We start from the raw sequence: 125188 nt of genomic DNA, 5'->3' as shown, positions 1-125188 counted from the left end.
GCCGTTGGCACAGGAACTTTACCTTCATATGCAAATATATTACTGACATGTTTTCCAGGATAATAATGTATAGTGGTGAAATGGCCTTTTGATTATGGGCTGGAGGAGCAGCAAATCAGAATATGATAACATTTAAATCCAAGAACATTCCGCTCATCCATTGATATAGCAAATTAGATGGAGCAAAGGTTTAGTTCTTTAACAAAGTTTCTGTTTTTTGTTTGTGATGAGTAAACATTATAACTTGTGTAATGTTGTGATCAGTAAGACAAACTTGCGTCTGTCTGCTCAGTGATTTTAAATACCTTGTTGATAGATGTGAGGTATGGTCAGGGTCATCAGTCAAGAGCAGAGATTTCATCTCCTCAGTATTGTGTCTGAAGATTTGTAGGTTTGAATGATCTGATAGGGCTGATTCTGATATTTCCTTCAGACAAAAATAAATAAATAAATAAATTAAATTGTTAAATTGTTTTCCTTCAGATAAAAAAAAAAGTTCAATCAGTTTTTAATATAATGATTCATCCTCCAGATTGAAACATTTACATAAAATCTAACAGTGACACGAATGAAAACATTTTAAAAAGCTTGTTTTTTGTGTGTGGTGGTGCTGAGGTGATCTGGATTTGTGACCTCAGTGTTTTTAAAATCTGGCTCCAGCCCTGGTTATGGGATTTTTATTAGAAGAGCTAGGAGAATTAAATGGTAATAATTAGCTTAATTGTGACACTGTAAAATGTCTGTCTTATGTCGCCATCTAAACATTAGTTTGACATCCCAAAAATCAGTACATACTGAGGCTGGCACATAATGGCAACAACATTGTGCTTCAAAATGTTTTTGTTGCCTCTAACTACACATATTCAGTGGCTGAGGTGGATTTTTCAGTCATCGACCATTATTTTGGAATTCGGGTTACAACTTCTGATTATTAGCATTACTGATTAGTCTATAGATTAGTCTATAAAACACTGAAAAATAGTGAAAAATATGGGCTTGGTGATGCCTGCATATTAAGTGTATTGTCAAACCAAATCAAAGATATTCAGTTTGCAATCATATATATCAGATAAATTCAGCAAATTCTCTGATTTGAGAAACTAAAATCAAAAGGTTTTGATGATTAATTAATCATCAAAATTGTTGCCGATGAGTTTTCTGTACATTACCTCTCAATTGACAAATTGTTTCAGCTGTTTGGAATGTGCTTTTCTATAAACTTTCAAAACAGTCATCTGGATTTTATCATCATCATCCCTCAATAAACAATGTATGGACATACACATGCTGAATACTGACAGGTCTGAATGAAACATGCAGGCTATTTACACCAGTTTAGTCTAATGGAGATACTTAAACCTTATACAAACTTTGGTTCGTCACATCTGCAAAAAACACAGCTTTTAAAAAAAAATACGGAAAGTTAATGAAGCGCCAAGGACATCTTTTATGTTGCAGAAGTGAAATGAAAAGGATGTTTTGATTAGACCAGACATTACCAGACTGAATCACTTTACTTTGTTTAGGATGTATGAGAATGTGTGAACACTTTTACTTTTAGGTAAATGATGCACAGGTATAAAGGATCATAAAAGTGATATATCTTTTCGTCTCTCAGTCAAAGTCAGTTACAACCATTGACTGTGACCACATCTACCTATTCTTCAAGTATGATTCCTTTTCATCTCTCAGTAAGACTGTTATTTTCGCTTTGATCTGAGCAACCTGACGCAAAGATAGTTCTTAAAAGTCCCACTGATTGATGAAAACCACCTTATAAAATGCTTGTCAAAGCTGTTGCTACAACTGAGAAGCACAAAAACAGACGAGATGAAGGGCTAAAATGTTTTCATGCCTCATTTATTCATCTAGGTATTTGCTGTTGCTTGTATGTGACTGCTGTTTTGTTTCGGAATAATGTGCTGCTGTATAACATTATTGATTTTTTTGCTTTGATGTTGAACGGCTGCAAGAAAATAATTGACCACTGACTGTGTGACGGTGAAAATATGGTCATGTTTTCATGCACTTGTGCATCTTCCAGGCACTTTTAACTGCTGTGCTTGTGCAGCCTTTCATCTGTGAGGAGACTGCAGTTCCAATTGCACCTAAATTTAGGTATAAGATACAGTATCTGAATCTCTTTATCTTGCCCACAAATTTCAAAACATAAGAGTAAAATGCGCCCTTCCAGACACGGTGAGCCAGTTTTACACTCTTTGCCTGAAATGATCAAAGGGTTGCTGTCATTCATTGTATTTGCCTCTTCCTTTAGATTTGCCGTGCAGCTGTGTTTGCTTAAGCCATACATCACTTTCTCATTAACTGACTTGCAGTGTGCTATAGATGTTCTGTAGGCATATCATATAGATCTACTGCCTAAAAACGATCAGTCCTCCAACAAATGCAGACAGACACTTTGATTTCCTGGAACAGCAGAGCACTCTCAAAAAAATTGTGGATGCTTCATCCAGACGTCTCTGATCTTGGTTCTCCTCTTCCCCGAGACTTTGCCAGTGTTTTCTCCATCTTTGTGCATAACTGTTCTCTCATGATGTGTTGACGGCAATGAACTGCTTTATCCTCTTTTCAGTGTCTATTGTCTCTTCTGAATGATGTCTTTTGCGCTTTGCCTCTTTTGTTTGTGTGGTCTGTCCTCCTTCCGGGTCTTCGTTGTACAGTGGAGGTTTTTTGGATAAACGTCTTACTTGCTTGGTGGAGGTTACTCTGTGTCTTCTCTGATACTCCTCATACGCATTTGCACATTAAATATATAATATTGTAATTGTTTTCCTCCTCCATAGAATAACTTCACTACTGTTATTTCTGTCTACTGTGTACACACGACAAAAAGCTTGTTTTTTTTGTGGGGTGGTGCTGAGGTGATTTGGATTCATGACTTCAGTGTTTTTTATAATGTGGCTGTAGTCCTGGTTTTTGGATTCTTATCAGAAGAGCTAGGAGAATTAAATGCTAATAATTAGCTAAATTGCGACATTGTAAAATGTCTGTGTTATTGATGTCGCCATCTAAACATTACATTATGTGGTTATAGAAATGATGTTAACTTCAGCTTCAAGACATCAGCTCGTATGCAACAGTGGCTGCTAAACTATTGATTTTTCAAAAGATTTTGATGGCTGTGGTTAACTTTGTGTTTGCCTTTTACTGAGAGCCAGTCATTTTATCTTTATCATTTAACATCTAAATGCTATTAAGTCCTGTAAACACATTTAATTTGTGTAATAGCTACTAGCTTTACTAAAAGCTAGTAGTGTCTGGTGGTCTCATATTAACAGCACCATTGGTTGCACTAAATTAGTGGTGCCCAACCGTTGTCTACTTGTGACTTCTTGTCTCAGGTTGTATTTACAATTCTGTTAGTAATGCCAGTCCTATTCTGCATAACAATATTACAAATTTATATTACTGTTGTTGTTTATCAAATAATTATTTTGGTTCAGGGTAAGAGTGACATTTTCATTCATTACCAGGAACATGCACACTGCAGTTTATTATGACTGGAACACACACCATCCTGCTGCCCAAAAAACTCACTACAGCACCAAATTAATATAGTCCCCAACAAATGCAGTATTCCTGCTGTTTGAGTAACATTTGCTTATAACCATAGTCACCAGCTGTTTTGGGAAATTGTTAAGAATTTTTATAAAATGGCAATTTACATTCATACATTTTTAAAGATGTATGTCTTCAGTAGGAACCAATGGGCATTAATAAGAAGGTACTGAGAGACAGGCTAACACATTGTTGGTTTTGGTCTTGCCATGACAGCTGTGGTCAGTATCAAAGATATAAAAATCTACCCATTCAGGTTTAATGCATGTATCTTTTCTCTGGACCTTCCATAAGTTATTAAACAGGAATAAGCACAAATAATTTCGCCCAAATTATACTGTATCCTTGTAGAAGGGTACCATTTTGTGCTCTCATTCTGAGCGCTTGGTGCAGAGACTGAGAGAGAAAAAATACGACAGAGACTAAAAGCTTGAGTGTGACGGGTCCAATGCCAATACATAGTTCCTCACTCCCAACATGCTGGCTTCTTAGAGGTTACTGTTCAACAGCTGTATACTACTTAATTGCTACAGCTGCCAGCAGGAATAATCTGCTGCAATTCTTTACCACCCAATACAGTTAAGATGAGGTTAAACAGAGAGCAGTGCAGCTTCACAGTCAAGCCTGCAGTGTTTCCAAACACTCCCAAAAGATTTGCCCTGATAAGAAAAAATCCATCTGTGTACTGACAAATGGTGGACTGAGTGGTGAGAGAGAGGAAGAAAACGACTTGATTTATTTTCCAAAGCTTTTATGATGCTTTCCATTGTTCCCCTCACGCTTTCGTCTCGATGCACACTATGGCTGCCAATGGGGACGTAACTGTTGCAGACACAAAGGAACTGCTCAAATTACACCTGTGACAATTACTACAGCAATGTGCTGTCTGCGGGACAAAAGAGTGTTATCTAAAACTACTCACAGAGAATGTACAGAAAAAAAATCAAATACTGCTAAGGCTTTGTTGCAGGTTTCAGTCTGTTTGGTATGGCACACTTAAAATTTTGTATTATCAACACAAATTAGTACTACCACGCTGAGATATTTTCTATCTTTAAAGTTACAAAATTGCATGTAGTGTATTATTAATAAATACAAATGATACCTAAGGTATACATTTGTCACTTTTCTACAGTCATAAAATATCTTTATTCCTGCTCATAATGTAATAAGATAAGACAATTTGCTTTGACCTTCATGAATTCCAGCAACTTTGCATAGGCAGCCTAAATCTAAAAAAACAAACAAACAAACAAACAAAACACTGATTTGGTGGGTCATGTCCAGGAAACTGAACATGTCTGGAAAAGCTTAACATTTCTGAAAATGCAGCACTGGTCAGTCATCTGGCTCACAGCCCATTTAAAATGATAACCATCGAAAAAAACAAAAAAAAAAAAACAAATGCCTGCCAAGCCTTGCCAAACTTGAATGACAGATGCAAAAAGTTACAAGAATTTGGCAAGTATTGAATTGTAAGTAACACTGCACTTTCAGTGAAACCAGTATAATTAATTTCCTCCATATCATTGGATGCCAGGTAGGAAAATAGACGCTTGAGACACTGTAGTTACATATTGTCAAGACTGTCCATGAACTAAGGAATATGTATGTTTTACTTTTCACAAAACACACACTTTATCTAAAAATTTACTGTCTAACCCTGCTAATAACAATTTAGCTTTTCATTTCTACTCTTCTCTTCTCTGTCTCAATAAGTCAATCAATCCATCAATTACAAAGCTATGCAAGCTTTGCAAAGCTTTCTGGGAATATGGCTTCCTTTCTTCCAGTTGTAATGTTTTCAGTGAGTCCATGGAGGGTGGTTCCTTGTCAACCACTCTAACACAGTTTTTTAGTCTATCTATTACTTATAAAAGGCAAAGACCCCACCAATTGAAGCTCCTATTGTCCAGTATTCCTGAAAATACTGGTGAAGGTGTTTGCGACCTGTTTGAAGACAGGCTTCATTAAGGGGAGACACTCTGTTTAACATCTGATTGCTTCTGAACATTATTCACGCTAAACAAACATCTTTTTAAATGCAGATAAAGCATTTAACTGAGTCCAATGGAGATATTTATTCACAGTACGACGAAAAATTTGTTTTTGGTAATAAGTTCTGTGCACAGATTCATCATCTGTACTGTTCCCCTGAACATACATCCGTACCAATAACACACAGTCACTGCTGCCACAGGGTTGTCCCCTGTCTCCTCTTTCCACACTGGCTGTCAAGCTTCTGTCAGTTTTACTTAAGATCTCCCCTTGTTCTCCATGTTATAAACGTGAAGGAACACAATATACTGTAGGATGTCCCTATATGTGGATGATATTTTCATTTATGTGACTGATCCAGTGCTAAGCATGCTGGGGATTTCTCTCAATTCTGGGAAACTTTGACTCTCTTTGGGGCTACAAATTAGATCCAACAATCTAATATACCGTTTAATTTGGCTAAATCTGCAATATCTTAGAGCTGATATAATCAACTCTCTCTGGACTCTCTTCCTAAAGCAAATATGACCCCTCAATGCCATCTCCTTCCAAAGGTGGAATAATTTACCTCTGTCACTGGTTGGTAAAATACAGTGATTTGAACACCTTGCCTAAATCCACATACTTTTTTCAAAGTCTTGCTCTCTTCACACCAAAATCCTTTTTCGCCCTATAAATCTACCTTTTTGTATTAGTGCAGAGACTGACAGTCTGGATGGAACTCATGTCTACTGGAGGCCAAATCCTTCCAATTAACATTGCTTGGCACTTACTAGCTTTAATGTGCCTGTCTCTGTCTCTATCAACATCTCAGCATATGTCCAACCCAATAGTACTTTCTGCTCTTAAAATCTGGTCTCAGGTCTGGCAGCACTTCAAATTCAAACCTCATTCACATTGGCCCAACTATTTAACAATCATATGTTCCTTCCTCTGTGATAGATTGTGCTTTCCTTTTATGGGATAGAAAGAAAATAAAGTCTATTCACTATTTTCAAGTAAGACACTTTGTTCAAGCCAATTCCCATCTTTTCCACATCTGCCCCTAAACTACCTTGGGACAAATATCTGAAGATTCTGCCCAACCAAAAGGACATAATTTCATGTCATCTTATGACACTGGGCGCAAATATTCCTTTTAGAACAAAATTACCTTGGGAAGCTGAATTGGGGTCAGCACTTACAGATGAGTTCTGGGATGTAGCTGTTAAGAGGATATATTCATCAACATCATGTGAATCTGGATATTCTGCCCAACCAAAAGGGTAAAATTTCACAAATGCTGTAATTTTTTAGAACAAAATTACATTGGGAAGTGGAATTGGGGTCAAAAGAGGACATATTCATCAATATCCTGCGCATGCCTCGGCTTATAAAATCTAAGGTCCTACACTGTACCCACCTTAGTAAGGACTCATCAAGATCTACCCGAATGCGAAAGAGAGATGTGACTGGAGCAACAACCCCCCTGCAGACTTAGCTCATACTCAGCTTGTGTCCAAAACAAAAAAAATCTGGGCTTCTATGTTTGTAACCTCATCAAAATTCTAGATATTGATTTGAGAACCAGCACCCTTATTACACTGTTTAGGGTTGCAGTGGCTCATTGCATGAGCTATCTGTTAAGTTAGGCTGCAAAGTCACTACACTAAATCGTATGTTGAAAATAGCTAATTTGATAGGGTTTGATACTACAGCGTCTTTTATTGCACCCTGAAGACATAAGGTTTGTGTTAACTAATTTAGCTAATCTAAAGTCCAAACTGAACAAAATATTGTTGCAGAAGATGACATTTTCACCTCCCATGGTCAATCAGTAAAAAACACTATTCTTAATGTTAGTTATTACTTTGTTACCTCTCTCACTTTGCTATGCAATAGCAAAGAGGCTAACAGCTAAACATAGCTCACTTTAATCATCATACAACAACAAAAGGAGTCAGCATAGGACAAAGCATTATAATTAGGTGATAACAATATAACCTTTATCAACAGCGAGTACAAAATAACAACAGTGACATCAAGTGGTGAAACCATCTACTACAACATTCGGTAATACAACAGCACCCTATTATTGGGCAGATTAATCTATGATGTGATAACAAACACTTAATGATAATCAATCTACATTAGCAAACTGTTACAAATTAGTTTGTCAATTAAAAACTTATTTTACCCTGCCAGTACTACAGTGTCTGATGTCAAGTTACCAGCTTTGCTAACCTCCTTTATGCAGTGCAGTAATAATATTGTGTATTTGTATATTAAGGTAAAAGTAATTATTTTCCAAACTCTCCATACAAAATTCAATCTTACCAGAGACATTGTTAGAAGCCATAAACACCAATCCGTTATACTGCCTGATGTTCTCAAAGAACAGCCTGGATTGCTGAGAGTTTCTGTTAAAAAGAGACCTTGGTATGGGAGAGGGGTCTTTAAATGGCTTGAGCTGGAATCTTTCGTAGCTGCAACAGGCACTGAAAAATTGGTGACAACCATAAGCATTGGACATCTTCCAAGCGAACATGACAGCATTGCCGGAAATGGAGTCAACATCCATCGTGGTTGTATGAAACTCACCTGCATTTGTGACTTCTCATCGAGCTGTGTATCCTTTGTTGTGTTGGCTGCAGTGGAGTATATCAAGTGAGCTCATGTCGCAGGCTCAAAAATTCTTGTTAATCTAGTATACATCCATCAATTTCTTGCCAACACAAAATCCACTATGCACTTCAAACGAAATGCATACTCAATTTGACATCATACTCTATATGACTGGTGTGTTCGTACACAATTCCATACACAGGCTTTGTGTGGTATGGTGGAAAAAGTAGTTCTAGGTGACAGGTGTTCAGGATTTCAAAATAAAAGATTTAAAAGTAGATAGCAAGACTGCAGAGTACTTCTTTAACATTAAAAATGACATGAAATGATACAAAAACACCACCAAAAATCACCATAAGCAAAGGCCACCCCCTGAACCTTTTTTGGAGCAAAGTTGGAGGGGATTTGGATGAATGCGGACTGGAAGAATGGTGGGATGCACAAACACACAAACAACTCCCTCAGTGACGGTGGCCCATTAACTCAGAGTTAAAACTTAATGTGTAAACTGTAGCAGCTCCAACAAATGTCAATTGGTAGGAAAGTTTGTTTTCATCATCAGTAACATCATCACCAATCACAAGCACTCAATATTTAGAGTATGAGGTACCAAAGGGGAAAAAAAAAAGCAGAATAAAAATTCAGGGCTTGCAGAGAAAGCCATCAGTGCCCAATCATTTTTGAGCTCAGCTGCCAGTGTAGCCCTCCGCCATAGATGGAAACAAACTCTTTATTTAGAGGGTTCAAGAACAGGTTGCTCTCTTACTGTGGAACATAATCAACACATTTATAAACGTACAGCAGGGCTTTGAATGTAACCATTCATCTTGAGTTACCATGCTGTCGTTCTGACATCAAGGCTTGCCAAGGCCTGCGCTCTCCACAGCAACCTACCTTGTATTGGGGAACCTAAAAGGCTTTGCCACAAAGTGCCAAGTAGCCCTGGGTCCTAATAACAGGACCACAAAGAACCAACTTATTGCAACTGCAGAAGGCAGTAATAGTGCATTAGGCACACAGTCATTTGCTAGTTTGCTTTGACTGTATTAACTGACTTTTTATATATGTCACAACAAGAGGAGAAGACATAAAAAATAAATATGTTGGTATCTCAGCAGGTCCTACAACAAAAGTGACCATTTCCTCCTTTAAATTAACTTACAATTTCACCCCTTGTTCTATTTGACCAGGTTGAACAGTTTAGGGTTTGATTTGATTTCCTGGGACACATTTATTTCTAACCAGACATTAAATGCATTAAGAAAACAACTCCAATTTCTGGTGCTGAAATACTGAAAACTGGGCAGAGCAGGGTCACATTACAGCACAGCACATTGTTCAGCATTTTAAAGAATGTCACTCAAGCCTTGTTTGTGTTAAAATGATGACTGTAATAGTGGTGATTTGACCACTGCAGAATTCTCTCTCTCTCTCTCTCTCTCTCTCTCTCTCTCTCTCTCTCTCTTTCTTTCTCTGTGTGTGTGTGTGTGTGTGTGTGTGTGTGTGTGTGTGTGTGTGTGTGTGTGTGTGTGTGTGTGTTCCAGTTTAAATACATGCTGAGGAATACTGTATATGAAAGTGTATTACATTATGGAGGGTTTTCTGCAGTGCAGATCTATCTATCTATCTATCTATCTATCTATCTATCTATCTATCTATCTATCTATCTATCTATGTTTGTATATATATTTGAATGGAACAAAATCTGAAGCTGCAATCCCTTTGAGTTCAACCTCCAACAGGAGAAAAGCCAAGGTAGTTTGATTAGACAAGAAATTCTACATCTGGTTTGTCACTGGTTTGTCTGTGTAACATGTTTCACATGAGTAATTCATTGTGAACATTAATATAGTTTCAAGACTTACAGGATTATTTTGCTGGCAATGATCAAATTGGTGGGGGAAATACTTTATGCAACAGAAAAAAATGAACATACAGTGGAGGTGATATACTGTAGTATGTCTAACACACAAACAAAATTCATGGTACTGACCATTACTTACTACTAGAAAATGTAGAGATATATGGCATTAGAAGGATGAAACATGATTCAGTACAGCTGGTAACTTGAGAATGGCAACTGGTATGTTCAAATAATAACTTAAAAAGTTCCAAATCACTGAAAGTTAACTGTGTGTGGCTCTGTGTTAGGCCCATTTTGTCTATTTTGTTCATAACTGATATTTGTAAGCTTTCCCAAATATTAACTTTGCTTTATATGCAGATGACACAAATTGATTTTACAATAGTAAGAACTGGAAAAAAACATTTGTATAAAATAAAAAAGGAATTAAAACTTCCAAAGATTCCGAAGATCTACACATTTAACTCATTTAGAGATTGAATTAAATGAGTAGTGTTTGGTAACCACATAAGAAATTCACAAAGAATCATACTCCCTGTCTGCATAACTGTGACTGTCCACACGGTGTAAATTTCGTTATATACTCATGTCCGTGCTGATCTGTGCAGACATCTATGTGCACCTTGAGCTACATAAGTGCCCATCCGTGTATGTTTTGGACTAAATCAGGGTCTTTAGTTTCCCTAAGATGTTTAAACTGTTTATACTAATTACTAACTTTTGTTGTCAAACTATTGAATGGCATCATTGTAAAACCCAATAAAGGTCACCTCATGTGTCATATATAATATATAATATTCAGAATATTAGAAATCCATCCATTCAATAAATTAAGCCAATGGTTGACTCAATTAAAAGTGGGGAACATTCTTCTCTATATTCTTAGACCTAATTCCCCCACATAATTACACTGTCTTTCTGTCTTTCACTAATTCCTATGTGTACCTACATTTGTGTTGGAACACACAAAAAGCCTACTTTTTCAAACATAAAAAGTGTCAGTCAAAAGCATACTACGCTAAATTAGCCACATTTTACAGCAGCAAACGGTGAAACTCACCACAGCAAAATACCTTGGTACTGTTACTATTGCATCAGTTGGATCTTTTTAGACAAATTAATAAACTGGTAGACTTACATCCTCCTGGCTGACTGTCCGTCTGTGTTCCACATGCTACCCAGCTCCTCCCTGAACTTCCTCAGTTTTTCAGGCTTATCTTGTATAACCACCTACTGTACATCTGACTACAACAAAACCCATCATATCATCACCCTTTGTATCCACCTCATTTATACTTTCTGAAGTCAGTCTCTACCAGCTATTTTAAAACACAATGAACAAGGTAGCAGACTGACATCAGCTGCAGGCTGTAGGTTTCATATTCAGTTTGTCTAGTGTCATGACTGGCAAAAACTTAGCAGCACACCTTCAAGACTGTAACGATAATGGCTGCTCATGGTGTTAGCCAACAAATTTATGTTAGGATTTTTCCATTTTCATATGCCTAATTTAAAGCAGCATTAAAATTGATTGGTCTTTACAGCACCAAAAAGGTTCCAGCTAAGATATGAGCCTAAAGAATAACTTTCTGGTACTATAAAGAACATTTCTGTTATGAATGTATGGATCTCACTTTATAGTGGGTGCCTGGAATAGAAAATTTGGTGGTTGTTTCCGGTGTTTAATATACAATTTACATTTTCCGTAGGATTTGCACTACAATGTTTGTGCTGGTGTGCGTCATAGACAAGGCTAATATAATCAGGAATGTCCTTTTTAATTCAACTTATATAGCAATTGAAATTCCATAAATAGTTTAATTCTAATCACTTGGAACACAGTTTTGGTCATTCACCGTGGGAAAACCCATATGCTGTAAAACAGATTACATTCTGCTATACAGTATATATGCAGTATTCTTTGCACATTGTGGCCATGAGTGTGTGATATTTTGGGGGATCTAGAAACTGAACACATCAGTCTTTTCTCCTCCTCTGCCATTGTGTGCAGCTGAGAGGCCAAGATGCTGCGTCCTCAATCTATTTCCCAGGCTGGGGCTCTGCAGCACAGCTTAAGAAGCCCAGGTCCCCTTTACTCGCTCCCTTTTTAGCTTCCTTTTTACCTTTCTCAAACAATGGATCCTGCCCCACTCTAAGCAGCAGCCCCCCAAACACTCAGTGAATAAAGTTAGTCCAACATGCAGCCCTTAAACCCACCCCGAGACTGCTGCCGGGCAGCCACACTCGCAGAATTGTTTGTTAATAGTCCAATTAGATAATTGCCATCTTTCACTCCTTTTCCTCTCTGTTTCCCATAAAGGCATGAATGGCACTCAGGGAGGGGGGCAGCTTGAAGAGGGCTTCTGGCCAGCTAAGGTGACAAGAAGGGCAAGAGAATGCTCCTTGCACTAGGCCACAGGTTTGAATTGAATCATTGTGGCCTAATCAATGGTCTTATTGGATTACTGGCCACTGCTGTGTTCAGAGATATTGTTGCACTGACAATGAAAATAGCTAAGAGTTGGTTGGGTGGGTGGCTAGTAGGCTGGAAGGCGAGTGGTGGAGAGAGGTAGGGGCCATTCCAGAGGCATGCATGAGTGAGAGAGACAGTGTAGGTAGCCTAAGCACTAAGGACAAGTTTTGTTCCCCTTTTTTGTCTTTTTCAAATGCGCAGGTTAAGATTATGAGAGCTGAAGGTGGCTTCTGGTGTGCAATCATTTGAATACTGGAGAATGTGGCATTAGCAACCAGGACCTTGCTGGGTTGCTCTGCGTAGCTCTCTCTCTGAATGATCACAGGACAGCAGGAAACTTACATACAATTCCCGTTAAAGCAGAGCATGGAGTTGATCTACTGCTCAAACTGGCTGGGTCATTGTCTTCATAAATTCTGATCGACGTGGATTTGTTCATTTGTTCATTACCTGTCTCTCTCTCTCCCTCTCTGTGGCTCTCTCCCTGTTTGTCTTGCCTACAATAGCGTAGTGGCGAGATCCGCACATTGCAGAATACCGTTGATTGGTGAGAGAGCCAAAGGGAAAAGGGGATCAAAGTTCGTTGACATGCTGCGACAATCAGGCGCGCTGTGAAAAGTCGGGGAAAAAAAGTCTGGCTGTGTTCTGCGGACAGAAGAATGAAGCACCCAGGAACTTTTTTCAGGTCTGGAAGAGTCGTACCCCTGTGATTGTGTGCGTTCATCTGGGGTTCAGGGAGGCTTGGTTGCGAGACAAGACCAATCATTTGTCTTGATTCTCTGGGCTGAGAGCAGGCAAACTGAGGGGGGACGGGACGAGCAAACCCCTCTATCAAGACCTGATCTATTTCCCCAAACAATTTAGTGTATTCATGAGGTTACGCAAATGTGGAGGCAGCAAAATTACCGTAATCAATTGAAACAGCGAGTGCGCATCCATGGCTCTGATTATTTGGAGATCGTCTATCAGCCTGATGTCTATGTAACGAGGAAAGGGGCGCATTGAATTACTGTTGAGTTTCACTGAGAAGTCCATGATCATTGGGCAAGGGAGTTTGGTCAGTGATAATAGGGCTCCTTGGTTGGGCGACGGAAGTATTTCACCAAACATTAGATAGCTGACTCTGCCCTGCTGAAAGGTGCTGTTTTGAAACTAAAACCCACACTGCCCAGACGATCTGTGCGCTGCGTTCTCCGTAATCTCCTTTTTTTTCCACCTGACAAAGGAAAAAAAAGAGGCGGACAAGCTGCAGGTCCAGGAGGATAAACTGAGCATGGAGGTCAGGTACAACCAAGAGCCAGAAGGAATGGGGCTGAAGAATGGACCAAAGAAGGGAAAAGATGACACGGACTCCCAGGGCAGCTTGTCCAAAAGCTTCCTCAAGGAGCAGCAGGGCTCCTTTTCCCCCTCTGGAACCGTGGACAGCTGTGAGAAGAACATGGGGAGCACAGGGGACCCGGACTACTGTCGGAGAATACTAGTCCGAGGTAAGGCTTGTGGTCTTTCTTTTGTTTTTTGGGGGGAACTTGCAGTGTCATACTCAAGAGATCGTCCAGATTAATCTGAGGAAATTGTCTAAAATGGGGTTAGATTACATGCATTTTGGAATCAGGAATATGAGAGTATCCTCAAGAACAAAGTTGACAAATGAAGCCTTTGTAACATCAGACAGTGGTTGTTGATACAAAAAGAGTAAGCTGACAGTTCACCTATTTTATGTTTAAATAAGGAGTCTTACGCTTAACTTTCAACTTAATAGCAAAATGTACCCTTAAATAAAAAATCATTTATGATGATGGTTTTTTATTTTCATTTATGGAGCCTATTCAAAATAAGGAGGAAGACCCATGGGATTTTTTTTTCCCAGTTTTAGTACAATTAGTGTACAGTTACAGGAACATACAATTGTAAGAGAACTAAATGATTCGTCATGAAAAACAGCTAATTGTTATCAAATAAATATATCTTTATTTTTAGACCATGCTGAATGGCCACAGAGATTTTTTTTTTTCATTTTTGTCATTTTTTTGTGAACACTATGAGGAGCTAAATCTTTTTTCACATTTCATACTTACGTAATGTTAATGTTAAATGTGCCAATTTTAAATGATTAAAATATTGTTTAATGTCCCTGGGTAAATTTAAATGTGTACAAGGTCATGCATTTAAAGAGGAAACGCCTACAGGGTTTATACTTTATGTACTGCAATATAGGTGATAAATATTCAAATGATAAATATTAAACAGAACACAGAAAAAAGAAGAGATAGGAGTTCGTTTTTTCAGATATTTAATGTCAACAAATCAAATGTAGAATTGTGTGTCTGAGTGTCAGTTGTCCAGGGAGTAATTTCCGTAATTTCCTTCTTGCAGTGTTGGCCCAACACTGTGTATGAAAACAAACTATAAATATAACTTCACCAAAAACAGAGGATTAGTTACGCAAGATTTAATGAAACAGAGCATCATCACAGTCTAAAATGTAAATAAAAGTTTGCCATTGAAATAATTCATTATTAGTGTGTTTAAGAATTAAAATAATGGGGAATGAATTTCTTACAGAATTGCAGCTACTTTTATTTAACATGATTTGAAATTATAGTCAATGTAATACTAGTTGTAAAAAATGTCAGCAGAGATTGGGTGTATTTTAATATCGTTTTGACAGCAACACCCATTGTTGTCACTTCTCTTTTGTGCTGGCATAGGTATAAATTACATGAATGAACTGAAATGGAACCACATAATATTTTTGTCAATATTTCTTAAGTAGGTTTTTATGTAATCTTCATTTATTCAGTAAACACATTCATGAATACATTGTATACATATAAATATATATTTATCAATGACTTTTTGAGATCGTAACAAATAAAACTTAAAAATGCAAAGATAAATAAATAAATACATAAATACATACATACATACATACATAAAGTAAAATTTAGTAAACAGACTCAAAATTTGACTCACAATGAGTTTGTGGCACCTCCACTTCTGGGCCACCAATAATAATAATAATCATGATAATAACACCAATAATAATTCAGTGTGAATTATGTGAATAAGTCACATAATTAGCAAAGTAAAACCAGCCTCCACCTTGCAATATATTGCGTTTATCTGTTACTTGTTACTCACCCCTTCTCTTTGCCTCAGCGTCGTTAATTGAAAGTGCTCGCTGTTGCAGATGCTAAAGGCTCTATCCGAGAGATAATCCTGCCAAAGGGTTTGGATTTGGACCGGCCCAAGCGAACCCGCACCTCCTTCACTGCAGAGCAGCTCTATCGGTTGGAGATGGAGTTTCAGAGGTGCCAGTATGTGGTTGGGAGAGAACGGACAGAACTGGCCCGCCAGCTCAATCTGTCTGAAACTCAGGTGTGTATGGATATTACTACTACATTTAAAAATTAGGAATTTATTCTGTGCAAACTGAAAAATCTTCTAAGCAAAAGACATAATAGATGTTTTTTTTTTAATAATGTGCAATGTGAATTTAAAGCCATTTCCTTCATGCATTTATGTTTTTTCAGCAAATATTACCATATATTTTGACTTAAGATAATCATGTTATGATCTGTTAGAACCACTTGCTTTTTCACAGAAGAAGGTGAATTTACCCATGTAATCAAATGCATTTCATTTGTAAGGCCTGACAGCTGTTTCAGACAAAGCAGTTTATTTATTTTAAAGGTGTAACCATTTTTGTACCCATGTCATTTAAAGAAGTATACTGGAGATAAGAATTTTGTGATTTTCAGCTGATCATTATTAAAAACATAGGCCTGTTTGGTCATTAGTCATTAAAAACTTGTAGCTGTTGTTGAGTGTTTGTATTCACAGACCTGTCAGTTACTTTTGAAGTGCTCGCAGCTTCTATTTGAGTATTTTGAATATGAGCGCTGCAGTGACCTACTGGTTTACTTTTGATCATGGATTGTACCTTTAAGGATTTACCTCAGATATATTTTTAACTGTATGCATCCTTTTAGATGTAATCATCTGGACTTTTTAATAAGTCTGACGTTGTGTTGCTATAGCTCATGGATGGTTTGACATTATTGCCTGAAGCTACTAAAATTAAAGCTGCCATGAGGAAAGGCGCAGACGTCCTTCTCATGTCATGTATGTGGGGTCAGCAGTGGGTCATGCAGTGTCCGCTGTGGGTGAACTGCATTTGCACTCTGTCTTTGACACCAGATTCCAAAGCAAATCACCCAGTCGCCCTGTGTGATTTGGACTCAAAGGCACTCCTGGTTGTCTGCATCAAAGTTTTGGTTTGAGTTTCATTCATCTATTTATTTATTTTTGGAAATGTGCAAAACGGCTAACGGCGCCATGGGCTTGGTCTTTGGTGCTAATGTGTTGTGACTTTCAATGCGGCTCTTGCAGACCTCCAATCAAGGTCAACATTTTCTCACAAAATGACACAACTTACAGCTTCAATCTGATTGTTCAACAAGGTCATTGTTACTTTTATTAGCAGCTGTGTAAATTTAAGTCGTTTTTTTGCTTTAACTTTTTACATTTTAAATGTTTTCATATTACTCGTTTTCATTTGATCAACACAATAGCTGCTTTTCTTTTTTCATATGAATTCAAAACAAGTTAATTAAGTGTATGAAGACGTTATTTTGCTCACATAAAGGTAATATAGAAAACAACCTTTGCTCCCTATTGAGGCAGGACAAAGGCTACGGGATTTTCTTCCAGTGTCTGCTTCTTGTCCTGATGAAATGCCTTTTAATGGCAACGTGGTGAAATTAACATTTTGTTCCCTGGCACTCACGGGTTGTTACATTAAGGCCATTTGCTGTGTGCACAGCGAATCATCTTTGTTTGAGCTACCAGCTTCACCTTGTTGTTTTCTCAGTACTGAAAATGTAACCTCTAAAATGAACAAACTGTTACTTCTGAGCAGTCTTTATGTCACAGACAGAAAATATTGGATTGAGCAGCAGGGCTTCTTCTCTGGGCATGAAATGGTTAACAGCCAGTGAAGAGTTAAACCACCTACTGTAGTGAAGGAAAAACATTCAAATGTGATTGGACTAGCAGTGTGATTGAGCTGGTGGCTGGCTGCTGATTGGTACGTGTACAGTTTGTTTCATATGAAAGCACTCAGGTGTGAATACAGGAGACTTACAGGTACAATTCATAGAAAACACTGTTTGTTTCAGTTTTCACATTAATTCAATTAAGAAGACTGTGTGAAACCGAACAATAGATATGACAAAATAACTAAATGGATCTGTTGAACCAGATGAATGACTTGATTGAGTGTGTTAAATTACAAGGTTTGTGCTCTTGCTACCGTTTAATAAATTGTATCACCAAGAGTGTATATATATATATATTTTAACCATCCTTGAGATTACACTGAATGAAGGTTTTTTTCTCTTTATCTGGACACTCTGGACATTTGCTGTATACCATACTGTAGATGTTTCCCATAAAATCTCAATCTCTTCATTCAAATTAAGTGGAGCTTTGGAAATCGTTGATTTACATTTTCAGAAACTGCAAGAATAACTAATCAGATGCTGTCATTTTCCGTACATTTATATTGTTTAATGCTTTTATTGCTTATTGGTTGTTGCTGATTATGTTGCAAAAATGTGGTATAATTTTATTTATTGAAATATTTATTTAAAACAATGTAAGTGGAGCTTTGGAAATGTTTGATTTACATTTTCAGAAACTACAAGAATAACCAATCGGATGTTGTCATTTTCCGAGACGTAATTATGGCAGGCTTTTGTGAATTTTAAAAAGACTGGCTGAAAATTTAGGATTCTTAATTTCTATTGTCTATTCCATGTATTCTGGAAGTGGAATCTAACTTTTCAGGGCCAGGAGATCCAGTGGTGATAATTAAAAGAAGGTATGGTGGCCATGTTGAACATAGAGGTCAAGAGAATGAAATTTTGCAGGAACAGCAGAATAAACTTTACATGAATGTGTTGTTCAGGGTTTTCAGCCGCTCAACTCTGTTGGTTATCTTGGGATATCTATTGTAAACTAACAAATATAGGAATTATTTTAATGATCAATCAATATGTCAGAAAATAGTGTGAAAATGCTAAACTATCTCAAGTTCCCAGAACTCATCTTGACATCTTGATGTTGGCTGTTTTCCCCAATCTAAAAGTCTGCCAGGATATTCAATTCAGATGCAAAGCAGAGAAAAGCTGACTCATGCAAACATGTTTTTTTCTGATAATTGACTGACACAATCAAACAATTATCAGAATATTGGTGATTAATTTTCTGTCAGACTCGACTAATACTGTCGGCTTTAAATAAATAACATCATACCATATTTTTGGAACATAATCTGCAACAACGAATAAACAAGAGAACTTTTATGTAGTTCACATGTGAACCTTTTGCAGTGTAACAGGCTGAGAAAGTTAGCATATGTTTCCATATGAAAGGCTTTCTTTGAGCAAGTTTTGATGGAATTAATCTCCTGCTTCTCCTCCATGACTGGATGAAATCACTGCACCTTTGGATTAATCACAGTTGATCAATCATTACCTGGTGGACAACTTGTATGTGTGTGTTTTAGCATCTCTGCATATAAGGCTATTATACATTAGTGTGATTAGAACGTGCGTGTGCAATTGGTCGGGGGATGGAGAGACATTTTGCTACTTTTGGTTTGAGAACAAAATCGTCAGGTAAAAGCTATCAGCTTAATCTGTGAAGACACACTTGTACTGTACACTTCATGGTGCAATTATCTGCAAGTACTGAGATTCCCAGATTATGATCATATGATTTTTTTTACAGCATGTATCAGTGAATGGGAATAGGAACTGTTTTTCTTAAAGTAAAATTGTTTTGAGCATTTAGATTCATATTTTCTATCCATACAGTAAACTTGTAATAATACATGAACTACACATTACACATTACAGTTAGCATGTGTCTCTAAAGGCTCTTTTTGTCAATTGTGTTCCTCTCCAGGTGAAGGTCTGGTTCCAGAACCGCCGCACGAAGCAGAAGAAGGATCAGGGGAAGGACTCTGAGCTGCGTTCAGTGGTTTCAGAAACAGCTGCAACCTGCAGTGTCCTCAGACTGCTGGAGCAAGGTCGGCTGCTAACACCTCCGGGCCTACCGGGCCTCCTGCCCCACTGTGGCAGCGGCACGCTGGGCTCTGCCCTTCGCCCTCCCTCCATGGCCATGGCCAGCAACGGCAGCAGTAGCAGCAGCAGCAGCAGTGGCGGCAGCACCGGCACGGCGGGCAGCAGCCCTCCTCTACCTGCTGTCACCAGCTCAGGAACAGTGGCGGGCCTGCAGAGCTCACAGGCAGCTCACAGCCTCTTCAGCTTTCCCATGCCCTCCTTACTCAGCGGCGTCGCCACCCGCATTTCCTCCAACCCCCTGTCCATGGCTGGCTCGCTCGCTGGCAACCTGCAGGAACTTTCCGCCCGCTACCTGAGCTCCTCTGCTTTTGAGCCTTACTCGCGGACCAATGGCAAAGAATCCATGGACAAGAAAATTCTGGAATGATGCTTTGTTTTTACATAGACGGATTCCTGTTTCCTCTGGACACGTTCTGGCTTTTGCTGTCTTTGTTTTGTTTTGCTCATTCTCTTTCATCTGTCTGTCATGTTCTGTAGCAGTTCATGTATTCCAGTTGCACATCTGGTGCCTTGTACCAGGAAGTAAACAAAGACCTACACAAGCTCATCTAACAAAGACAGGGTGGCAGTTGAAAGATTTTGCACAAAATATCCAGTCCATACAGGACTTTGTTACAGAGATTTAGAGAGACACACTCAGAGGAGATTACTGATATCTTTCAGGTTTCTGTGAAACAAATGTCCTATCTATTAATCCAAAATAACAATATACACAGGGGCCCAGGCCACAGGGCAGCCATATTGGCTGCTTCATACAACAAAAGCTCTATTGCTGTAAGAAACGTGGTACATAATGTATAGCAGGGAGTATAGGACTGGTGACAGAAAGTGTAAAATGATGGTACCTTTCTGAATTGTGTTTTATTATTTGATTGTGTTGGGTAGATGCATGTCACTACAGTGAGTAGATGTAGAGAAAGAAAGCGAGATATCAAACACCTGAGCAGCAGTTTGTGAGCCCCAATCAGCAAATCAAAAAAAAAAAAAAAAAAACTTCAAATGCTGAAGTATGAATGAACAAGCAAGGCCGATTTCTCAGCACAGAACTGGGCTGGAAAAATATGTCTGTCTTTGAAGGTCACTGCAAGGCCAGTGTCAGCACCAAACCCCATGCATTTGATGCGTGAATGCAATTTGCTTATGCAGATGCCTCGCAAAAATTCAGCTTACAAAAAGGTCTTTGTATATCCGTTTATATTAAGTTTGGACCAAACCAAAACATAATCCAGAGACGGTGTTGTCATACAGAATGATGGATCAATTGTTCAGTGTTGTTTTCGCTATGGTTTGGTGAGGATATTAACATTTTACAGCAGAAGTCTTCACTTTGTGGCATTTTTGTCTTCAAGATGCAGTACCTGATTTTTATTTTTATTTTGTTGTCTGTGATTTTAATACCACTGTGAGTTCTCAGAGTTTTGGTGTACAGTTTCTATTCCATGTTGGAGCTAAGCGCAGGAATGAGTTGCTGAAAGGGGGGAGTCCTGAAGAAAAGCTTTTCTGCCTTAGTAAGCCACTTGCTTTGTTGAATACTACAAGGTAACAGGTTTTTCAATCATTAAGACAATATAATAACCTTTCCTCCTGTGTGAAATTTTCAAAATCCACAGCCTTCATAAAAGATGTAGGCAGACTGATGCATGTGGAAACTGAATGGAATTATTGTAGTATAAAAGTACTGGAAATGAGAATTGTACCTTAAAATTGTTATTTTATTGTAAATTATTCACTTCTATAATTAATAGATTATTAGTATATCTGTAAAATAATGAATGAATGAATGTATTAGTGGGGTTGAGGAATCAATCAAAAGCTCTTTGGTGCTGTTGTTGTGAAATATCTTGGAATTTGTGAAATGTGTGGTACAAATGTGCATATATATTATGTATATGGCTACAGACAAAGACAAGTGTGTTTTTAATTTTCCTTTCATACATGTTGCTATGAATTGAGTTGTGATAAATTTCATGACTGTTATACCTCATACATCATGGCCTGATGTGTATGCTCCTGAAAGGGTTTTTTCCCCCACTGTTCTGGTAATATGACATGAGGTAATTACCACTATTCTTTGACTATTCTTTGACTAAAGTGGAACGATAAGTATAACTTTCGGTTAAAAGTCAGACTAATAATGGCAGCAGTACAAACTGGAATGAGAAAAAGGCAAATATATGAGCACTACGATTTTCATTTTCAATTCATCTGCTGATTATTTTCTCATTAATGATGCAGCCCATAACATGTCTATAAAATAGTGAAAAATGCCTGTCCCAGTTTCCAGAGAGACATCTTCAAATGTCTTCTTTTCTTCTTTTTCTTTTCTGACCAACAGTCCAAATCCCAAAGATATTCACCTCACAAAGATCTAGACGGGCATTTTCGCTTAAAAAAGAACTAAACATATGATTCATCAAGTAGCCAAATATGAAAAAACTATTTGTATCACTTCTACATTCAATATTTGTCAAAATGGTATTGCAACTAGCCTGTGACTGGTGGACAACAGATATTTGACACTGACAGGTTAAAATTCCACTGGGGATTTCACTTTTTAAAATTTTAAACTTTTAAAATATCGTATTTGTCGGCCCAGTGCTTTGTGTCACTTTGATCTCCTCAGTAAAATTACTCAGCTGTATTTATCCAGATGACAGATGAGTGAGTTGACCAACATACTGACACGCTCGTGCTCAGTTATTACTGTGAGATCACAACAGTAAGCTTTATGAGTAGCAGTGAGTCCTTCATTAACTTTTTTTGCCCTGAGTTGTGCTTCTCAGGCAGGTTGTCCAAATCCTACAATTGGTAGAGACTGCTGATGAGAGTACTTTGATGTTGCATGTTTTTGGGATGAAAAAAAAAATGTAATTCATATTTTAATTTAGAGTTAATTTCCTCCTATAAAATACACTAGAACTGAACATCATTTAAAGATAAGGACATACAGGAAAGTGTTATTTTTAGTAGTCAGTACCAAGTCTCTGTCCGTTACACTAAATGTGATTAACTTACTGCATTACAGCATTTTCCATCAAAATTTCTGCTATTTTTTTATTTTGGTTGGAAAATCATTCAAGAAAAGGCCCAATTTCATCATGATGGATAATTTAGTAGATTGGCGTAAATTACTATATGCAAGAAATATCATTCCCACAGTTTAATCAAAAAAGCTTTCACTCACATCTCATGGTCTTAAATATTAGCCTCCATGAAGATGAAGACTGTGGTTGAAAGCTCTAGAAAAAGTTAGTAGTTAAGGATTTAAGATACATCGATTTTTTGTCAAACTACCTTTTCTAATGTCGATTATGCACAGCATTTGAATATTTTTTAAAATATTTTTTCAGTTTGCTTAGCTTTGGGGGGGGGGTTGGTGGGAGGAATACTATACACACCTAATCTGTACACTTCCTTGGAGTGAGGTAAGTGGCTGTGACAGGACAATCCCTTCTGAAGTGTGTAAAAGGTGCTGGGGGAGCCTGGTGTGTCGTGGCAGAGGTGTGCAGTGGGAGAGCTTTACTGGTTCCACCATTAAAAACATAACACCTCCCCTGGACCATGAAAAGACAGAGTCCTCTTTCAAACACGTATAAAAGACAGTGGAAGTGAAAACAACTTGCCAAAAAAAAAAAAAAAACAAAAAAAAAACAGACTCTAGTGGTAATTTAATAATCGACAGTCATAAATGAATGGCAACACTAGTTCTCATCAGTATTTGAGGATATGGCCCAGAAGCACTGGTGTAGTAGTGTATATTAGTGAATTATGATGTGTATCTGCTGATGCCACTGGTGGAAGCACTGTTAATAATTTTGAAGTACTTCACATTCAATTTATGCTACTTTACTTCAGTTCATGGCATTTTAGAGGCAAATATTGTGCTTTTTATCCATTACAGTTTGACAATCTGACAAGTACACTTAATTTATAGATTAAGATTCTACATATAAAGCAAATGATCATATTTAAAAACATGACAGTTAAAATGTTAAGAAAAAAAAACAAACATGTATTGTCAAAGATTAAATTACCCTACAGTATTTAAGTAGTTAAAGTTTGCTCCCCTGTGGCCAGGCCACTCGAATGCATAATGAGTAATGGGTATTTTACTGTTACTACTTACAGTATTGATTCAATTAAACTAATTAAAGTATCATTTTTCTAAATATACTTCTAAATGTTTACAACGGCAAAAGTTGTTAAAGGCCTTTCACATGTACAATGTGGCACTGCAACTTTTACCTAAGCAAAGGATCTGAGCGTGTCCCCCCCCCCGGCTGTCGCTGTGAATAGAGTAAATGGACTTCAGAGCAATATATGAACTTTGGGGAAAGAGAACATATCCCATTACTGTGCACAATGGTTTGCAAAGATACAACCACAAGTTTAAGCTTGTTTGTAACATTCAATTTTGTGTTCAGGTCTGAGTTTAGTTCTGCCTCTTCTGGCAGACTAATCACAGTAGAAATGCAGGGACTGTCCAGTAAGAGCGAAAACTGAGGCTCTTTTGTGAGCAGACCCAAAGAAACCAATCCTCCCCACTGTGTCTTGGGAATCTCCCCAGAGAAAAAAAAGGGTCACATTTACGCCTCCTGCCCACTCACCAACCCCCACAGCCACCCCCACCCATTCTCTCCCTTCACCCTCAGTCCAATTAGAAGGAAGGTCGGGTTTTTTGTAAGTGAGGGGTTTTGGTGGGAGTGTGTGTATGCCTGTGTGTGTATGGACGTGCAGGGCTGTCATAGCTGCAGACCACCAACACATTTTCTCCCATCACATGGTCCGGTTTTAAAGCTCTTAGGAGGTGAAAGAAAGGCTACATCCTGCCTTGTTTTCAATATCTGTTTTTTTAGCCTTGTCCTTTTTGTGCCATATAGTAGATCTGGGATTAATGTGCTAACAAGTCTTACTGAAGAAGCGACCCTCTTCTAGCACACTGATCCAGCAACTTTAAGCTCCATAGTGCTGCGAATCTGCAGGATTCCCTTCTAGGCACCCCAGGCCAGTGAAAAACCTGCACATCTTAGTCACTGTTTCCTCAAAGAATAATTAATCCCATTATGGAATCAAAGGAGTGAGGGAAGCGGAAACCCCTCAAAAGCAAAGGTTCCACTTGTGTATTCAACAAAATGCTTAGCATAGCTTGCAAGAACTACAGTTCATAATGTGTTGAAAAACTACAATGTTCAATTGCAATGACAGCACCCTTGTTACTGTATTGGAATGTAGGTTGCAGCTCAGAATAGCACGATATATTCACGTGGCTGGGAAGGGAATTGTGGAGCATTCTGGGGTGGGGTTTGCTTTTCTTTTTTTTTTTTTTTTGCTTTTTTTTCACCAGCTTACTATACAACAGTGTTTACTGACCGTGTTGAAATGAGTGACACAGAGATGAACAAGTTGAGACTACTTAGCTAGATGGGTAGTGATGGTGTAGAGGCACAGTTGACAGTTGCTAACCGATTTGCTGTTAATGACATCACAATCCCATTCCTTGGGCCGTCTGAAAGTCCATACTAACATACAATCAGATATGCTAAAATAATATGGAACATTTTTTATCATGTCTGAATGTAGTATGAAGAAAATAGTTTGTGAGGTGCATAATATATCCAGTGAATATTTCAGTACGCAAACACTGGACACTACGCCGGTACAAAAATCCCACAATGCAATGTGGCATTGACAACAACAATGGTGATCGAACACATGATCACAATAAACTAACCCTTACCTTTACATTTCACACAAGCTTGATGTCACATTAAAAAAGCATTGGTTGCTTGCATTTCTTATATATCTTCTTAATGCACACATTTCAAGGATGTGTTATTTGATTATAGTTGTTATGACTACCGTTAGATAACGGATTATTGCAAATGTCAGGACATGTGACCTTGGTTGGCACGGGTTACCGCTGTGAGGTGTAACCATAAGGCTCTAGGAAAGCACCGTGTGCATCACTTCCACACTGACCAGTATGTTTGAAGAGATAGATACTACTATTTGTTTACACAAAAGTATATTGAACTATAGTACACATAGTGAGTAAGTAGTACACAGTATGGAATTTAGCCCCCCTGTTTCAACAATGCTATTAAGAAGGAATACAAAATCCTAGTACATAGTAAAATAAGATATAATATTGTTTGCAGTGGAGCTAGCCAGAGGCAAGTAAATTCTTTTTGTTTGATTATTTCCTGATGGAACTCATCCCATCATTTTATCAATGGATCAAATGACCAGTTCTCAGGTCTCCTCAGCTCTATGGAACACTTCAGCCTCTTTGAGCTTGTTGTTTTACTTTTTGTCCCATAACTTTTATTTTTGGTTTAATCTCACTGCTCTCATCCGCATCACTTCCAGCAGCAGCAGCAGCAGCAGCAGCAGCAGCAGCAGCAGCAGCAGCAGCAGCAGCAGCAGCAGCAGGCAGCTGTTTTCAGTACAAAAGCTCAGATAAATCCACTGTGCACAACCTGCCCAGCATCAAACAGCAAACAGACACAGTTGGGAATGGCTGGTGAACAGTGAGTGGAGCATTTAGCAGCTATGTAAGAGCCAGCTTCTCAGGAGTTGGAGGAGACCAAAACAGAGCTAGAAGGAAAATCAATATTGGACTGACACTCATCTGGTCAACACAAACACAACTAACATTGCATAGCACCTACTTGTGGAAACAAGAAAGTGTTTGCTAACACTTAAGAAGGTAGGTTTACAATTGTTCAAGTCTGGCTTTCTGCTGTTCATACTGGCCATTAAAAGATCCTGTCCTATTGCTCTTTCAGTGTGAATGATAGGGGGCAAAATACAGTCTCCCTCCTCCAAAAATACATTCCCCAGTTTATCTGAAGTGAACTCAGCAGTCTGAGATAGACAAACTGAATAAAACAAAGTCAGTGAGTGTTTTAAGTAAAAGTCCCTCTTTTTTGATACTATTCCTTCACTGTTACAGTTACTGTAGTTCTCATGGGCTTGTGTGCTCACAGTTTGCAGATGTTATGTAGGCACTGATTGGACCATTGGTCAAAAAATACATTGGAACTGGGTGTTTTTAAAAGAATAAAAATAAGAAACCAATTTCACTTGTATTGCTTGAAACTTGATCATTTGTGTTCAACAAATCTTGCCTGGGTAAATAAGCACACAGTATATCATGCTACTGTACAGTAGCTGATGTATGTAGCCTATAGATAATGCACATTTTGAGTGGTTGTATATTTTTGTGTGCATTATGTGTTGCATAGTTAAACTTCTTAAGAGCATTTGGGGCAAGAAAGAGACTAGCTAGTTTGCATCTAATGAGCATTGAACATGAGCTGACACAAGAAAAAAGTGATGACAGATTGACCCATCTCATGTTTACAGTTGTGGAATGTACACTGGTAAAGATTGGGTGACAGACTTTGCCCAATGAAGGCCCCAGGTCAGACTACACGATTATTTTTGTCTTCAACAATGGTCTCCGTGTCAGATCTAATGATCACAGTGCCATGAGCTCTTGCTGTGTCTTGATCAGGTGACAACGACCAATCACAGCATGTCTTATTTCACGATTCACCAATTTGAGATGATCTTGTCGTGGCTGAGCATTTACCAGCATTGTGGCCGATCATGAACAACAATGAGGTGTCTATACCTGTGTAGTCTGACATGTTGAATGATTTGTCATGCAGTGTCTGGGATGCCCAACGATGCCGCACGATACCCTGACGAAAGGTCTAGCATGTCAGAATTTCTTTGTCTTAACACGCCTAGAATGACAACTCCCACTACATGTGCCTGAGCATTTACCAATCAAGCATTCTTTCCAGAGCACAGTCAGGTAAGCATGGCAAAGAGGAAGAGGAAGGATGCTGAGGTTGCTGCTGTCAGGTGGGACAATGAAAGACAGGAAAAGTATACAGAGTTGTAGCAGCACTACTCCTGTCTATTTGACGTTTCCTTGATGGATTACCATGAGTGAGTCAGAACAGACAAATGATTGCGCAAAATAGTGAAAGCACTTCAGCAGCCAGACGAGGAGCTGCTGTGCTGTCATAACATTATTCCTGATCCAAACTGCAGGAATAAGCTTATAATTACTAATCCCAGATCAAACATTAAAGTAGCCTGTTCGCTGCAGCCAAAACAGCCAAGCCTGCTCCTTGTAGAATGAATAACTCTGGAAATAAAATTACTATATGTGAAACTCGTTATACCTGTCCTAATTATCCGGATGCTACCCAACAGATGTATAAATAATGACCAAATGGACTGAAGATTACACTGCCTCTTGCATTTGCTTTTAATATCATAGCACATCCACAGATTTCTTTCTTTTCCAGCATCACACACAACGCTTCAGTAAGTTTGATAAATAGTTGCACAGTGGTGGCTGCAGTTTGCCTGCTACAGTTGCTAACTTGGTGGTAACACTAAGGCTAGTTCCTGTTTCATTACTGGAATCTACAACCCTGCTGATTCTGGTAGTGTCACTTCACCTGCTGAGAGACTGTCCTCATTTGGTGAGCTGTTCTTGTTGTTAAAGCACTTTATGTCCATTTCTAGAGATTAATATGATTACTAACCTTTAAACCAAGCTAGTATAATGGGTAATTGGTGGATGGGATACTTTAAAAATCTACCTTACTCTTTCTCATTTCTTCAACATCACAAATCCAAGCTTTAAAAAAAAAAAAAAAAACATGCAAAACTCTCAAGAGATTGAAATCACTCACATTCTTACACACGTCAAAAACATTCTAAACAAATTATATATATCAGAAACAGAGCCCATTCTTCCAGATCTTCATCCCACAATAAAAACATTTTATAAATTAATTTTGCAAGAAAGTTGACTACAAAAGAAAAGCATACAGTATGTATGCCGGCCCCATAGAAAGGAGAGACCAGCTTGAGAGGTAACTTACGTTGCACTTATTAAAACTGAACGTATTACATTATGTGCATGCATTATTACAATTCACTGTATATATGCAGTGCTGTGAAAAAGAGTTTGCCTCCTTCCTGATTTCTTATTTTTTTTGCATGTTTGTCACATTTAAATGTTTCAGATCATCAAACAAATTTAGATATTAGACAAAGATAGCACAAGTAAACACAAAATACAGTTTTAAAATGAAGGTGTTTGTTATTAAGGGATAAAAAAAATCCAAACCTACATGGCCCTGTGTGAAAAAGTGATTGCCCCCTAAACCAAATAACTGGTTGGGCCACCCTTAGCAGCAACAACTGCAATCAAGCATTTGCAATAACTGGCAATGAGTCTTTTACAATGCTGTGGAGGAATTCTGGCCCACTCATCTTTGCACGATTGTTATAATTCAGCCACATTGGAGGGTTTGCGAGCATGAACCGCCTCTTTAAGGTCATGCCACAGCATCTCAGATTCAGGTCAGGACTTTGACTAGGCCATTCCAAAGTCTTCATTTTGTTTTTCTTGCACAATTCAGAGGTGGACTTGCTGGTGTGCTGCAGAACCCAAGTGCGCTTCAGGCTGAGGTCACAAGCAGATGGCCGGACATTCTCCTTAAAGATTTTTGTGTAGACAGCAGAATTCAAGGTTCCATTTACCACAGCAAGTCGTCTAGGTCCTGAAGCAGCAAAACAGTCCCAGACCATCACACTACCACCACTACATTTTACTGTTGGTATGATGTTACTTCTCTGAAATGCTGTGTTACTTTTACACCAGATGTAATGGGACACGCACCTTCCAAAAAGTTAAACTTTTGTATCATCAGTCCACAGAGTATTTTCCCAAAAGTCTTGGGGATCATCAAGATGTTTTCTGGCAAAACTGAGACGAGCCTTTTTGTTCTTTTTGCTCAGCATTGGTTTTCGTCTTGGAACTCTGCCATGCAGGCCATTTTGCCCAGTCTCTTTCTTATGGTGGAGTCATAAACACATTTTCACACAGGGCCATGTAGATTTTTATTTTTTTTAATAACAAACATCTTCATTTAAAAACTGCATTTTGTGTTTTGTCATCAGGATTTTTTGACAGTGTGTTATGAAAGTATTTTGCCCAGCTGCTTTAAGATAACTGACCAACAGGGTGAACAAATAATGTTTGTGATTCTGGGTGATTGTTCTGTCAAAGAGTGACTGTTGATGTTATTGATGACTGAAGTCAGCCTGCATAGTTGGGTCATGCACAAATACTTAAATAAATTCACATATTTTGTGCTAAATCCTTTTTTTTTTCCTGTTTCAAGCACTCCTTGGTCACCTAGTAAAAAGTAGAAAAATTTGTAATTCATTTCTTCTGCTCTTCTGCTCTCTGTCCATGGTGCTGAAATATGTGCCAAAATGGATGAAATGAAAGGCACGTATTACATGGAAACATTCGATATCATCATATTTGTCAAATCCCATCATCACTGTTAAATCACGTCACATTGGCTTTTGTTGAAACCATGCACATGCAGTGATAATGCAATACATGTCTACACGTACAAAGTTACAATTTCCAAAGTTGCAATTAGTCGTTTGGCAGACACGTTTATCCAAAGCGACATACATAGAAATTCACACACCGAGAGCACAGTATCGGCAGTTTTGGGGTTCAGTATCTTGCCCAAGGATACTTTGGCATGTGGACTGTTGAGGCCAGGGATTGAACCACCGACCTCCTGATTGGTTGACAACCGCTCTACCTCCTGAGCCACAGCCACCCTGTACTGTGAAAATTGGCGCCTCATTACATGTCGCTCACTTGTTTCTTCTCTGTTATCTTTTGAACATCCTGTAAGTCTTCATTCAGTGTAATTTATCAGGAAAGTGGAGTGTCTTTCATTTTCTTTGTATTCTGAGCACCTGTCCTTCATAATCACACATTTGTGATTTATTTAGGACAAGGTGTCTTGTGCTGTTTGTCTTATTCTATGTGGTGTTATAACCTACTAGTTCAAGGTTTTCTAACAACCACATCACCATCCTGTTATAATGTACAACAGCTTTGTAGGGACCACTGCATTGTTTGACCTCAAACAACACATTGGAAAGCCTCTTTATTTGGAAAAATGCCCTTGAACTTTTCACTTTAAGTGAAAAACACTTTTTCTTCTGGAATCTAGGTCACAAATGCAGTTCCAGATTAGAATCAGAATCCTTTTAATAAATCTGTCCAGCACAAGCATCCCTTCAGTTTTGGATCCTATTTAAATTAGAATTGGAAGAGGTCGCAAAATTACACATGCATGAGCCAAATGAGCCAAGACTGCAGCTTAGAATGTGGCCCCACAGTGGTAAAACACAACATCACAGGTATGAATTCAAAAAAGGTTAAAGCAATTATGAACTTTTCATTTGTACGTGGGATTACTTTTAATGGCTATAAGCACCATAGTCACCTTTAAGGTATCTATGTGGGTAAAGCTGGGAAATGAAGGTCAGATTTGAAAGCTAAATCAGATTTGCCTGCTGTTCAAAACATTGTCTCAGTCTGATGCACTTGTAACAGAACAAAACAACAGTATATGGTGTTTTCAATTACCACAGTCTACTTCCCATATGACATAAAAGCCATATGCATAGACATCTCAAAATTGCTGGGCAGTACATAGTTACTAACCTTAAACGCTTGTAAAAATAAGCCAGGCTATATTTGCTACGACATAGAACACTCAGTCAATGGTAGGCTACATTGTTTTTTGAGTTTATGTATCAACAAGCCATTTAATATAATGACTAACAACTTGACTAACAACAACCAATTTGCTAATGTGTTGGCCTGGAGCCCCAACAGAATGATTTGCAGTGTGAGGGACAGAGAAAGCAGTTTTTTTTAATCCCTTTATGGTTTCCAGGACACTCAGAGCAACTTACAACAATGCTATTAGCATTTAATAATACCGCAAAAGATCAGACCAGATAAACCACTGATATTGCACAATTCTGCAAAACTCATGACTGTGTTTTCTCATACTTTCAAATATTATTTTGCTCTACAACATTGCATGGTACAGGGCAGCTGTTTGGAGTCCTGTTTGTGCCTACCTGATGAATGTAAGTGTTATACTCACTGTCGATTTTTCTTTGTTTTGGTCCCCACCAAGTTCTTAGGGAAATATGGCTGTTTAGCTGCTAAATGCTCCACTATGTTCACCAGCTAGTTTCCAACTGTGTCTGTTCGCTGTTTGGTGCTGTTCAGGTAGTGTACAGTATTCATTTTACCAAAGACTATGACTAAATATTTGATGATAAATTATTCTTTCACAACCTAAACAAGACTGAAACTAAAGAAAAGGCACCTTCCTTTGAAACTGAAAATTAAGATGAAATGTATTACAATTTTCATCAATGAATGAAAATGATTATGTGAAACATGGACAAACGGACAAATAAATGAATCTCTACAAGCAGATATCTAAATATGAATGCACAATCTGGAGGCAAGGGAAAAGATTTTGGAGTCCGTTTGTAGAGTGAGTAGTATTGACCAACAGTCTGTGTAAAGACAGACTGGCCGAAATGTAATCTCAGAGCCCATCGTCTGATGGCGATTTAGCCTTTAATTAGCTTGTTATTCAATTTAACTGCGCATATCTGTTCATAGGCATAAGCCAAAATGTCATTATGTTTGAAAGTCCAGTTGCTAATCAGACTGTAAACAGTTACCTTCGCTGTTCACTGAAGAGTCAAACTGTCCTAATTATATACAGGGTAATAAAAGTATTGCTTCACGCAAATACCGTAAGTAACTGCAGCATCAGGGTGGATTACAAGAAAACATTGGGAGAAAAAACATGAGTTCATTCATTCATTGAATCTGTAATGGAGACGTGAAAGCAGGCAGAAATGGAGTCTGACTGGATCACCAGTCAGTCTTCATTTTCCTTGCAGATCATACCCTTTGGCAGAAAAATTGCATAGTGAAAGTAGGGCTTCTAGGGGGCCAACCCTTCAGCAGTCATTACATTGTGCAACCAACATTCATTTCATATTGATACGTTAAAGCTAAAACCAAGTATAATGCAAGTTTAGGTTCCATGGCATGCCTGTGAAGGTTGAGTTGGGGCTCATTTCGAACACAGCAGTGTAGAAAGCTGTGACACTTTTTGATCTCACCACTACATGGTCACATGGTTCATGTAGCTCTCAAACGTTCGAGACAAATCTGCACTATTAACCTGTTTGGTTTCAAGCAGGACAGACAGCAGCAGCAGGAAATTGACACATAATGTCTATTGATCACAACAGAATTTTTCTGAGGTTTACTGTGTTTAGTTTTTTTTTTGGGGGGGGGCTACTTCTACAACATTTCAGAGACCTAATATTGTACTTATACTCTAATACATCTATGTTAAGTTACTTTGCAGCTTCAGATTAATAATACAAAATATAATTAACAAATAAATAATATAAGATGATCCTCAGTTTCACAAACTACCCAACAGTAAAAAACCTGTAGACTGTAGAGTGCAAGTCTACAGCTTGGTCCTTGCATATTTAGACACTGGCATGATTTGTTATTTTATCTCTGTATTCCCTACAGAATCTAAAATTAAATAATGACTACAGACCTCAATTGGACAAGTTCCTATAAATCTCAAGCAAAGGGTCACATTTTGAGCTTGGTTGCAGATTATTTGAATCTGATGTCCAAATAATAAGTACTCTCATACTAAAGCTGACAGTCTGCACTTTAAACTTGATTCATTTCAAACCAATGCACTGAAGGGCACAGCCAAAATAACCAAAAATGATGTCATTGTCCAAATAGAGCTGACCTCTGTATAAATCCCAATTGAACCTTACAGCTGTAGGCTCGCCTAACACCTAAACTTCTCCTTCCCCAATTACAAGAGTTCAGACATTGTGGACATGAGGTGTATTCTTCACCATCAGGAATCAGAAGTTAATCCCTGGCAACATTTCAGCAGTTCTCTCTACATGTGACCACTGCTGGATGGGTCCTGTGAGAAGCAGTCTCCCTAAAAACAACACCATCACAGAAACAATCCATTCTGCATGCTGTGGCTCCATCACTTCATTATTTGTTATACCTCAGGTGGCAGGTTAGCTCAGTGCTTTGAGTGATCACACTCTCAACCACACATCCCAGGGGAGCATACAAGGGAATCCTTGACTTGACTCTGCAGGGATGTACATTCAGTGGCCATTTTATTAGGTACACTTGTGCAATCTAATGTAATCCAGCAATGTTTAGGGTTTTTCTATGCTAGCATAGAATCAATTAAATTATGTTTTAGCATCAAGGTCATAGCTACTGGTTAGTGTTGTACTGAGCTGCATTATATTCGAAGGTGTTTCTAATATTCACCCCCCCCCCCCCAAATATTCACCCAGGCAAAGTGGTCCTGCAAAGCCGTTGAGACATATTTGAGTGCAACACCATCAAGGGTAGGATGGCTTACACAGCACCACATCTAGACTCCACTGACTCCACTCATTGGGTGGTATCTAGTAAAAATTTTTTAATGTTTATTTTTTTATTCATTCTCTCTTTTGCATTGGCACCACCTCTCATCTGCAAATCAAATTAAGGCACATTGCTCTAGGCAAACTCAGTCTGCTATGCCGTCAACCAGCTAACCACAGCATGCCAGGTGGCCAGACAAGAATGCCTTTCAATGCTTGAAATTCAACAATAATTTCAATGTATAGTTTGCTTACGAGCGGTGAAAATACTGTCAACATTGAAATGTTTGAAGCCGACAGGTTCATGTTACCACAATCTGTTACAATAAGTACCTCCCGCCCGTGAGGTTTACGCTCCCCAGTTTAGACTGCCTGGTTTATATTTCTATTTATATTTTAAGGACTTGTCAGCTTTATTGCCCAGTTTAAAACAGTTCTTATAAAAGTCATCATAAAGTCACCAAACAGAATGAGGTGCATTACTTTGATGATTAAATTAGCTTTATCACTTACTGTATTTTTAACAGGGTAACAGGTGATCTGTAACCTATCACATTTCAAAAATAACTTCACAACTGTGGAAATATCACAATGCTCTCCAATGTTTTAGCTTCTCCTCTCAAGCTGAACCCAGAAAGTGAAAAGAATTTTAGTAAACAAGTGAGTGAGTCCAGCTTTTGAACGAGTCATTGGTCTGCAGTGGAGAGAACAGGTAGCTGTGGTAATGCTACAGGTGAGCAGGAGCAACAGAAAGAAAAACAGTAGCTGTAACTCAAAAAGCATATGACATACTTAAATAAAAATAAATAACAAAAATGTGACTACAATTTTACTGATGAAAACTAAGAACTAATACATTAAATCTAATATACATTTTTCACTAAAGAAAAAGGCTAAATCTAAATCAAAGTGAGGTGCCACTATCAACACTGGTACTTTTCATTGGAAACAGTTCCTGCTGGAAAATGTCATTAATGACAGCAGTGAGACTGAAACAAGACACTATTGCGTGCTTGAAAAGCAAAACAATACGCTGAAAGATGCTAAAAAGCTCTGCAGATGGGAAGTGCATCTGGGAGAGAATTCTGCGTGTTTGCCCCTACGAGCAACTATTTTCACATTATTTCTAATCATTTTACTCATTGTTCTTATTGAAAATATTGAGTTGTGTAGTTTCAAAGTTGAGGAAAAATTGTGGTTCATGATTAAAAAACAAGCAACCTGTCTAGATCTCCAGTTTGCTGCATGACAGTCAGATGTGCTACACACACCCCCACCATCCTATTCTCTATACCCTTACTTTCAGCTTTGAGACTTAACATAACATAACACGTGGACATATGCTGTGCACTGTGGAACCACCCAATACGATTGTAGTTCCTTAAATGTTCGAGTACTGGGCAGAATCTAACATTTATACATCACAACACTGTGTGAGGCCTTTAACAACAACAGCAGCAGACATACAAAATGAATGCATGAATATTATGACACCTATTTGCCTTGATAGGTGGCTCTGAGGAGTTTCAGGGAAATAATGTCCTTTTGAACTGATCATAAAAGACTCTGGGGAAAATGTGTATTTCTAAAATGAGGGCACTGCTCCTGTAGGCAGAAGCTCTTCACTTGCATTAATTTGCTATTTTTTGCATGCGGCCTGAAACGTTTGGATGAGCTCTCTAGGGGCTGCCGTCAGCCTCACCATGGCAGTGCTTACCACTTCAATCTGTAGTGCTTTTCCACCATCAGAGAGCTGTGCGTGTCTGTATGTGATGTGTGACTGCCAGTGTGGTGGTTGTGCTGGGGCCACGGTTCAAAATCATCTTCAAACAGTCGCTTACAAGCTTTTGTGCAGAACATGCTGCGTCAAATGAGAATGGATCAGAGTTTCAAAAATGAGAAAACAGGAAACTAAGAGAATTTAAGAGGAAAATCTGTGCAATCATGTCATTTTACCTGTCACTCAACAGTTCACTCACCAGGACATTGTGTTGGTGTGTGTGTGTGTGTGTGTGTGTGAGAGAGAGAGAGAGGGAGAGAGAGAGAGGGAGAGAGAGAGAGAGAGAGAGAGAGAGAGAGAGAGAGAGAGAGAGAGAGAGTGTGCACCTGTACATTAGATACAGCAAAGGTGTCTAGTTCTTCAAGTGGCAAATCATTAAGTATTTCAGTCAAATTTTCAATATCTTGAACATCTCTTGAACAATGTCACTACTCTAAATTTTCAGATAGGGGCTGGGGTGCTTGTTTCCCTCAACTGCAAAGAGAACCAGGCTTTATTTCTTGTTTTCAATTTTATATTAATGTTAGTTGAAGCAGTTTGGGTTATTAGCAGATATTGAGGATAGTTATTGATACAAATAACTGTATTCATTGCGATAAACCCTGACCCACCCTGAGGTCAGGGACCAATAATCAATCTTGGATACAGTCTCACAAAAGGGTTGTTCACTTAGAATGCCAATGTTGAAAATACTGTTTTATGTTCATTAGTAAACAGTGAAAGGCTGAATCCAAGTACCGATCCTTCCGATCCGAACCAATAATCCTTCAATCAATAAACATCTACTGTCAAACTGCAATTACAACACAAGCAACTATAACACAAACACCTACTCCAGCAAGCACAAAGGCAGTTGTCACATGTGAATGTATGTGTGTGTGTGTGTGTGTGTGTGTGTGTGTGTGTGTGTGTGTGTGTGTGTGGCTACATTCAAGAGCGCAAGGCTTGATAAAGAGATGTGAGAAGCACAATGGAGGATGTGTTTACATGTCTTTGAACACAAGGTGGTGGGGAGCAAAACTGAGTTATGCTACCGCTACTATACCTTTAAGGTTTTAAGAAAGGCGCTCAAAATGAAGCAAAAAGAGATCTTAACTGCTGTGGAAAGAAACAGTAACTGTCACTATCACACAGAAACCCTGTGTATGAACTCAGCTCAGGATTCGTCAGCTCTGGCCTTTTAACTGATTAAATGCAGCTCACTGCCTTTATTGCAGTACCAGAAACCAACGTAAAACAAAGCCTGATGGTGTCGGACACACAGTCAATGCAATGTGCTAAGCACACAGAAACAAACAGCAACAAGCTTTCCTCAACATACTATCAAACAAAAGTTTCTTACTTGAGATTACTTTGGTGGCGGTTAACATGCATTTCAGTGGATCTGGTGCGTTCCTCAGCATTTCTTCAAGCTCAGACAGTGACAGGGCTGTTGTGCCCTTGGTACGACAGGCTGGTCCTCGTAGGCCGCTGAGGAAACAGTGGAGAGTTGACTTAGTTGAAGTAATGGTAAATCCAAACTTCCCTCTACGGTCAATCTGAGATTGGTGGCTACTCAAACAGCTGATCGTTTTGAGGATCCAAATGTATTCAGTGAACACAGTCTGTTATTTATCCAACGAGTTAAAGGACTGTAGCAATGCTAATTAAAGCACAAACGTTTGATTGGGAACAATACACCTCCTGTAGCAACTAGTTGCAGTGGAAAGGTGAGGTGGAGCCAGGCACATTGATCCTTTTATCCTTGATGACGACATGGCCCTGTTATAGGGATTCCCCTCAGTTCTGGTGAATCTCATCCAATGGGAATTTGGATTCAAAATGAATCTTACAGTGAGGTGTGATTTGCAAGGCCTGATGGGATTTTGGCAATATCTCTTTGTTCTTTATCCTTTAGTTTTTACATGCAGGCCTCCTGTTTGTTGTTCACATGGCGAGGTCCCAGCATTAAATCACATTTTGACATATTTGGATTTTTGGATCTGCTCCCTTTTTAAAATGCTGTTAATGGAACTAACAGCTAATGCTTATTTGCTCAGTGTTTACTTGTTGTCATGATAAATTCAGCATCTAGTACATTTTCACACCAACGCTATTCCATCTTGGGACATTGGTTGCTTGTCATAACCCTCTTTCCACACATGTCGTGCGAGGGTGAAGTCATTGGTAAGACATTGTAACATAGCAGTTAAGAATCTGTCACCTCATCATCTCTTTTAAGATCTTGGTCTGTAACAGTAGCTTACCTGGGTGAAGGATTCATCTTAAACAGCCTCAGCTAATGTTAGTGGAAGCTAGGCAAGTGGTGGCCACTGTCCAATTTTTTGTTGTGTGCCAAGAAACAAAGTATTTAAATACAGTACATTTAATGAATTGAACGAGTAAACATCAATAACCACTGTGAAAAAAAAGTCTTTTTTTTTTTGCAAATTTAATGATGTGCCTCTGAAGAGTGAGAGCCACAGCTCTGCCACAGACTCACATTCAGTGAGCTGAGCCATGTAGCAAAAAGGCTAGCAACAGTATCGACAAGCAGCAGGAAAGCAGAGTGGAGAGCCAGAGTATTTACACATCTAAATCTGTGAATTAATCATTTCGACCAAACCAGAATTAGTAATGGAAGAATGGAAAGACTAATCAAGAGCGTTTTAGATTGCATTGGTCGTTTGAATTAAGTGCATTTTACAATGAATTAATAAGGAAAATAAGCTCATCCAAACTCAGTGAATGAGAAAAATTAGGTGTAAGAATTTTTCGTCTTTTTATTGAGTTTATTTATTTTGTTTATTAGACTTATAAATACACTGAACAAAAATAGAAATGCAACACTTGTTTTTGCTCCCATTTTTCATGAGCTGAACTCAAAGATCTAAAACATTTTCTCTATACACAAAAGATCCATTTCTCTCAAATATTGAGGTGATGGTCGTGTATGAATGCCACACCAGTGGACCTCAGGATCTCGTCACGGTATAGCTTCCAGCAATTGTGTACAGATCCTTGCAACATGGGGCGTATATTATCATGCTGCAACATGAGGTGATGGCCGTGGATGAATGGCACAACAATGGGTCTCAGGATCTCATTATGGTGTCTCTGTGCATTCAAAATGGCATCAATAAAATGCAACTGTGTTCGTTGTCCATAACATATGCCTGCCCATACCATAACCCCACCACCACGGCCCACTCGATCCACAACGTTGACATCAGCAAACCGCTCACCCGTACGATGCCACACGCTGTCTGCCATCTGCCCTGAACAGTGAAAACTGGGATTCATCCATGAAGAGAACACCCCCCAAAGTGCCAGACACCATTAAATGTGAGCATTTGCCCACTCAAGTCGGCTACGATGACGAACTGTAGCCATGTCGAGACCCGGATGAGGACGACGAGCATGCAGATGAGCTTCCCTGAGATGGATTCTGACAGTTTGTGCAAAAGTTCTTTGGTTATGCAAACTGATTGTTGCAGCAGCTGTCCAGGTGGCTGGTCTCAGATGATCTTGGAGGTGACCATGCTGGGTGTGGAGGTCCTGGGCTGGCGTGGTTACACGTGGTCTGCGGTCGTGAGGCCAGTTGGATGTACTGCCAAATTGTCTGAAACGCCTTTGGAGACGGCTTATGGTAGAGAAATGAACATTCAATTCACAGGCAACAGCTCTGATGGACATTCAGCAGTCAGCATGCCAGTGGCACCACATCTGTGGCATTGTGCTGTGTGATAAAACTGCACATTTCAGAGTGGCCTTTTATTGTGGCCAGCCTAAGGCACACCTGTGCAATAATCATTCTGTCTACTCAGCATCTTGATATGCCACACCTGTGAGGTGGGATGGATTATCTTGGCAAAGGAGAAGTGCTCACTAACACAGATTTAGACAGATTTGTGAACAATATTTGAGAGAAATGGATCATTTGTGTATACAGAAAATGTTTTAGATCTTTGAGTTCAGCTCATGAAAAATGGGAGCAAAAACAAGTGTTGCATTCATATTTTTGTTCAGTCTCTCTCTCTCTCTCTCTCACACACACACACACACACACACACACACACACACACACACACACACACACACACACACACACACACACACAGTGTGTAACATAAATGTGTGCAATCACTGAATTAACTGTGGAATAACCTTGCTAGATGCAAGCTAGCCTTGCTATCAAGCTGAGCTTGTGACCATTCATTGTATTCAGGTGTACTGATACGATCACAACTAAGTGTTGCTAACTTTAACAAATCTAAATAAGCAAAGCTAAACTCTGTATGCCAACCCAGCAACACCTGCAGTTAATTTGAAGTAAATGTAGGCTGACATCTGATTATGGTAGCTTGTGAAGTGTTGCCCATGTTGCAATGGCAATTAGAATCTAAGTGAGTTTACAACAAATATGACCTAAAGCTGGCTACACAAACTACCACAGCTGACTTGAAAAGCCACTCACTTCATCAGCTTACCATTGAGTGTGCTGGGGAAACATTGCAAATGTTCACTGCTTGGAGCTATTACTTGCACTTATTTCAGCACTCTCGGACTACAGTCTATGGTCTATAGAAGTGTCCTAACTGCAATACTGAAAGGCGCTGTTAATCCTGGCCACTTTGGGTTTGACGTCGACAGAGTGCGTTCGCTGTGACTGAATGAACAACGTGACTTTCCGTCGCCATCCTAAAAAAAATGCATCGGCACCATCCCTTCTCTTTCGAACATCCGGTTCCTCTGTGTCATATGACCAGCGCTCTGCTGTCATTTTTGTTATTCAGCACCAGTTAGCAAAGCACATCGACTAACTTAAGCCTTTTCAGGTTTTCTTTTCTTTATCCGACGATGGCGACATTGGTGGCAAACAGGGCGATGGACGTCAACGGCTTGGCAGCGGCTGCGAGGACGCACACCCAGGCTGTGACCAGAAATTACATCTCTCAACCCAGGCTAAGTATGTAACGTTAGCATGCTGCTGGAGATAGCTACCGCTATAGCTAGTGGTTATCAAGGTTGTTGTGCTGCATTCACTTGCAAGCAAATGGTGAGGAATGCGACAATCTAGCGGAACATGGTGTTTTTTTCTAAACATTGAATAATTGCATATACATACAAAATACCATTTATGTTTAGCGTGGTCTCAACTGGATGTATGTATTAAAATTCAGTATTACCTTCCTGGATCAGGGAGTTGGGTGACCGATTTCAATAACGTTAACTTCTTATTCAAAATTTTAGGAACACTTTCTCTCCCGTAATAGTAATATTAAAAATAATACTGATATTTCAGTAACAAGCCATAACCATATGCCTGGCACTGTTGGTTCGTAAGCGTATGCAAAATGTGCGCAGACTGACAGTCTTCAAGAAGAAATCTGCTGTCACAACTTTGGATATAATTTTTATCCCTAGTACACGGGAACGCAGCATACGTAAATGTTAGCAAGCTAAGAAGCTACAAATTGGGAATCACGATGTTAAACAAACTAGCTGTTTTTCTTCGCAGCCTGTGAAATGTGGGACAAGGTTACAGTTAAGTAGTTTAACTGCCATCACCCTTTCCCTTAAATTACATATGTGTATGTATTATAAAATTAACTACATTTATGTATTCGCGTCAAGTAGCACACCAGCTAAGCCAGCATGCTAGCTGTAGCTAACGATGACCAGTCGGGCGCAGAGTCCATAACGATTTTAGCTACAAGTAACTTAAATCGTATCGCACTGTTTTAGCAACCATACTAAATATAAGTCGTATGTTTATTTCATATTGGACAAATGCATCATTGTCACTGTTTGATGACTTGCGTACAAGCACAGCTGAATGTCACTAGCGCAGTGGATTAGCTAATACTGCAAACAGTCAGCTGACTCGGATAGTAGCCAGATGAATGAACGAGACGTCGTTCAATTCTGTTTGTTGTATGTGTTGAATTGAGATCTGAACATTGAACGTGAGCTGTACTGCCTTTGGTGCGTCCGTACCTCCGTAAAATTACTGTGTGGCGTTATAATATATGGTTTGCTTCGAAATATTGGTAGCTTCAGTATGCTGAAGCATAAACTGGTGACACATGGGCTGATCTCTCATGTGACACGATCACATGAGTGTTGCGGCCTGAAGTGTTGATGAAACCAGAGAACCACCAGTTTCTGGCCTGATGGAATGAAATATGCTTTTCTTTTTCTTTCTTTTTTTTTAGCCACCGTTGTTTTCAAAGCTTGGTGAAGCTTACTGATAGAATATTTCAGAAGATATAAAATCACATTGGTTTACTGACATTTTTTCCCATGGTTGTTTAATAGAATCTGTTATTTTTGTGTGGTTGTATGTCTTGTGCAGTTAAATTTAAATTTAAATTAATCTATGAACATTTGTGAGCATATTATTTTTGTTTGCATGCTTGCCTTGAGCTGCCCCTCAAGGGACCAGTAAAGTATTTTGAAGTGAAACTGAATGACATTAAATTTCATTTTCCCGATATAATGGAGATAAAGGAATGGCATTCATTTTATTTCAGGGAAGCAACTAATGATTATTTTCATATTAGGAAAACTGACTCGTTATCTCAGCATTATCTCCATTATTCAGTCAATTGTTTGGTTCATTGAATGTTGGAAAAACAGTGGAAATGGTCATTCCAATTTCAGAAAGTTGACGTCTTTGAGTGTCTTGTCAAAACCAAAAGATATTCAGTTAACCTTAGGATAAAATCAAAAAAGGTTGCAGCAATTCACATTTGAGAAGCTGAAACCAGTGAATCTTTCATATTTTGTTTAAATAATTCACTGGTTTGATAAGTTTTGTGATTCTCATGGGTTTTGATGACGTCAGATTTTTAGATGAAGATACAGTATTCTGTAAAGAAAAGGTGCACCTAATTGTTCCGTTATTTTCCTAGTCAGATAGAAGAAAGGCATAATTGAACCAGGCTAATCTCCCTTGGTGACCACAATGATTAGTAGTGTTCATGTGGTGGCCTTATTGTTCATTTTTTAGGCCATGCTGATGACATTATTTGAATAAACACAGTGAGTTTTATAAATAGTGGTGTTGTTTGGCACTTTGCTCTGTGTGTTTGATGTTGAGCCTTTATTCTTTATGCTGTTGAACATGGACCGATCCATGAAGCCAGGTGATGGTTTTTTTCTTTGTGCAAGTGTCAGATAGGCAAGCACTGGCTAAAAGCCTCTTAGCAAACGAGAAGGAAATGACTTAATGGAGCTTGGGCCATCTGAGAGCTAAGCATAGAGGATGCAACGTGATAAAACCCTTGTCCTAAAAACATCTAACCATCCTACTTCTGAAATTCTCTAATTTTGTTGGAGCAGAATGGCTTGCCTTTTTTCTCTCATCAAACACATTATTAAACAGCACCGATCCATTCTGTCAATGAGGCAACAATTCAGAGCAAAAAGATGATCTCAGATAACTGTTAAGAAACTTTTTTTGTGCTCATTCTACATTTACGATATGTGTTGCATGTTGTAAGACCGTGCCGCTGGCCAGAGGAGTTTTTTTTTTTCCTTTGATGTCCCTGTTACTGCTTTTATTTTGGACAGATATTCAGATGCCTGCAGGTGTAGTTGATTTTGGTGCAAAACCATAGACTTTACAGAAATAGAAATACATTATATTGAGTGCCAGTGCTAATGGAAAACGCCTGTTCACCAGAGCCAAGTGTCGGGCCTGCTCAGCAGGAGAAAGATGCTATTTCAAATGGACTGGAAACACTATGGATTGCAGAGAGTACATAGCAAGAGTAGGTTTCAGTACTCTTTTTACACTTTTACAGTAATTCAGGAATGTAGTAACTTCTGAACTGTTTTCCAGAACAGAGTGAGACCATCCTGTCCCTGTTTTAGTTATGACTTCTGCTTTTGTAGGATATGTGAATCACATTTGTTCCAGACCCCATCCAGAGACAAATAAATTAAATACATGGACCATTTTTTAAAGATGTTTATTTATTTATTTGCTTGAGTCCATTTTCCAGTACAACCACAACTTGCAGGCGTGAGTGTCGAGTCTGCGCAGCTTGACCTTTAAAACCCTTCTAGACTGTCACTGTAATGTTGATTTGCTGCCTATGTTGCCAATATTTGCAACATTAACCCACACTAGATTGGACTTCATTTCCCCAAGTCATCTTCAGGCTAAAATGATCATAGTCAATGGAGTTAAAATGGGACTGAGAATGTCTCAGCCTTAAGATGCTTTAAGGAAACAGGGCTGTTTGAAACAGGGCTGAGTGTGGCTACAGCCTTTGGGCTGTAGCCACACTCTGAAAACCTACCTTGCTAGTAGCACCAACAAAGAGAGCATATCAATCATACACATTTGTGTAAACTAAATGTTCTTACATATGCCTAAATTAGTTTTTACAATATAGATAAAACAGCTGCTTTTTATCTAGGCTCAGAACAGGATCATGAGACTGGAGGCATCATTCCATTTTTTTTTTTTAACCCTTTACCATTCCCATGAATACCTGTACAGTTAGCTTAGAAGACCTATTTCAGACAGACCCTAAATTTAATTAAAGTTGTTCTTGAGTTGGCCATGTGCTTTTGCTGTAATTAAGACCCAAAAATTCAATTCTGGGTAGACCTAGCCCCTCATGCCGCAGTTCCAATTGACTTGAATTTTTTGGAAAATGGTCCTATGAATAGAACTTGCTGGGTTTTGACTTTTTGAACACTAAAATGGGTGTACTGCCTTGTGGAACTGAGACACATTTCTATCAAAAAAGAGCAAGATTGGTTAAATAACATGACCACCATTAACAAGAAGCATGAAAATGGCTATAACTCACTTGTTGCTGCTTACAGCCTTTATTATGGGTGATTGAACCACTTGCCTCTGTTGATTGAAAAGGGCTTAAACCTGAAACTGCTGCTTGTGGCTATATTTTACTTTTTATTTTTTTAACGGTATGTGTAGGCGTTCTGCAACAAAATGCCATTTACTGTATCTCATTAAATCTATTTTTATTTAGACTATATTTAGGCCATGTATATTTAGGCTATCTGTAAATATACAAAGCACCAGTCATCTGCCCAATCAATTGCAATTGGTTCGATTTTTACACAAAAGGAGAGAACAATGAACATCCTTTCATTGATGACTCTGATTGTCACTTGCTGGTTGTGGACACGACATGTTGGATCCTAACTGATCAAGTGAGGTGTCAGTTAGCCATTTTGAAATGAACATATTGCCTACTCATACATGCTAACTCGAGTTATAATGGAGAAAACCTGGAAGATTAGCACATCTGCCAGCTAATTTCAAATGATAAACCAGCTTTATGTGGATTATTTAAGTGTTTTGGACTAAATATTTTACTGGTTTGGATCATCTGGACCTTTTCTAATGTAACAATACTGTTTTTGTCGGAGTGTTATCAATCAGTGTTACTCTATGAGACTTCATCAGAAAGTTGCCTTAGTTTTACAGTCATTTGTTTGTTGTTGCGTTGATTGTACCTGCTGTTGTGATTGGTGCAAGCCAGTTCAAGATTCAAACAAATCACAATCTTAGCTTTCCAATGATGCATGGCACCAGTATAGACTTAAACGTAATAACTCTAACTCTGTAGTTTCAGCTGAGAAAATTCAGACAAATTTGACATTTGGACTCAAGTGGCTTACTGAGGTTGTAGCAACTGTTTTCATTAACTGCCTCATTAAAAGAAGAAGAAAGGACGACAGATGGATCACCCTTTGCAACTATGTGTAACTATATTATTTAAAGCCTAAATGATGGACAAACGGGCAGCATGGTGGCACAGCAGGTAGTCTGCGCGCCTCACAGCAAGAAGGTTGCCGGTTCGATCCCTGGGTGGGGCCTTTCTGTGCAAAGTTTGCATGTTCTTCCTGTGCATGTGTGGGTTCTCTCCAGGCACTCCGGCTTCCTCCCACAGACCAAAAACACGCTCATTAGGTTAATTGGTGACTAAAATTGCCCCTAGGTGTGAGTGTGAGCGTGAATGGATGGTGGTTTGTCTTGTGTGTTGCCCTGCGATCGACTGGCGACCCGTCTAGGGTGTACCCCTCGCCCGTTGACAGCTGGGATAGGCTCCAGCCCCCCCCCCGCAACCTCAAAAGCGACAGGCGGTATAGAAAATGGATGGATGGATGATGGACAAACTTGAGCCGAAACATGTTTATAAAGACTGTCGTAAATGGTGAATGTTAGTTGGAGAGGAGTGCTGAAGGAGTTGTCCTGAGTTGGAAAAAGAAGGACTGCATGGAGCAGCTGTACAGCCAGGAAGCAGGATGGTCATAGCAGCATCACTACAGGAGAGGTGTGAAGGGAAAGAGGGATTTCAATTCCACAACTCAGATCATAGGTCTCTAAGATGCTGGAGCATCTACACAGAAAGAGTTAGACATGTATAGCATCAGTTATTCCTGATGAGGAGGGGCCTTCTCAGCTATTCAGTTTACAGTTATTGTCTGAATCTGACTTTCTGCTATTTATCTCAATCTGTGCAGTGACTGCATCTGCAAGTGTTTATGAAGCATTGACACAGTGCATGACAAGGCTAACATGAGCTACATAGGCTAGCATATATGTATCTTCTAGTGTCTTGCCAGCATTATGTGGCTCTCAGCTCCTGCCAGTGGAGATGCGAGATGTGAGGAGTGAGGAATTTAATTTACCATCCTCACCTACTGATGACAGCTCCTCATGACACATAGCATCTCAGCTGTCGAATGTGTAGAAATAACCTCGCAAGAGTCTAAAAGAAAGGGCTGACCATTGATGACTGCTGCTCCAACACTAATTATGGATCTTTTGCGATGCCAGGGCGTCACAGAATATGACTGAAAGAAATAACACAAATACCCAATTAAAATCTGTTTATTACGTAAAGAACAAAATGAATGTGAGGGAGAAATAAAAAATCAATACTGTAATAATAAAAGCCATATTCATTCCCATCTTCATTTGTGAAGGGCTGCAGGGTGCAGACAGTCCGTAATTTTTCAATCACTGGATAGGAATTATGTCCATTGAGCCACTGGAAGACTAAATTTGAGGCCTCTGCAGGAAGGGTTGAGTTTCATTGACTGAAGCTTAACACCAACTCAAAAATGAAGTGAAAAGTGGAATCCTCTGGACGTAATTATTAAATTAAAATCGTACATCTTTAGTGTAATTTCTGTATTTCGCAAGACTACAGGTAAAGATGGAGGAAGTTTAGAGTTGGCATTGATCAGGGAGTGGGAGTTTAGCAGTAAAGGTTAATATGAGATAGCATTAGATAAAGCCAAGTGAATCCTGATTACACCACTGTGGCATAATCAAGCACATTTTCTTAGGCTTTAGGGAGGTCCTGCAGAGCCACAGACGACATTAAACAACTGTTGTCACAGGCTGAGTAGTACTCTGATGACAAGTAAACTGATCATTGTGTCAAATTTGTGGAATGGCCCTTTAAACAACACATACCAATGTTGTGACCAAATCAAGAATAATATGGCATAGCAATCATCGTCACAGTTGTATATAGAGACAGAATGTGTCCTTCATTAGACTTGGTGTTATTTGTTTTAGTATATCACAGAATGAAGACCGGACAGCTGCAGATGACAATGTCCCCATTAGGTTAAAGCAAAACTGAAGGGTGCTGTAGGAAATCAGAGATTTTATTCAGTATAGCCAGTTTCCAGGCATGAAACAGCCTATAAGATCACAATGTTGAGATGGTTTTTCACTACCTTATTGACTTGACAGAGCTCTAAGAGAGGCAGCTATTGAAAAGCCGCTCTGAAACAGAGCAAGAAAATAAACAAATAAAGAGATTTCTCATCAGACCAAGTCTTTTCTTTTAAGAGGCCTTTGTCTCTCTCATGTCAAATGCGACAAAAGCTATTAGCCCACGAAATGGCTTGTCTTTGTTTTAGTAGTGCATTCTGTCATTTAGTGCTATGAAAAGACATGGAGCAAGGCACTATACTTCTTTGTGAAGATTTAATTAACGGTAATAATGTAGTCACGATAAACAAATGTCTCATCTGTCACTATGAAAGTAATTTCTATAAAATCAATGTTATTTTTGTAACAGTTCTATAATCCACATTCTAATTAGGCTTAAGCAGCTAGCTTGTCAGTAGAAAAAAAGAAACTCCCGTGGGTGTTTGCCATTCTTTTCATGAAAGAACATTAGAATGTAGGCTAAGGATTTGACACCGTTTCTGTCTGTTGCATGAACAGAAACCAATCTACAGGAGTAGCACACTTGTTTTGCTGACCGCTCATCATTAATCTCCTGACACTCTAGAATTGGTGGGTCATTTAGAGAAGTGTGTACAGTGTTAGCCCTATAATTGTGCAGGCCTGGTGGGCCAATGGGAATCCCTGCCAGATGGAAAACAAAGTCTTTTTTTAATGCCAAAAATAACATGAAATATCCAATCTCTCAAAAATCAGTGATTTGTGTCTGTGGGCCCTCTGTGAGGCGCTGTTCCGAAACATTCATCAACCTCTGCTTTGTTGCCTGGGAATCTCTTGATGTGATGAGAGTGCCACTACTAGTGCTTTCCTTCTCATTCTGCAGTGGCGTGAGCGAAAGTGTGCTAAAATTTTTCTACGATCATTAATATCCTCTGCTCTCATGTTTCACCGAGGGTGGGATTTGCACCTACATACACATACACACAGCGGGCGGAGCAGAGGGAAGACAGGTGAAGTGAACATAATGTTTGTTTGTTTTTTTTGTGTGGTCGACACTGAAGCTACCTGAGCAGTTCCCATGGAGCATGTAGCTGTTTTTCATAATGATCGATGTAAGAGCCGTTATTTGTGTAAGATGACTCACTGCAAACTTTAGAGCTGCGTTCATCTTTTCAACACTCTTTGCCATTTTTGGGGCAATTTTAGAGTTTCATTCACATTGTCACATTCATTTTTCTGGCTCTGGCACAAAAGGCAAGATGACGTCTCCATCCTTAATCCCACCTGCTAGGGTTCGGCGGTAATCCAGTAATAAGGTATCCTGCGGTATCTGAAAATAGGAACGTTATCAGTTTCATTACCGTCATTAAAAAAAAAAAAAATGATGGTAATGAAACTGATAACGTAATTGTAGCATCGTCATAACAAAAATGAAGTCCACTCTGTTCGATGTATCTGGTTGAATTTTTACTCGAGAAAAAGGTGAAAGTACATGCTAAATAAATGAACCTGAGCAGTTTTAACACAAGTATGTCCACACGCTCATTTAGGCACATCTGGGCAGAGTACCGTTATCTCATCCAAGCAGAGAAACTCCTCTGTTGAAAACACTTTTTCAGCCTTTTTTCTGCTCGCTATTGTTCTTAGCTCTCATAAAAGGAGGAAATGCAAATTTAGTAAAATAACACTTCGGGCTGCTCAGCAGAGTCCTCTGTGAGCGCTCTGCTCATTCATGAGACGGAGCGGTGAAACTAACTGCGTGGTTACGCCGGTCAATAGCTCAGCGACCCGCCCACATTCACCATAGAAACACCAATGACGGTCCAGAAGGAAGTAACCCCAGAGATAGGTTATTGCATGAAGAGCGCTCCCTCCACTCTAGAAACCCCCTCCTCTTCATGTAAACAAGCAGGACCTTCGTGATTGATCTCAAACTAACACAGAGTCATAGCAACGTTTTTCGGGCAGCAAAGGTAAGACATACTTAATGATTTAGCAAAGTTATTTTTCTGCTACTCTTTGGCTGCTAGCTCACCGAGTTTTTGTCGCACAGTGAGGAGGCAGACATCTTCGTGACTCTCTGCTTTCATATGATACTGGGCTTTTGTGGTTTGCATGAAGTGGTGAAATCAGCAGATGCGGTACTGTTGACGTGTGCTATTTTCGTGTTTTCGTTACATGCGCATATAATTTCTTGGGGTATGAATTATGTTTCGTTTGGGTGGCAATGCTTGGTAGAGGCTTTTAGCTGAGCTTCACCCCGTCATTCTGGTATGCTACAAGTTAGGATTGGTGCTTCTTAATGTGAACACTGACTGTCTGAACTGTGCGCATGCTCATGCTGCCCTGCAAAGTGATTTTCAGTTAGTCACGGTAATACCGTGAAAATGTGGGGAAGTTTTGATGGTATCAAAATTTGGATACCACCCAACTCTATCACCTGCTAACTAGCTGTATTGTTCTGGGGCCTTGAAGGTATACCTCTACTTCCGGAAATGCATGCAGAAAGTGTTGGACTGAGACTGTAATGTCTGAGTTGTGGAATGATGTTGAATTGTGATACATAAGGCAATATTATGAAGCAAAGATTGGCATGGACCTGAAATTTCAGGTATGTTAGGCTGCCATGAATGAACGAATGTAGGGGAAACAATAAGATATTCTCATTTACGAATATTTAGGTTACATCTCTGAAGTCCCCCTCAATAATAACTGTGGGCCTCTCAGGTTCACTACACCACACATTTTGGTCCAGGCAGCAGTTCCTTGTGAAACTACAGCCAGCCTTGGATACCAAAGGGTATGTGATTTTATATGAATCTGGCTGTTTGTACTGTGTTGCCCTACGATCGGCTGGCGACCGGTCCAGGGTGTACCCCGCCTCCCGCCCGTTGACAGCTGAGATAGGCTCCGGCCCCCCCGTGACCCCGAAAGGGATAAGCGGCATGGAAAATGGATGGATGGATGGATGGATGGATGGATGGATGGATGTTTGTACTGTATTTGTTGGTGATTTATTCTGAATCTATAGTATTACATGAATTTGGACATCATTATTTTTTAATATATGAATGTCAATTGGTCCATGTCCTGTTTGTGTACATTGAGAGAAAGGCTTTAACTTTGGGCCTGGGGCCCGTTGCACAAAACTAGGATTAAGACAACCAGGATAAGTGACTGAGCTGAGTTCAACCAATCCAAAACATGAGCGTCCAGGCTTAATCGGTTGCACAAAGACCAAGCCAGGAGGAGCAGACACGCATTCAACAAGCCAGGTGAAACCTATCCTGGATAAGTATGTGCACGCAGCTTCCTCAAATAGACACCGCCATCGATCACAGATTCACCGATTCACCATGGCAACTAGAGCGGCGTACTTTTCCCCGTTGGAGGCAGAAGTCCTCATAGAGGCTTATAAGGAGGTGAAGGACCAAATTAAAAAGAAAGGCAACACCGCCACAGTTATAAAACAACGAGAGAAAGCGTGGCAAAGTATTACAGACTGCCTGAATGCGTAAGTAGCGCACAAATACCCACTCACTGCTCCGCTGAAACATCACAATTACAATCCAAATAATTGATTAACATCTCTGAAACATCTCCGAAAACTCTGATTATAAAATTGTAAGTGAAATTGTGTAAATGTTACTCCATCAGACTGTGTAACTCCTTGTTATACCATGTTCTGGGTGAATACTCGATTCTGATTGGCTGCAGGGTGTCCATTAAAAAGTGTTGTAGGACACCTATAAAAAAAGTTCCGGTCAAACAGCCTGATTGTTCTAAATTATTGCGCTGGCTCAAACGCTAGTTGGTAACAGAAACTGTCTTACTTACTTTACTTACTATCTTACTTGCTACAGAGTGAATGGTGGATAATATTTATAAAAACGATTTAGGATAGACTTACTTGCTTGATACACATTTAATGATCAGAGTGAATGGTGGATAATATTTCTTGCAATAAAAACGATTTAGGAAACTATCTGTGGATTTTGATTCTTTGAAACAAAATGTCGCATCATCCTCTGGACACACACAAGCGGTAAGAGGTGCACTTGCCCTCTGAAATGATACTTTGTATCACGTAACATAACGTTAAGCGATCATCTCACTTCCCTCCACTGATTAGGTCTAATATAACAGCTGCGGCCGACCGAGCTACAGGTTCTGTGGCCAGAGCCGGTTACCTTGGCAACGCGTCACAACGAGAGATATTAAATAGTCCACTCAGCCGCTTCTTGTGGAAAAACTTACGTTTTTAACAGTAAAAAAAACAACATTAACGTATTAATAATTGATTTAATATTTATTTCTTTCGTAAGTGACCATGGTATAAGCAGATCTTCACGTTGGACGGTTCACGCCTTCGCGTCGTCCATTCATTTCTGATAATGGACACCTCGTCGGGCATTATCCCTTACATAATTTCTCTTTGGGATAAATAAAGTTGATCTTATCTTATCAAGTTAGATTGATTTGGCCTCTTACGTTTGTGCTGTACACAAGCTTGCAGGCTCCTGCATCCATTCATTTGTCTGTTCATTTGTTGTGTACGATTTGTCCTGCATTTATTTCAGTGTGCAGACATGTGGGGTGTATTATATACAGACCTTTGAATGTGTATTTATTCTTGTGTTGTATAATATGCTTTGATTCTGTGCTTTCTATCTAAGGAACTGATGCTTTGATTTATCCTTATTCAATAAAGGATCATGTTACTCTTTGATGTGTATTTATATTTATATTGGATGTGTATTTTATATATAGTCTATGGGAAACTGTCTATCTGATGATTGCAACATCATCTAAAATCATCATTCATCTACAATGATTGAAATTAATGAAATTAATTAAAATTGAAATTAATGATGCTTATGTTTTGTGTCAATGTTTAAATAATGACCGTGGATCTAGTTGAATGTGATGACAATGTGTAGTGGGCAGAGGAATAACTATTGGTTTCCATTTGTGATGACTGCTGACTGAGATAAGGGATGAGATTAAATAGATCCTGGAACTTAGCCTGGTCTGGAGCAGGCTAGCTCCACAGAATAAATCTCCATGGTAACTTATCCCATAACATATCCCACTTTCCGCTATCCTGCTTTTGTGCAACCGGATCACGGATAAGTTGAACCAGGATAACCAACATATCCCGGCTTAATCCCTTATCCTAGTTTTGTGCAACGGGCCCCTGGTCTTGATGTGGAAATATATTTAAAAGTTTTTTTACAATGAATTCCTTGTGTGCCACAATATTACTCAACCACAGCAAATGGCTGTAAAGTGTTGCTCCTTCAAAGCCCATGCTTCTAGCTATTGTAAACAAAGTACTCCGCCACCTGTGTAACGAAGCTGTTGTTTTAATGAGCTGCTCTTCTGTATAGACAGCATAAACTACCTGCCAGCAAAAGGCTCTGCAGACACTCTCCTCACAAACGTGCTTCTGGTTCAAGCCTGATTACATTTCCTCACAATCACTGCAGTAAGGAAGGGAGTCCTCTTTATATGGAGTACCAGCATACCTGCGGGGTTAAAAGCCCCTCTTGTTTTGTATGTGTGTCAAAACCAGGAGCAGGACTGTCAACTTGTCAAAACATAGATAGGTTGGCAATTGGTTGGATAGACGTGTGTCTGTTCTGGCTGCTGTTTATGACCCCACATGATTTTAAAATGCTTTTATTTGGTAGAAAAGTTGTCATTTGTTAACAAACAATCTGACTTGGCCTTCATCTGTTTTTTGGTTCATTTTAGTTGCACAGACTTTTTTTCCCAATGTTAAAAGCACAAAGCACTTTCTGCAGGCTGAAAACTTAATCTTCAGTGTGTTTTGGTGGAAACATAGCAATTGTTCTTTTTCACGACACAAATAGGTGGAAAATAGAACAGATTGTCCTGTCTCGAACTCTTGTGGTGGCTCGTGTTATTGTATCACGTTCTGTCACATCGAATCTTAAGGACAGTGTAGTTGTCAAGGTATGTATAAAAGATGAATGGGTCATTACTCCACTGCATAGCATGCTCTGCACAGCAGTGCAACACTTAAAAGCTCAGTTAGCATAGCAGTGATTGGGCAGACCACTCCCTCATCTCCCCCTCTCACTTTCACAGATTGTCAGTCTGGGTGATGGAGGCACTGGGATTTGGTGTGTTGTTATTTAGCTAATGTTTTATGTCTTTTCAAGGTTTGTTTATATGCCTGCATTATTTATATATAATTATATTAATGTAATGCTTAATTTGAAATGGACTGGAATTTCTTATGCATATATGATTAAGGTTAGCAGTAAATAACGGTAACTAAATGACCTCTGAGCATGTTAGCTAACGTTATGTAATGTAATCTACAGTTTTTGATATGGTGACCAAGTGTTAGATGTATTAACCAGAGTCAGGCACCAGAGAAATGGGATCGCAGACCAAATGTTGCTTTTACCCCAGCACAGATTGCCTCATTTATTTTTACGATTCTTTGTTTTCTGATGATCAGATTTGTCGTTAAGTTTTTCTAAAAGTTTCTGTTGCAAAAGCCTATGCCTTGTTTTTATAGTTAAAGGTTAGTCTATAGTCTAACAAAGCACAATAAATAATCAGCGTTTGTAAACATTTGTGACATTTCCTTACCATTTGCTGTTATTAGCCCAGTTTATCATCATAAAGCTCCCTCCAGATTGCAATAAAAGGAAGGGGAAAGGAATGAAAAATACAAATTTTGTTAACATTTATTTAGTCTAATCTCAATTCTGTCAATGTACACTTCACTTACAACACAATACATATAACTGTATGCTGTCTAAATGGGGAAAATCTTAATTGCTCAAAAGTCACCGTCAGAACCACAGGGTTAAAAGATGAGAGTGAGAACGTTGGATACTATGGATTGATCTGATTGCTTTCTTTGGAATATTAATTATATATCATATTATTTTACCTGTAATCCAGAAACACACCATTTCCATGGTTTGGCCCTAGGTTTTCAATTTGTAATCCCTGTTTCAGAAATGATGATTTCTGAGTGAAATTGATGCTGATTTGGTGGATCAGATACACGCCAAATTAAACACAGACTAAAAACTCTGTTCATTCACTGTGTAGCATCAGGGAAAAATAGATTGCCTCCCCTGAACACATCGATAGTGAGTTCACTGTGTTCTTTCGGATTTTAATACAGTACACTTACCTAGCAACATCACTGGAAATTCAATATTACTGGATGTGCATACAGCTGAGTCGCAAATCACATCTCACAGAAGCTTTTAAACTATGCTTACATTCATAGTTAGCTAACACTATGCAGTAATATCCTTTGAAATTTTAAAACACACATGAATTAATATTTACACCGGACAGTGTTCAGCTGCTTGTGCTTATCACATGACCTTATGTGTTAGCTTGTGGGTTAACTGTTAATGTTTCTACAGTGTAGGAAATCTTGAGCTACTGTTGAGGTCCGGCTGATGACGAGACACGGGGAAACATGAGTTTGTTTATTTCCTGCCTCACGTAGTTTTAAATGAGAAAGTCCACAACTTTCTTTTAAGTTCAAGACGGGACATGCCAAACTAGCTGTGTGGTAGACGGGACATTAAATCCACACCTTGGGACATCCGTGGCAGTCTGTTTGGCCTTGGTATTATTACTGTCCTGTGAGTGCGGTTGAGAATTGTCCATCATAGTGTTTCATATTGCCACCATAATGGGCAGTTAATCAGATTACTTCATACCAGTTCCCAGAATGACCCTGGGCGACTGGGGGCTTCAGGGTAGTTGTCTGCTTTGCCTTTGATTAGACATCTCCAGTGCCTCAACAGTATGGAACATATTAGCTGTTCCCATCACTGCATAATCCATTCAAGTGTTGGTGAAATTCAAGGTATTCTTGCATCTACCATCGTACCTTTTAGCAAACTCCTAGAGATGCAGATCCAGCTTGTTTGTCTGTGGCATGTTGAGAAAACCTGTTGTTTGCCAACTGCCAATAAACCTCGAAGAAGAGACAAAACCAGTTGCCTACATAGAAAGGTCTTCAGGATTTTTTTTTCACATTATGGGATTATCTGGGAAGATGGCAACAGCGGAAATGTTGCGGAATCTCCTTGCATTTATATGTGAGGATATTGCCCACTGGCTTTGTTTTGGTGGAAGCATTTGGGGACATGAAATGACAAAATGCCAAGTTGCACCACAATCTCAAAACGTATAGTACAGTTGTATGACACCATAAAAATAGATGTATAAATTTACAAATTAATTCAAACAAATTACGTGGTGGTTTGATTTTTTTAAAATTTATTTGGAAAATACATGTGGCCTCTAATGTAATTATCAACATCTTTTACACTGTTGTCGCTCTGTGAAGGGATCTGTCCTTGGCCAGTATATGTAGGAACGATCACAATGACCAATAAAACTCAACAAACATGCTATGGTGTATACATTGAGGTAGACTTGGAAAATAAAAGCTGCCCTTGTGATTCTTTTGTGTTTTAACCAGCTGCTGGAAGTGTAGAGAGGAGGGTAAATATATTATGACCTGTAGCATAGCTGCACAGATTTGTTTGGTGCCCTGTGATTCACTGTATACTAAGTACAGCTTTGATATTAGTGTATAGTTACCTTCAACCATCAACTGTCAAAGTTACAGTGACAACATAGAAAAAAGGGCTATAGAGTGAGTCTGAGGCTTATAAGTAATTTTATCTTGTTGAGGGCTGGTTGTAGGTTGGAGGCAATTAGCATTCCCATGTCCAGTGGGGTTGTGGGAATCCCTTGAAGTAGAGGCTAAGACATGATTGTGAGGCTGCACATCACAGCAGCCACTGCTTTGTAGCGCTCATTTATTGTCAGAATGATGATGCGCCCCCATCTCCATCCCAGCTCTGACCCCCTCCCACTCCCCTTGAGTTCCCCCCTCTTTCAGCTGGGAAATTGAATTGTGTTGGAATGCTCTGTGCCTCTTTTCTCTGGCACTTGAATGGGCTCTTTAGTATTTCACACCAAGGTGTCCTTCAGGGTGCGAGGTCAGGCTACCAAAACAGCTTCTAGTGGCGGATTAGGACCAATTAACATCTTTGTACACAAAGGGCTCTGGCAGCTGAACAGGCTGCAGGGTGACCCACACTGCCGTTGCATGCCAAGCCAGGGGACTGCTGCACTTGAGCTGAAGTAGCAAAAGAGGGGTGGAGAAAGTTTTCCAAACCTAATGGGAAATGTTGCTACTTCACACCTCATGAACGTATAGCCCATTGAGCAATCGTTATCTCGTGAAATGAGAGCGCAAACCACTTTTTTTTATCATCACAGTTACACGTAAGAGGGTACCATGAACTGTCGTCTTTCTTTTTTCTTTCAGATAATGATGGGCCACTATATAGGGCCAGGGTTAGGCTTTTAATCCCTTTGGAACTCTCCATACAAATATCATGCACACTTCAGACTTAATGCCACCAAACGGCTAATAGATTTGCTTGCTGTAAAGAATCAACCTTAAAAACACTTAAAAACTATTAGGAAGTAGCAACTGATGATGTACTGTCTGTTTCATTTGATGTTTTCCCCATTTCTCCAGGTAGTTGGCCACATTTCATCTAGAGCACACCCATCAGGAATTTTGATGCAGATACCAATGTCAGCATTTCAGACTGTAAAAGATCAAATAATTAAAATTGGCCTATAATATTTGTTAAATAAATGATTTCTGATAAAATATTGTGACCAGCATATATACTGAGAGACATTCTGCTGTAGAAAAATCAATTGCTCAGTGCTCTCGTGAGCTATGAAATGACATCACTGTTCCTAAAGTTTAGAATTCTTTGTCATTTCACTAGTGCAATATTTTGTGTCTTAATTGGCCAATATAGCACAAATATAAATGTACCTGCAATAAGATAAACTTGTGCGGCCTGCACAGAGACCTGACAGTAGTTCCACCCAGGACCTTTGGGATGAACTAAAACACAGACTGCAAGTCAGCCCAACATCCGTGTTGGACTTCATTAATGCTCTTATGGCTGAATGGGAGCAAATCCTGTAGGTATCTTCCAGAATCTGGTGGAAAGACTGATACCAGAAGAGTACACTTTTCAGATCACAAGAACCTTAATTTCAATTGTCACATGATGAATGTTGTGACAAGCTATTGTCACTAGCTAGCAAGTGTACGGAAAGTTCAGTTGCCAACCGTTGCTTAATGCTATTGCCTCAAAATTGTGGCATAATAGTTAGGCATTTCCTCCAAATCTCATTTGCTTAATTTTTTTGTCCAAAGAATAAACTGTTGATGATCTTTTTTCTGGATAGCTTTGTTTGTATGTTCCTAATATTATGCCGTGGTTGTGAAATATGGCTTGATGGACATAGCGAATGAGAGAAGCAAAGTTAGTCTAAATTTTTAAAGATTACATTTACCTCTTTATTTCAGTGTTACCAAACATCTACCATTAAGATACAGTGGATTTATAGATGTTTAAAAGAATTATGTAGCCCAATTTTCCCTCCATCATTATTATAGTTAATAGCCATATGTATCTCTTTTGAGACTTGTGTGCAATTTGTAGACTAAGTGCAGCTGTTAAGCCCTTTTATAAACTTGGCCATCATGGACAATCTGCCATTTGAGAGGAAAAAACAGAACGTTGTGAAAATGTGCTGGAATTTTCATAAAAGCATGTTTTTTTGTTTTTTTGCAAGAGGATATGTTTGTGTATGGGGAAATGTCTGGGGTCTAAGCATAAAGATGTCTGTCATCATCATAATAAGAATGAATAATTCTTGGAGCAGCTTTGCTTCCCAAAGACATGAATTTATTTTACCTGTAGATTTGCCTCTGTGTGGTCTGCTGTTTTTTTTTTTATGTTTTAAGCTCTGCTGCTTTATGATCTGCATTGGTACCAACCTGTTGGGCAACATTGGTGTGGGCTTTACAAATGAAATCCCCTGTTGAGGTTCATTTTATATTGCAGTTAGGGTTTTCTCATATCATAACGTTCACAGTAATATAGTAACTGCACTGCTATAGACTGACATCAACAACAAGCTTTGCTGAAAGCCAAAATAACATGGTTTGGTCACAAAAGATCAGATGCACAACAAATCACTATAATATGTAAGAAGTGCAAGAAGACTGTGCCAACAGAAGAGGGCAATACAACAAACTTCTTTCACCACCTGGCTGAGTACGAGCAGAGCTCATCAGCTAGAGACATTTCTAAACCAAAAGAATGTTTCAGTATTTTCTCAGATCATCAAGAATATCATTAGCGCAGAAATACCCTGAAATCACTTTAGGGCCATATCATCCATATCATTCTGCTATTAATATATATTGTAATACAGTACATTTTCTGGGATTTTGAGAAGCTTTTGGTAAAAATGTCTCTTTTGGCCAATCTAGCAAATCAACATACTTCATTGATTCAAAAATCTAAATCTGTGAAGTGGTCTTAGTCATTGATTTTGCAAGATTGCCCACAAAGGCAGAAAGTAAAAGCAAAATAGCAAAATCTGTGGTAGCTGACACATCTATATTGTCTCATAGTGTCATTTTGCCTGAAACCTAACCCAACCAAAACATGAAGTAGATATTCATTTGGAACAAAATTGAGTGAGAAAAGGATGAGCAAATGATCATGTTCAGTTTTCTCTATGTTCAACACAGAGCCACAGCTTTTTTGGAATTGGGGTTGTATAATATTAGTGCAGTTAGCGGAGGATCGACAGTCCGAGGATGGGTCAAATGCGGAAATATAATTTCACGAGAAGCATGGCGTGTAGTGTAACTCACTTGTGTGACGTGATAAATAAAGTACGTTTCTTCTTCTTCTTCTTCTTATTAAACTGTAGTGGGATTCAGTAACATGTTTTCTGCGTCTTTTCAGCAAACGAGGAAAGCAAAGATTATCTGAAAACAGCAGTTGCCCCCCACCCCCACTGCAGAGCAAGGTCTTGCAGAGCAGAGAAATGTGTGTGAGAACTTGAGTCATTCAGCAGAATCTGGGCCCTGAGGAAGGAACTGAGATAAAGGCTGTTTAGAGTAAAACTCTTTTTATTTTGGAGAGGAAAATTTATTTTTTTGTATCTGTGGTGCCCTTGGTTTTTATCATCACACTTGAGCCATCTTTTCTCTTGCTCCCTCAATAGTCTCTGACCCACCCTCCCATCACCATCTCCCACTCTACCCTCACACACACACACACACACACACACACACACACACACACCCTTGTCTGGCTAATAGAGGGTGAAATGCAGGTGTGTGTGGGAAGTGGCTGCAATACTGTAGCACATTGACAGGTTATTTTGCTGGCCTCTGCCTAATTAGTGGCATAGTGGATGCACCCTGCTAAGCTTTAGTGCTTTATGTTCGTACCAGTCTGCTCTAATTTCTGTGCGTCTTTGATATCAGCCCAGAGATTGACGGTTCACACATAAAGAGGAACACCAGACCACGGTAGAAGACCCGGTGGAAACAATGCCGCCACCTTCAGTCACCACCCCCAACCCCTCCAGTCCCATGTCTTTGCATTTTACCCCCCAGGTCTGCAGATGTACAGGGGGACAAGTTGGGGGTGGTGTCATTGGATTTCTTGTAAACTCAACATACATCAGCCTCCATGCCAGCAGAGCAAACGTTACTGCTCCATTCAGAGCATTTGTATGTCTCTGGGGATCTTCTGATGGTTACCAGTCATGACTGTCTTTTGTTTTGCAGCGGACCTGAAAGTAGCTCTGCTTTTCAAAAGAGAAATTGGACCATTGTCTGTATTTTGATTATCGCTCTCAGAGCGCTATCGATGTTTATGATGAGCTACTAAGGTACTCAGCCTGTGTTTTCAAAAACATACCTTTCTCGGTCAAGATGTCTCCCCTCCTCTTTGTCTGGTGGTAATTGTGCTTCCATTCATTAATCGGTTTCATCAGTCGTTTTCCTCCCATGTTGAACCCACATCTCCAGCATCAACAGAGTAAACTAAACTACTAAATACTAAAGTAAATCCAGATGTGACAAACGTGCCTCTCATGTGACATTCTTTTAAAAGAGGAATCACAAAGAAAGTGTTTGGTGTGAGGCGGATTTCTGATGAAAAATGCAGACTTCATTGTGGATTAATTATGGCAGGTGCTTTACAAAACATACACATCAAAGTTGTGTCAAATTTTTCACAACCTGTTTCAGTTAGCCTAATTTGTGTTTGTGTGTGACTGCTGTATTTGTGATTCGGTCATTGTTAAGATATTTGTCAGCATTTTTATCAACATCTTCAGCACCTTTGGAAAGAAATTACCTCTAATTTATGCGATGGAGATGATGGAACATATGAAGAAGCAAATTGCTGTTTCATCTTATTGATAATGAAAGAAATACACAGGGAAAAGGCAGTGTGCATTGTTTTTGGCGGTGTATTTAATGTGTAGTTTCTTTGTGGTCTGGTGTGTACTTTCAGTACATCTTGCTGCAGTTATTATTGTTTAGTGTTGAGGAAGGCCACGGGCTATTTCCACTAACCACGTCCCTGTGTAATTGTACTCATCATACGTGAGCATAAGTGAATTTCATGTATTTTTTCCTGACATTTGCCTGCCTTTGACATTTGGGGCTGGAAGTGCATGAAAGCTGTTTAAATCTCACCATGAAAGGTCAGCTTATGATTATTAACAGCGTTGTCTGTGAGGAAGTGTACTTATTTCCATATAGATTGGCATCTTTCAGCTGCACAAAGAAATGTGAATAATGTCAGTATTGCCTGCATTATTTTCCTGTCCTGTGGCCTGTTGAAATAAAGGAATGAATGAACCATGTAGCTTTCCTCTCTTTCAGCTTACTCTACTGTGTCAGGTGTAAATGGGCCGTTGGTGATCCTGGATAATGTGAAGGTGAGGTTGCTAAGAGGTTCCGTGTGGATAAAACTTCATATCCATGAATGACTTCTCATATTGCATTTTCTTATATTTGCCTATTATGGAATTCCATTTTATAACTGGCTTGGCAACACTTCCACTCAACATGTAAAATAAGAGTTTTCAGGTTCCAAATACTCAAATTTGCAAGTGTACCTTCATTTTAGTGATATTAATCTGGCTTTTGGGTGGCTGTAGTGTAACTGTGTCGAATCTCTTTCATCTAGTTCCCCAGATATGCTGAGATTGTTCACCTGACCCTTCCCGATGGTACCAAGAGGAGCGGGCAGGTCCTGGAGGTGATCGGAAGCAAGGCAGTTGTCCAGGTGAGAAACAGAATTCATGACTGCTAACCGACATGGAAGTGATTGCACTTTTGAGAGTCAGGCTGCTGTAAAAACTGCTAATATGTATGTGTACCTGTTTAATTTTAACATGCTACCATTATCATTGTAAGCATGTTAGCATGCTGACATGAACGTGTAGCTCAAGTATAGCCTCACAGAGCTGTCCACTGTTACTCTTGACTTGTTACTAACCATGCCAGAGAAACACAAAGATTTTTTTTTTTAATCTTAATGGCTTTTCATGTCTGTCTGTTCAGGTGTTTGAGGGAACATCAGGCATCGATGCCAAAAAGACGGCGTGCGAGTTCACTGGTGATATCCTGCGCACTCCAGTGTCAGAGGATATGCTGGGTATGACTAACCTGATTTTCCATCCAGATTTAGTTAGAATACTAAGTCATAACCCTAATTAGTCCACAGCTCTGGTTGTTTTTACATCTGCACACTTTCCCTTTCATCCTTCTATCTATGTAACACAAAGATGAAAATTTGAAAGCTTGTTGAATGCTGTATAAAGTTAAACTGCATTTTCCTTCAATATGCTTATTTTACTTACATTTTCAATAAATGGTAAAAGCAAAACAGCACTGAATCAAACCTTTTTCACAATGTTCTTGAATGTCTCAATCAGTGTGATTATCTCGGTACAGCACAAGGTTACATATATTTGAATAGCTGTAGAAAGTAAGTCTGCTTTTGTTTTTGAAGTATCATTAATCATGTCCATGAATTTATAATTACTTGTACTTGTTACTTGTAGACTCAACAAGAGCCATCAGAGCCACTCTTATCTGTTTAGAGTCTGACACAAAACAGAATAGATCAGATGTGGTTGGAAGTGTCATCTAATGAATTTCATTTTATCTGATTTTCTTCGTAATTATCTTTGAATTCAACTTCCAGATAAACCAAATAGTTGTTATTTATCAAATGACAGGCTTGATATGTACTTGGCTCAAAGGAGAAAATCTTCCTCTTTTAGGGCGAGTGTTCAATGGCTCAGGAAAACCCATCGACCGTGGGCCCAGTGTTCTGGCTGAGGACTACCTGGACATCATGGGTATGACACAGTGAAGTGCTGAAAAATCATTTTGGTATTGTAAGACCTGTGCACACACATACTGTAGCTATAGGCCTTGCCCACTTCGTTCATTACTAAAGTTCGGAGGAACATGAGGAAATTTAAAATTCAAGTTACACGTATTGGTCACATAGAATTGGTATGAATGCATCAAGGTAGCTCCACATGTTTCCACTAGAAACTTAATTCAATCAGCAGTATACTCAGCTCAGTGAGGACATTTTTGGTATTGCTTTTATCGTTCATACTTTCAAAAATATTCAGTGTTGTTAATAATACTGTTTTTAATGTTCCACATCTTGTGTAAATTATGGGCCGGATTCAACCTTTAAATCCTACTCATACTTTTCAAAACGTTCAACTTTGTCTCTTGTCTTGGTTATGATGGAAGTGAATGAGAGAAACCTTCAAATCCAGTCATCATCAAGCTCTTCCAACTCATTCAAACACTTATATCCAAACGTCAGTGATAAACAGGCCAGCACACCTGGGACTTTGCAACAGGAATTCACCTTTTTCATATCTTCCATTTAGCCAAAGTTTCTCTCACTCTTTCCCAATGTTCCAACCAGTCATCCTCCTTAAGATGCTTCTTCATGCAAATTACAGCCAGCATTGTAATGTAGCTTCCAGCTCACATGTGTTGCATCCTTCATCCCCAGCCCACTGTTCCATGTCTTCACACTCTTTCAGCTGCTAATTCATACAGATTAAAGGCAGCTCTGCAGTGTAGTGTCAGCTTCTCAACATCTAGCTTTCACACTGCAATTTCTGGTTTCTAATCACACTTTTTTTTCCATCCGTTACATTGCCAGTAATTAGAATGTTCTTGCTTATATTCAGGTTGTTCAGATTTATTGCTCCTTATTTAATTCTCATTTTTATCTTCTACATTCTTTACCCTACAGACCTTGTTCCTAAACTGTGAACTAAAATTAACATTGACAGCAACCCCTCTCAGCAACATTATCAGCTTCACAAACAGCTGCAGACACCATTAAGGTGCAGGATGTTTCACCTGCCGCCTGTATGATGAGCAAGGAAGTGTGTCCTTGTTTTTCTTGGGGTTTTAAGCTTTTTCTTTGTTTCAGGTCAGCCCATCAATCCTCAGTGCCGTATCTACCCAGAGGAGATGATTCAGACTGGCATCTCAGCCATCGATGGCATGAACAGCATTGCCAGAGGACAGAAGATCCCAATTTTTTCTGCTGCTGGGCTGCCCCACAATGAGGTGAGACTATCAACCTTATTGTTTTCATTGGCTACAGAAAAAATCCCTCTGCTGCCTGCTCACCAGCATCGTGAAGATGTCTTCTGAATGCCAACAATATGGTTTCCGAATTTCATAATATCAAAACGCAAAATATATAGAAATGAAGACAACAAAATAACATCAAATATCTCAGTTCCTTTTCTCTAATCATTCGAGATTAATGCTTTATATTGCAACGTAAAAGAAAGGCTTCCAACTCAATCCCTGAGTGGTAATCAGTATTAGTGGGCAAGAAATCTAAATCAACTCCACTGATTTTACACATCAGTGTGTGTTTCCAGATGTTGTGTAGTACTACTGCATGTGTGGAAAAATGCAATAGTTGTGTAAAGCCTTTAGTATCTCATGTGATGAGGACATTTGAGGCTGAAGACTTGACTAGACATTTGAAAAGGTAACGAATGTGCGGAGTTAAGATGAAAACAAATGCTTATAACATATGCTGCCCCTGGCACCGATAGGAACAGGAAGATCACACCACACGGGACAACGACATTCATGGGAGCAGAGGAGGTGCTGCTACAGAAGGGAGCGAGTGGAGTTTAGTTTATGCTTTTTTGCTTTGTAGATAGAAAAAAAACAATGCGTTTTTCAGGGGCAGAGAGGCTGGACAGTAGCATGAAGTATCATCAGGCGGTGTGTCGATGCGCCGGTGCACGCCTAGCCACTGCCAGTGTGGGGTTGTCTATAGAAAATAATAGGACTGGCTGTTTTGACATGTGCCAGTCGACTGCAGTGTATTTTGGCATCTGTAGCCCAATCCTCATCTCAGCTTGAGGCTCACGGCTCAAGGCTACATTAGCTGCTGTTAGAATAATACACCATGTCCATCATAAGTCTGATAATGTTAAGTGCTGTGCTACTGACTGACTGCACCTTCCAGTACTGTCTGAACTTTGCTGTTAGATGGTCGTTAGGTATTTCTCTTTTTTTCGTCGATAATAGGTCAAATGTAGTGGTATCACACCTATTATAGACTTCAGTTTCAAGAAATGTTTTAGTAAAAGCATCAACTGTTCAGTCTTATTGTGCACTGATATTCAACAGATGTCATAGCACTGCAAGCAGTAATGCATCATGCAGAGGAGTCAGGCATGGTCATTTCTTCCCTGACACTACATAGCTACAAGACATGGCTGTGGCAAAGATGGCAGTAGATTCAGAAACTCCGACCATCTCCAGGCTCATTTGCCTAAATATAAACAAAGCTTAATCCTTCTGTTTTTCTCTTGATAATAATTTCTTCAGCATTTGACAAACACAACTCCTTAGCTATTCCTTAAACTAACAGCCAAAATACAGTGGGCACAGATGCAGTGCTTCAGGTGAGTAGTAGTATGAGGCCTGCGCAGGGGTGCACGCCTTGCATTGTCAGTGTAGCAGCTTGTTGATTACAGTGGATCTGCTCTGCTGTGGGAATGCTGCAGCAGACGTGTCGCGCTGTGTACGTCCCCAGTATTTCAGCTGTAAGCGGCTGTATGTGTTGCCAAGGTCAAGAATGAAGCTCCATGCTCAATTTGCCACCTGGAGTGGCAAAATCTAAAGATAAAAGCTTTGGGATAATTTGCTGTTTATTTCTGTGGCAGACTCAGTGGAAATAGTTAACATTGATGAGACAGGTCATGTGTGTCGACAGTTTCCCTCAGTGTCACATGACACTTGACAGTTTGACTTCTGCTTTCTTTCCTATGTTTTTCATGCCTCACAATGGAAATTCATGACTCAGCTGTCCTACATAAACAAGACAAGTGTTTTGCATGCCTGAATATCTCATGATGTCTAAAAGCAGGTCGAGTGAAGTAAAACATTCAAAGTTAATAGATTAGTGCCATGATGATAGTTACTTGCCAACGTGACAGCAACATTTAAAAACTGAGCAATAAATCTCCCTCATCAGAAATATGGAATTGGTACTTCACCCCGAAAGGAAACCAAACTTCACCAGCGTCATGTTTGTACAGCACACTGGGCTCTGGCTTTTGCTCGTGTCTCTTTTAATCATTGTGACAGACAGCTGTGCAGCCCACACAGCTTTATTGTGCCTGAGTGGAAATTAAACCAACTAGATCAGGTCATACTAAGAGAAGGTGAGTGATCTGTTATTTCCAGCTTGATAGAGGTATTTGTCACAGCACCCTGGTTTAAGTAGGAGAGCTTTGGAAATGGTCCCAAGGCAAAAAAAAAAAAAGTTTTTCATTCATTCATGAGAATGAAATATACAATGGGCACAAAGACAACTCCATTGTATTTGGGGAAACAGTATTGATTGATTCAATCTATTGAAGCACTCCAGTGCAATTGAGGTTTCTTGAGTGACAAGCCATTGGCTGTTCTTGATGCTCTTAAGATAAAAAAGAGGATTTAGAAACCAATGTTGGCCCCAGTATTCTTCTTTTCACTCCTACAGTCCTTTACATGTCAATGCTCAGGGACAGCATTTAATGTTATTAGTGTGTGACATTGTATTTCTTCATGTATTTTGGGAGATTGTTTTGATATACACTAAAACCTTTTTTTGTTGTTGTGTGTGTTGTTCTAGCCAAAAGTGCAGTGGCTTGACACTAGGCTGTGTTTAGACTGTGGAGAGAATTTGATTGATTTTTCTTTCCCAATTGCAAGAAACTCGTAGGTCAGAGCAGTTACAGCATTTACAGTAATAAACGATTAAAATAAATGTTTTTGGAGTGTTGGATGTTAAATCATCACAAGAAAATGGAAATATTCTTCTCATTGTAATAATTGAGACCTGTATTGCTTGAACAACCCCTCCCAAAACCCACTGTTTTATGAAGTAGTTTGTTTATCTTTTATTTTATTTTATTTTATTTTATTTTTTGACTACTGTGCTTTTAAAAATATGCCATGTAACCAGGGACATCGCTGTTCCAGGAAAGCTTTATTTGACATTCCTATGTTATTCTATAAAATAAATATCAGTTAGCTCCATCTGTTTTCTTACACTGTAGATTTTATATTTTACTGTCTGAGACAATTTAAATTTTAAAATGTAGGAGGCCTGAAAAAAGAGAAAAACCCTTTACTGTTACGGTTCAGTCTCACCGCTCTCAGCAACCCAATTTCCATTTCTGTGTGAAACCCAGTTAGCAATGAGGCAGACACAAACCAAGTTTCAATTGTATGCTAATGTTGCCTTGTGTCTTTTACATGTATAAGTAGACAGTTGTTTGCTAGTAAGTTCATCATAAAACCTTCATTAGGTGATAAGCCTGCGTGTTTACACCCTGTTCCATTGCACCCAAATGGCTAAAAAAAATCAGTTCATGCAGCTTAAATATCTTGAGTGGCCCAATCTATGTTGCTCCAAGCACTTTACTTTAACTAGCACTGTAGTGAAAAATGACCGAGCAAAGCTGTCATAGCATCAGTTTCTTTAATCAGTTATTGTACTATGAGCATAAACACAGCCGTCAACCCAAATCTCATCCGCACTGTGAACATTCATGATCAAAAGGGTTCCTCTGCAGGACCAGCCACAGAAACACGGCGTGTGTTGTCCGCCTAATGATGACCCGCTTTTCATGCCCTCCGGATGGTGTGAAAACTTGGCTTGTTGTTTCATTAAGCACATGACAGAGAGGTCACTCGTGGTAGTTTCCTCTATGGGCCAGGTGCCTAAACTCGGGTGCATGGAGAGGTCAGGCTGGATCAACACAGTGGTCATGACATTATGTGATGAGCGTGAAATTCCTCTTTCATTCCACAGATTCATGAAGTATCACGCAGACTCTCATAAGTCATCTGTATGAAGCCTTTAAACTGAATGCTTCTTAAAGCACACTTTGATATTCTGTATTCGTCTTTTTGTTCAGTAATTCCATGGAAGGACTAAAACTTAAAATGATTTGATCTGCTACAAAGTGTGTTCAGTGTATATGGACTCACCTCGAAGCTGATGATGTTCGTGTGTAGTTTGATTTTTAAATGAAGTCTAATCATTTTCTTAAACAGCTGGGTTCTGTACTTTTTAGCAAACGCTGCTCAAACTTTACCCAAAACCTGATATATCTTTTTCACAGAACTCCATCATTGTCCATTGTCCATTATTGCGCACTGGGTGACATGTGCGTCCCTTCATGACCATGAACGCACATGCTGCAGTGCATTTGGAGAAGAACCAGTGGGCTTGAGATGAGAGCCTCAAACAGTACTCAGAGATGGACGACCACATTGCTGACTGTGTGTGACCTCTTACCCGTCTTTATTTATATATCTTTATGTTTTCTTGCTCCCAGATTGCCGCTCAGATCTGTCGCCAGGCCGGCCTGGTGCAGAAGTCCAAGGATGTGATGGACTACAGTGCTGAGAACTTTGCCATTGTCTTTGCCGCCATGGGGGTAAGCAGACAAACTGCAGCCTTTAGCGTGCACTTGTTCCACCCTGCCACCCCACCCCCATTCCCACTCCCCCTGTTTGTGACTCTAATCCCCCTCTTAACCCTGACGCCCTGACGTGACACTCTGTCCCCTCTCTCCCGCCCTGCTTTCTGTCTTTTATTCGCCAGGTGATTTAACCTCTATGTCCCTCCTGTTACTTCTGCATCTCTGAGCATATCCCCTGGCCATGTAGACAGGTTACTAATTCAGCAGGCCCTTTAACGCTGTCCTCCCCACAGTATCAGGTTCTCTCCTCCTCAGCTGCTCCTTCTGTCTGCAGTAATGCCTTGATTGTGACAGGTTGACCTCTACAAAACACACACACACTTGCTTCACTTGCTAAACGCTAATCCTTCCCTGTTCCACCAATTCACGTCCCATTGTGGTTAGTCTAGCAGGAGTTGAAAAGCAGTGTTAGCAGGGATTTACACAAGTCGACACATAGACATGCATTTTTGAAAGGATAATTCAGAGGACATAGTGCACAGAGTAACAGCAATGCATCTGCTTAAAGGTAAAAACTAAGTTAAAACACAGTGTAAGACTTCTACTGAGCTAAGAGCTCCTATTGAATGAGTGCTATTTTCAGTCTTACTGAAACTCTACATCAAAGACAAATCATGAACATTTTTGTCTAGTTTTATCAAGACTGTTGATGGATGAGTCTATCAACCAGAAATGTGTTGTGAGGATTTACTGCTGTACTTCAGCTGCTTTCGGACATGCACCTGTTCTGTAAACACGTTTTTACATGCCAGTCTCATGTCTGAACAACCACTGCAGTCAACTTTACGTAGATGTCGTGACATCAGTGTTGAAACACAAACTGCAAGGATGATATTATGAATACACAGCAAAGCACTGAACATGTTGGCAAATAGGAACAAATGAGAGTCCCAACTTGCACTGTGGGACATAATGAAACAGGCAGCAGAAGAGGAGGCGAGTGTTCCTCACACCCATCATGGTCATTAGTGTTGTACAATTCTGCAAACCCACGATTCGATTTGACTTTAGATTTTAAAGTCACAATTTAATTTTTTACAGCATTGATGGATCTATACTATCAAGTCTTGATCTGTAATTTCTAATGTTTGATTTTTTCCCCCTCCCTTCAGACAGTAGGCAGAGGTGGAGAGAAAAAAAAAATCCTGGGAGAATTGCAGATCCTAAAAAATGTACCATTTCAATCGATTTTTCATTCATAAGCAAAATTGTGTCACCCTGAATGGTTATTAATTTAAGAGCAGAATCACATTTTTAAAGTTTATCCATAAAAACATACTATACTGCTATTTCTGTGACAGGAGTTTTCAAAGTCTGACACTATGTGCCCCCCTCAGATGACTATGAGCAGCTGTCACTGAATCAGTCTGATACTGAAGAACATACAAAGAGCGATGGTAGTGGAACCCTCAGGAAACATTTAACACTCTCCTCCAACTGTTGACCATGTTGGTGAGCGGGCCAAACAACACTAACCAACCTGCCATTGTTCTTACAACAGACGCATGCACCTGGCAGCGTGACCTCGCACAGTGTCTTCGCCTCACGTCTCTCCCTGCGTGTCCCCCCTCGTACAGTGTCTTTGCTTCACGTCTCTCCCTGCGTGTCCCCTCTCGCACAGTGTCTTCGCCTCACGTCTCTCCCTGCGTGTCCCCTCTCGCGCAGTGTCTTCGCCTCACGTCTCTCCCTGCGTGTCCCCCCTTGTACAGTGTCTTCGCCTCACGTCTCTCCCTGCTTGTCCCCTCTCGCACAGTGTCTTCGCCTCATGTCTCTCCCTGCGTGTCCCCCCTCACACAGTGTCTTCGCCTCATGTCTCTCCCTGTGTGTCTGCCCCGTCTCTCAGGGGAGGCAGCCATCGCAGTTTTAAAAACTTTGCTGTAGCACATAGCTGAAAGCAGTAATGTTCCATATTTGATGTCTGGACGTGGCTTGTGCTCGATCTTTGTCAGAATGGATCAGCATCTTTCACCTGCAGTGCTTCAGTCATTGACTGGAATCGTTTGTCTCTCAGGTCAATATGGAAACTGCTCGCTTCTTCAAGTCTGATTTTGAGGAGAATGGCTCCATGGACAACGTCTGCCTTTTCCTGAACCTGGCCAACGACCCCACGTAAGATGCACATGTGGTGTCAATGAGTGATACCACTGCCACTTAATCCCAGTTGTTGTGTGCTTTAGTGAATTCATGCATTATGATTAACCATTCAGAATCAGAAATTCTGAATAGATTCTAGAGGTCAATTCAGGCTTTGTGTTATCTTATGTGTACAGTAGAATAACTTTCTTTTTGTCTGTGACCAATCAGCATCGAGCGTATCATCACCCCTCGCTTGGCGCTGACTTCAGCAGAGTACCTGGCCTACCAGTGTGAGAAGCACGTCCTGGTCATCCTGACAGACATGAGCTCCTATGCTGAGGCTCTCAGAGAGGTACATTCACAGCTCACCACTCTCTGACATACTGGTTACACTATGCAGTTTTTCGTAAGCACAGTCTCACACGTTGGAAATGGCTGAATGTGTCAGCAGTAAAAAACCTTATTTCACTGTGGTTAATTTACTCCCTGCTGGAAACTAAAAAAAACAGTAGAGTGACCAAAACCAAAAATGTGTCAGTCCGTACCTCAATATTTTGACCCTCCGTAACAACCTTAAATCTGCTTGCTATGATATAGTTTCATGAAAAGATAAATAAATAGAAGGATTTCCTAACAGCTGCTCACTGCAGTTTTTGTCACATATCAGGAAATAGTGCTTTTGTAGGGGACTATTTTCAGCGGTGGATTAATCCACATTTGGTGCTCTGGTGAGCATTTGGGTGCAGCAGAATGCTGTATGGGTGTTCACGGTGCTGAGGTGCAACAGTAGGGCTCACAAATGTGGTTTAATTGCTTTTAACAACAATGGAGCTCTATGGCAAAGAGGATTGAAGAAATGCCCTATTTATTTCCTCTATTATTTTTAATTCTTTATGTGAGGTGTCTTTGAGTGTCCTTAAAAGCGCTATGTAAGTATAATGTATAATAAGAATAATAATTATTATTATAGTTGTTATTATTATTGTATGCCAGGCTTTAATACACAATACTTGTTAGTAGATACATGCAGCGTTGGTTTTGGTTTTTTTCATAGTATTTGTGGTCAATAAGAAAAAATCTTGAGTATCACCAGGTTTATAGTATCCTTTAATGTATTATTGTTGTGCGTTGTACCAAACCTTCTACTGTATGTGTGTACTTTTGGACCATTTATCATCATTAGAACTGTAGTGTTTCCTCCTTACTGTCTCTGCTCTGTTATTTAATAACACTGTATAAGTACCATGTGCCTAGTGTATGCAGTCTTATTTTTAGAACGGTATAGTACATATTGAATCCTCTCTGAAGACTCCACCAGCAATTGAAGCCTCAAACCATGTGGTAGTGTGTAACACACCAACGTTAAATTCTCTGCAGCATTAGCACAAAGGTCATAGACTCACTAAATTCATGTGCTCCTTGCTGAATGGCAGGGTAGTGTGTCCTTCATTCTTGTAGGAAATACCTTAACTTCATTATTGTCTGCTTGGCGTTAAAAGGAAACGGCCCCCTTCCCCGCCCCTCTACCCACTGCCCTCCTTTCTCCTCGTGGTGTGGAGTCAGGCCTTCTTGACTCACTCTTTTGTGTTACTGTAATAATCCCTTTATGTTGTACAGTTTGCTGTCTCAATATGCTGGCAGCACAATGCTGGTTTTTAAATAGTGCATGTGCATCCACATATCCTTCGTGGATTCGCTGTCCATAACCTTGGCACATGTACACTGCACCAATAGTCAGCGAAGACTCAGGCAGCTTGATGGGTATTTCAGCATGTACAAAGACCCAGGAGGACATTAACATTTAACATTAGTTCCCATTCACGCATGTGAAGGTTGAGTTTTGCATTGAATCTACAGTTCACAAGTGCTTAGCCTGCCCATCAACCTTTGAATCCAAGGATGAATAGAACGCATTTTCTTTCCCTCTTGCTCTAAATTCACTTGACTTTGGGAACAAGGATTTGCTTTTGGTCATTTTTGTGAAGGGCCTGAAAACAGAAAGGCAACATTTCCAACCAGCTGTTTGCCTCTTCTGAAAGATACTGAAGGAGTTAGCATCACTTGACTCTCCAACAGTAAATGGATTTAGTAGATTTTTTTGTTTACAAGGAAGAGTGTATCAAAGAGCACTGGAAGATTTAGTCGTACTGTGCATGAGATTAAATAGAAAGAATATTTATTTCTTTGATTTGAAATGAAATGATTGAAATGAATCATACTCCCTTTTACAACTGCTGTATCCTAAAGATTTGTTAGGAAACAGTAAAGACATTTTTTTCCAAGGATGGCGAAGGCATGACCTGCCTCTGATTGACCCTTAAACCAAACCATGCCAGCCAACAAAGGCAACAAGTACGAGCCAGTCAGAGGTAGAGCAGTGCGGGTCATGACTTTGAATGACATTGAACTGCAGAGCAGACACAGTGAAGCAGCTCAAGTAAAAGACTGTATGCATGTTACTGTGAGTGCAATGAAACCTTTACGAGTAAAAAGTTAGTACTTTATCAAAACTCCATCAAAGCAGATAAAGATATTTTCATTTACTTGGCCTGCAGTCTGCCATCCACCGCAGGTGTTTTCTACAACCACAGCCTGCTGGTTAGTCAGCTAATTGTTGTGAACAAGCTGAAATGAAAGCTGTCACGTGTTGCCAAACTGTTCAGCTTAGTTTGACTCATAGAATTTAGCTGGGACAGCAGCCCCCCTTCCTCTACCAGCGGTACCTGCAGGCAGTGCGTCACAGCAGCAGAGGGAGGAGGACAGAGGACAGCAGGAAGGACTAATGTTTTCGTCTTCATTCTTAAATGCAAGTGGCGGCTTTTAAATCAGAGTCCCTGAATCACTGTTGCAGTGATGTACAGTTTACCACAGTGTCAGAAACAGAAACGGCCTCACTGGAGCTGCTGAGCTGCTGTTGTCTACACCGCAATCTGTGGAGTAGTATTACGAGTATCAAAATTCACAAAAAAATACAAGTGAAAATGCAGTATGGCCATTAGAAATATTGATGCATTAATGTGTACATTTTAAATGTCATCATTTTAATTACTTTGTATACTGCTAGGAAGCTTAATTTTTGCTAACATATCAGAATTTTTTAGTTGATATATATTTTATGGTAATAACCTGAATCTGCAAAATAACTAGTCACTAAAGTTATCAATTAAGTGGAAAAAAGTACAGTTTCCTCTAAAATGTAGTGGAGTGTAAAGTTGCAGAAAATGGAAATGCAATCAGAGTTGTACTTAAGTAGAATACTTGAGTAAATGCACAGTCCACCACTGGTTATTCTAAATTTCTGCTTTTCATTCCAAACTGTACATTTAAGTTTTACATGAGAAAAGGCTTTAAAGACGAGGAGTGACTGATGTTGAACACGATGCTATCTCACTTAACATGTCTGGCTGGAGTTCCTGCGGTGTAAACCTCTCCAAGCCAAAGTAGTGACAAGCTAATGCTACCCTAAACTGAGGACAGGCACTCCTGAGTTCAGAGTAATGATGAGTTTCATGTTCCATCCCAGAATGAGGCTTTTTCTAACCTACGGCTGTAGGTAGTAGGCTAGTCTGCCAGGCATGCTAGTGTTCATGTCTGACAGTCCAGCTAATAAACATACTGTACAATCCTTTGCCAACAATGTTACCCTTATTTTTTTGGTTTTGAAAAATGTTAAAACAAACACAACCTCCAAACTGTGTGTATAGTGAGTGTCACTTCTACATGAATCCAGAGTGCACTACTGTCATGTTGCTAAGCTGTGTTGGATGTCATTGGGAGCGGTGTAGCAAACTGTTATCAGCAGCAGTTCCCCTCAGCTTTACAGAGCTCCTTATCTCAGTGCATTGTTTTGGTTTTCTGTTTCCACCAACAGGTTCAGAAAAGATCAGATAAATCCACTGTACACTGCCCATCCAGCATGAAACGGTAGACAAATGTAACAAGTAGTAAATAATGAGCTTCATATGTTTCTTACGAGGTGGTGGAGACCAAACATAGAGCTATTAGAGTGAATTCTGGACTTCCCTTCATCAAGTGGGCTCAAGCATAGCCCCCAATGAATGCTAATGTTGCTATGTGCCTGCTGTTATTTGTTGTTAGACAGTCGTTTGCTGACATTTTTGTTGCAAAATATGAAATGTAACAGATGAAATGAATGTAAATGCATATTAACAACCTCGTGTCTTTTCGCTTGTTCTTCTTGCTGCTTTCATGTCATCCTCCCACTCACCACCCACTCCTCATCTGTAGGTCTCTGCTGCCCGAGAAGAAGTGCCCGGCCGCCGAGGCTTTCCCGGCTACATGTACACAGATCTGGCCACCATCTATGAACGTGCTGGACGAGTGGAGGGCAGAAACGGCTCCATCACCCAGATCCCCATTCTCACCATGCCCAATGACGGTAAGAGCAGCAAAGCAAAAGCTTTGAGCTGGACCAAAATGCCAACTTCACAATTACCTGTTCCAAAGTCCCGCCCCCCTCGATGTTGGTAGCTCAGACAAGCTTGACAAAAAGAAACATTAAGACAGTGGTTCTGTTTAGCTGTGTGCTGCAGGTAGTTTGCATAACTTCAGGAAGCTGACAGCAAGGGCGACAGAATGCAGTGGAAGGATATATTCTTGATGTTAACTTATGAACAAGGCAAAACAAGACAAACTGAGGCTCTCCCCACCCCAGCCGCATATTTTAACCATCTTCAAAATTAGTTTTCCTTTTCAGCATAGAAGAACCTCGCACATAGCATAAATATAAGAGGAAAGGTTGACCAAGGTTCTGCTGGGCACCAGGCTTGCTCAGCTGCTATTGGAGCACAGAGTAAACAGGATGGGATAGTAGGAAGGCCAGTTGTCAGTCTTGAAGGAGACACAGACTTGAATTATGAGCATATTGTAGTTCATGCATTCAAAGCAATGCTTTTTTCTATCCTTAAATGACTAAATCCCTCTGCAAGTAATTGTTTGAATTACTGCATTAGGCATCTCAAATAGACTGAGGAGACATCTTTGATGCCTGCAGTTGCCATAGCAACATGTATGAAGAGCCTACTCCTATCTGGCCGAACAGGAGTCCCCCATTACAACATCGCAGTGAGGATTGTGTCAGCTTTTGCTACACACTGCTGGTGTTCCCAACTCTTGATTGGCTCTTGATTCAGAGTAAAGGTCTTTTAAATGGGAAGCTAACAGAAATTCTCCCTATTTTTGTCCTGTGTTTCACATTATTGTAATTCCTGCAGCCCAGAGTGATTTGAATAGTGGCTCAATTGTAGATGATCATCAGTTTGAATGTAAACTCAACTCACATATGTCGTGTTTGCACTAATTGTACTGCAGTATGTAACAAATACATGATTATGTTTTCAGTGTGTTGTGACCGAATACATTTGTGCGCCTCTTAACAGACATCACCCATCCAATTCCTGATCTGACTGGATACATCACAGAGGGTCAGGTGTACGTTGACAGACAGCTTCACAACAGACAGGTATTTATCAGTCATTCATCCAACTTTGGCCAAAAAGCTGGAGCTCATGCTTGGGTTAGATGGCCCCTGTGTTTGCTAATCCTCCTCAAAAAGATGAAATGAAGCAAGAACAAACTACTTGCCAGGTCAATATGTTTTACACAATGCAGATCTCTATAAAATTACACAGGCTGTGTGTCCACAGGCCTCACAGTTTGAAAACCTACATGATTACTAATTGTAGGTTACATTTCTGTTTCATATCTTTCCTTCTTTCCTTCACACTGTCCCCCTAAATCTGTGTGTTTAGAACTTAATCTAATTTAATTCCCACCTCTAATAGTAAGGGTCAGTTCATGCCATACTCATCATACTACACATCATAACCAATTAGATAACTGAATGGATCCTTGCGTTGAGAAAGGTCAGCTGACATACCTTGATGCATTCAGATTGACCAGATTTGACCTGTGTCATTGTGTCAGTTGTGAATGTCTATGCACAGATAAACAAGCCCAAACTCTGTTCCATGTGAGATCTGTCTCCACACTATGTTGCGCTCTGTGCTGCTGCAGTACAGAAATCTGTCCAAACCCACTGTCACACCTCGGAAAGAAAATAAAATAACCTGGGTTGAGTTAATTTCTTCAACTAATCAGAATTTTGCAGGGCTGGACTACACTGTGCTAACCTCCTCCATGCACCTGTTAAATACAGTGCTGGGGGACAAATTGCTGCTGGGCAATATTTAGCACAAGGCTCAGTGTTTTCCTGACTTGTGCACAATGTAAGCCTTGGTCAGAATTTTCCATCCATTATGACATAAAGCTTGTCAACTAAATCACTCATGATTGTTGCTCCTCATTGAAAATATCAGTGGAGAGTGGAAAGAAGTGGAATGCGGTCCTCTGAAGGGCTTATCCTTAGTAGACCTCTCTTGTTATTATATTGTTGTTATAGTATCCACTATAGTTACAATGAAATAGAAATAGCCTTAACAATACATGTAATCCAGCGGTCTCCTCCTTGTCTTCCAGATCTACCCGCCCATCAATGTGCTGCCCTCACTGTCCCGTCTCATGAAGTCAGCCATCGGTGAAGGGATGACCAGGAAGGACCATGCTGATGTTTCCAACCAGCTGGTAACTAATCTTACCTATTGTGCCCAAGTATTGCATCCTGTGACCTGGACGAAATATTTGTCCTTCATAATAAAGTCTGAGTGTCAGTTTGGTAAATTACTAAAAGCACTGACAAGGATAATATATGGAGAAGGCTGTGACAGTATACAGCTGACGTTTATTTTGTAAGCATCGTGTGAAGTGTCGCCATTATCAGTATTAATGTTTCTTCTTGTCTCCAGTATGCCTGTTATGCCATTGGTAAGGATGTGCAGGCCATGAAGGCTGTAGTAGGAGAGGAGGCCCTCACCTCTGATGATCTGCTCTACCTCGAGTTCCTCCAAAAGTTTGAGAAGAACTTCATTGCTCAGGGTAAGAAGATACTAAAGGAACAATTCACAGATGTTCAAGCTCAAACTGTCTCTGGTTCCTGCTTCTCAAATGTGAGAGTTTGGTGTTTTTTTCTTTATACTTTTGTAAACTGAATATCTTTCGGTCTGTTGGTCAAAAGCATTCAATGTGAAGCCATCACCTGAGGGCCTGCAAATATGATGGACGTTTTTCACTATTTTAGAACATTTTACAGACCAAGTGATCCAAATAAATAATAATTAATAATTGAAAATAATTGGTAGTTGCAGCTCTTGGGTATTGTAATTGAATACCTCCATGTAATACCTAAAAATGCTTGCACACTGCCAGCTCTCCTGCACAAGCTGTGAACTCATGCAGTGTGGGAGCAGGACAGATCTGATTCAGTGGGTAGTCACTGTGCCACATACAGATGTCTAGAACCGGTTGGACTGTTCACTGCTATTACATAGTTGGCTGTGAAACTGAAATTTCAATACACAGAACAAACTGTTCAGTATAGAGGACAGTGAATGAACGACACATATGGAAGCTTTACTCCACAGTGATTATGATGGAAAGTCAGAAGTGGGAATGAAGGCAGTATAAGAGAGTTCTTGTGATTTAATTCTACAAAGTTATAAAAAGCTTTAATTATTATAAAAAGCAAAACTTGCCAAGCAAATGAATATGGGTGTGAAAAGATGTGTGGTGGTCGCTGCCTCCCATCTGGTCTCTAACGCTGACTCTCTGTGGCCTTGAAGTCCTGTGTGTGATTCAGTTTTCTTGCATAGTCTAAGACGACCTTTACTTCACTGAATATGTGTTTGCACTGCGGTCGCTACATTTGCTTTGCCTTTCTCTCAAGTACTCACCATTATTACCCAGGGTAATTTCCTTTGTTTTCAAGTACTACACATTGTGCTGTGTCAGTACTGTTTAAAGTACAATCACGCTCTTTACATGTTTTATTATCTCATAGAAATAAGATCAGAATACATGTAAAATGGTGGTCCAGAATTGTAAGGAAACTAACCAATGGTAGAACAGTGCTTCAGGCTTTTGAGTAGTTTTGCTCATGTATTATGGTATATTGCTTTGAAAAATGGCGGTTGAAGTGGCATTCACATTGTATTTCTGAGTTAAGCTTGTCCCTGGAAAATATTGATCTGTGTAGGTTCCCTGTTGCAAAGCTGGCCATTTTCTTCTCTCTCTCTTTTCTTCAAAGTGCCTGAACAAAGCTCAGTGTTGAGATGGTTTTATCGTCTTGGTAGATACTGTACACATAGAGCTGTGTTTTCTCTTTTGATTCATGATGGATTTCACAAGAGAATAGTTGTCATAGCAAGACAAGATGGGAAATGGAGAGAGAAATATTTTTAGATTCCCCCTCCAACAGTATATAGTAAAAAGAATAGTAAAACAGCTGGGTTCAGAAGGGGGACGAGATCTCAGGTCAGAGATTAAGAAATAAATTGTTTAGATTACTGCAAATTACCACCGATTTCTACAATTCCACATGTCTTCAAATTTAGCAGAATATTTACTAATAGTCAAGATGTAAGTGAGTCCAGTCAGTAATTGCTTTTTGACTTTTTAGCTGGTTTCTTAGAAAGCTGCAATTTCCTTTCCAATAGACCAGAAGTGTCCCAGTGTGCTGTCTCTGCTCAGCCATCTGACATTGCTGTGCATCACTGGGTCATTGGTACATGCCTCAACCTCCTTCAGGAATTCCCTCAACAGGTGATGCAGATAGGATGTTAATGCCTGAAGGAAGTCCATGAGTTTCATCATTGTATTAATTGCTTCTGCCATTCTTCTGACAGAACAGTGCGATCGATGATACAGTAGCAAGCAAGGAGGCCAGGTTGTCCTCTTTCGTCCAGGCTGCAGCCCCTGTTCTCTTCATACCTATGCATTCTCAGCATCTCCTTTATTGCTCCATTTGTGTCTGATGGTGTTACACCCAGCAGATCCTCACAGAGCTACATCTACTCCACCCACACCAAAAGCTGGGCATTATCTCTTACATCTATGGTTACTTGGCATGTCCTCACTCATCTGTGGATACAGTTGCTCAAAAGAGCTGTGCTTCGTCTCGTAGTGACGCTTTACATTGCTGCTTTTGATTAATCCACCCTTTTGGAACATGAGACATGTTGGTTTAGAACTGGCTGCAGGAAGAATGAATGGACTATATTAGTATATTGATCTTTAAAATGTCGGTTTTCTTCACCTACTCTCCTTATCTTAGAGGAACCCATCAGGTCATCTCTCTTTGTCTACACATGGTAAACAACCAATTTCATTGGCTCAGTTGACTGACACTGGTACTGTATTAACTGCATTAGCTTGCCCGCAGTCTATAGCCACGCTGGAGCAAAAGACACTATGAAGATTATTACTCACTCACGGGTCCACATAGAACCATCACACAGTCTGGGTCAGGACCATGGCATGTGAAAACAGTAAAAAAAACAGATATAATCAGGCAAAATAGAAAGATATGAGAATTAAAAATCTTGATGAAATGAAATACAAATGGACAAAAGCAATAGGACAGAAATACAGTTAATGGTGTCACATGTGAGCTCAGATAACCATGTTCTTACTCCAGCTGATTGTGTATACATGAGCGGACTCGTGATATTGACCCAAAAAAAGCAAGTCTTTGTTTTCCAAAATGTTTAAGTTGTTCTTTAAGATACATCTCACAAAAAATTAAAAAGAGACTACAAAATGAGTTAATTTTGTGCATTCTCTGTACAAGATCTATCAATCCGTCTTAAATAGTTGTTGGAATATTTCAGTTTGGACTGAACAGGTGGATTGAACAACAGACCGACAGAGCCTCTAGCATGGATAACGTTGTTAGCATGCCTAACAACTTAAATAACATTCGGTTTGCTGCTTTAATCCTGTCACTCTGAACTAGACCTGCTGGCTAAGATTTTATGTAATGTCCCTTCCATATATTTCTTCTTGTATTGTAGTGAAGTCATAGATATTTAGATGCATCAATGCAAAGATTCCATGTCCTGTTACACTGAGCATCACATTCAGTCTTCAGGTTCAGTTCTGAGTCTTCTACCTGATGTTGGTAGTTACAAATGAGTTACTGCTTGTCAGATGCTAACCTGACCGTGACAAGTGAAAATAAAATGAAATCTTCAAATCTCAAATTGTATCCTTTTGATGAGTTGATGACATCATGTTGAGTTCACTGTCATCACAATAAGTTTGTCGCCCTTGAAAGGCAAACAGAAGTGACTATACTATATGTCTTGGGCTTTCTCAGTATTTGCAAGTAGCAATTCAAGTACGATCACTTAATCATCCCATTTTTCTATTTTTGATGATTCACCAAACCTAAACTAAAGGAAAGAAAAAATGCCCATGATAAGAGCCAGATCTCTTAAAAATAGAGTGAAGAATAAAGTGAATGTGAATGGCTTATCAGATGGACATAACCATTTTATGTGATAATATGTGAATGTTGTGTACAAAACAGTTGGTCAAAATTTCAATTACTGCAGCTCTAACACTGCAATTATTGGAATCATTTTCCTAAGGGTCCATTTTCAAGAAGATTGTAGCTTGGTGTGATGTACAGTGGAGAACGTGTATGAATGAGACAGCCTGTTGGTACTGTGTTTGGATACTAACCAGCAGTGTTGGTGGTCCCTCTGTCTCCCTCAGGCCCGTACGACAACAGGACAGTGTATGAAACTCTGGACATCGGCTGGCAGCTGCTACGAATCTTCCCCAAGGAGATGCTCAAGAGGATTCCTCAGAGCACCCTGGCTGAATTTTACCCGAGGGAGTCTGCTGCCCGTCACTGAGGCACACTAAGGGATGCTCTGGTTCTAGCCCCGCTCACCTTTCTACCCACCATCCCCCTCTTCTTGTCTTCCTTTCCCTCATCTCAGCCTACATCCCTGCCCTTGGAGGGGCTCAGAGACCAATGCTGTCGAGCCTTCACCCATCTCAGACCTCACCACCTCCTTCTCCACTGTTCTTATTTCCACCAGTACATCTTCTTCTCATTAATCAGCTGCCCCAACACCACCCCTATTTCCCTACCCCAAATGAGAACAGGGCAATAATGACCCCTTCTGTAGATGTACTGTAGTGTATCCATGTCCAGAAGTTGTGTATGGAAAGTGTCTGTTGTTGTAATGTCGACCCTTGATTGCAAAAACGTGAACATATCCTTGAAATTATAGATCAGTCCTTATTTATTGGGGTGTTACTGCTGGATATCCCTCTTGTTTTTATAACTAAATGCTGTGTAATGTCCATTTCTCGCTAAAAGCAAGAGGTTTCCAACTGAAGAAAGACGTGTGTGTATACATATATATATATATATATATAAATCTATAGTGGGGTTATCAAAATAACAAAGTCCCTGACATACAGTACCCCTGCATCCAGTCGCAGTAGGTGAAGCTCATTAAGTTGGGTTTTTATTGAGACTGGCAGAAAGATTGATTCAGCCTGACTGTCATTTTCTAAACTACAAAATACCCTTTGAATGAATGTTTACTGAACAACACAAAGTCAGCTTCACGAACAGAACGTCACCATTCACCCGAGGGTGATTTTATAGTTGTTTCTCTTATCCACTGCCCAGTTATTGTTTAATAATAGGCGCCTGCTGTAGTTCTTTCATGCCAGTCACCTAAAGTTGGCCATCAGGCAAATCTTCTCATGTCAGCATTCTCAAGATGATGAGGAAAGCATCCTGAGTGAACAGAGGAACCCAGGACACGAGCAGAGCTTAGAGGTTTACGTGTATCGTTCCCAGTAGTTTCACTCTTTCTTCCCTCTTGCTTCTTCTACCTACTCTGGAAACTATACAGTGGATGTTTACATTATTTGTGTTTTGCTGTTTGATTTGTGTTGCGAAAAATGAGTATAGAAGAGTATATTAAACATTCCCATCTGTCTGCAGAAACTAATTCTCTGTTGTGAAACTATAATGGTTTTGTGTGTTTGTGTCCACAAATAAATTAAGTATACTGTTGTCTCATCTTTAAACGCTTGTCATTCATCACGTGTTCCCTTAGAATGTCTACATTCATGTGATAGCAGTTGAATACATGTGTAGATATTCAGAGAGTGTCAGGGCAGGTGTTTTCTGTTTTACCAACTGTTCCACATAATCTGGTGATTAATGTTGGAATTGCAGAAAAGGTGCCATCTGTTGTTTTCATAGTTTTAGGAAATGGTCTCAATCACATTAAGCAGCTCAGAAAATCTGATATGAAATGTTGCACGTTATTCACTAAAATAATTGTCACTAAACGTTGAAGTCTCAGAAAAAGGTCACTAGTGTTGTAAGAGCAGCTGTCACATTTTCTGTTTCAGAGCAGTTTTGTGAGGTGACAGTGAATGCATGTCCAACTTTTGGAACTCGATCCACCCTCACCGTGGCTGTACAGAAACAATGCTCAACAGATAAAACTATCACCTTGTGTTGTCTGCCAGCTGTACTTTGTAGAACAAAAAACTGAGGTTCAGATGTCCACTTAGTCAGCTAACCTTTCTGAGCTTTCACCCACTGCTCACAGTCTTCATTCAGTGACAGGAAGTGGCTCATATCAGCTGCTGTTCAAATCTTTTAAAAGCTTGGAATAGATTTGTTTTAAACAGTGTTTGAATAATGAAGCTTTACTTTATCTTTGTATATTCTTTATTTCCTCCAAAATAAAAGTCAACTTCACTTCCAGAAGAATTACACACAACTATCCAAATGCAGTATCAAGTGGAGGCTTTACACTCAGTTTCTGAGAATACAAATATCTGCTGTAGTAAATGTATGTTTTCATTTGAGTACTCTTGGAAAAGCTGCAGGCTATCTCGTGAATGCTGTCTGTGTGCTTTTTATTTGGAGTTCACTGTATGCGTGGAAGGTGGTTCGCGCGCGAGGAGGTCTACCTGACAGGTGTGTCGCGAGGAGGCACTTCCTGTTGAACTTCGGTTCAAGATTTTCTCGCTATGGCTGCAGAGGAGCTGGATAAAATTCAAGTCATCTCAGACCTGTCAGGCAAAGGTACGTCAGCGTGCTGTGAGCCGTAGGCCGTGTGAAGGTGCCGGTGGGACTTTTATCCGTGTGACCGCTGACAGCTCTGCTGTCTGACGGTCCGCTGCTCCCGACCTGAGAGAAATGAGCGCGATGTAGATATTAGAAATCCAGGAGTATTTTAGCGCCAGTTACTAGCTGGTAAAACTAGCCCACACCGCTCGGGCAGCTCTCACTGTGAAAGACTGAAAGACATTTTGATGAAAAACGACACACAGGTGTTTGTAAAGCCTGTTGGAGGATAACAGGCAGCGTGTCGTGTTCAGTCTCAATCCTGAAGGTCCTGAGCTGTATGTTGGACAGAACTTTGGTCACACTTTGACACCGAGGCCTAATAACGTGTAACTCATGGTTGATCACTAACGTCAGCTCAGTTCGCTCTTTCCCAGCTCGTAGGGTTTTAGTTTTCATGGCCAAAGTCCGTGTCCAGTAGGAGGACATGGCTTTGACTCCTTATCCTCAGGGCCGGTTAAATTTCCAGTGGGCCACAGGGCAAAGTCAGCTGCCGACCCCCTCACCCCCCTTTCTGGCCCACTCTGTGGTCTTTGATGTGGGATTTTGATTAAACACAAAATAATTTAATGTAAGATAAAGGCAGCTTTAAAACTAGACGAGCCAGGCTGTCATTAATAAGTCAAACCCTCCTGAAGGCCCGTCCTCATGTCAGTGGATATCGTGCTTTAAGTTGGTCGTGCATATTACTGTTTTATGCCCTATGTATACCACAGAACGACAGTGACAGGCCATCAGGACACACTGCAGAGCAATGCCTGTTAACATATCACCACATAGCCTTAATGGCCCATATTAATACAGTGTAGTGGCTTAAGGCTCTTTACATTTCATGTCTTATGTAGTTTTTCTGTAGTACAGTTGCTGCAGCTGTGGATGAAATTCTGATGTAAATAAGTATTTTTGTAAAGCTTTCAAGTTGTTAATGTGCTCCTTATATCATAACATGCAAAGCATACAAAGACAGATAATGAACTCAAAAAAGTGCATGAACAAGAGCTCCCACTCAGCAATTGATTGTCTGATGGCAGAAGTGAAGAAAAGGTGAATAGGTAAATAAAGAACTTGTCAGCCATTATTTTTGATGTACTTTGCAGAAGACTGCCACTTCACTAGAGTACTGCTGGCCAACTTACTGTACTACTACTGTATTTAGATGTGGCAAAATGTGAGTCAGAATGAACTACAGACACCAATTTGAGTTTGCCTTGCAAAATCTTTAAAATAAATAAACACATTTATTCAGGTAAAGAAGCAGTACCATAATACAAGTGTTGCATTAAAAATTAGAGTTAAAAGTCATTCGGTTCCTTGCTGCTGGAGCAATATATTATCAGATTAGCTGTGAAATAACTGTTCAACATTTTTGTGAAATATGATTGTTAATCTACTTTTTTTTCAGCACATGTACAATAAAAGAGTAGTATATGATGTTGTGGTTTAACAGAACTGCTGTATGTTTATGGTGTAAGATCGCTGTCAAAAAGACGTGTCCATAATTAAAGTTTCGTATTTGTAAAGTTAACAATTTGTGTGTCATAAAAGTTGTTTTACATAAAATTCTGCTGACATATATGTGAGTCTGTGAAATTGGGTTCGGGTTACGATTGTTTTTATATAAGTCTAAAAGCGAGTGCAAAGTCTTGAGAATACAACTCATTTTTCTACGACTACGAAGTCTTCTCTGTGGATACTGTACGAATTCAAGTGAGACACACACATTTCAACCCATTCACATGCTCACACGCCATATCTTGTATTTCTCACACAGAGAAATTACCAGGATAACACCCACCAAGTTGTGCCACTATTTTTTAGTGGAACAGGTAGAGGAAGTGGTGATGTGTCGGTCGCGAACGAAACGGCTCGTAGAGCCGCTCTTTGAAGTGAACAATCGGAGCAGTCTCCTGCCTGGGAGCCAGAGCGGCAGCCGCTTTATGTTTATGAAATCAATAATAGCTATGCACTTTATTATTGACGTTACCTGTGAAGTCTCTGGCGGTGTTGCCCTGCATGTTTGCGTCTGGGGCATGCGCATGCGCAGTTGGAGGAATCGCCGATCGATTACTTTCCCCTGCGACTTGACTGTGACCTCAGTGACGTCATTTTAGCACTTTTCAAGTCGTACCCATCCATCCATCCATTTTCTATGCCGCTTATCCCTTTCGGGGTCGCGGGGGGGCCGGAGCCTATCCCAGCTGTCAACGGGCGGGAGGCGGGGTACACCCTGGACCAGTCGCCAGCCAATTGCAGGGCACATACACACAACCATTCACACTCACACTCCCACCTAGGGGCAATTTAGAGTCACCAATCAACCTAATGAGCATGTTTTTGGTCTGTGGGAGGAAGCCGGAGTACCCGGAGAGAACCCACGCATGCACGGGAAGAACATGCAAACTTCACACAGAAAGGCCCGACCTGGGAATCGAACCTGCGACTTTCTTGCTGTGAGGCACGCGCACTACCTGAAGACTTCATAGTCGTAGAAAAATGAGTTGTATTCTCAAGGCTTTGCACTCGCTTTTAGACTCATACTCATATAAAAACAGTCGTAACCCGAACCCAATTTCACATACTCACGTATATGTCAGCAGAATTTTGTGTAAAACAACTTTTATGACACACAAATTGTTAACTTAACAAATACGAAACTTCAATTATGGACACGTCTTTTTGACAGCGATCTTACACCATATATGTTTCCTATCCTCACAGTAGGTTTGGGAGATTAAAAAAGAAAAGGTTAGTCAGTTTTTCCCTCTTCTCATCTGTCTAACAAGCATACTGTATATCCTAGAACACCAGACTGTTCCCTCACAAAGCCCCTGATTCACAACTTACCTCACTGCAAGAAAAGAGCATCCTTAGTCAGTTTCCTGTTCTGTAATTCCTGAATGTCACAAGGAGCAAGTGGAGGCTGAATTTGGTAACTGATTAGCGTGTGTTGTTCCATGGGAAAAATAACTTATACATTATGACTGTTCAACATCACCCCCTTGTGAATTTGACTTCTCTTAGCAGTGTGTGTGTGTGTGTGTGTGTGTGTGTGCGCTTGTGTTGGATGAGTCATTAGGCACCTAAAGAGTCCACATTTACTAAGGCAACTAGTGCATAACTATACAACCCATGTTATAGTAGAAAGCAGGTGAAGCCTTCTCTATATCTCTGTAAGGGACAGTCAGTCATTATTTGACTTCTACATGTGTATCATACAAAACAAGTATTTTCTATGCTTTCTATGCTAGCTGTACTTAACAAAGCTTATTTTCGCTTGCAGATCATTTGTTAATGCATATTTATTATAGGCAGTTCCCCTTACTATTGTAGTTACGCCCAAGGCAAATATTCAAACAGAGTGTTGCTATATTCAACATAGTCAGGTGGCGCAGGACACAAGCTGCACCAGTCACTGAATGAGAGATTATCACATGCTGGAGAAGTTCCCACTATTTTTAAAGCGGATGATGTGAACTCTGTGTTCTTCATTGACATTTCCTTCATTGTGATTAACTGATGAAAATGGCTTACTGGCATCCTTTGCTTCCTACAGCTCTACAGGAGTACGAGGGTCTGCAGAGGAAACATGAGACAGCAACCATGGAGGTACGTGTTGATATTTGGCAGGGTTAGACACACGTGTTGAGGAATCATGTCATATAGTGTAATTACAGTATCGGCAGTGATACTAATAGTTGTATGTTGTGGAAGCAGCAGCACTTTACGGTCAATACACAGTTACAGTAAATGTAGTAGTTGTCCTAGAAGGTGTGGTAACTATTGATTGAAGGAGCAGCAGAGTCAGCAGAAGCAGACATAATTCTAGTAGCAATAGTAGCAGCTTACTGTTAACCATGACACCTTGTCTAGGTACTGTTTGAGAAAGAGACTGTCTACAAGAGAAATAACAGCATTTGTAACAACAGCCATGCCTGTAATAAAGGTGGAAGGAGTGTGACGTTGTTACTTCAGTGCAGGAACGAGGTTGGGATGAATGGGTCGACATGGTGACTTTGACACGGGAGCCCGCTGTTTGTTTCTCCTACCAATAGTTGATTTTGGTTTCATTTAACCATGACCACGACCCGTCCTTGAACTAAACATGCTGTTTTTGTCCTAAACCTAACCAAATCCCGACCATAGCAGCCACAGTTCAGAAAATGGTCAGTCTGGAGGACTTCTTCAGAAATGTTTCCATCTACAAAAAAATCTGAAATTTTAGAAGGATATTTAGGGTGAAACAGCGAAAAGTTTACAAAAAATTAGGACTTTAATACTTGTCAGGTACTTAACTGGTACCGGGGTCAGAACCTCATATTAGATGACGCCAGTTAGCGCAAAGTGCCAGAAGTGACTACTTTAGAGCCCTGACTGAAATGTGTCCCAGCATTAAATGTCTGGTCACATATGCTTTCTTTACTTACCTTTTCATTAATTTTTTTTTCAGACTGTAACTGAATTTAGTGTATTTCTATTGTTAAATAGAAAAAAGGGTTGAAGAAAAACAAGTCCATATTCTACATTCATGACTAACCATGTTTAATGTATGCAGTCCTTGTATCAAGCGAGGGAATATTTCAGCAAAATACATATATATGTCCCATGGGTTAAAAGTTGACCATGTGAGGATGGTTGGTCAATCTTGCACCTTCACCTGGTTCACCAAGCTCACTTCTCTCACCTCATGTCAGGACTGTATGTTAGCTGTTGTTGCACATAACACTGGTGCTACAGAGGTTGAAAGTTTTGTACCATGAGAATAAAATGTCTGTTACCATCTCTTAAAAAAAAGTTGTGCAGTTCATCACTTAAACAGGTGTGTAACTGGAAATGGACACCCAAAAGATTTCTTGATTCTTAAATAGAACACAACAGATTCAAGTCATTGGCCACAACTACCATCAGTGAGCAGACATCACTTAAGAAAAGGGCTCATTATTGAAGGGTCGTCTCTTCAAGTCTTTTCTGGAGCCTCCTGGAAACTTGGCCAAGGGAAATCCTTTTTCTGCTCTGCGGTAGATCCAAACATTTTCCCTCTCCTTTCACCTTATTTTCATTTGGCAGTGTTTCATTCTTTTGCCTTTTATATTTGATTAAGTCTTCATTTATGTCCAAAAAGTAAAAACCAAATAATATCATGGCAGTCAGCTTTCATGCAGGAAGAAAAGAGAATATACTTAGAGAAAGTACTGAAGTTCATCTGAAATATTATATCACACAAGTAAGACTGTTACTGTCTACATAAGATAAAGCGTTTTGGAATGAAAGCTTGCATGTTTAATTTCAGCAAGTGTCCTGTATCATAAATAAATATCTGGCATTTGAAACAAAACAAAACTAAATTGGTAGAGAATTCAGTGAGTTATGATGATTTTTTTTGTGCATAGACCTCCTGCCTTCACAGACTTAGTACATGTATTTGGAGGGGTGGCTTAAATGTATGAATGTAGCAGCTGTTCCCTAGGAATTCTGGGAATTGTTGTTGAATGTTTGGACTGTACACATCATTTTCAACATGATTTTCAAAACTTTGTGTCTTATGTTATGTAACGTTAGAAGCCTCTTGCTGTCACGGTGACGGATGACGTACCGTGTTGAAAATCAGCTTTGCAGTTTTATCGTATCAAGCATAATAATGATAACTAACCACTTTTGTGGTTGGGTGGTTGGCTGTAGTGTTTTCGCCACACACACACACACACACACACACACACACACACACACACACACACACACACACACACACACACACACACGCACACACACACACACATACAAACACACACACAGGACTTCCATCACAGTCAGCGTTGGCTGATCATGGCTAGTGGGTCTTCTGAGATCCACTCGGGTATTACACATAATGGCACACTGTTAAAGAGACCCAGGGGCACGGTAACAGGGCCTGACCCAGACTCAACCGATCAAACAAAGTGTTGATCCAATGTGTTTTGCTACCCAATTGGAAGTATTGTGCAGGAGAATTCAGCTTATACTTTATCATATACTGTGTATTACTACAGGAGGAGGATATCACTACATCATATTATAGTTTTAAAACATGATTTGCGGCATGACATTAGTTTCGATAATTGGTCAGTGACAAGAAAATACAAAAGCTTTCTGGGATGTTTTCAACTGTAAAATGACAGTGTGAGGCCACATTTTCCTCATATGCCGTGGGCCTGTTACTTTGACAGCATTACCTGTTCATCTTAGAGATGTCTCGATGAAAATAACGATTATTCATTTGTTTGTTCATTCATGCAGCACATAAACATCTGTTGTTGTATATGGAAAAATGTAGCACTTTCTGTGACTCCCATATTTCTAATCACCACCCCCTTCCTTGGATCACACCCATGTCCAAATTTTGCCTTCATTTTTATATCAACTAGACACCTGCTCAGTTTTGTGACTGCGTCTTACATGGTTGACAACATCACATTGACAGTATCTGTCCACTGATATATAAACACCTGACAAAGTACTCAAAACTGTTCTGTGGTAGTTCCCACTACAATAGGTGTCTCCAGGATCACATTTTACTAAGATGACAGACAGACAGACAGACAGACAGACAGACAGACACACACACACACACACACACACACACACACACACACACACACACACACACACACACACACACACACACACACACACACACACACACACACACACACACACATACACACACACACACACACACACACACATACACAAGTGATTGTGTTTATATCACTTGTGTGGACATTACATAGACTTACATTCATTTCCTGGAGCCTTACCCTAACCCTAACCATAACCACTATTTACATATTCCTAACCCTATGCCTAACCTAACCTTACCTAACCCGTAACCCTATCCTCAGTCTTCACCCTAAAATTTAATGATTTACTTTAAGGGGCCCTGCATTTTGTCCCCATAAGGCAGGTGAGTCCCCACAGTGTGACTGTGTAAACAGATTTTTGTCCCCACAATGTGATAAATACCAGTTCACAGACACTCACCAGGTGAAAACAGTACCAGGCATGCTATAGAGGCTCATGTATGTTAGTAGGTATTAAAGGCTATTATTAAATTTACACAAAGAAATGATTTGACTGGTTTTAATCTTAATGTGACTGCAGCCAAATACAGCTGCACAGTACTAAACGTGTGCTGATTGTTCTTAAACCGTTTCATTTCAGATACATGTAGAAATAGGCTTTTTAAAATGTATTTGAAATTGTACAGAGGACTCTAGTTTTCTTCTTTCTCTTAATATTATATTTGGAAGCACTATTGGTCACTTCTTGGGGTCAGTAATTATATTTTCTCACCCGCCCATCAGCTCTACATGTGATTTATATTTCAATACCTTTTAACACATTTTCCTTACATTAAGACATGCAGTCTCTGCATTGTGTTGTTACATAGGCAAACAACAATGAGCCTGGGTTAAAGCAGCTCTCTCTGTGTCTCTTACATCAGTGCAAGAGGCTGGAGGAGGAGAGAGACGAGGCCATCAAGAAGCTCAATGAGTTCCAGCAAGGTAAGTTTATGTCTCCTGAGTTAGTACATGCCCAGAAGGTGAGAATAGGGCAGAAGTGTTTTCATTTTACAAGCAAGCTTTGATTCATGGATGTATCTGCATAAATTTATACAATATGGCAGTGTCAGTGGCCAGCCGAACTGCAACAAAAAAATCCCATGCAGCCCTGAAATCCTCTCCATAGACTGCCTTTCTAAAGGTTATATCTACAGTATAAAACATCATCTCAATGTCAAGTCTGTGAGACCAACATGGACACGGCCGTGGATAAAGACAAGATTGTACTGTGGGCACTGTGTATATTGTGTGCTGCACACTGTGGAAGCTGTGTATGATATAAAAAGAGTGAACTTTTTTTGTTTAATGTGCAGGGTAAACAGCTTTCATCGGGAACCATCTTGGAACACAGTATCCAGTTCTCACAATACATACACTCAACCAAGAGCCACAGAGCTGGAGTTTTTGGCAGATTTGCTAAGCATCAAGATTGAGTGACTAAGAGTGAGATCAAGATACAGTAGAGGTGATAATCAAAATGTCAGAAACCATGATTTCATACGTGGAGGACCATGGTATTCACTAATCTACCTATCTGTGTCTTGATAGCCTTAGATGGTGACTAACTATCTCACTGTCATATCTGTAAGATGGCTCATCCTTATTTAAACATCAGATGCCTTTGTATCACTATTGTGACACTGAAAACCTTTGACAAATTCCTTAAAGGCAACTCAGTGGCAAATACTTTAAAACCAAAATTGAAAAGTAAATAAAACAGTGGAGCAGTTTATTTAAGTCACATTTTCCCACATATTATTGTTTAAAGGGGCAAGCTACTCATACTTGTCAAGGTCAGTTAGCCACAGGGAGTACTACTCCAACTGAAAACAGTCAGAGAATGTTTTCTGGGATCTTTCACTTTACTTCCATGTGTATTAGGGTTTAATGTATTTAGAAAATGTGTGAACCCACATCTTGCTTTCTTAAAACATATGCAACAGCTGCGTGTCTGTGGGTGGAACACACTGATAGCTTATTGTCATTTCTAAACATATTCAGTCAGTATGTCAAAATGCATCTACCCTCAGATCAAGTGAGTGAGAGCTATTTGGGAGTTAACCTTTTTAATTCTGAGCGATCACTGATGTTATTCCAATATCTAACATTGCTTGTTTATCAGGCTCAGACCAGCAGCCTCTGAACACTAATAGAATATGGAATCAGGGTTTCCTTTATCCGATCATCACCACCTTTTAACGGGAAAATCAGCATGTTTAAATCTGTCCTGTCATAATGTCTGATTAAATAATTCTGCAGTTAGATATGGTAGAATAGTAGAAAGATGAACCAAGAAGGTTTTGATGAGCTTTTGAATAACGTGTGCTTTTCAAGTTTGGTGGCTTTGGCAAGAGCGATGTAGCAGCTGTTTCTGGTTAAACATAATGGATCTTACTCTTTAACAAAAAGGTATCTCTGTGGGGACCCTTTCCATAATGTTGTGAGACACGTAGAATAACAATCTTAGCCTGTCAGTCGCACAAACACTTTTAGTGGACATACTTTGATAGAGCACAAACGCCCGGTGGATTACATTGTAGCCTATTTCATGGTTGCCGGTTGTAGCTCAATACTGGACCATTTTCAAAAATTGTTTTCCTCAGACCCTTGGACATGAAAAACATGGGAAAATGGGATCCATAAACACAAATAATATTTGACTGGAATTTCTCCCATTGTCCGGGACATTGAAATCTTCCACAACATGCTCACCGGCACCAATTTATTCACTGTGGAATCCATCACACCTTAATGGAATAACTTTGAATGCCAAATTACTTGCTTTAACACAGTTTTTTTTGTTTATTGAATGAAGGATTGTCAAATATCACTTCATGAGGCTGTTCTCAACACACAGATCACAGGCAATGAACGTGGCATTTCATATTTCTCGCAGCCATAGCAATTTTCCATCAGTGGTTGAGGACCCATAGGTTTATACATACTTGTTCTTGTTGCATTTAGTATTGTAATAAAATGAGTTTCGCGGGATTCCCAGGGTGGTGTGCTTCTGTTTCAGTGGACAGAAACCCTTCATTTCTTAACAAGACTTTTATCATTTGCAGGAATGTGTTTTGCAAAACTCACTAATTTGCAAGATTCCTAAATGGCACAGGTAGCTACTAGAAATTTATTTAATGCTTAGTTGGCATGTTCATAATATGACAGCCACCAGGAGTTCTTCCACCTTTGTTTTTTTCCCTGCCCTCTATTTGAGATCTGACTCTTTGTTTGTTTGTGTCAACCACAAACCCAGCCATTACTCAAGACCTTTTTTGAGACCTCTTTTATTTGACTACTGTTTTTTTATTTGAGGAAATATGGGGGGTTAAAACCTAGTATATGGACTGTGTATGGTCAATGTGCTCCCAAGGTCGCAATTGAGGGCTGTCTGCAACTCGCTATAAAGCTTTGTTTATGGTTGCATGATGACATCACCTTTGGCATTCACAGCGCTGCAGTTGTGTTAGTGTGTTGAGGACATAGGCTCAACAAGACGTCGCATGGTCATGCTCCAAGGACTGTTTGTGCCTATTCATTTAGAAAGAGCAACAGCTAATGGGGAAACTCAAACTTCATCACTCAATCAGTGGTGTCACTTCAACAGACTCTATTTTGTGTCAAACTATGTCAAAATCTGTTGCTCTAGTGTACACATACAGACAATGTCTGTTCTGCTGCTACTTTATTAATGGTATTGTTTTCCTCTGCCACTCAATGGTACTCATCAATCATTTTTATGGCAACATTTTTTTAATTTATATCCAACAATTCTGATCAAATGGCAAGAAAACATTGATAAACAAAAATAAAAAGTGATATTAGGAAATTTAGGAACATACAGTACATTCTGAAGGAGATGTATCAGACTCTGCCTGTATGATCTAATTTGTTACAACATATGCATTGATAAGAGAACATGTGTTCTGTTGTAATAAACATATGTAGTTTTGAAAACAATCACAGCAGTACAAATATATGAACCAATACACAGATAGTGGCACTGGAATAGCGCTGTCGCTGCTCCAGCATTTATCACAAATCTGTTTCCAAACACTACAAATATGTTTCAAATGTTTTGGCCCACCATTCAATTTTCCAAAATGATTTTCCTTATGGATTGAATGCTTTGCTATGACCACTTTAGTGAAGACAGAATTTGAAATAGGGCACCACATGTCAAAAGATAGAGCAAATAGTTTGTCTTTGTAACGGTGACAGTTGTGTGGATTTTCATCTGAATAAATCTGGCCTGTGCTCATGTATTCAGCGATTCTCCAGCCAAAACACATATTGTGTTTGACTTCCGCGTTAATAGAGGCTGCCTCACTGTGCCAAGCAGCTGCATATTAGGACCTATTTCGTGATTTCATAGCTCTTAGAAAATTGCTCCTATTCACAACGAAACGGCTGGGGATGGGGCGTCAGGGTTGGGTTGGGGGGGTGCTGGGGGGGTAGTGGGAGGACGGGAGAAAAAGCCCCCAACACACAATCATGCCTTTTCAATTGCCGATGGCAAGGTTGATGACAACATGACCATTGTGTTATAATGATAACACCACAAAGGCATCTGCCCCCCTCATCAAGGCTTCACAGCGGCTGCAGATACAATTTAATTCACTGCTCCGTTGGCGGCGCTGATACCATTATGCAGCACGTCGGCACAGGGGTAATCACTGTCTTTCCTGAGAGGAGGATGAAAAAAGACAGGCACAAAAAAGAGAGGAGAAAAAAGATGGAGTGATGATGATGGGGAGGCCGAAACTTACAATTAAGACTGCCAATTCTGATGTGTCAGAACCCCCCGTTGACTCGTGCTCATACACTTTCAACACTTCCACCGCTGTTTATTTACCATGGCTACCAGTAATTATAATTAACATGTCATTTAGTTCAAGGCGTCCTTTCGTAGGTTGCTGAGTGTGGCCACAGCATTATGGAGACAGACAGAGAGGAACGGAGAAGAGGCCGAGGATGAAAACTGGCAGCTAAATGCTATTGAATGACTGATGTGGAGGGTGCCAGAGGAGCGCGGATATTGCCCGCCGCTGGCGTTCATCAAGGTCTTAATTAGGTGTCACTAGGGGAAGGAATTGCACACAGCAATGGCACTAATACTTAATTTCTTCATCGCTCAACCACAATGCTTAATTAGATAAGTGGTGGGGAATTCTTCTGTAGGGTGTTTTGTGATTTGGAATTTGACTATCTACAACTACCTAATATTTTTCATATCAACAGCGGGTCAGATGACCATGTGTGAGAAGTGTCACTCATAATGACTCCATAGAGAATTATCTCCAACTTTGCAATTCAGCGCAGATCTGTGAAACTTTTTTGCCTCTTTTATTTCATTGTTTTGGCTTTTCACTCATAAACTTTGTTTTCGTCATCCTGATTCCTGGCAGCAGCAGGCAGCTGTTTGTAGTGCTGATAAAGACACCGCACACTACCTGTCAGGACCAAACAGCAGCCAAACAAAGCATACACCTAGCTGGTGATCATAGTGGAGCATTTAGCAGCTAAAGAGCCACATATTTTTCTCAGGAGTTGGTGAAGACCAAAAACAGAGCTAGAAGGACAGTAAATATTTGATTTTCATTCATCCAGTCATGTGACTCCAAATGGATGACAATGTTGCTCTGTGTCTGTCAAATGTATAAGCAGTCACTTGTTTGCTAAAGGCCCTGGTATACTTGAAAGGTTCATGGAGGTGGAGAATGGACAGCAGCTAGCAAAACAGTTTCAATTCAAAGTACACTTAATCTCTTGTTTTGCAGTTTTTGACTATATCACATGATCTTCTGGAGCTTTCTCAGTTGTCTTGGAACTGTCGATGTTCCACTATTTGGAACACTTTCATAGCGCCGTCTGCTAATGAAAGCATTGTGACATTGTCAAAAGCTTCATAATAAATGAGAAAGTGGACCTGAAGGTAAGATTGTTTTTTCAAAATATATGAGATTTTGTGTTTTCAGCTTGGTCCTCTGCCATCCAAAAATCATATAATGCAGCTTTAGCATAGTTATGTGTCAAGGAACTATAATATCTAATAAATCTACAAGGACATTGACATTCATTGATCTTTACAGATGATTAGACTAGGTTTAACTTTCAGGATTCTGTTTCTGCATATTGAACTGTTGCTGTTGTTGCTAGTTTAGCAAAGAATTAAGATTGAAAGGCAAATGTTTCTGCTCAGCCTGGGAGGGTACAACATCGCATAACAAAAAGCCCACATGCACTCCAAACTATTATTCATAGTTATACTGTAACGTTGCTTCCTCCATGTATTCAGTCTATGCTCAATGCACATTGGTTCTGCATGATGAAAATAAAAAGGTAGGGAAACTTACCTGAATTGAAGACACATTGTTAATGAGTTCACTTCCTTTTGAATTCATGTCATAATTATGCACATAGGTCACTCACCATTGTGGCTACTCAGATAGCAGACACAATAACAAGGAGAAACATACTTCAGTGTCAAGTGTTACGGCACTCTTATCTCAGTTAATTGCAAAATGAAATGAGAAGTCACAGGTATGCTCCCACTCATTTAAAAAATCCTAATCACGTTTTTTGTTTCCTTGAAGGCATTTTGATCAGGTTGAATGGCCATGAGTTGACTTTTTAAGTTTGTATTAACAAGAATGTAGTCATTCAGTAGAATTTTAAATGCTACTTTTCATATTTTATTAACATTGTCAACTCAGCGAAGGCTACTGATTGGGGCTTCTTTGCTAAAGGGCACAAATTGTAAGAAGAACATGTATCATTTCCCCGTCTGTGTCAGTCTGTGAGTTTGTTGCTTTGTCAGTTGTCGGCAGTTACTGTCACAAAAATGCTGTTGAGTTGTGTTAGAGTTGTAAGATGCAGGGTTTTTGTCAATCAGGATGTCTTGGCCTCTGCTGCTGCTTCCATTTTGGCTGTTCTTTTTAAGATCTTCCTCCAGTACCTCACCTTTATGAATGTGCCATACTAAATCACTGGAGTGCATACAAGATCAAGAAACACAGCAATATCCACTTGCCATGACTGAACAGCAATGCCCATTGCAGTTTGAAAAAAAAAAAAACATTTGTAACAGGCTAATTATGGCAATATAGATAAAGTTTCATAACAACAATACATAACATTAATATGCATGCAGAAGAGTTTCAGTTGGTTAATGGTGTTTTGATTGGCCAAATGTGAAACAGATGTAATGGGTCTTAACATGTGACATTTGTTAGCGACACAGGCTTCTATTTTCAATGTTCAATACATTTCTGTTGCCTTGTTTTTTTCTTAAATAACATGGTAAGAAACATTGACTTTGTCTCTATTGGTAGTGGAACGTAAGCGTGAGCATATTTACTGTTAAGTAAACAGTTTTGAGGTATTTGTACTTTACTTGATTTTTTCCATTTTATGCTGTTTTATGCTTCTGCACTACATTTTAGAGGGAAATATTTCACTTATTACTCCACTACATTTATTTGATAGATATATTTAGCTCTTAACGCATCCAGATTTACATACACAACCTATGGTGAGCTTTAAAAATTCTGTATTGCTATAATTCATAAATTCGACTTATTTACGAGAATATAAGTGATCAAATAAGTATATAGTATATATAGTACAAGTATATATATAATAATGTAGCATGCACAGGTACTTTTTTTGGGAACTCTCTTGCCTAAGGATTGTGGGTGTTGTTGCTGTACAGATAGTAAATTCCTTTGAATGTGTTGAATGAATTGTTATTGTGGCTTAAGCATATTACTATATCACTATATACAATGCTATAGGTATTGATACTTTTGCTCCTGAATACTTCTTCTATTACTGGCCCATATAAACTGTGCAATAGAATCAGAGTCATTTTACATCATCATTACTGTACATTTTACTTTGCAAGATTTGTCTCAAAAATTCTTGCTTTTTATGGTAGAGTATAAACCCTTTTTAAGGTAGAGTATAAATAGTTAGTGCTACAACACCAACTAATGTGGTCTAGTGTGTAACTCTGTCCCCTCAGAATTATGTTTGTATACTACTAATTTGCGGCAGCAAATACATTTGAAAGAAATATAATGGTGCCCAGATTATGTTTTTTTGAACATAAAGACAGAGCATTTTTAACATATTCACAAAAAGTTTAGACTGAAGAGATCTGAAAAATGTGGCATCACAGTATATTTGATTTTAATTCCTGCAATGCCCAGTCATGGAAACTAAAGCAGCATTAATGTTTTTTAGTTAGGGATAAAAACATGTTTCACAGTGAGATCTTGGGCCATCGTCTGGGACATCCCATAATGACACAATAAATAGGGACCTTAAGACATTCAGTGCTTCTCACTATATTACAAAATAGAGGCAACGTGGTTTATCATTCTCTTTGTTTTTAATTGTATTTTTTTTCTTAGTTTCCGAGAGGGTCATTGAAGAAGTCAGTGCCATCCAGGAGAATCTGGAGATCGAGAGGACATGTAGAGAAAGTGCTGAAGCCCTGGCCTGCAAGGTACATTTCATCTTTAGACAAATAGTGTGAACAGTACTGCTCAAAGACAGTGAACCAGCAGGCTATCATACCATCTGTATTATTTTTACTGTTTGTTACTGACACTGCATGGCAGGAATTATACCAAGGCCAAACGGACAGTGTCGTGGATGCCCTGGGGTGTGTCCGTAATGGCCCTTAACCACGCAACCATTTTGGCATGTCCTGTTTGGTTCAGTCCTTAAAAGAAAACTGCAAATTTCCTCATTTAAACAAACTGACAAGAACACTGTCAACATATGAAGCCTTTTATCTCGTGCTTCCAGAGTAATGTGTTTCTGCAGATGTGTATGGAATTGTTAATATGTCACGTTTCTTAAAGGGAGTTTGGTGGAATATTTTCCCCGGTCGGCACAGGGAGCTTCAATTTAATTAAAATACTGTGTGAATATTTTGAACGTTTTGTCACCACCACAGAAACACATGGTAACTGCTAAAGTATGATACGATTGTCTGATACTCATTGACTGTGGTTAGTTATTGGTTTGATTAATGGTTTACAGTCTAATACTGTGTGTTTGCATTGATTACTGATGGTGGCTTATCAGGCTAATTATCAGCTAATTGTACTCAGTTTCTAACAACAGTGTGCAGTAAATGGTTTCCTTTTGTGTGTGTTTTTAAACTACTCTCCTAAACATGATGTGATTGATGGAGTTATTAATGACTGATCAAACTTGAAAGCTCAGTATTTTTCAGCTTCCCTTCTCTAAGTAACATTATATCATACTAATATTTCTCTTTATAATAGGACCTCTGTTTCTGTCAGCTGCTGTGTGTCTGCAGTGTATCTAAAGACTTGTATGCCCTCAGACCCAAATGTTGATAGTTTTATTAAGTGTTGAAACTTGTTCAGATGAATCTTGATCACCCTTAGCCCATTTTTTTTGTCATTTAAATATAAATATAACAAGTCACATGAGTTGTCAAAGCCAAACATTCAGGTTACAGTTTTAATGAACTCAGTGCTGTTTTTAAATACACTGACTCCTGATTGTTGATTGGATACTGTTTTGTCTTCATAATATGTAATTATCACTGCTATTGTACCACTGGTTTTGGCCATGATGCCCCATTACATTTGTATTCTTCAAAGGCCAGGTGGTCTTGCCCTAAAAATGACCTAATTCCAGGCCCGCATAGTCTAAATAAGATGGTATTCAAGTTGTAAATTGAGTCCAAAAAAGAACCAAGAAAATTGTATCATATATTGATTAAAACAAAAGAGGGATACTGTCATCAAAATAGTGGGATCTGTTGATTTAGAACACATTTGACTAAATACTTTAAATACCATAGTATCAAATCAGCTATTTAAGATTTGTCTTTGGTCAGTGTATTTCAGTAACTGGCACTTTCAATCTGTATGTTGCAATCAAAAGCACTCTGTGGTCCTCCAGTTCTGCTGCTGTCCCCATATCTTAGTGTCTAAAATTGCATTGAATTCTTTTGATTCAGAGCACACGTTTTTGGAGTCCTTGCTAAAATGTGAGTTGTGATTGAGAGTGGGGGAGCCTGGCACATAGTGATTTTGCAGCCCACTGGTGTTGAGCTTATCACTGTAATCATTTCTCATTCAATTTCTGGACAAAAGCCCTCACAGTCCACCTGGTTGGACCAGATTTTGGGCAGTGGGAGGCTGAGGGAGAATTATGGTGAAGGTCGACTTTTAGGCTTTTTTTCTTACCGTTTCTTGGCCTTCAGTCCTCCTCTTTCCTTTGGGTTGTTTTTCATCCTCATCGTACAGGGTTGACAAGTAAGATTTTTACTCCCACAAATGACCATCGGGTATCTAGGTATCTATGTTGACTGGGTTGTTGATCAATACTATTTGCTTGAAGATTCTTTGGTTGACTGTGGAGATTTCTGGCTTTGAAAAACTTCTTTTCTTTTGCTCTCGAGACACTCCCTATACCTGCTACTCATCTTCTCATTCTTCTGACTTTGCCTGCTATTCGTTGCTGCAATTCATTTTACATTTTGTCAAGGTTAAGAGGCTTAATCTTTAAACTAAGAAATAACAAGTGACAGGACTGTTATTGTTATTATTGTTGTTGTTGTTGTTGTTGTTGTTGTTGTTGTTATTCCATTATTCAGCCTGATGCATCTGTTCAACAGGTTTCTGTTAAATCACTGCTCTAACTCTGTAGTTTATTATCAGCATTGAAGAAATGTGCCCTCTTTTTTATAGTATCATTTGCAGGCTACTATAACATAAGGGGTGTCATTGAATGGTGACTATAAACCATTAATATGACCTAATAATGATGGGCTCCAGTGCAAGATTTTTTTATAGGCTGCACTCACTTTGAGATATGCGTACGATCACAAGCACATACAGATATTGAAATGTTTAGGTAAGGCTTTTTCATTGTTGATGATGTCTTTGATGTGTTTCCCTGTGGTGTGAAGCAGTGTGTGAGGATACAGGATTTTATTCTGAAACAGTTTTATTGTTGTCCTATTCACCAAAATTCATTTGATTCCTTACTGGATTACTTGATAACTTCATTGTGATTGTGAGGCTCTGTGGCTGCCACAAAGAACAAGTTTAAAATGATTGCAATATTGTAAGATACTATACCACCACCTAATAGCTTATCTTTACAGCTTGAGGACAGAATAGAACAAAACACATACAACACTTAGAATACATTATTTCTTCCAAACTTCCTTGAGTTATAAAAAAAGGACAACAGGTTGGCACAGCAGCCATTCTGAAACTTCAGCCTGCCTGAATGGCCTCCTAACCTACAAGTCTACAGGCAGTTCAGTCAGTTTGGCCCAAGTTATGCACACTGATAATGTCGGTGTAAATGTGTTTTGTGGAATTCACTTGTGAACCATCTGATGTATATGAGCTTTAGAAATTCTTCAAAAACACCATATTAGTGCTATGTTTATGGAAGAGCTAGTGTGGATAAAGACAAACCAAACAGCAAGCAACAATGTTGTGCGGTACTCTGTCAAAGCGTAAAATCAGACTCCGCAAATCACTGTTAACCTTTAACCTGTAGGAGAGAATGTGACCTCAATTTGACAGAGGTGTGACAAGAATTGTCTCTAATAGGGCTGGGCGATATGACTGAAATCTGTATCACGATATAAGTGTTTTATATCGGTCGATATCGATAATTATTGATATTTTTTATGACCTATTTAAAATAAGGACCAGGAGAAAAATACATTAAATTTAAACTTTTTTTTTTTTTAATTTACCCTTCCTCTGATTATAATCCCCTCAGCTATCAAGGCAGAAAGGAAAGGAAATGTCAACACAACCATGGAAAACACTAAAATAATAAATGTAAATAAAAGTGTAAAAAAGTAAACAGAGAGATACCTGAGAACATTTTTTCTGCAGGTTTAGTGCAGAAAGTTCGCAAGCTGATTCACCTTCTGGTAATTAAAATGTTTTCAAATATGTGCAGTGTTTTGTAAACATAGCAGAAATTGAGGTAGACTTGACATCTGTAATGTAATTACATTCTGTAACATGTAACAGATGTAACATGTAATGTTACATTAATGAATGTAACGTTAATGACTGCAACATACAGTTTTTGTATGTATACAAAAAACCTAACATGATAGACAGTACAGTAAGATTGATTGAACTATAAAACCGGCCAAGACATATGAATAACTTTAGTCACTCCTCTTACTCTAAACATACATGAACTATTCAATTATAATTTTATTGAAAGTGTGTTGCCTCCATTATGTCTTTGTGCCTTTTAGATGATTTGTCATAAGGCACTGAAGCAGATACCTCTGCATGGTGGTCTGCTGCATGTGCGGTTGTGCTGCGGTTGCAGATGTCGGACATTGGCGAATATGGCTGTGTTTCAAAGGGTGAGCGCGGCCAAGGTGGTTAAACAAGTTTGTGGTATTACCTGTCTTGGTGGGGACGACAGACTTGCATAATTTACAGACCACATTGGTCTGACTACGGTCCGACTTATAAAATCCAAAAAACTCACTCCTTGTGAAGAATCAAATACGAGACAACGAGATGGCGCAACCGAACTTGATATTGTTACGTGATTGGCGTGTTAGCGTGTCATTCCCACTGATCAGTGATTACTCCCTATGTTGCTTGGTTACCTGAGAGCGAGTGCCTTTGTTCATGCAACCAACCTCGCTTCGCAACGTCTGGTTTCTTCCAACGAAGAAAAAAAAATATCGAATGTTTTATCGACACATTTTTTATTGCTTATTGATTATGTGTCTATCGCGAGACATATCGTTATCATTTTATCGCCCAGCCCTATCTCACTTTTTTAACATTTCAAATTCCTCCATTCTCAGTGGAAATGATTATTGTAACAGAATGAGAGTCAGTGTCTCCTTCCTGAGAAAACATTGACTGCTGAGCATTGCCTGGTGTTCCTTTATCAGGCACAAGCTCAAGATCCCTCTGTCAATATCATGTCTAAAGAATTTACGTGCACTTACATGAACTTGATAAATATAATATAAACCCCTGAGGAAGGCAGACTGTATTATATATTATATATTTTGACTTTTCAAATATACAGTAATTGTCCTGTGAATAATTCATGACTCCAGAGCCCTCACCTCCTGTCCCACTCCCTGACATGTATGTAAAACAAGGTTTTTAATACAGAGAAGTCCAGAAAACAGAGTGAATGATCCAGATGTGAAGCAAATGTTCATCTATCTGACCAGTCTTGTACATGCTGCATTTATGGCCAGATGAGCGTTTGTGACCATTGTTCCAAAATAAATATTCTGCAAATGAACATAAACAGATCTTCTTTAAAAACAAAAAGGCATTAATGAACACACTGAAGGATCCACAAACATGTTTTGAATAAATGTAGTTGCAATCCAAGGATTCGTAGTTTTCATCAGAAACATACTTGGATGTTGTTGTGTTCATGTACAAACCTGCATTAACAAACTGCTTGTCAGGTATGAGTTGCACATGGCTCATTCTATTTCAACCACTCACTTAAGTGTAGATCATTTAATGTGATCACATAGCATTACATCCATATACACAATATACAATACCATACACCAATGTCTCAGCTGTGAACTGTTTGGTATTTCCTTCGTTAGAACATACAAAAGCAGCACAAAAGTTTGACACCTCTGTAAGATGGTGGCAGTAGAGACATGTCTCACAAGCCCGAACGTGGCATCTACTGTATGCATTTATGTTGTTACATCTACCAGCAGGTCGGCCTCAACATGGAGGCTGGTAGCTGCCAAGTGATAACTCATATGAAGTTAGTTAGCTAATGGATGATCCTAGGTTGTCTATCAGCATTACACAGATAACTTGTCAGTTAAAGCTAGTGTTAAATGCCACATCACTAACCTAGCAGGCATTCATAACTCAAACATGTTTAATGATGCATGACACAAGACCTATCAGACTCCTGGCAGCTGACATTTGTTCTCTTTTTGTCATAATTGCAGACTGTGCAGATGTCACGCTACTGTGATCACATTAAATGATATCCTCACATCTACACGTGGTTTGGCTGAAACAGAAGGGGACATCTGATTGGCTGCACATAATTCCCTGTTTAAAGAAATTCATTTGTGAATCAAGCCATGTCATTGGATTCTCAAAAAGCTTCCAGATGAATGCAGTGAAATTCACACCTGACAAGCAGTGTGCAGGTTCAACAGTCTGTGTATGAACATCACAACATCCATATTTGATGAAAAACGCAAATACAAAACATGTGTTTTTGTTGATTTCTGCTACATTTATTTAAAGTAAGAAATGTTTTTGTGTGCAGCAGAAATGTATTTGTGAACCTTTTTGTTTCATATGTGAATTTGTTTTATGTTTCTATACTACAATGAATATTTTTTTGTGAATTGATAAATATTTATATGTAAACACCAAAATACATTTGTGAATCTTTCTGTGGGCATTCATTAATATAGAGACATATCTGACTGCAAGGACTTAGAGAGCTGACCAAATATGCTACACGTTTTAACTGTAGTACTTTCTTTGTCATTGTCTTTATGGATGCACATGTGCAGGTTTGGAAATTTCAGGGTGTGCAAAGTGAACATTTAGCAACTGATGACAGAATCAAATGTGATGGATTGCCGTTGCCTTGAAATGTGGGAGAGATGATTTTGTGTCACATTTCTTTTCTTACTGACTCAGTGCAAGAATTGGTTTCAGAAAAGATAATGTATCAGGCGATGTCCACTGAACAGGGCAGGCTAAGAGGCCGCAATAAACTAGCCCACTGCAGGTCTGACAGCAGGAATTAATCTATTTGTTCTTAAGAATATACCGACTAAAAGCTTGCTCCGTGGCAGTCTAAGTGACTACTCTCTGTCAGGCTTTATTTGATGTCTTCTGCCTCTCCTGTTCACTGCGTCTATCCTCCTCTTCTTCCTTGATATAAAACAATGCCCATAACTCGACACTCCCTGAGCCTGCCTTGCTAATATAGCAGTGTGTATGAGCACTCACTGTGGGGAGCAGACAGACAGATAGTTCTTAATTAGCCATTTCCGAGAATATATCCATACATCAACTATTCACTTACCACAGCTGAAAGCCAACACATCTATTCACAATTAATCCATAAGTACTTTGAATAGAATAAGGTTGGAATAAGTGACATTACCTTTTTGAATGGTGTTGACCTTTCAATAGTATTTCAGCAATATTGTAAAGTCACAATTCCTACACTCTGAGGGTGTTAACATCAGCTTATTACTCATTTACATTTAAATCGAGCCCAAAATACGTGAGGAGGTGTTCCCAGAGGAGAACCGACAAATTGAACTCTTTATTAATTTCCTTGTACCCCATGATGGTAATTTTGCATACCAAATATTTCCAAGGCCACTTTGAAAGAAGCTCAAGTTCAGAGCAAATCCTTAACTCCTCAGCATTTTGCAGAGAGTGTTAGCAGTTGACCAACCAGAAAATGGTTTGGATGCTTAATGTTTTTGTGTTGATATATGGATCAAAAGTAAGATAAAGGTGCTGTGACTTTGTAATGGTGACCCCCAGAGAGTGCTGGCCCGATGCCATGTCAGCTTTGATTTATCTTAGTCTGTAATTTGTACATTTACATGTAAAATGCACATTTCTCATGAATTGCAGATTATTATCAGAAGAACGTGATTCCATGTTATGTGTTGTTGACTGCATTTCAGTAACAAGATGCCACATCATCAAAGGATGGAATCTGCTCCCACCAGGATGCCATTAATAAATGTTTCTTTTATGGCTCGCCTTTTCCATTTCTCTTCTTTTTTCTCCTCCTCAGGCACTTTTCTTTCTTTGGATGACATCAAGAAACATTTGTAATTGGCATCCATCTCCTTCCCATACGCTTCATTCATGTTTTACTTAGTAATGGTCTACTTAATTGATACATATGACCATCCTGATGATTGAACTTTGAGAAATGGATTGGCTACTGTGGCAGTTTAGTATGCATGCTTCATGTAGAACTTCAAAGAAAAATGCCATATAAGAATATGTGTTAGAAGTGATAATCACACAACATGATGCACAAAAATGCAAGATGCAAATACATGTCGTGTCAGAAAACTGTGATTACATCTAAAAGGAGAGATATTCACTGCCTATTTCTTTGTCTGCTTGTGCTCCTCTAATGATGTCTGTTTTTTCACACCTTATCATTGCTTTTGCATGCGTCCTGCCATTATGACTGATTGCAGGGCCAGAGAAAAGAGGAAATCAACAACATCTCATCTGCCCTGGCTGGTGCTCTGCTACCTTATTTCTTTGCCTGTTTCCCACTATCTTAATACAAAGCATGCTTGTCACTCTATGCAGATTTTAAAAATGAAGGCGCTTTAGATGCAGGCTCTGTCACTTTGTAGGATTCGTGTCATCTTTTAGGGAATACATGCTGAATATGCCATAAGTTATGCATTCAGAAGTTGTTTCTATGGCTGCACCTTGTAATCTCATATTGAGGTATGGTGAATGTATTCATCCACTCAAGTGTAACTGCGGCATTTACACATAAGTGTTATTGTCATGGCTGTGTTGTTGGACTATTGTAGCTGCTGTTGAGCAAATTCTCTGTGAAATTATTTTCTCCTCAAAGCAGTCTACTTTTTGAAAAGTTTAGTGTTGCTGCTTGTTTGAATCACATTTGTTGCTTAATGATGTCCAACAGATTTTAGTTAGAAGTCTTACAGAAGTAAGTTGTCATTTCCAATATTTTTTGGAACATACCACCTTCATGTAATTTCAAGATTCAAATACTATTTAATACTGTCTGTGTAATCACAACTATACACTTTTTATTTAAAACTTGTAGCATTTAATATGAATTTGTATAACATTTTAAATACTCTTTGTGAGTCCCTTTCTGAATTCAAGGCATATCTCTAGTACAGTTTTTGCATGGGAGGGTACAATGCTTCTTGGTCCTGATGCACCTTTTTGCCTCCTTTCGCTGCCTGATTAAACAGGGAATGACACTTAGTGAACCAACAACAGTACTCATTTGGACAGAACTCTTAGATGCACATGCTCCATACTGGTGACTAGTCTCCCACTTGGAGCACTGGTGCTCTTTGGATAAGAAGTATTTTGTAAAAAATACTGACAAAACAGAAAATTCCTCGGCTTATTGCAAATCATGCCTTTATCCTGTTGGTTTAAAATTGTAAGCTCATGCCGATTGTGGTGCCAGTGGCAAAGGACAAAGATGTCAGTTTAGTGTGTTTGGATCTTACATTTAGAATGATTTAAATAGAGTTAATGCTTTCTATAGTGCTCTATTTGAACACGTTTATTTGATTATTTTTGTATGATTAACTATAAAAATGAATGATTGCTTGCCCTAATATTCGATCTTACATGGTGCATAATATACTGAGACTTAATAAAAGATTACATTTTGTACATCCTTTTATCTTTCTCTCTGTGTCTCCTCACTGTAGCTGAACCGTCAGAATCGCTCTCTGAAGAGGAAAAGCATGATGCTGCTGTCCCACCTCAGCCCAGAGACCATCACTGAAATCAACATTGAGGATGAAGAGGAGGAGGAGAGTGAAGTGCTGCATGCATCTAGCAAGGTCTGCCTTGACCCCCAGTGCCAGACCACCATTTCAGGTACGAGAAGTCTCTAATTTCACGGTTTCAATTGTGATGCATGTCACAAAATTAGCAGCAAGAAACAGAAACAGCTAAACTTTTTCAAGCATTGTTTTCAATGGTTTTAGAAGTTAACAGTACAGTCTGACAGCACAGCTCCTGCCTTTATCACGATCTGGTACCAGTCATTGATGATGGGTGTCATACCCAAACTCTCATGTCCTGCATGACAGTTCAACATACATATTTGGTCACTTGTACACATTTCTTAACCCAAATTTCAGGCCTTAGATCTTCATTGGACGAAATTCTTTTCAAAATAAAATCTCAATGAATTTTACCTGATACCTAAGCACTTATTTAATGAATAAATAAGCCCATCAGGGACCATCAGTGTGCAGGATTCTCTGTCATTTTTTAATTCCTTGGTAATTGTGACTGAAGTGTAATACTTTAACAGTTCACAGCAGCCTCAGTTGATAATTGTTTCAGTCAAATTATATGTTGTAAAAGAATATCTACAACATAGTTGGACAAAAAAATTACTCATTTGTAAACAAAGCAGTGCATTGCATATGCATAAAGTATGTAACAAGTAACTACGTAGTGAGCTAGTGAAGTACTTTCTATCTCATCCAGCTGTCCCTGGAAAATGTCACGGTCAGTTCCTTTAGGCAACCAGTAATTATACCCTGGGTGATAATGGATTCATACATGATGCTTTCCTCCTCATGTTTTTCAAAGCCGCCGATTAAAATGGAGAGATAATCATGTCATTTGCAAATGATATACTCAGATGCAGAAGATGATTGAATGCAGGAATAAGTTGACTTGCTCAAAGATTGTGGGCTTATTATGTTGAAAATTCATAATTGTATGTTAATGGACAGCTAGTCAAAGCATTTCCTGTCAGGAGACACATGGGATACTTTCACCCTACACATATCACTATTAACATGTAAAAGTTTAGACTGAGTATGATCAAAGCACATGTTTAAATTTTGAGCTCAGCACATCACAGGCAAGGTCCAAGGAAGGTCCTGCCATTGAAGTGAAATTCTTCATCTGTGGACACATTTTTTTAGTATGTTCATTTAATGTGAGAATTTTATCCATCAAAATACTTGTCCTACTTAACAAAGGGCATTCCATCTCTCCCCAAAAACAATCTTAGGTGTCAGTGACCTTTTTCTGCTTAAGTACCCTCCTAAATGTCTCAGCCTGGTCCTTTGTATTAACAGATTTGAATCTCCGTGTAATTTCAAAGATTTCAGAGCAGAAGTGTTTCTCAGATTTCTTGGGCACAGAAATTCCTAAATTTTCTGAAGTGAACACATGAAGAAGGTGACTGACATCGCTTTCTTGTAACTTTTTTTTCCCCACAGTATTTTCATACACATCACATTTAGTTTTGGAAACACTTATCACAAAGAAATAGATGTATGATTAATGCAGTATATTATCCTGTGCTCTCAGTTTTCACTGTAGTTCTGGGTAAACATATATGAAAAACATATTAAATATTCAGTTACTGTGATATGACTGGTAGAGTATGTCCTTAACATTGCATTAAGGCCAGTCAAACTAACCTTGGTTGTACCAGCCGAACATTTACTCCGACGCAAATACCATAATACAATACACTCATACAATATGATGTGTGTGAGAAAGTAGACTGCGTGACACTGCTTTGATTTTCTTTGCTCTCAGAGCAACGGAGTCAGTTGGAGTTAACACTAAAGGAGAAAAATCAAGCAGTCGCTGATCTTGAGGCAGTAAGAGAACAACTGAGGCAAACCAGAGAAGAAGTAAGTTGGCGATTTTTTTTGTCGTGTTTTACACTGATACTTTGATGCCATGTAGGACACTTCTCCTTCTTCTGTGGAGTTTTACAGCAGTTGGCATCCATGGAATTTGCATAACTATTGAAAACTATGCACAGTGTCCACCCAAAATGATCCCATTCACAACACGGTCCATTCTATAACTCAGACCTAATTTCGTCATTTCTCTCCACTCTTAACTGCTTCAGCATATGATGAACCCTTTTCTGCTCTGATCCTCTTTACTTTTACAGCCTTACTTCTTTTCAGACACTTTGCTGACACTGCATGATGAATATGCTGTCAATGAATATTCAAAATTTGAATTAATATTCGAATTGGAAAAATTATGAAAATGAATATTTGATTGTGGGAAAAAAAGCAGCACCGCCATGGCGGCTGCACTGTACAAAAGCAGAGGTTCTGTTGTTCAGTAATTAATGTTCTTTTTTAACTGGGAAAATCTGTTTAAGTGTGACATATTTAAATCACTTCAGTCATAATGTTCAGTGAAAATAATTCCCACGTTTGATGTGAAAATATCTAAAAATATTCGCTGCTTCTCTGATGTCCGTCCTCTCTCACTCCTCTCCCAATTGAATTAAGACTTTATATTAACCAAACCAAAGTTAGTAGTGATTGTTGGAGCAGTGAAAAGATAAACCAAGATGGTTGGTGAGTTTTGCTAGATGATTTAAAATTTTTTAGATGACTGTTTCTGTGAATGGAGTCTGGTGGCTTAGGTGGGAGCTGTTTCCGGTTAAACAAAAAGGTCTGTCTCTGTAGGGATCCGTTCCGTAATAATATCAGACACTTAGAGTAACAATCCGAGCCTGTCAATGACAAAACAAACACTTTTGTAGTGGATGCATGTTGAGAGTGCACAAACACTGCTGTTTGGTGGCTTCTGGCTGCAGCACTAGCTCAATACTGGAAAAACTTCAAAAACTTTTGTCCCATTAATGACTTGGGCACAAAAACATATGGAAATAAGGTCTATAAACACATAATATCTCACTTCAATGTCTCAGATAAACTGGACGTGTGGACCAACACCAATTGGAAACTCTGCATCCAACGTCACGTTCATTGAAAATGAAATGTGGTTCAAACTGAAACAAGTGAATGATTCAGCAAAACAGTACAGGACATTATCCATTTTGTAATGTGTGGGTATGTAGATCTTTTTTTGGCCACTTTTGACAGCCCTCTTCCCAACAGCAGAAACATCTGAGTGGAGCTCTGTCATACAGCCTCCTCCTGTAGCACACATAGCCAAGATATATTCTCTCTGGCACACTGAAGAACTGTCCTTTTTCTGTCCTTCTTGGAATCTTGTCAGTTGTCTTACTCACAAACAGCTGAGATATCCCAAAATGACTCAACCTTCAGTGACAGGAGCACACCACTGACCACTCCCTCCTCCCTTCCCCTTCACTCCGCACAGCTATTATCTTCAAATTTCCATATCTTCAGGGCTTTCTCTGTCTGTCTGTCTGTCTGTCTGTCTGTCTGTCTGTCTGTCTGTCTGTTACACATACACACTCAATGAGTGTGTGACTAACCATTGTTTGCTGACCAACCATTATGACAATTGACCTTGTTGAATTTGCTGTAGTTGAGCTACACAACTCCAGCCACCAAAAGATAAAAATGAAGGAACATCCTCTTTACACGCAACATCATGCTTGCACTCTACACCTTGATTAACAAAAATAGAGCCCAAAATTCTAGACTGCTTTTTCAAAGCTTTTCCCCAACTTAAAAATTCATTTCACCAGTCATCTATACTTCGCATTAGTGCTAACCATGTTCCATGGCAAACCTGTATAGTATTTTACATTTTTTTTTTGGTGTGTTTTCCTTCCCTCCAGGCAGCTGTTGGTTTGATTTCACTCTATGGAAATGACCCTGTAGAGAGTTAAAATTTGCTTGAGTGTGGTAATCCATTCCAGTGGAAGCCATGGCTACATTCATTTTTGAGTGGTAATGCAATACACACTTCAAATCAAGCAAGTTTGATGTTAGGTGCAAGGTAATCATTTAATTTTAAACTAAAATTAAGTAATAATGGTGTAGCAAAATGAATTAAAAACCAATGGCTCTCTGAAACCCACACTGATTTTTTTTTTTTTTATGTGTTACCAGATCTGCCTGTTGTGAATGACTGTTGTCTTGCTCATTTGTTGCACTTACAGAAATAATGACTGTAAATGTTGTCAATGTGTCATTTCCCTTTTTTTCTCTTCTCTTCTTACATCTTCTCTTCTTACATCTGCAGCTGCTGAAAGAGAAACAGGATAACACCATTTTAATTGCTGAGACAGTGGAGCAAAAGAAGCTCCTGGGGAAATATAACAGAGGTATGAGGGGAGTACCTGCAGTTAATGTGGTCTTCATTTTTAGAAACATTGTCACTATTAATCTAATATGAAAAATGGATACTAATCATGAGCATGGTCATAATTGCTCACAGTAGTAGTATCACAAGTAATGGATTGCTGGTATAGTGTAAACTACATGTTGCACTTAGCTGGCAAAATGGACGAATTGCCCAGTGTGGAAATCTTTGTCCAGTGTCTCAGTTTGCTGTGGAGGAATTCGAGGCCTTACAGGACACCTTGGACCTGGAGAGGAACCTGAGGACAGAGGCTGAGAACTTTGCCAGAGTGGTTTGTTTTTTACAGTAGCCCTCAAGATTTCTCTCTTATTCTGTGGATAATTTCCATTATGCTGTTTTGTCCTTTGCAATAATGTGCCCTGACTCTTATATATATTCATATAGGGAAATATTTTCCTTGTGGTCCTTTCTTCAGATGGTGGTCGAGCAAAAGCAGCTGAAGAGACAGAGTCAGATCTTGATGGAGAGCTCCTCACCCAGTCAAACTCTCCAAGAAGCCCTCAGCCTGGTCGCCAGGCTGACCAAGGATCTGGAGACTCAGAGGCTGGAGCACCAGAACCAGGTCTGTGTACACAACAAGGAGTTGTTCTTAAGTTGGAAGTTAAGTCTAACTATGAGATGTCCATATTTGTCTCCCCATTTATTATTTGAGTACATTTCTTCCTTCTGTAGATCAGCCATGTCTGATGACATTGAAAGAAGAACAACCTTTTTGATCTTTTTGAGTGGAAATAATGCTTTTGAAAATGAAACAAAAAACTAAAAACAAAAGTACATAGAATCAGTTTAAAATCGTTAGTGTGGTTGGCTGAAAATATCTTGTTAAAGACTCAGGAGGCCCAGGTTGTACTTGTAACATGGTAGACTTCAACACCAACTGTGACAGTCAACCAAAAGACTGTTCAGCTATTCATTGACGCGTCGCTCGTTAGAAACACAAAAATAGTTCAAACAGAAGAAAATGAATACATATGTAAGCCATCTGCTTAACACCTGTAATGCCTCTAATCCAGATACATCAAAACAAGAATTATTTATCTGGTTAATTACATAGGGGGGAAAATTCCTGGTAAATTATCGCAGGTCATGACAGTTAAAGCTAGGGGACATGACCTGCCAGATTAATAATTAAAAACAGCAGTGTAGACTCCAGCTCCCTCCCACCTCCTCTGGCACTGATGGAAAACAATTAGAGCTGAGTGGGATCATTGATCTCTCCTGGTGCCGGGGTGGAGGTGAGCCATACCCTTCATTTGAGGAACAATTCATACACTGGTTAAGGAACTGGGGTCGGGGAGCAGATGACTGAGTGTCAACTGGCAGCTGCTCAATGCTACTTATCAGAAATCATCGCCACGGGAGCCGCAGCCACTACAGCCAACACAATGCTGCGTAGCTGACGTAGAACACAGACATTTAGTTTATCATTGTTCCCATTTTTCCCATTTTGTCTTTTTAAGTGAATAAGAAGGGAATGTCCTTTTAATGAATATGTTCAGTGCATGCATCAAGCAACAGCACAGACCTTAAGAAGCTCCTTATGGGTTAATCATGCTGAATGAAACTTTGTAAAGTTATAAGCAATAAGACCAAGAGTGTGTAGGACCTTTGTGGTAAAAACAGGCATCCACAGCAGGCTGTAACAATGACTGTGTGTTGTGGTTCGTACATCCTCAGATAAAGCAGATCGAGGACAGGCTGAGGAGCTGTGAGGCTGAGAAGGAGCTGACGGCACTGAAGCGTAAACTGGAACTCATGGAGGAGGAGACGAGGAATTACAGTGACAAATGCACCAAGGCTGAGGTGGAATGCAAGGATCTGCGGTTTACAGGTGCAAACATATCTGAAACTGTACGCCATTACGCTGTACGCTATAGAGCCCATGTAGACTCAATCAAGTGTCATCGTTTATCAGCCTGGAAGATTCTTAGTTGTTCTTCTTGTCTTGGTGTTCTCTGTTCTTGGTGATGTGTGTGTGTGTGTGTGTGTGTGTGTGTGTGTGTGTGTGTGTGTGTGTGTGTGTGTGTGTGTGTGTGTGTGTGTGTGTGTGTGTGTGTGTGTACGTGCATGCGTGCGTGTGTGTGTGCTGTAACTGGATGTGTTTCACTGGCCAGTTGAGGAGCTCCAGAAGAGGCTGCAGGCAGCTACCAACGTGCCTCCACCACCTCCACCTCCACCTCCCCCACCACCTCCACCTCCTCCAGCCCCTCAGACCTCCAACCCACTTAGGTTTGATCACACATTGTATGCTCTTTGAATCATCAGCTAGTGAAGTCTTTGGTTTGTTTGTTGTTGTTTTTTTACTTTGATCTGGGATCCAGCTGATCTCCATCTGTGCCTTCCTCTGTAGTTCCCTGTTATCACTGATCCGAAGGAGAAGAGACATTAGTACTGACATCCCACTGGAGGTTCAGGACTCTGTAAAGGCACCAGGTACACACCAAACATCCACAAAATGTGCCGTTTCTCCAACACAAACAACATCTCCAGATAAACCAAAGGAACAACAGTGTTTTGTTTCGTAAATACACTCATTTTTACAGTGATGGTGATATTGAGGAAGAAATGGAAGAAAATATGAAAAAATACTCAGTAAAATGGAGAACAGTAGTTCTTCTGCATACCTGCTCAACTGAAGGACTTTTCTGTAAGGCGTGGTGAGACGCTCTGCTGGGTTTGGCTCAGAGAGCTGACCGTCCCTTTGGTCTGTGATCCAGTCACTGTCACTGTCTGTTCTGATGTATATTTTTCAATTTCAGTTTCTGCACATATAATCCAATTTATTTACATATATCCTTAGTATTAATATTCTATTTTTTTTTTTATATTGCCTTTATACATATATATATTTCTTTCTCATTCTTTCTTTCTAATTTTATTCTAATCAATAATTCTATCTGGTATGGAGCACTGCTACAAAACAAACAATTTCCCCTCGGGGATCAATAAAGGAACTCTGAATCTGAATCTGAATAACTGTAGCTCAAAAAACAAGGAAAACCTCTGGGATTTTATGTTTGTTCGGTTATGTTCGGCCAGGGTTCAGCTATATCCTATTTTTTTTTTTTTTTTTTTTTAAATCTATATGTTGAATGCACCTGTCCTGATAGGGAAAAAGAATCAGCTGGATAGGCACAGCTTTACACATTGCACTTAGCTATTTCCAACATATGATAAATGTGCAGGATTTAGTATTTCACCATCATACAGATGGATGTAATAATATACTGTATGAATATAAAAGTGGTGCATGAGTAAGATGACTGAGGAGTGATTCCTGTCTTTATGAAAAAAGGATGAGATGGTCATTGATCAACTTGAAATGACTTGCTTTCACATGCTTTATTATTGTTGAATTAATGTAAAATTAAATTTCATTGTGTCCCAATAAAAGATCTTTTGTACAGTATTCCAAGTGATGACAATGGAGGAAATGCCGTATGAATGTCCATATCCTGGAACTCGTGCTCTCTCAGAATTCAAACATTCAGCGCATCCTTTCTTTCTCTGTGTGATCTATGTTCATTTTGTATTTAATTCTCCTCAGGGCTGCTATTTCTCATGCATGTCAGTGTCAGAGAACTAGTTTTGAATCCTATTTTTGCCTCTCAAATTTGATCCTTTTCACCTTTTCCTTTGCAAATCAAGGTCACTTTTGTGTAGAAGGACAAATGTTGTAGCAAGTGGTGCATGAGAAATTCAAACTCAGATTTCCAGCATCAGCCTATTAGGTCAACCTGTTAAATTCTTTAATTTGTCCAAACAAAAGGGACGCCTTGACTTCTTGGAGCAGGTGGGACATTCTGAGCAGGCTATACTGTGTCCTCATTTCGTTAAACAGTTTGAATATATGAGGCCTGAATTGGGCACTATGCAGAGGGTATTTGTTGGAATTACAGACAGGGCTGAATAGGTGGCAACCAAGGATCTTCGACTGTGATGCCTGAATAATAGTCTCTTTCTGAGCACTTTAGAGGAAAATATTTTCCTATCACTTTAACACAAAATCGTTTTTGTGTGACATTTTAAAGACATCTTACTGACAATAGTTCCATTGTGTATGCCACTGAATGTTCTGTGTTAGAAAATTAAATATTCACATTTCTTTGCCAATGAGCTGCGTTATTGTGGAATTTGATTTTCGGTCCAATCTTTTGTGAACTTGAGAAACTCTTACCCTCTCAGAACTTTTGGGTGAGAAATTGCTGAATAGTGTTAAAGTTGAAATTCATTCCAGAAAAATTTGGATGACCTCACACACCACAAAGGCTCTGAACTCTACAGGTGTATTTTGAATACTGCAAAATAAGCGGCCACAGCAATGACTGCTAATTGTTCCATTACTATAGCCAAATCCAACTTCAAATAAGATTCACACTTATTCAGTTCAGTCAATATTTGTGGCATAATTAAAAGGAAAAACCTGGAGTTTCGCCAACAAAACCTTAATTGATTGGTCCTCGGGGCTTGTTTCATTTTTAAGCTTTTGCATCCAAATGAGCTATATTTCAAGTGCAGGGCTAATGATGTCTGTGAATTACACTGTGCCTCGTACAGCTCAAAATCATTTAAACTCATTTTGGTTCTTGGCACTGTTTCCCAGCCAGAGTCACATGTAGTAACAGTGAAGCTGTTAAAAAAGATGAAAAAGATAACTAAAGCCAAGCATGGTGATGAAATCTTTGTCTGTCTTGCCTGTTGTGTCTGTCACTTGCAGAGGTGGATGTCAAGCAGCAGGCAGTGGAAGAAATGATGCAAAGAATCAAGAAAGGTGTTCAACTCCGACCTGTCAGTCAGTCACCTAACAGGACCAGGAGACCGGTAACTTAAATGGTGTATTATACTGACAATATCTGTGACCTGCTGTTTTGTTTGGTTTTTACATTTAAAGTCAGTCCATGAAAGCTTTTAACTTGTAGTTTCATGGCAGTGAACTGTCAGTAATGGCCTATAACCTTGTGGTGCTGTGTTCTCCCATTTGTGCTGGCACACACCTCCACGAGCTGGGTGTGGTGACCTTGATGTGGGTGCGTTATGAATATTCCACCTACTCCAGTCTCCACTATGGTTGTCACATTTTCAAAAAATCAACAATGTGTTGCTTGTTTGAATGCAGCCCATGTAGACTAGTCCTGAACTACTTTGTAGAATCTGATCATTTGCCTCATAACTTATTGAATGGCTTATGGCTTTTAAATTTGACACTGATGGTGTCAAATCTGAAATGCTTCTTAATATTACTTCTCATGACTTCTTTTTAGGCTTTGACATTTCCATTATCCATTCTGCATAGCTATTTTTATCCATTTTGTGTTTGCAAACAAAAGGCCAGCCTATTGAGGCCGACGGGCCATGCAGTACGTCACCTCTGCTGGAGTACGAAGCACACTCTGTTGGACTTACACGCTGTGAATTTTTAACCACATTTTAATATTAGCTTGAATCTTTTATGACAAGTGGCAGCCGTACACTCCATGTTATCTGGAGAGCTTCTGGATAGGATACAAAGAGGCTAAGATAATTGCTCCAAACTAAAATTTCTCTAAACCAAGATGGCCGAAAGGAAACTAGGAACACTGAGCAGCTCGGGAATGTCTTAGTAGTAGTCTGTAGTAGGAGACCCTGGCAGAAAAATAGAAATTGGTAATATCTGTCAACAACTAAGGAGTAAGACAATTGTTAATGCTCTGACCACAAAATTAGACATCATGCACAGCTAGCTATATTTCAACTACAGGTCATACTATTACTGTGACTTTGTTGGTCTTGAAAATGCTTCATCTGCTCTAACGTTCGGGCTGTAAATCAACTGACATACAGTATTCTAAAAGAAAGTAACTTTCAGTTTTTGTAACGAAAAGAATAGCTTTGGAGATTACTTCCATTACATGAATGACAATGTCTATGTTTTGGAGAGCTCAAGTGCGAAACCAAGTACATCTGCATGCAGTGTTTTGTGGTGTTGTGTCCTGGGTGCTTTGCCAATTTTCATAGAAGAGAGACTTAGTGAAGTAATGTACAAGTCAGTGAAACAGAAGAGACTACACTGCTGAATTACATCTGAAAGAAAGTATTTTTAGAGCCATGGAGGTCAGTATTAGCTTGGTTAGGCTGATGGATTTTAGTGGTTAACTGTCATTTGAGAGATAAACTTCTGTTAAACTGTGATGAGGATGGGGGCGTCCTATAGCTGCTCCTTCCAACAGCACACACACGGGCGGTTATGATGGCAGTTGAAAAATCTGCTGGAAAACAGGAAGAGATGTGTATTCCATTCACTCTTTGTTTGGACAAAACACAGGAAGAATTAGAACCGTAGAGAGGTGAATCAGTGAATACTGAACAGTGAAGACACAGAGGAGACATTAAAGGAAGTGCATGTGTGAGGTTCTGTCGTGATTGTGGTCATAAATGTGTTGTCATCTTTGCTGAAAACACCAAACTAAACCACTGGCTGCAGACGGCCAGTGTTATCAGGCCTAAATGATTTTTTTGTACATTGTATTGTTCAGTGCTCTTAAATCCAGCAGTGTGTGGGATTATCTAGGAGCTGCTTGTTTTGATAAAACATGACATATGGCCAAGACATCTTTTAGTCTGTGTGTTCCTCCGCCACAACAACTCGGCCAAATTAGGTAGCATTAGGACCTGCTCTACGATGTAATTATAAGTAATGAGGATGGGAAAATTGACGTGACTCAGAATGATTGTGTGTTTACACATTTGCTTCTTCTAGAAAGCATACATCCTCGTGCTTGCCTACAGTGTCTCGTCTCTGTGGTAAGAGGGGCAGTTTAGCCTCTAAGTGCTGAATGAGGAAAAATAAGTATAATGTGTCAGGCTGCTGTTTATTTACCAAGCCTATCTTTCCCTCCTATTTTCCTTTTAGCAGATGGAGAGGCCGCCCTCTAATTCTGCCTATCAGGAGCTTAAAGGAATCATGGTAATGGGACTTTAAAACAATCAAGTGTTCTTACACATCACATTTTACTGTTGAACTTTCAGTGTGTTTACACAAGAGGAGAGTCTTTGTTTTGTGCGTTGTACAAGGATGTGCTCACACCAGAATTTAATGCTGAATCCTGATAGAATTCAACAAAGGTTGGAAAAGTAGTCAGATGTTTGACAGGCAGAAAGCACCAGTGCCTCATTTAAAGAGCTAAAGGCAGTATTTACATACTAGTCATACATGATGAAGAATAGCAGAGTCAATGAGCACATGTTCTGTTACTGTTGTACTGTTAATTATGCATCAAATCCAGTTAAAGGCAGACAGTTTCAGTAAAGATATACTTAAAATGAGATTTTCTCATTTCCAGCCATCATGGTTACTTTGAACAGGCTGTCTGTGTGGAGTGTCCAGTATGTACAGCCTGTGTTTTTGTTGAAACTGTCCAGGAGAAATTCAATAGAACCTCCCCCCAACCAAAGGCAGTGTTTTCGTCAACAAACCGCGACGAGGAGCTGCAGAGGATCCTGCTGAGACGGAGGGATGCACTGGAGTCCTAACACGATGCCAGTAAGTTTCATCTCCTTCACTTCCTTCTGTGGGTCATAAAGAAACTCTCTCTGAGGAGAGACATGACATAATCTGTGCTGCTTATTCATCTGTAGGAGTTGTCTGTTTGGTCTCTCAGTAGTTTCTTATGTGTTGATTTTAACAGAGCCTTATTTAAGCAGCTCACAGATCAGTGTCATTGGCCAAAGAAAGACATACAGTGCAGAATATTAATCACTGTGATGACTGATCTGCTTCACCAAATGTAAAGCATCACTTAGAATCATATTCTGGAGTCCCTGCAAATGTTTGGCCTACGTTGAATTGATGGTTTAGTTTTGTGACACATGTTGAAGCTCAAACTGGAGAATGAATCACTCTCTGTGACTCTGTTTGATGCCCTGCTGTGTTACCCTGTTACATTTATGTATGCAGTGACTGAAGCAACATACTGTAACACCATCATGTTGCTTCATTATGGCCTCAGTGTCAGCATAGTCGTTCTTACCTGCTGTGGTGTGAGTCACAAGAGACAGCAGCGAGTGTTTGTGTCTTTGTGCAGGTCTCCATCCCATCCTGTCCCCTGCAGTGTGAAGGGTGCACCAGGCTGAGGTCAGCCCTGACATCATGTTCATCCTGTATGGAGTGACTGTGGCCAGTGGAAAATCGCATGATGCTCAATCAGTGTCGAGCCTTTCATGATACTTTGCAAAGCATTTAAAATAATCATTTTACTGTTCAGAGGGAATTTCTGTATCATAGAAAAGAAAGATCAGAGCAGACGTCCTGGTTGTGAATCAAGTTACACAGCGTGTGGAATGAGAGTGATTTAATCTAAGGCCATTTCATTTCAGTGACATGAAGAATGTAAATTCCACACCACCTTTTCCGTGTTCTTTCAGCTCTTTTTTGAATACTGACGTAAAGCCCAGCTTATTGTTTGCACTGTGAGGAACAGTGATGGGTTTTGCAGCCTTGAGCTTTTTCCAAAGCAAAGTGTGTCTCTCAATTGTTGTGTCTAGACCAGTGTTGACCTTGTAGCCTCCCAGTGAGAAATTACAGGCCATTGTGGCACACTTTGCTTCCACTGTTACCCTCACTCAGTCATACTCACACCCCCAACTTTCTTCGGCGACCAGTTTATGTAAGACACTGCCTCCACGGTGCAGGTTGAACCACATGTTCTGCCTTAGAAGGACATCAGTCTTTGGCTGTGGCACTTTAGCGATAACTCTAGGGACAAACACTTTTAGATGCTTTTCAGTGTTAGCTGGCATTTAATAGAGCTGCTTAAAAACACACTGCCTGCATTAGTGTAGGTGTGTTGAATCAGTATGATGTTGGTTTATTCCAGGACCTAATGTGTGAGGTATGAAGTCACAGATGATAAATATTAATTTTACAATCAAGTCCATGTCGTTTTGCTGTGAAAGAACCAAAGACCAAAGATGATGCTGGTCTTGGTAAAACTTCCACGCCTCATACAAGTTTTTGAGGAGATTTTTCTGTGAATTAACAACACTGTCACCTTGAAATGATGTTTACATACTAGTGATTTCAAACAGCATATAGTTTAGGGAAATCTAATGCAGTCCAGATTACAGTTTAATCAACATAATGAGTGAACACTTTGATTAAATTCATCTGTCAAGTCACCAAATGGTGATACTGAGCATATAGTATGTCCAGGTTAGACCTAATGTCTCAGCTCTGTTCAAGCTGTCTCTTCTCTGTAAATGGAACTCCATTGTGATTTACTAATTGCGAGTTGCAAACATGTCTAATGTACTTTCCTTTGTGATTGAAATTTGAGTCAGAATGTAACAAATGTTTCATAGCTGCACTGCATTCTGGTCTGCTGAGGCTACTGTCGGTGGAGAAATCTCTACAATGGATTTCTCCCCGTGTGACCTTTGTGTTGGAGACTCCTGTCTTTGTGTTCAAATCTGAGTAAATGAAACTGCAATCTGATTTTCAGAATGATATGATAAACAAAATCACAAGACTGAAAACTACATGACATTTCACCAAGTCCAGAAATGCAAAATACTTCACCACTGGCTGTTTTGTAACAGTGTTAAAGTGTCTTAGGTGGATTAAGTGGCTTTTCCCTTTAAGCCTCGGTCAGATGAGGGTGTTAGTCAGGTATGGAGCAGAAGATCAGCCTGTGCGCTTTGAAAATCACAATGACTGTGCTGGTGATTTAACCACAATGGTGGGCTGCTCACGTGTTGTTTTGTTTTCCCTCAACACCTGCCCAGACACTTCCTTGAGTGAGGGATTGAAACGTGAGAGCTGTGAACTGTGGGTGATGTCCGTATCTATTGTGTGCTGCTGTTAATTAAAGCTTAGGCTTCATTTAGCACTGAGGTGCAATTTCCAGCTCCCAATCCCCCCTAACAGTGTGGAGGAAATGTCATTGTGCCTCAAAGTCTCTCCTCAGTGCAGATTCATCAGCAGCAGGCTTCAAAGACTCCACTCTGTCTTCCACACGTTCATTCATTCTTCACCCCACTGAACCAAATATGGCAGGGGAAGTCACTCTCTAATTTTATTGAGTCACAGTGGACCTCATAGAAACAGGAAATGGCCTGTGAGGAGATTCGATAAACTAATCTGTGCAGAGAGCATATTTGGCTTTTCCTCTCTTTTCTCATGACAAAAGGACAAAGAGGGTGTGTGCATTACGTTGGACAACGTCCACAGGGTAGGGTGTCAGTGAGTGGTGGAGCTGCTTGAGTATGAGTCAGATAAAAAAAGAGAAAGCCTTTGTTTTGATTTATGTCTCTGCCTCCTCATGTCCTCCATATCTAATGAAGTTCTCGTAGTTGAGCTCTTCCTGGCACAGCTCAGCATATGCCAACATACAATATAGTCTTTGATTCAGAGGTGGAGTGACGCCAGTCTTGTCTTCCTCTTCCTTCCCTCAGCAGAAACGAAGTCAATGACCAGCTCAATTCCTTCCTCCTTCCTTCCATCTGCTGCAGCCACTGGACTCACTGATGTTGATTGATGGACAGTACACACGCTGCTGATCGAGGCAAAACATGTAATTATATAAACCATGCTGTGTCCTTTTCTTCCCTCAGCCTGTCCTCCGCCGCCATTCTCAGCTCCTCCGTCTTTTCCCTCCTCATCGGCTGATACAATATAACGTTTTGTTGTTTTGTATTTTTGTCCCTTCAGGGACCAGCAATTAGGGAGGTCCTTTTAGTGTGTCTGGGAAACACTTAATTTGACCTATTTTGTTAGTCATTTCATTTATTTTCCCAAACACAGTAATTGCCTGCCAGGGAGCCTCAGCAGAGACCCTGCCGTGTGTCCAGCCTCAGTTTGCATCTGCACATTTCATTGATTAGAGGTTGTCTTCACTCCCCGACATTTCCAGCCACAGTAAGCTGTCAGCAAACCAAGAAACCAAATTGAATGAAACTGGAAGAATTAGCAGCTGGAGAACACTTGTTATTTCATTTATTTGCCACATGAACATGTGAAATTTGAAGGAAATAAAGTAATTGTATTGAATAGAAATAACCTAAAAATAGAACTTCAATTAAACTGTTAAGTGAAAGTGGCACACAAAACAACAAAGAAACAGACGTATAATGGTAGGTTTTGTTTCTTCGTGTCGAAATTTTCATTTCCAGCCTCAGGAAGTCAAACAGAACTGATGTCGTGTCAGCAGGGCTGCATCAGCCAGATTCAGTCTGATTAATGGAAAAGAGCTGTGAATAAGGGATAACTCACTTGACAGGCTCATTGATGCAGCTGTATATGGCTGGTGTACAAAGCACTTGTGAAGCTCCTCCATTCCTCACTGTATACAAGCAGCCTTTTTCTCTGTGCTGCGGGCCAAGCGGATGCTCTCCTGTTTTTACACACTGACAGAATCATTTCCTCGAGGAACTGAGGAGCCACAAGAGGGGTCAGTGAGAGTGCTGACCAGTTAAGGGGCCCTTACCTCACATGTCCATACAGACAGGAGGCAGGCTTTGTCGGACAACACTTACATGGCTCTGTGTTTGTGTTTTCTGGCATTTGTCCTCCCACAACTTTTGTACTTTTTATTATCCAGATCTGTTAAAGCACGGAGCTTCCACTGGTCAAATTAACACAATAAATGCAACAACACAATTTTTTTATGTGACTCTTAATTCAATCTGCTGATATATGGTTTAAGTATTGTCCATTGTAAGTATATGATCTGAAGCTTCATGTTCTTCATTAAAGTCACTATGAAGGAGTGTGATGGATGAACATGTCTTTTAGAGCGAATATTAAAATGAATTAAAATAATTTAATTTAATAACTTTTTTCTTTGTCATATGATTTGAAGTGGACAGTTTCACCTCTGTTATTATTCACATACAATCATCTGGAAATTCAAATTCATTGACATAAAGAAAACCCAGCAAATGTGCCTTTTTGGAGCCTGTGTGGGCAGCTAACTGTGGACCCCGTAATTATTGTGAAATGTGGGGTCTGTGTAAGGTGTCCACATAAAGCAGAGTGGGGCCCACTGTGGACCAGAAACATACCCACTGGATGCCCACTTTAGGACACACTGTGGGCTTACTGTGCACTGTGTGCCCGTTGGCCTGCTTTGTGGGTTCTTAACAAATAACAAAATTAGTTTGGTTCAACTTTGCACCTGCAGAGGACTTCCCAACTGGATATATACATATGCAGACTAATTGCACTTGTTGAAGAGAGCTGAAATAAATGTCATATGTTCATGTACTACATGTATTGCAAGGAAGAGACATCTGTTTACAGCCAGGTTAGGAGAAAAGATATTTGGCATATTCAATACAAATCTGAGAACATGGATTGAATACTGAATAAAACACTGAGAAGCAGTTTCTTTATGTAAAACAGAGCAATGACCTCACCAAAAACAATCCTGTCAGGACACCAGTGAATGTCTGCTTTAGAAAACATTGATCATTTGCTCCTTCTGGTCCTTCATCATCTCTGTCTCTGGCTTTGCAGAACCACATTTTGATGGCCTGGCCTGGCTGCTTTTAGTCACAACAGCTTAGTGAGAAAGAGAAAACCAACTAAAATGTAAAAACATAGCAAAGGTTGTCCATGTGCAAAGTATAGTAACCATAATGGCTTCATCCATTGCCCTCAGGATAAAATAAATGCAAGAAAATTTAAATTGTTCCTTGTATGCTACTGCCGTTAATCTCAGAAACCTGTCAATCTCTTGTTAGACTTTTTGGAAATTCTAAGTTGGTATTCTAAATTGTGATTCCCTATCCAATGTGATAGTGTATTAATTTGACCTTGTCAGAACTCTAATGCCTTCACCTCACCTGACTGTGTTCCTGTGACCACTTGAAGTTTCTACTGCACCCATCCAGTCATACATGTAGACTCGGGGTACAGGACATACAGGAGGTACACAAGATGAAAGAGGCACCATCCACTGTGATGAGCATTGCTTTGTGTAATACATTATCTGCAATCACAGGTAATATATATTTCAATAATGGAGTTGAAGTCCAACTCTCTTCTAGGCCTAAAACAATTGAGTCCTTAACCTGTGAGTGCAAACCATAGATATATACACACAGATATCACATTGACT

The 125188-nt window shown here is 39.5% G+C and overlaps 3 protein-coding genes across 3 annotated transcripts; all 3 read left to right on the top strand.

Annotated features, from left to right (window-relative positions):
- Nucleotides 1-13042: 13042 nt before the first annotated feature.
- On the top strand, nt 13043-20643 carry vax1 (ventral anterior homeobox 1). The gene is made up of 3 exons (XM_070977915.1): nt 13043-14005; nt 15709-15896; nt 19491-20643. Exons 1-3 carry the CDS (start codon nt 13792-13794, stop codon nt 20034-20036), a joined length of 948 nt encoding a protein of 315 aa, XP_070834016.1. The 5' UTR covers nt 13043-13791; the 3' UTR covers nt 20037-20643.
- A 19778-nt stretch (nt 20644-40421) lies between these two features.
- atp6v1ba (ATPase, H+ transporting, lysosomal, V1 subunit B, member a) lies at nt 40422-82555 on the top strand. Its single transcript, XM_070977658.1, has 14 exons — nt 40422-40785; nt 61340-61395; nt 61647-61745; nt 62024-62117; nt 62749-62826; nt 63939-64078; nt 68374-68475; nt 70532-70629; nt 70825-70948; nt 74845-74995; nt 75996-76078; nt 77095-77199; nt 77421-77550; nt 81229-82555. Exons 1-14 carry the CDS (start codon nt 40677-40679, stop codon nt 81369-81371), a joined length of 1512 nt encoding a protein of 503 aa, XP_070833759.1. The 5' UTR covers nt 40422-40676; the 3' UTR covers nt 81372-82555.
- A 974-nt stretch (nt 82556-83529) lies between these two features.
- Nucleotides 83530-120186, top strand: shtn1 (shootin 1). Its single transcript, XM_070978040.1, is given in 16 exon segments — nt 83530-83584; nt 87180-87232; nt 91104-91164; nt 98640-98734; nt 107717-107888; nt 109581-109678; nt 111975-112056; nt 112271-112365; nt 112510-112656; nt 113772-113925; nt 114209-114323; nt 114445-114527; nt 116812-116915; nt 118984-119037; nt 119493-119613; nt 120155-120186. Coding segments are annotated over 16 exon segments (1521 nt in total).
- The last annotated feature ends 5002 nt before the right edge of the window (nt 120187-125188 follow it).

The sequence above is a fragment of the Chaetodon trifascialis genome, chromosome 13, assembly GCF_039877785.1.
Source record: "Chaetodon trifascialis isolate fChaTrf1 chromosome 13, fChaTrf1.hap1, whole genome shotgun sequence".
Lineage (NCBI taxonomy): Eukaryota > Metazoa > Chordata > Actinopteri > Chaetodontiformes > Chaetodontidae > Chaetodon > Chaetodon trifascialis.
Note: the sequence above shows the minus strand (reverse complement) of the source record. Positions and strands in the feature narration are given on the sequence as shown.

Bases quoted from the DNA above. Each gene is read 5' to 3' on its own strand.
- vax1 (XM_070977915.1), top strand. From the start codon at position 13,792: ATGGAGGTCAGGTACAACCAAGAGCCAGAAGGAATGGGGCTGAAGAAT. The intron at 14,006-15,708 runs GTAAGGCTTGTG...TCGCTGTTGCAG, and splicing joins TCGGAGAATACTAGTCCGAG to ATGCTAAAGGCTCTATCCGA. The intron at 15,897-19,490 runs GTGTGTATGGAT...GTTCCTCTCCAG, and splicing joins TCAATCTGTCTGAAACTCAG to GTGAAGGTCTGGTTCCAGAA.
- atp6v1ba (XM_070977658.1), top strand. From the start codon at position 40,677: ATGGCGACATTGGTGGCAAACAGGGCGATGGACGTCAACGGCTTGGCA. The intron at 61,396-61,646 runs GTGAGGTTGCTA...TCTTTCATCTAG, and splicing joins TGATCCTGGATAATGTGAAG to TTCCCCAGATATGCTGAGAT. The intron at 77,200-77,420 runs GTAACTAATCTT...TCTTGTCTCCAG, and splicing joins CTGATGTTTCCAACCAGCTG to TATGCCTGTTATGCCATTGG.